Source organism: Delphinapterus leucas, chromosome 10, assembly GCF_059928025.1.
Source record: "Delphinapterus leucas isolate spDelLeu-1000000601 "Yukka" chromosome 10, BTC_Dleu_Yukka2, whole genome shotgun sequence".
Classification (NCBI taxonomy): domain Eukaryota; kingdom Metazoa; phylum Chordata; class Mammalia; order Artiodactyla; family Monodontidae; genus Delphinapterus; species Delphinapterus leucas.
In genome coordinates, this window is record NC_143138.1 from 41,948,863 (window position 1) to 42,093,041 (window position 144,179).

General features: G+C 37.5%; 1 protein-coding gene across 1 annotated transcript; it reads left to right on the forward strand.

Moving 5' to 3' along the window:
• The first annotated feature begins 5,968 nt into the window (after positions 1–5,968).
• Positions 5,969–119,134, forward strand: MLIP (muscular LMNA interacting protein). Its single transcript, XM_089918917.1, has 12 exons — positions 5,969–6,069; positions 12,942–13,097; positions 14,743–15,135; positions 29,042–30,601; positions 40,154–40,225; positions 50,386–50,451; positions 50,535–50,618; positions 50,735–50,794; positions 63,346–63,390; positions 74,007–74,051; positions 85,483–85,611; positions 118,742–119,134. Exons 1-12 carry the CDS (start codon positions 5,971–5,973, stop codon positions 118,985–118,987), a joined length of 2,955 nt encoding a protein of 984 aa, XP_089775043.1. The 5' UTR covers positions 5,969–5,970; the 3' UTR covers positions 118,988–119,134.
• The last annotated feature ends 25,045 nt before the right edge of the window (positions 119,135–144,179 follow it).

Sequence of the window (144,179 nt, forward strand, 5' to 3'; positions counted from 1 at the left end):
ATCTGGGGATAGTCCTCCAGCCAAAGGGAGATGTGGGTGGTTTATCGGATATTGACTATAGGAGGCAAAGTAGAAGCAGGGAGACCACTTATGAGAAAGTGATTCAGAAAGGAGATTATGGTATGTTCTGCTACTAGGACGTTAGAAGTAGAAGTAATGAGATAGATTCATTTTCTAGATTTATTTTGAAGGGAGAGCCGACAAGTTATACTAATATATTGATGGGAGGTTATGAGAAAGCAAGAATATCAGTATATTGACCAATACTGATATATTGATGGGGGATTATGGGAAACCAACAAAAACAAACATAAGCCCTCATTTTTGGCTTATGCAATGAGAAATAAGTACAACTATATGCTGGTGGGGAGAAATTAGGGGGAGGGGTGGGAAACAATTTCAGGAGAAACACAAATAATTCAGTTTCAGACGTATTAAGTTTCAAATGTTTGTAAAATATCTAAGTGAAGATGTTAGTTGGCTATAGGGGTGTATTATCCAAGGACACTGTACAGGCTGGGGAAACAAATTTGGAACTCAATGGCTTATAAATGTTAATTAAAGCTATGGGACAGGATGAGATTATCCAGGAAGTGACTCCTGGGCCACTTCAATGCTTCAGGGTCAGATGGCACAAAGCAGGCAGAGAAGGAAGGTACAGGGGCTAGGAGGGGACCAAGAGAAATGGTATACCAGAAGCCAAGCTGGAAAGTGATTCCACAAGGGGAGAGTGACCAACAGACACTTATTCCTGTTGGATATATGTTTCTTATCATTGTCTCTGTTCCCCTTTCAAATTCTACCAGGTACAAGGCCTATTTGCCTCTTCTGAATATCTAAGTATGTCAAACATTTTCACTTAGGTGCTAGATTTTCTTCAATACTTCGAAGCTCTTGGTTTACTTGAATTAAGGTGGACTTTTAGTATCATTTTACCTAGGAGGATATACCCTCAAGAGAAGAGACTCTGCAAGCAGTAGTAACAGGAATAGAAGAAACCCAGATGAGGCCAGCACACATGCCAATATAGATGAGGACAAACTTAGACTGTGACAGTGTTACCAAACTCAGGTTTGGCTGCTTGTTCCTCAAGAATCCAATACTGAGGCACAAGTGTTGGGTGAAAGGAAAAATAGCTTTATTGAGGAAGCCAGCAATCCTGGGGAGAAGGTGGACTCATGTCCTAAAGAACCAACTCCCAACTCCCCAGGTCTTGCTTGGAGATAATATAGAGAAAAGAGAAAGGAGCTACATGCTGGGGAGAGGGTAGTATTCTATTTTCAGAGATGATTATCATGATCATTGGTGCCAAAGTTTCGTCACGTCTTGCTTATGATTGGAACATCATTTTGCCATGAGTCTCTGGTTAGTTATCTCTAAAAAATAAGGAGCAAGGGTTAAAGCAAAATAGAACAACTAATCTTCCATTTCAATATGCATCATTAGATTATTCTTCCGTAAATTAAGTTAAAGTTGAAAGGGAACTAGGGCAGGAGTCAGGCTTAGCATACTTGAAGCTGAAATTCCTCAGTTACAACAGGCTCTCATGCTTTTTTTTTTGCAGTACACGGGCCTCTCACTGTTGTGGCCTCTCCCATTGCGGAGCACAGGCTTCGGATGCGCAGGCTCAGCGGCCATGGCTCACGGGCCTAGCCGCTCCGCGGCATGTGGGATCTTCCCAGACTGGGGCATGAACCCGTGTCCCCTGCATCGGCAGGTGGACTCCCAATCACTGTGCCACCAGGGAAGCCCCCTCTCATGCATTTTTTATGAGATATCAGGATTCATTTAAATATCATACAGCCAATTCTGAGTTGTGATTATGATTCCTACAATCACCTATTATTCTGGAGCAGGGGTCCAAACCCTGGGTGATTCCCATCTTCAGAGGAAAAACACCACCCAGGGCTAAAACAGAATGAGAAGTGATTTTGATGTTGGTTACTAGGAGTAGAAACTAAGTGCAGAATCTGAGTGAAAGCTCCCTGGGGATGGCCTGAGGCTGCTTCCCCGAACAGCCTAGATTCAGCACAACACTTGCCCTCTCCTCTAGCTTCATTCACCAGTGGTGTAGCTGTGAAGGTGAGAATGGGGTCATGAGAATGGGGTCCAAGTCTTTATCTTGATGTCTCCTAGAGCTTAGAATAGTGCCTGTCACTCAACAGGGGTTTATTAAGATGAATAAATGGGATTTCTAGTGACTTTTTTTTAAGCACAAGGCATAAGAGCAGTCAAATAGACTTCTGGATGGTCTTGACAGCTGGATCTGTTTAATAACTTACATGTTTCTTAGCAATATTTTGTGGAGGTGTCTATTTTTTTTTTCCTCAAATTTGTTTTCCATGTCAGGAAGAGACTATTTGTTCTATACTGTTTGTTTTAAAAGTAATACCTTAAGATTCTCTTGGCTGGAAGGTATTGCAGTAATATCTGTTTAGTCAGAAGGGTGAAGGATGCCCTACTTCAGCCATCAATAATGCCAGATTTTAAAGAGAATTTTGGATTATATTTGTCTGTTGCAATGTTCAACAAACTTTACTTTCTTTTGGGAATAGATTATTCAACAGAAAAGTTTGTGTTCCTTAATAGGAGAGAGATCATTAAAAGTTTGTGTTTATAAAATGCTTCAGGGTCTTAGGCAGACCCTACATGGTCTTCTTATCTATAGAAAAAAGTAGTTGTAACTGGAGGCTAGACTCTCCCCTTCTCCCACCCCCAATCCTGTGTCGGTAACTCACTTGGTCTTCATCATCCAAGACTGAGGCCTGTTTTTTGACCAGGTGCCATCATTTTCTATTCCAATGAGGATGGTTTCTATAGAAATTGTTCTAAATACATGTGCTCTTTGAGTATATATGCAGTTACTAAGCAGATGGCTGAAGCATGCTATTATAATGCATGACTGTTCTGCTTTTTGTTAAGTAAAAATTGTCTTCTATCAATATAAGGAATAGTCTATAATGCCAACAATTACTAAGAAAACAAGGGAAAGAAAATGAGTACAGAAAAGTTCCCAATAAGACACAGAACAAAATAGCAAATAATGGATTAATTTCATCGGTTCTCATTGTAAAATGACTCAAGGAAGAAATCAAGTAGGACAAAGGATAGGGGCTGAAGTATTTCCTCTCCCAAATCTGACTGTACCAACATGTGTGAATATTGCTTTATGTTTGGGGGAGGGAATGAGAAAAAATAACAGAGGGAGAAGGACAGAATGAGATATAGGAAAAGAGCTTCCTTATTGTTTGAATCCACTTAGAATAAACTGATAGAACCACTGACAAGGGATGGATTGTGGAGATGAGTGTGATCTCTAGGATTTGTTAAGGATCCCCTATTCAGTAAGGAATAGGAATTAGGATTTTATATATATATATGATGATATATATATGCATATACATATATTTATGTAATTATATAAAATCTTTGTTCCTATTCCCTACTGAATAGCATCAAAACATCTTAATTCAAGATCTCTGATGACCTACAAAGGGGAGGAGAGATGAATCTGAATGTAGAAAGTAGAATAGTGGTTACCAGGGATTGGGGGGTTGGGGTAGGGAATGAGGAATTATTGTTTAATGGGAACGGAGTTTCAGTTTGACAAAATGAAAAAAAGTTCTGTGGATGGATAGTGGTGATGGTTGCACAGCAATGTAAATGTAATGCTACTCACTAAACTGTACACTTAAAAATAATTAAAATGGTAAATTAAAAAAAAATCTCATGATCTAGACTGAACCTACTTTTCTAGTCTTATTTGCCTTTATTCTCATGTATGTTATTTACCAAACTGAGTAACAATAGTGTTCACAGGTGTAACATTTATTAAGTATTTGCCTGACACAGAGCTTTACATGCTGAATTTAATTGTAATTTTCATGAGAACCCTGTGAAATAAATACTATTTTGATCCATATTTTGCTGGTGGGGGACTGAGCCTTCGAGAGGTCCTGTAACCCCGGCTTGCACCCAGGTCCCACAGCCAGTGGGTGATCTGACTCCCTGGTTCCCTGCTCTGTGGCTACCCCTGCTGCTTACTGCCGTTCTGATAGGTGCCTTCACCTGAGCTTTTCTCTCTGCCTGAAATAAGGGCTATTCTATCTCACCTTCAGAGGTCCTATTCTGCTACTCTTCTAAGTGAGCCCAAATGCCACTTTATCCTTGAATTACTTACCCCATGTGACTATGATCTCACAACCCTCCAAAAATTCCTCTCTTTGCTACTCTGAGTGTCACAGACCAGCAGCTGGGTACCACCGGGAGCTCGTGGGAAATGTTGAATCTGAGGCCACACCCAGGATCTCCGCAATCAAAAACTGCATTTAGGGTCTTTCCTGGTGGCGCCGAGGTTGAGAGTCCGCCTGCCAATGCAGGGGACACGGGTTCGTGCCCCGGTCGGGGAAGATCCCACATGCCGCAGAGCGGCTGGGCCCGTGAGCCATGGCTGCTGAGCCTGCGCGTCTGGAGCCTGTGCTCCGCAATGGGAGAGGCCACAACAGTGAGAGGCCCGCGTACCACAAAAAAACCAAAAACCAAAAAACTGCATTTAAAAAAAATATTTTATGCATTTAAGAAAAATTATTTACAGTTGATTTACAATATTGTGTTAACTTCTGCTGTACACAAAGTGATTCAGTTATACATGTACCTATCAATACATTCTTTTTCAGATTCTTTTCCATTATGGTTTATCACAGGATATTTAAGAAACTGCATTTTAAGATCTCCAGGTGGCTTATGTATAAACTTTGAGAACTGCAGGATGGGAATTTTTCTTTTCTTTTTTGCTTTGCATCTCTGTACTTGTACACCTGTTTTATATTCCCAATTGGACTGTAAGCTCTTTAAGGGCAGGAGGGTATTATAGTCTCTTGACTATCCATAAATATACATAGCATAGAAGAAGGCACATAATTTGTTCTCTGATGTAACACAGCACTCACATTTAAAAATTTAGATCATTTACTAGGTCAAAAAGTACTGGGTTATTTGGAATAGTTTTTCCCAGTGTGCTAACAGTATCACTTTTGACAATTGGTTCACTTGTAATGTTTCCAAGAATTCAGGCTTCTGATAATGGTGAAAATGTTAAGAGGTATAATCTAGGTCCCTAAAATAAAACCTTCATTCCTTCCCAGAGCCTTTGGTCCATAACCAGCCCTTGTGACACAACGTCTTTCATCACCAAAGCACAAATATAGATATTACAGATTTGGAGAAAAATCAACACTTAGAAAATGGAAGTGTGAAAGCTGAAGACTGCAATCAATTTCACATGTAAAGCTTTGACGTTTGTCTATAGTCAGGGAACTCACTGTCTTCCAGGAACATTGGAATGGAATGTAGTTTTGACAAATATTTGATTCCAAGCTCTATTTTAGAGCAAATTTAGTTAATAGCAAAACTTCAGTCACTAGAGACACTCCTGTACCATTGCTTGCTAGGTACATGCCAAGGACCACTAATTAAAGCTATTGATTTTTGAAGGGATGACCGTGTGTTTTCTCATTCTTTATTTAGACCCAGTGTTTGCATGTGTTTGTACCTCTAAATGTTCCCAGTGAGTGTGACCAACTGATTGCTGGGACTGTCAGCTGTGCGGGTCCTTCGATCAGCTTCTTGTTGCTGTACAATCTGGCTTCTCTGTTCTTTTTGCAGAATGTTTAATTGGACTACATGCATAAAAAGAAAAGAGGGGAAACACATATAGGTGGTAATTCTTCTTTTACTTCTACTGGCTCCATTTCAGCAGTCAATCTGACCTCTCCTGAAGTTCCAAATCTAAAAATTGTCTGAACATAAATCTACTCTTTGGAGCTGACAAAACCCTTTCGTTCAGGGAGGATTCCTCGTTACCTCTTTTTTAGAATTCTTTTTTTCCCTGCGAGTGTGTGTGTTGTTTCAGGGAGTGGCTCCCTTCCCACCTCACTCATTGGTTTGCTCACACCCTTATGGGATGAATCAATGCTTCCAGAAAGCCGGGGGCTTCCGAGGGACTGCGGGAACAATTACTTCCAAATGATCTCGTGCATCTTAGCAGGGAGCATTCAGACCACACCCCAGGTAAAAGGAAGTCTTTCCTTCATGCTTTTGAGAACGTTGAAAGGCTATGCACTCTGGTGTTTACTGCAAGAGGGTTTGAGGGAGAGATGCCCGGGTGTAGATAAATTTGACTATATCAAAATGAAATGTTATAGGCAGTTAGTGGAAAGGATTGGGCAGATAAAGGCAAAACTGCTTACTGGCAACCAAAGAAGATGCTCAGGACAGTCCTTGGCGCAGTGTGAGTGCTGAGAGACACTCTGTCATGTTTCTTCTCAACAAGAAGCTAGTGGCCATCTGTGAGTGTGGGTGTCAGCGTCAGAAGGAAGAGAACTTTTAGGGAAATAGAAGAAAGGAAGGCACTGGAGCCCGAAACAGAGCAACAAAGCAGTGAGCCTGCATGGCACGGGGGGAAAACAGTTTCTTAAATTATTAGTCGAGTGGCCGGTGAGAAGGTGACAGTCTCAGAGTTTCAAGCACTTGAAACTATACTTAGGAAAATATTTTCATCCTTTCAGCTCTAATTTTTATTATTAAACTAGTTTCTCAAGGATAGGAATTAAAATGCGTTTTTAAACAACACTGACAATGGAAAGTGTTAACTGGCATTTAACCAATGCAATGATATTAACATGCATCTGGTTCTGCTTTGTGTGGAAAATGATTTTTCATCACCATAGCAATTCATTTCTGGGCTCCATTGGAACTGGGCTATGGTATGCAGCAAAATTTTTCTTTTTCTTTCCTGAATAAGGGATTCAGCAGTCCACCGGCTAACACGGGGCTAACATCTAAGTGTTGTATAGTGTAGCTAGTATAATTTCAAATCCTTTTCCAACTAAATTTTGTGCAAAAAATTCTGTACATGCTTGTTAGGATAAAATGATGCTAGGTAAAAGTGATGAAAAGAGCCCCATGCTAACAATGTACTGCCAGCTTAGAAGTGAATACCAAACCATTGCCCTTTTTGTGGTTAATCTGAGGTTATGTGTGTGGATAGGAATTAATCCCTGATCTTGTTCTCTGACAGTAAACTAGGAAGATGAAAAGCCTTTAGTACTGTTGGATTTTCCATTTTTAATGTTATTCTTGATGACATTATATGTTGGCTCAACTAAAATTAAAAACAAACTGTTCTCCTTACCTGGTGAAGAAATTTTATGCAGGCTATGGATGTTCCTGTAAGAAAATATAACAATAAAAAAGAAGGAAATAGTTTTACTTATTTTCAGTTGCTTTCATTGTCAACATTTGGTTATGTTTAGAAATTCCTTTGAGGATATGTTCTAAAAGCACACCTCATTCATTGAAGCATCCATTTTTATTCATACTTTGTTTCAATTTTATTCACTAAAATTGTAACTATTAACCTTTAAAAAGTCAATAGTTTACAATGTATCAGTAGTGACGATCTATTTGTATTTTAGAGACTTTAGTAGCAAGCTAAAGTAAAGAAGTACATTTTTGGAGAAATAAATCTTGGTCACTGTATATGCTTTAGAAGGCAAAGCCACTTACTGTTAATAATGGTTATATGTATTTTGTAACCACAGGGCACTTATACTGAAGTGCGTACGTCAGTATTTCAATTTCATCTGGATAGAACATAAGATAGACCTGGGCTTCCCTGGTGGCACAGTGGTTGAGAGTCCTCCTGCCGATGCAGGGGACACGGGTTCGTGCCCCGGTCCGGGAAGATCCCACATGCCGCGGAGCGGCTGCACCCGTGAGCCATGTCCGCTGAGCCTGCGCGTCCGGAGCCTGTTGCTCTGCAACGGGAGAGGCCACAACAGTGAGAGGCCCGCGTACCGCAAAAAAAAAAAAAAAAAAAAAAAGATAGATCTGTAGTCATCATGTGGGGAGATGAGGGCAGGCCTATAGCACCTGAGGACAAAGTCACACTTTCACCACTTCTTTTACTCCTAAAAGACTATCTTTATTTCCTACCCAAATGAAATTCTATGATAGATTATCTGAACTACCCTCAGTGATTTCCTTGCTAAAACCCCTCTCCACCCATCAAGATATTGATGAGATTAGTCATGTAAAGAAGACTTCCTAGAAAATAATCCATCTAGAAAGTGTGTTGTATTGTGTATCACTGATAAGACTAGTGGGTTCCCTAAACCTCATGAGGGATCTAATGTCCCTTCCTAAAAGGGAAAGCATTGATTTATTACTTTTGGATGATAAGCCTGGGAATTGTGACTTGACTGCCATGGGGGAATAGACAATTATTTTTAAAGGCAGAAAATAATATTGAAAAATGAAAGTTGGCTCAGAAGGGTTTGTCTGTGTAGTTTTTATGCCCTAAGGAATAGACATTGTTTCTAGAAACCCTAACCCTAACCCTACGCTGTTATAAGCCTAGACCTTATAATCATCTAGTCTTAACATCCTACTAAATCCTAAGCTCTCATAACCCATACTGTGACCCTGGGCCATTCTCCCCAACACCCACTATGCTTTCAGATCTGATTCCTGAACCAAAGAGACCACTAGTCCCTTAGTCTGAAGTCCCTCTTCTTCCCTGTCCACGTTGAACTCCATGGTTGACTCTTTGCTCTTCTCCCATCAGTACCCTCAGTTTCCTGACACTCACAACATTCTTCTGCCAGAGCCACCTCTGAACATCAGTTCTATAAATGCTGCAATTCACTTTCTCTGTTCCTATGATAGGCAGTTGAGCATTCCTGGAGACATTATCAAAAAGCCAAGCAAATTGCTTTTGCTACAAATTCACGGATTTACGTTTAGGCTGGGCCCTCACAATAGTCTGTCAATCTTTTTACTTATTTATAGTCAGGCCTCTTTCTCACTGCATCATCCTCCATCAATGGTGTTCCAGGCTTTTCCATTTCTCTTAAAATCCTGTGTCACTTTTGCTACTTCTTCCTCAGCTACTGGACCACTTAATGGTAGAGCTGGATGGTTCAACCTTGGACCTCTTCTTTCTTATTTGTGCTGACTCCCCTGATGATCTCATCTGGTCTCATGGTTTTCAATACCATGTATAGGTCAACAACTGTAATAATTTTATCTCCATGACAGACTTTCCTCTGAACTTTTCTCCCATCCCCACATTTCCACTTGGATATATATTTGTCATATCATATTTGATCTTTATTTTCAAACCAGCTTCACCTCTTCTTTTCCCTGTTTCAGTGAAGAATATCTTATTTCTTTCAGTTATTCAGGTCAAAAATTTTGTACTTGTGTTGACTCTTGTCTGCCTCTTATATCGCACATCTAATTTTTCAGCAAATTCTAAGTTTTTCCTTTAGATTCCAGCCAACCCAAGTTTTACCTAACATTTTCTCTCCTATAGGTTATTATACTAGTCTTCACAGCACTTATCACAATTGAAAATCCTATTTTATTGCATATTTATTTGGTTTCCTGTCTCCCTCCCACCAGAATGGGTAGAGGTTTTTGTTCACTGTGTGTCGCCAACCCCTAGAATAGAGCCTAGCATCTGGTAGGCATTTAATAAGATCTTGTTGAGTAAATGAAAGTAAGTAGAAGGCAACGTATTCAAGTGAGGTTTGGTTTAAGTAGGAGTGTAGTAGCAGGACTGATGGCTATGTAAAAGGACAAAGATGTAGGTGGGTGACTAGATGTGGTGATGAGGGTTTTGGAAGTTCTCTTCAGATTGCTTCAACTATCTCAGTGAAGTGGGAAACAAAGTTGTCAGCTCAGAGTGAGAATGAGGAAGAAGATGTAGGGGTTTGAAGAAAGAGGAGAAGGTGTGAGTTTTCTAGCGAGTGGGAGAGTAAATGGGCTCTGGAACTGTATAGTATGATTACAGAGAAGAATTAAAGTGCCAGATTGAGGCTCAGGGTCATAAATTTGAAGTGAAAGCAGCAAGCGGGGTCGTGTGATTTTTTTCTGTGACCACATTTACCCTTGTGGTGCAGGAGGAGAGTAGGTAGGTGGTAGACTGAGTGACCACTATGATTTACCCGAAGTGGATGGTGATGTGAGAGAAGGTAAGGTATTTGAAGGGCATGCACAGGAGGAGTTGTGGACAACTCGGTCATTAAGGCTGGTCGAAAAAAAAGAAGTCTGGGAAAACTTAATGTTGGAAGGATCAGTAGACTTTCATTTTGGTGGTTTCCCAGAAATGTTGGAGTCCAGAATTGAAGAGATGGTGTGGAAAGAAAAGAAGTGTTGATCAGAGAAGGAAAAAACCCTGAAATTATGGTGGTGTTGTGGCTACTGGTTGTTGCTAAGGATGTGAAGGGCAAGGAAGAGTAGAGGTAGTGAAATACGCTATTAGAAAAATTACCCATGGGATAGCATATTGGGTATTATAAAAAGTGCGGTGTTAGAAGGAGTGGAATTAACCCCAGAAGTAAATCTTCAAAGAAAGAAGGGTTTGACTTGGGGGTGGGCAGATGGCTGTAACAAGAAGAGGTAGTGAATGGTGTAGACTTGTGGATGGCAGGAGCTTCAAACCTGGAAGTCTGTAGGTAAGAGGGAAGAAGAATGGTCTGGAAGCAGAAAAGAGTGCACAGAGGATACCTAGCCTACTTCTGGTGGGTCACCCAGTGTGAGAGGAAACAGAGAGCTTCTTGGGAAGCAGAGTCCTTCAGCAGGAACCATGTTTAGTTAGAGGCAGAACATGTAGAGAAGAGGTTAAGGATGTGGAGGGATGTGTGACAACTGCCTGAATTCCAGAAAGTGTATGGTGAAAAGTTTCCAAGAGTTGGATCATGGTATGTTGCTGAAACTCAGTCTCTGTTCACCAGTACTGAATAGAAACTCAGAGACAGAGTTTTGGGTGAAGTAGAAAAGACTAGCTTTTATTGCTTTGCCAGGCAAAGGGGGGCACAGTTGGCTAATGCCTGCAAAACTGTGTGTCCCGCCCTGGAGGGGGTAGTGTTCAAGGAACAGGGTGTGGTCAGCTCATGGACATTCTTCTGATTGGTTGGTGGTGAGGTAACTGGGAGTCAGCATCATCAGCCTTCTGGTCCCAACCGGTCTGGGGTCTACGCGCTTATGGGCAGCAAACAGCTAACTTCCTCCACCAGGTGAGGGTTTCAGTAGCTGCAAAACAGCTCAAAGGACATGGCTCAGAATATTATCCATAGTCCTTGAGGAAGAACTAAATGCCCTTGACTTTGTTTAATGGCTAAAGTATTATTATTTTGTCTTGCTTGACTGTTTTCCTTTCTTTCTGCCTTTTCTCACTTCCCTGATTAAATTTATTCTTTCACTAAAGTTTTTCTACAGGCAAAAAGCAGGTGAAGGACATGGGTGGGGATCTATTCTGGGAAGACCTCATAGGGTCCTTCTCGGTTACGGGTACAAGAAGGGAACAAAACTAGGGGTGTGCATTGCACACAGAGGCACAGGGATGGCTGGGTTTATCGTGCAGCTGATGTGAGCGGGTTTAAAGGGCATGTTGAGATACGACACACAAGGATGGCACGACCTGAAGGGAGAGAAGCCTGGGAGTTCCTGCCGGGGCTATTGCATTTCTTGTGACAGAGGCGTGGAGGTGGCAGCGTGGCAGTTTCCCTCTGACTAGATGGGGCTGATCGCATCATGAACATGGATTACGTACCAAATGAGTCCCCTCACCTTCCAGCTTCTCTCACTGCCTCACAGTCAGAGCTTTTCTGTATCTCCGTTAATTTTCTCCATTCTCAGAGGAGGCCATGTTCTTTCTGTTGCTGCTTTAGCTTTTGCTGCCTGCTTCCTCCAGGACTTTGCTCCACTTTCCTTCCTACTGGTTCCTTCCCCGAGTCTACAGACGTCTTCACGTCTATCCTGTTACAGACCAACAAGGGCACCTCTTTGACTGGACTTTCCTTTCTAACTACTCTCCATCTCTCTTCCTCCTTCTCACCCAAACGTCTCAAAAGAGAAATCTCCAGCACCATCTTCTCTTTCTGCCTTTCCTTTTAGTCCTCCATCTATTACTCTTGGCTTTCTGTCCTGATCGCTAGCCTTGGGTCTTATAAAACCAGCATTACCTATCTGACATTCTAATGAGACGATCTCATTCCCAATCTACAGTGCTTGGTTCTCAGTGTCAAAAGGACAGAACTCAAGCTTGATTCTCACCCAGTGCTGCTTTCCATGCCTTCACTCAGCTGGTTTCCTCAGCCTGGAAGACCCTTATCTTTCTCTTCACTAGGACTTAAATTCCAGGTGCTGCGTTTTATGGAGCGTCCCAGACTGGGTAGGCATCCCTTATCGCTTTTCCCTTCCTATTCTGTGCGTATGCTTTTCCTACTTGTGACTGGTCTATTGGCTGTTTCTTATTTGCTGTTATATCTCTAGCTCCTGGGTACCCATCACACAGCAAATGCTTAACAAAATGGTTTTTGAATGAATAAAGAATGAATGACAGAGAAGGTATAGCCTCGAGAAGAGGCATTGGTATCCTGGCAGCAAGAAAAGTAAACTTTCAATTTTCAATTCACATTTTAGCATTCTCATTCATGATATATGTCAGAAGTTTCACACATGCTTGGTGATTATGGGTCACACTGAACCTGCTAATCCAGAGTTAAATGGATAAAAGTCCTTGACCTCTGTGGGGTCATCACAAACACAGCATCTGGTCTGTTTTGAAATTAACTTTTATCCATGTTAACTTGCAACATTCCAGCAGCTCAACTTGCCAAGCTGCTCTTCTGTTGCCATGTCCTACAGTAGGATCTTCCTTGGGTTGTATTTCTTTCTCCGATAAATATTTTCACAAAAAAAGGGTCTGATAAACTATGAATATTTTAATAGATGTTCTCTTTGCCAACCATACACATGATCATAGGACAATAGGCAATTTATCAAAATAAATGAGATAAATATAATATGTAGAGAGTAAAGTCAAAATAAACCTTTGATAAGACTGAAAGTCTAATTTATTACGTGTCTCATAGGTCTCTTCTGGTGATTCTGAAGCCAAACCTCTGATCTTCACATTTGTCCCCACTGTCAGAAGACTACCAACCCACTCCCAGTTGGGTGACACCTCTAAATTCATTGTTAAAATTCCTGAGGAACCAAGTGATAAGACTCCAGAAACTGTAAATAGGGTAGGATTATTTTTTACTATTTTTTATATCAAGCAATTAACATTAAATTGTCCATCATAATGACTTGCAAATTTGTATGGATGTTTATTTTCTCTGCTTAAAGTGAGATAACTGGGAAATCTAAGATTGGCCAAAAATATGTAATAGGAACTTCAGTGTTATCAAGTCTCAGGTTCTCTCCAATACATTATTCTCAACCCTTTTGATGTGATATCCTTTTGTTTGCTGTTCACGTGATATATTTGGCCTCCTGACACCTCCCCTCCCAAATGTATCTTAAAATAATAAAAACAAAATTTTTACAAAGTTTAAATTTATCTTTAAAGAATGCTAGATAAAAGAGCGAGGTGTTATTTTACGTGTAACAGATTAGCAACATTAAAAAATTATAATATCTGAATTTGGGGCAATTGTGGATATGTTGGCAGGCTCACACTTTGCTGCTAGTTTTGTGAATTTGTACAGTTTTGGTGGAAAACCCTTATCCACAGTCATACAACTGTTTATAACCCTTTAATGTTTAAACTCTTGGAAATACATCCCAGGGAAATAGTACAGAGGAAAAAAAGTGTTATATAGGGAAATAATTAGAGAAAAGTAAAAGGAGCCTAATATCTAACAATTAGAGAAAAGCTAAGCATGAGATAATACATCACCTTGACGAAGTTATAATTATAATCGTTATGTAATTTCATGGAACATGTTAATCTTACAATATTAAGTGATACAATAGATTATAAAGTTGTATTTATACCCTGATTATACCTATCTAAAGAGAGACCAAGACTGAAAAAGAAATTAAAACAAACAGAAAAAAAACATAAAAATGACTTGTGTTAAATAGTGACATTTTGGGTAAAAAAAATTTTCTCTTTAAAATGTATTTTAATACTATCTTATTATAAATAAAATGTGACTGGGGGAACTTTGTGGTATTTTTGAGCCAACTTGTAGGAGATAAAATTATCTGATTCTCGTCTATATGAAAACATCTTATCTAGCAAGAAGTAATATATAACCTGGGACTTACAATGTCATCTTATTTCAAAGACTGTTGGGACCAAATTATTTCAGAGAAATTCTGAATGCCACATAAAGCACTTCTGGGAAATTTCTCCCTAACAGTACTCAAGTACACATAATATATTCATGGGATCCTTTGTGATTAGGTGCTATGAGTGTGGGACTATAGATGTATGACTCAATCTTGGTTGCAGATCTCTGAAGCCTCCAAAGATAAGGATATTCATTTACAGATGGCAATGGTATCTACACAGCCACAAGTTTTGCTTTACCATTAACTAAACCCATGACACATCCCCATTTGTTTTGTGAATGTCTTTATGGAAAACATTGCTCTCTTTTTAAAAAGCCATATCAGGATTTATTTGAAAGCAGGTTTTGCTGACTTTGATCCTGAGCCCTAAATTGTTTGGGCTTGGACCAGGAAAAACAAGTGGGTTAGTAAAAGTAAACCATTAGCTTCAACCCAAATCTCTCCTATGCCAACCTGATTTTTAGATATATTCGTAAAAACTTTTGTCCTTGGAGGTTATAAGCAGATTAAGGTTTTAAGAAAGAGTACATGCAAAAAAGCATTTACCAAAGCAACATCAACGCTTTTATGTCTCTACATTTATTGCAGTCTGATTCCAATGAGTATTCGACCTTGAATGCTGGGAGCCAACGGGAGAGAGACCGAGGAACATTGACTTATCCTTTAGAGGTCAAGGACAAGGCTTCCCAAGGAAGGGGATTTAAAGCAAACGAACCTCAAGGAATGCAGCAAAGTGACCTCTTCAAAGCTGAATATGTCTTTATTGTGGACTCTGAGGGGGAAGATGAAGCTCCAAGCAGAAAAGGTGAACAAGGCCCCCCAGGAGGGATGGGCACCACAGCTGCTCGGCCCACGTCTCTAGCAATCTCCTCCAGTCTGGTCTCTGATGTGGTACGCCCCAAAACTCGGGGGGCAGACCTCCAGGTTCCGTCGCATCCTGAAATGCCTCATGGGATGGTTCCTCAGCAAAAACATGGGCCGGTAGGTTTTTCTCCTTGTCATTAAAAAAAAAAAAATGTTTCATACCCTTTGTCTGCAAAGACATTTCTATTTATTCAAGGCATCAAGGTGTACAAAACTCTCAAGGAAAGAGATATTAAAAAACTAAAATCCCAAGATCATAAACCATCACAGTGTAAATATAGATAAGAAATTCAAAAGAAATAAATTTCATAAGATGAAAAGGATTATATACAATTATGCTGTGAACTGGCTGAAGAGAATATGTAAAACACTTAGCTGGAGTGGATTTGGGGGAATATTAACCCTTCCTTCTGAAAATTTTTGGAGAAGGTCAGTACAGGGAATTTCTTAGGAGAGAGTTCTTGGTGGGCTGGGTGCATGAAGAAGCACATTTCAGAGATGAGAAAGATCCAGCAAAAAGACATCAACTGGATGCAGACACTTTACTTTTAAACTAGTAAAAGAGTAGTAAAAGGATACACTAGGAATTAAGAGTGTGTAAGGAAAATCATTTCCTCCTGTGTGACTTCAGGGAAATATTGACTGTATTCCTGGAAACCACCAGAAGCAGGGCTGGCCTCAGAGAATTGGGGAGAAGATCCCACCCCAAAGCTTAGCAGCAAGATTGAATGGTTCCTTTAAGGTGTCAAGGCTTTGATACAGTAGGAGAAGACTCATAGCTGAGAGGGCAGGAAAGAAAGGGGGTGAAGAGGGTGGGATTTTGAAGGGAAAAAACTAGGATGACTGGCTATTTGTTGTCATGAAGTTATCAGATGACTTTGACAAGGCATAGAATGTCAGGAATGCAGAGACTGGCTTGGCTTTGGGAGTAAATAATGGGTGCAGAGCTCCCTGTGACAATGAGCATGAGTCAGTACCAAGATGTCCTATTTAGAATCTGCTAGACCAGGCACTTGCAAGCATACCAAAGTAGTTGGGAGAACATTTTTATTGTTGAGTTGGCCTTTTGGCACTACTAGGACCTATGCAAAACTGTAGCGTAGGCATCTTATCTTTGGTGCCACCTTATCTTTATTTATGCAGCCTTCACTGGACTTCCTGATAATGTATTTATGTCACCCTCAAGCATCCAGTATCCTCATGCTGTCTTTTGGTGATAGAAGACTCTCACTGGGGTAGCACCACCCAGGTCTATTGGACTAAAACATTCATTTCTTCTTGAAATTTATTCTTATCTAGTTATTGGGAATATTCTAATCATATAATTAAACATATTCTCAGTAAGTGGTGATAGGCTTAAACATTTCTTTCTTGGCTTAGGAAAGATGATGAAATAAGCAAGTTGGCAATGTGGAAGTTTCCATAGTGTGTGGAGTGTAGTTTAACATGGCCTTTGAAGACATGGTGATACCAAATATAAATAAAGAAAAGTATTCTTAATGAAGCAATGTTTGGATTTTCAATTTACTCTTTTCTCCAACTGATAGATTTCTTCCGCTGAGTTGGTCATTTATTTTGTTTTCATGTGACCAAATATATAGAGGGAAAACCAAAGACAAAACACACATTTGGGATCTTTTTGCCAAAATCAGTTAGTTAGAAGTAGGTTATAGTTCATCCATGTCATCAAAGCTCCAAATGAAAAGGCAAAGCTCAGCCTAATTCATTAGTGGTGGATGAGCATTTGATTACTGCAGATGGAGGAAAACTGGGTCCTGAAGTGTTTGGGAATAACCATTGTTCCGGATTCCATTTCCTATAGTAATCCATTTGAGTGATGAATAGTAGGTCATCATGAAATAAACATAAAAAAAAGAAAAGTGAAAATGAGATGACTGTTAAACGTAAGCTAAACAGAAATGGCCAGAGCATTAAAGGAGTCACCCTGAGAAGTTAGTACAGTCAGTAGTCGAAGCTTAGTGTAAAAAGCCCAAAGATTATCCCATAACTGGATTACCTGATGCCAACAACATCAGCTTTTCAATCAGAAATGTAGTTAATTAAGTTATTTCTGGTCCACCTGGTAAAATTGAATCCATGTACAGAATTGTCTATATATTATCACTATCAGTTAGTCAGGAATAATTTATGAAGCTATTCCTAAAAAAAATTTACTTAGCTCCTAGTCTGACCTTTAACCTTTCTATAACCTAGCCTAGATGTCGTTTTCTATCCACATTGATACTTCTATTCTTCAGCTCTCCTGAACTGTCATCAAAGTATACACGTCATACCTTTGCATCCTTGGTCCTTGATTCCTCTGTGTGTGATTCTTCTCTCTTCTCAGCCCATCTACATGTGGCCACAGCTACTTGATGCTCTAAGCTCAGCCCAAGCAGTACCTTTTCCTAGAGACATTCCCTTTGAAGACTAGTTAGTTTCTCTCCTATATCTTTGTCATTTTCCTTGTAGTTTGTAGTCTTTTTAGAAAATCTCCAATATAACTCCTTTTCACCTGATTATAATGATGGATTTTATCTTTCTTCCTCACTAGACTGAGAACTATTTGAAGTCAAGGTCTGTCCCTTGTACATTTCTGTACCTCTAGCACTTAGTAGAGTGTCTTGCCTATACATGAGGTTCAGTAAGGTGTATGAAAAGCATAAATATTTAAAAGTTCACATCTTTGAAGTCCTTGCTCAGATATTGACCCCTTCATGAAGCCTGCTTTGGTTCCTTCAGTGAAAGCAAACTCTCCCTCAATATAATTCTGGTAGCTTTTTCTGTACATCTTCTATAACAATTATCCTATTCCAGCATGTATTATAACTATTTAGGTTCATGCCTTATCTCACCTAACAGACTGTAAAGTTTTTAGAGGTAAGGTCCACGTTAAGCCCATTTTTATTAAACACTTTTTTCTCTATAGTGGTTACTATATTATCTTGAACAAAGTCAGTATAAATATTGGGTTGAGTGTATTTTGTGTTCCAAATACTTTTGCTGAGGTGGCATGTTTAAGCAAAAGTACATTATGTTAAAAATCATTAAAGAATTTAAAATTTTAAAGTGTAAGTCAAAATTAAAAAGACTGTATAATATAAGCAGTTGAATCAAAAGCTTTTCAAATAAAATTCAGAAAGAAAAGAGTAATGTTTTTGAATGTTAATGTCTTGAATGTTGGTGTAGATGGCTAAGAATTGACTTTCCTAGGGTTAGTATTAGACTTAAAAGAGAGGTGAATATACACGTATAAAAACAGAATGATTTGTCTGAAAGACCTACAATAAAGCCTGGAGCTAAGACAGTGTCTGTGGGAATAAAAAGAGGGACTTTGTGGGGGTAGAATGAACTGGATTTGTTCATTGACCACATACGGAAAAAAAAATCAGTGATGAATGAAATTTATAACCAAGGAAATTGAATGAATGTTGGCATTAACTGAGGAAAGAATAACAGGTCTTGGGAAGGGATAAGAAGAGATGAGATATCTAATGTTGAGTTTGAGATACCTGGTGGCAGAATGCAATGCTATCAAGAAAGAAGCTGGAAATATGAATCTGGACATAAGAGGGAGATGGGAGACTGGAGTATTTCCTATATGAGCTGAAGCTATGAGAATGGAGCGGTTTACTCATGGAAATAATGCAAAACAGGAAGACACAAGATACAACTCAGGACACAGTCAAGTATAAAGGGCCAGTGAAAGATGAGAAGCCAAAGAAGGAGGCTGAGAGGGGAACAAAGAAGTTGGAGAGAGGGGTTTCATGCAGGGAAAGCTAAAGAGACTTTCGACTAAAAAGTAGTTTATAAATGAGGCCAAATACATAAACTATATAAACATTAATTAATTAATCAATAATTTAAACGTAGCTCAGTAATGTTTTCTTTCTAAAACTCAAATGAATCTGTTATCAATCATATCCATTCTGGGATACAAAATACCATCCGTGAAAGAACATTCGGGTGGCATGACATGTTTTGAGAATGAACATGGAATTATCACATAGGAATCATATGGTTCTCCCCGTTTTATGCCGGGAGACCTCCTGGAGAATGCAGCTTTCCTCTCCAATATTGTACTTTCATATTTTCTAGCTGCCTTGACGACAGATTTTCTTACTGTCCTGCAGCAAGTAATTCTGCCAAGTGGGACAGCCAGGTTAATATATGCTGCTGCTTGATTTAGAGAAGATTAGAAGCTAGGAGATCAAGAGGCCAAGATCAAAGGGAAGGGAAGGGTCAAAAGGCCTTTTGCTGATAGAGTTGGAGGTGAAGCACTAGGGGTCCCTGCAGGGAGGGGTGTCCTCTGCAAGGAAGGGAGGGGACCCTCTCCTGCATGATTATTATTAGAACCAGATGTGTAGGGATGCGGCTAGGGATGCGGGGTCTGACCTGGCCGCTGTCTCAATTTGGGATATGGGAGCCCTTCTGCTCTCCCAGGTTAGAGCCCAGAGTCTGGTCCCATTACCTGCTTGGACACACACCTCCTTTGGGCTCCTCCTCTGGGAGAGGGGATGAGGTTGTCCAGCATGTGACCAGCTCTGCTCTGGAAGAGCAGCCTGGCACCTTCTACTAAAATATTATTCTATAATATGATTTATGAAAATAATATAATATATAACACAATAGAAAATATTATAGATTTAATACAAGTCAAAATAAAATACAAAACAAAGCCAAATAAAGTAGGGCCTTCAAAGTCCATTAAATATAGGACTTAGGAGGTCATTTGGTGACCTTGATGGGAACAATGTGAGTGGGGTGATGGGGCAGAAATCAAGTTGAGGAATGGATAACTAGTGAAAAGGAGATCACACAGTAGAGAGATGGTATGAAAAAGCAAAAATGAGACTGGCAACTTATGGTCACACTCCTCTGGGCAGTTACTTGAGGTCGTAAACTTTAGTGTCCTCATTTGTAGAATGGGGTGATGCTATCAACCTTCCTTGGGAAGATTAAATGAGATTAAATATATGGCCTAGAACAGTTCCTGGCCCACAAGTGTTCTCAGGAATGATTCACTGTATTTAAAAAGTTGGAAATGGCAGCATGTTTGGGGGCACAGGGTAAGGAACATGGGAGGAGGGAAACATTTTATATATTCATTCAAACATAGCTTGGATGTCAGAACGGAAGAAAGGACACAAAAAATAAGATCAGTAGAACTAGTGGTGGCCAAATAGAGGAGGCTCTTACAAAAAATTCTGGGCAATTTGGACATTGGTACACATTAATTAAGAACCTAGATTTTAGGGATCCATGGAAAAGAGATTGCAACAAATTATTTGGACAGGGCATCAGACATAGAAACCTTTTTTATAGTCGTGGGCCTTTGTTTTATAGTGAAATACCCTATTCATACCAGCACATTGTATCAGAATAGCTTTTATATGTCTCTCTTACACCAGTAGATTTGTGAGCCCTGTGATGACAAAAAATCTTCTCGCCTTCTGTCTGCATCACCTAACTCCAATGCCTGAGACACTATAGGTACTAAGAAAGTATCTGATGAATGAATGAATGAATGATCCTCCTTTTCCCATGACACTGCCATATAAATAGGGAACAGACATCATTACATAACTCTCTTAATTTACAGCAGAGAAAAATTATATTAGAGGAGGGAAGACAGCCTAGGACTCCAGCCTCATAGCTTGGCTGTTGTTTTGTATTTTGCCTGTTAAAACACATTGTCCATAGCTTTTGGCCTAGGGATTTAGAGGTTTAAGACTTTGAAAAAAGCTGGGAGGTTAAACTTCCGTGGTAGTTCTGCTAACTGCTAGTCTTCTGCTGCTCTGCTGACAAGACTAGCTTGGAGCCACAGGTTCCTGAAAAATGGCATGTTTCTATTAAAATGCAAGGAAGTCATTTGTACATGCCCGTCAGCAGGATGACTTCCTAACTGTATGCAGAGCAGAGCTACATGGGGCCCAGCAGCGAAGAAAACAAAACAGTAGTCTGCCTTGCATAGCAGGTGGGCGGTCATCCAAGTAGTAACGCAGATTCTGGCTGGGCCCACTTGATCGTATAATTGCCTTGAGGCAGTTGAGATGATTAAAAATGTAGAGGCCCTCATTCTTTTAATTGATATACATACCCCTGACCAACTGATTTTATTGCTTTAAAAACCTTTCTCTAGCGCTCTTCCCATTGCCAACTGCCCATTTCCTTTCTTGTTTAGGGTGAGTATACGATTCCATCCTATTCCACCCACTTAGCCTACGTTGTCTCTGTCCATGGTGAGTGGCACTGGACACACCAAGGAGAGTTCCTCTGACTCAGTGGGGGACCCTGGCTCTGCCCTGAGGCTGGCAGAATCCCTGTGATGCCTCGCTGGTCGTTGGTTGCTTCTTCTGGTTGAGATCAATTGTACCAATAGCCCGAGGGGCAGAGGAAGTACATTTATGGAAAATCAAGTTGCTTTGACAATTTCAGCAGAAGGGTGAGGAAGACTTTTAAAAGGAGGGACTCCCGACTTTTGGTATCAGAACTCAAATATTTGTCTTGCTGGTGAGGAAAAGACAGACCTGTGGATCTAAGAGCCATCAGTCTCTCCACCCTCACGCCCAGAGTCTGGAGCAGAATAAGAGGGGCCAACTGTGGAGGGAGGTGATGATGCCACTGTGGAGGGAGGTGTCAGGATGTGACACCACACCCTCCTCTCTGGCTTTCTGTTCCTACACCCACTTGACACTTTATTTCCTCATTCCTGCATGAAGGTAACATGCCAGACATTAGACACTAGGAGAGTAAACTTTAAAAGAACTTAGTACCTGCCTTCAAGGAGCTTGGAAAACAATTGCACCTGAAAATGATGCCAATGAAAGGTGACAGGTTCAAGGAACAGTGGGACGTCTAGAGGGAGGACACCTAGATCATCCTGGATCACCAGGAAGGGTTCACATTGTCTGAGCTGAAATGTGAAAGATGAGTAAAAGTGTTCTTGGCTGACGAACAGGGCCCAGGCATTCCAGACAGTGAGGACAGCCAGGGAAGTACTGACACAAAAGAAGAGGGTGGAAAAGAGAAGGAGTATGATAAGGGCTCATCAAATATACTAGGAAATACACTAGGAGAGAGAGATGATATAGAGGCCACAGATAAAACAGTTTTGAAAAGGAGGAAGAGATTGCAAGTCAGATTCTGTAGAGAAATCAGAAGAGATAAGGGATTCAAGTGCCTGAGGGGCTTAGGAAAAAATAAACCATTGTAGATATTGGTGATAAGAGTTTCTGCAGAAGAGCAGGGGGTAAAATCTGTTAAGAAGTCAGGGGAAGTATGTTACTTTTCTATTTTTGCATAACAGATTACCATATACTTAGTGGCTTAAAAAAAACACCTATTTATTTTCTCCAGGGTTTTTTAGATCAGAGGGCTGGGCACAGCTGAGCTGGGTCTCACAAGTTTGAAATCAAGATGTCAAGTTCATCTCACCTGGAAACTCTCCTAAGGGAAGGGTCTGCCTCTAAGTTCCCCCATGTTATTGGCAGAATTCATTTCCCCGAGGCTGTAGAATTCATGGCAGCTTGCTTCTTAAAGCCGCTACCTTGATCTCCAGCTTTCTGACCCTCTTTTAAAGGGCTCATTTTATCAGTGATGCCAAGTCTGAGCTCGTACTGTTCACCGCACGTCAGGCTAATAAATTGAGAGATGAGTTGTTGGGGCCAGGAATAGTGACTTTATTTGGAAAGCTAGCAGACCAAGAAGATGGCAGGCTAGTGCCCCAAGGAACCAGCTTCCCTGAGTTGGAATTCAGTCTTCTTTTATCTAAAAAAGGGAGGTGGTTTAGTTAGTTGTTGCAAACTTCTTGGTGTTGGAATCCTTTGTTTTTGCAGCTGTCCACATAGGTCTGTAGGTCTGGTCACAATGTTCCTATAAACCTTCAAGACAGATGTTACTCTGTTCTGCAACTTTTTATCTCTATATGAATGGAAAAGTGTTACACCTTTAAAGGTTAGAGCCTTGAGAATGCGCTATCCTGCATATTTCAGGCTATAGGCAACATTCTTAACTTGTAGCTAAAGCAATAGATACACAGGTTAAACTAAAAGAAACACATCCAATATGGAGTCAGATTTGTTCTTCCCTATTGCATTAGGGCATGCCTACTCAGGAGCATCTCTTATTTGATTAAGTTAAAGTCACCTGATTAGGAACCTTAAATACATTTGCAAAATCCCTTCACCTTTGCCAGGTTCTATTAGCTAGAATCAAGTCACGGTCTCCATCTATATTTAAGAGGAGGGGATTAAGGCAGTCTGTGTGGGGGCGGCCGTTTGAGAAGTCATTTTAGGGTGTGTTGGCCAGAATAAGTAAGTAAATCAACACAGTGATGGTAGGGAAAGGTGTGACTGAGAAGAAATCTACATAGACCTGTAACTAGGGTATTTACAGGCACCACAGATCTTGGTGCATATGTGTGCATGTGTTTTTATCAGTTAGATTTTGTTGCTTAACAAGCAGTACCAAAATTGTGTTTTCAAACAGCAACCATCTATTTAGCTCAAAAATCTGCAGGTCAACAATTTGGCTGTGTTCAGCTGTGTGGTTCTGCGGCTCTGGGTCAGGCTTGGCTGATCTTTGCTGTGGTTCACTTACGGGTCTGCAATTGGCTGCTGGGTCAGCTGCTGGCTGGTTAGCTGTCTGGTGGTTGGTTAGCTGAGATGTGGTCTGGCATCTTCTAGTGGACTAGCCTGGGCTCATTTACATTGTGGTGATGCTCTGCACTCAGCAAGCCAGTAAGCCCCAATGCACAAGTGCTTTTCAAGCCACTGTGTCTTGTATCACATTTGCTAACATCCTACTGGTCAAAACAAGTCATATGGCTAGGTGAGGTTAAAGGGTGAATGAGGAAAAGGACTTTGCCTTTCTTATGAAAAGAGTAGAAAAATGTGGACATTTTTACAGTCTACTACATGATAGTTATTATTATCTTTTTAATGATGGGAAGTATTCTGCTTTATGTTAGGATGAGAGAACCAGTAAAAAAGAAAAAGGATGAATACATAGCATACAGGGGATAGTTAATGAAATGGGATCCCTGAGAAGGCAAGAGCTGCTGGGATTCCGAGTACAGAGGGAAATTTACTCTTAAAAAGGGAAAAGACACTATTTTTCTTTAGAATGAAGGAAAGGGGATAAGAATAGGTCTAGAAAAAATTTAATTTTCCCAGTAATCATAATTTTCCTTGGAGAAAAGGAATCTCAGTTATCTGTTGCACACAGTGAGGGAGGTTCTGGGAAAAGAGTTAGTGAGTGCTAACTTTGTGGAAGGCTGTTGTTTAGAACAGGAGAGGAAGCTGAGGTCAAAATATAAGAAAAGAAAAAAATAATCCCAAACGACCCACAAAAAAGCTGAGTGGTACACAGCCCAGCTGAGACTATAAACCTTAAATTTATGATGACACCAATTTACAGTGCCTTACCCAGCCCATGTGTGAATTAGAAAAAGGTACCCCCTCTGCTTAGTGTAGGAAAGTTCAGCCCCACTCTCAGCTGGTGCCCTTGTACAGGACAAGCTCTTAAATCGAGTGCAGTGGCCCTGGGTTCTGTTATATTTTTAAAATAACAGCTTTAAGTAGACTAGGTCTAGGAGCATAATTGATTTAAGAATAATGATTTGCCAAGTGGATTAGCAAAAGAACAAGATGGCTAGAGTGTTGACAATATTGGCAAGAAGGTTGAGATTAAATATTTCTAAAACCTAAAATGCAAAATAGCAGGGGATGAGGGAGATGAGACTGGCTAGGAGGAGAGGGGCTCTGTTGTGAAGGAACAATCTTGAGTGCTTGGTAGATGTGGGAAAGTATTGGTGACATCTTGAGCATCGGTGTGTTTTGATTAGATTTTTAACAGGTCAGTCTGAAGATAGGTGCAATTGGGTGCAACTAAAAATAGGAATACCAAAAAGATGACTTAAATTGTTCAGGTAAGAAAGGCTGAGAATCTGCTCAGTCACATTGCAAGTGTCCATCAGTGAGAAGAGGACAGATCAGCAGGTTTGTTTAGGAGGCCAAGGTGCTATAATGTAATGATTGCATGCAAGGACAAAGGAGAATCAGGAGTTTCTGCCTTGCAGAAACTACAGATTCAGGAGAAAGATCACAACTATATGGACCAACATGGTTCAAATCTTGGGAACTATTCAGACCATCAGGCAGCAGATCAGACATTTTGGTTTTTATTCAGATGTTTTGGAATCTCATGGACACATTAGGAAAAACTGAATATACACAGAAGCAGTTAATTTTATTTATTTATTATTGAACTATAATTTATTTACAATGTTGTGTTAATTTCTACTGTTCAGCAAAGTGATTGCTACACATATATATACATTCTTTTTTTTTATATTCTTTTCCATATGGTTTACCATAGGGTACTGAATATATTTCCCTGTGCTATACAGTGGGACCTTATTGTTTATCCATTCTCTCTATATATAATAGTTTGCATCTGCTAATCCCAACCTCCCAGTCCATCCCTCCCCCAACACCCTCCCTTAGCAACTGCAAGTCTGTTCTGTATCTCTGTGAGTCTGTTTCTGTTTCATAGATAAGTTCATTTGTGTCGTATTTTAGATTCCACATATAAGTGAAATCATATGGTATTTGTCTTTCTCTTTCTGACTTACTTCACTGAGTATGATAATCTCTAGTTATATCCATGTTGCTGCAAATGCCATTATTTCATTCTTTTTTATGGCTGAGTGGTATTCCTTTGTATATAATACCACATCTTCTTTATCCATTCCTCTGTCTATGGACATTTAGGTTGCTTCCATGTGTTGGCTACTGTGAATAGTGCTGAGAAGCAGTTAATTTGAGATTGACTAAAGTGACAAGGCAGCTGTACTACAGAGACTGGTTGTTAAAATAACTGATAGCCTCTATTATGCAGGATCCAATATGGATTTAGGATTAAGACCATCCACTTGATGAGAGCAGAATATTGTAAGCATCCTCTGTTACAGAGATTACTGTGAATGTATTCAGAGCTCAGGATAGTTTTTCTAGGAGAAGAGAGTTTTGAAAATGATTTTGGAGGAGGTATGTGGTAAGGGGGCTCAAGGAATCAGAAGAGGGCTGGGGATTGGAGAACATAGTCAGTGGTGATTTTAGAGAGGTGTCTGAAGCAAAGACATCAACAAATATCAGGTTAGAAATAAATGGTGGAGAAGACAGAGAACAGGTTTGAGAGAGAAGGAATTAGAGAACCTAGAGAACAGAACTGGGGTTATTAATGGGAGAGGATGAAAAGATTGATATAATTTGTAGGCATCATCAGAGAAGTTTATTATCATCAGTAAGGGATTTACAGGAAAGAGCTAAAATAAAGGGCCCATTTCGAGCTACTTGACTGAACATTTGACAGGTATCCATCCTTTCTTCCTGCATAAAATTATTCATGTCTTTACTCGCTCTTTTTTTAAAGTTATTAATAAGAGGAACTCAGGAAAATGAATCGTTTTCATTAAAAAATGCATTCCCCTCTCCTGGAAATTTTATAGAAATATGGTGCCACATTTTTATATTAGTATAAATTAGGATAACATCAAATTAGAAAAAAACATATTGCAAATGCTTATTAATACACCAAATAGGAAAATATAATAAAAAACATTCTTAGACTTTTCAGAATCTTTCCCTTTGAACTTTTCTTAGAAGTTCTTCAATGATAAGCTATTAGAAAGTACAGTAAAATTAAGAGTTACTTATATTAGGTAAGATATGACTTCGTGTAATAGAATGTTTGGTAATTAGAAGCCACAGTCTTGGGGAAATTGGAGGGAACAGTCTTTTCCTCTGATGAGAGCCTCAAAATCACAGTCCTGAGATTTTAACATGATAATTTGGTAGATAATCAGGATGAATTAATGAGTTTGTTATATAAACTGAAGTTATTTGGAAACATGACTGAAAAGGTAAAGGAATTTTTGTGGCTGTTATTAATTTACAATTTTTTTATAACAAAAGCTATGGCATAGCATGCAAAGAGACTGTACGTAACCTCGAAATTTCTTCATTCCTTCCATGAGGACAGACCAGTCATAGGAAACAATTAGAGAAGAGCTTTCACTTATGGCTAAACCCATGAGTTGGTTTTACAAATACTGGATAAGCGAATTGTTTTTAAGCAAAACTTATGTGAGGGAATTGTTAAGCTTTCTTTTTCAATTTGATTGAATTCTGTTTGATTTTCAATTATTGATGATTTTCAGATATTCTGGGTTACATGCCAAAATTATTCAAAAATAATTTATGTGGCAAGAATTCTGTGTTGCAAATACACAAATGAATTTACATATAAAAAGAGAAGAATATTTTGGGTACATTTGCTCAGAAACTTAGAAGTTTGGGGTGAGTTGTTTGAATTTATCAGTTTTAAATATTTTTAGAACTCAAAACTCTATGATATGAAAATCTTTGCATTAGGTCTGATGGACACCTTCTTAACATGTTATAGAGCAAAATCAAGAAATATCTTTTACTGAGTTTATAAATGAAGCTCTTGCTAAGTTTAATTATTATGGTCGTACACTTTTCTGCTATGTAATGCAATGTATATAATATTATACAACTTAATATGTAACTTAATAAATTAAGTATATAACTTAATAAATACAAATTAATATTTTGAATAACAGATATTCCCTAAATTCTGTATTAGGTACAAATATTTTCTTTTCTCTTATGGATCAATAGGCTCAAATCAATAATTTTAAAGGGACACCTCTGTTTAAAAGATTTGGCTTTAGAATCATTTATAATTTCAGTATTTGTCTTAAAGTACTGGATAATTTTTAAAATTGCGCAAGAATAGAGGTACTCAGTTATTTTACAGGCTCTCCCTAGCTTCTCTTGAAAGTGATACAATATTTCTTTATTTTCTTTTTATTTGGTGTGGGATTGGTGGCTTGCCTTGTTTCAGGCAGATTAGATGAACCTATTTGCAGGGCACCTATAGAGACATAGACGTAGAGAACAGACATGTGGACACAGTGGGGGAAGGGGAGGGTGGGATGAATTGTGAGATTAGGTTTGACATAAATGCACTGCCATGTGTAAAATAGATAGCTAGTGGGAAACTGCTCTATAGCACAGGGAGCTCAGCTCGGTGCTCTGTGACAACCTAGATGGGTGGGATGGAGGCAGGGGTGGGAAGGAGGTCCAAGAAGGAGGGGATATAGGTATGTATATAGTCGATTCACTTCATTTTACAGCAGAAACTAACACAACATTGTAAAGCAATTATACTCCAATTAAAAAAAAAAAAAGATAATGTACTCTGGCTTCTTTCCATATGAAAGAGTATCTATTCATTCCTTCCAACATAACTCACATCATTTATTAACTGTTCATTTTGGCAAGTAATTAGGGAAAATATTTTTCATAAGCTAAAACTCCCTCTCTGTTTCGGCCTTGGCTTTCAGTCTCTCAGTTCGTTACAGTTATGTAGATGTTAAGCACTGCATCTTTTGAATTCTGGGCATTATTTTCAGGTTTACAATATGTAGGAGTAGTCCAGGTTTTTAGAATTTTTAACATTCAAAGTGTGGTAAAGTTTTTAAGGATTGTATTCATTATTATTATATTATGGTTTATATTCTTGCAATGGAAGAAGACCTATTTCCTTTTCCAAAGTGCATTTTGAAATTTATATTGACGGTGATTTAAATCTTTTCAAATCACACAATTCCAAAAGAAGATAACTCTTTTAGATTTTTGTCAATGAATTATCTTCCAAAGGGAGACATGCAAATACAATTTTATATTGATGTTCATTCTGGAGAATAAATGAGATATAGTATCTTAAGAGTTCACCGTTTATTTATATTTTATTTCAAATTCAAAGCAATGCCTCATTAGCAAAACAGAATTTCTGCCATTTTCTCAGAGGTTTAAGGGCCTCTTTTTGTGTAAACTAATAAGACTGTTTGCATAAATGTACAAGTGACAAGAATGTTTTGACAGTTTCACAAATGATGTCCTATGACCCTGTCTATTTCTCTTTCCTCTAGTTAACTTCTCCCACTGCCTCTGAGCAGCTTGCCTATAAACCACCTGCTTTCTCCTTTGTTTCTCCAACTAATCAGAAAACACCACCTGTCCCAGTCGACCTAGCCGGAGCCTCTGTCCTGGAGGAGTTCCACCCGAGGAGGCTGGATGTCAGTGGGGCCCTGGTGGAAGAAACAGCCATGTACTTTCAAACTTCCGCTCACTCTGCACCCTTTTTTGCACCGAAGGGCACGTCCTCGACGTCACAGTTCCCCCATCCCGCTCAATTATCAGGTTCTCACTCATCCAGTCCAAGTGCAGTCCAGCAAAAACCTGGCCTGACGTCTGAAGTCCTCAAGAAGACTGTCACCTCGCATGTCCTTAGTCCCAGAGAAAGTCCGAGAACCTCTTCTCCTTCGCTGCCCTCCGGTGCTTCTCTGAAGTCGAATTCAGCCTCCTACATCCCGGTCCGCATCGTCACGCACTCACTCTCTCCGAGTCCCAAACCCTTCCCCTCCCCTTTGCACGGCTCTTCTTCCACTGTCTGTAGCCAAGTGTCATCCAGCGGGAACTTCTCAACGTCAGGGGTGAAATCCCTAGTGCCTTCCCGGCTTTCCCTCCTCACTGCCATCCTCAAGTCCAACCCTTCTCACCAAAGACCCCTTTCCCCGGCATCCTGTCCCACCTTCTCTCTCAACTCCCTGGCTTCTTCCAGCCTCACACTCGATCAAAAAATTAAACAAGCCTCTCCTACGCCTAAAAAATCCCTCTCAAGTTGCTCCCTGCGAGCGGCGTCTCCAGAGCAAAGGGAAAACCAGGTTTCTGATCTCAGCCAGCAATCCTTTCCCTTCCCTTTTTCCACTAAAGCTGCTCCCCTTCCTCTGGCGTCCTCCCTCTCTCCCCCGAAACAGGGCAGTAGCAGCCTTGCTTCTTTGAATGTAGAGAAAACGCCATCCCCCACTTCTTTAAAGAGCAGCCCAATGATTTCCCAGCTGCAAACCAGTACCTCCAGTTCTACAGGTCTGCCTCCTGTCCCTCCAAGCTTTTCTCCTTTGTTTTCCAAGGGCAGACAGGATGCTGTCCTCAGGGGCCCAGGAAAGCCCAGGGATATTTCCCCACATCCTTCTACGTTAGCTTCGTCGGCATCGTCTTCGGTGTCTCCTCCCACTAACCCAAGAGCCAGGCTCCCCTCTCCAGAGAAATGCTACCATCCTTCCCCAGCTCTTTCAAACCTGATAAACAGATCCAAGAGAGCATCAGCACCTCTCTCTGGCCCGGGGCCGACACCTTTAGCCCCTCCCCCACACCCTGTCTCCAGCGCTGGCTCTGCCTCTCTTCCCCAACTGGGGTGCTCCGCTCTACCTCGTGCTAATCCGCCCACCGAGGTGCGCCACCTCAGTCCCTCAGCGCTGCACCCAAATCTTACCCTGCCTTCAAGACTTGGGAAATCCGAAAGCTCCATATCTGACCACAGGTCGTCTGTTTCATCCCCATCACCTCCCATCTCTCTAACAAGAACCAACGAGCTGATTTCACCTTGTGCATTGTCCATGTCAACAGGCCCTGAAAATAAGAAACACAAGGTATTTTTTTTTTTTTTTTGCACGTTGCATGGTGCATGTTTCTTTTGAAATACGGAATCATTTTTTTCAGGGGAAAAATCATCAATTATGATATTCTTTCTGTTCCTACAAGGAGATAGTGCAAGGGGATCTAAGATTTGGTATATTTGAATGTGTAGATGAATTATAAACGGTCTAAAATTGTGTATGTTTCTCAAAGCCTCTTTGATGTTGCAAATCCTCTTATGGTAACCTTTTATATCTGTGGCTCCAAGGGCATTTTTTTCCAGGCATAATATGAGTTATATTATTGATCCCGAAGATGGAATTTAGAGCAGTTAGATGGAATTTGGGAATATGATACATTTCTGATTCTTTAATAACATGGACCCTATTGTCCATCAGAATACCCTGTACTGATAAAATAGTAGACAGGATTACTGTAAAATGGACTATTATCATATATAAAGCCCCGTATAACTGCCCAGACAATCTGACAACTTTCTATTTCCTCTGCTGGCATTTATTTATTAGTAGTAATTTTCTTCCCCTTCCACCATGATGATTTCTTTATTGCTCTCCATACACCTCAAGCTAAATCAATATGGATTTAACTATATATATGTTGGGCAAAGAGAATAGAAATTTCCTTTGTATGTGAAAATTATTTGATTTATTATGAACACTGAATACTTAATGATTATAACATACAGAAAGGATGGACAGGCTGGGTAGAGGGAAGTAAAGTTAAGAGAGGAGAAGTATTGACTTTTAAATGCTCTGAAGCGACCCATTGAGGAAGGATGTGAAATCAGCATTTACTTTAATATGAGAAGGGAAACATTTGAAGGAGTTACCCATAGCATTCATTGTTCCTTTTTCCTGGAGGAAGGCAACTCTGCCCTAGAGTGTAGCAGCTTCCCAACTGTTCTCATGTAATTTAAGATATGGAGTTTAGACACTTAGGATTCAATCAGTATTCTATAAATGAAATAAAATTATGAAAGTGTCTGTATTAGGAGGGGGTTTGGATTTTCAGTTCAGTGCATTGAATTAACACCATTTTAGAGTGTCCAAGTTGGTTCCATGGAGATTGTATTCAACTCTGTCACTGTTGGGATGATGAACTTACCATGGAAAAGATGAAACAGCCCACATGATGCTGTTAATATGTTACAGTACAATTCAACTTAAAAAGCATGCATTAGACATCTACTGTATGCCCACCATCATACTAGCTTTTTTGTGGATGTGTTTTATTTTTAAGGAAAATAATCCTTTATCTTAAAAATATATTTTATTCAGCAAAACAACATATACATATATATAATGTGGAGACGCTATAGAGAGTTATTAAATCTACAGTAAAGCTAGAAAACAAGGATAAGGCAATATTAATATAACGTAATACAGATTATGTATAAGAGTTCACTGAATTCAGTATAAGAGAAATATTATTATGGGATATGTTTAGTAAGGGAAGTTATCATAAATGTCAGGCCTGTCGGAAATGTTTAGGATTTAGCTTAATGAAGAGGAAAGCAGGTGGCATTTCAGAAATGGTAAACAACTCCACCAAATATACAGAAGATGATCCCAGAGGAGTATATGTGGACATGTAAGAAGATTGGCCTTATCATCGAATAGGGATGATAGTAATGATAATTACAGTAACAGATATCAAATACTTTCTGTGAGTCAAGGACTATCCTAGTAGTTAAGCAAAGTAGTTAAAATTTAATTAAAAGGGACCATGTTAGTTAATTTTGTCATGACCATATGAGATTGGTAATATTATTTTCTTCATTCTGTATACCAAGAAACTGTAGTTCAGTGAATAACTTGCCCAGGTTACATTTCTTATACTGGCAGAGCTGACATTTATATTAATTGAAATCTACTGATTTCTGAAGCCATGTTCTTTATTACTGAGATTTATTGCTACAAAGCAATAACTCATATTAATTATCATTTTAGCCTTATTTATTAACTCTCATGAAGGAATGAAATGATGATTAGAATTATCAACTTGTATAATATTTGGATCATTTTAAAATGTATTTTTCAAGATGATTAAGTCCTTGTATTTTAAACTTCAAAGCAAATGGGATGGAGGAAATCTAACTTTCTCTCTAAGTTTGAAAATATGATTTATTTGAGGTGAAATGACCTGGTGATGATCTTTTCAATACATATGTGTGATTATGGAATTCATTTGTAATGTATTGAAAAAAAACCCCTGGTGATCTAAACATTACTTTTTCCTGAATTTATTGGCAATTATCTCTTAAACCATACTGCCTTACACTTATTCTTTACCTCTATGAAAAGTAGTGCTACTCCACAGGCTTCTTAGAGGGTTTCTGTTTGTGGTTCACTCTGTTTTGTTCATGTTTTGTCCCATTTTTGGAGAGTTGGAAAAGAGTGAGCCCAGAGCGGCTTCTGATGAAGTCCTTTTTTGCCCTAAAATCAAGATTTTTGAAGACCTGTTCCTCCCCAGCTCATTTACTGCCCCCAATTTTGAAGAATTTTCAGTGTTAGCTTTATTTTTTCTGCTTATTTTCTTTATATCCAAGTTAATAAAGTTCAGGCTTGTAGAAATTCTTCTTAAATTTGATGAACATGTATGAAAATATGGAGAATGATTATAATTAATCCATTTTTATCTGTTCCTTTGAACAGAAAAAATGTTTCTTATAATGGGTAAAATTTATAATAACTTTTGCAAAATTGGTTTCTCTCGAGACATATTTATTTGTCATATTTATCATATATATATCATATAAATATTTGTCATATTTATTTCCTCCTTGCTTCTTGCTGTTATCTCTGTAGGTAAAAAGTCAGTATGTGTATATATATATATATATATATATATATAAAACTATTCTTTGCAAGAATTGTAACTTGAGTGTAAAAAGTTCAGTAAAATGGACACTGTTGGATACTGGAAGAGATAAATCTTGTCACAGTTTCTTTTGATGTTTGACTCGTTTTGTTTAAATTGCTAAGATTACTTTATAGATTGATAGGAGGAAATAGACAAAAGCTTTGGGATATCAAAGAATTTATATGCTTTTAGGGACTGTTTCTTGTCTGGCTTGTTCCACTGTGGTGCTAATCTGAGCACAGGACCCTCTTTGAAGTCAAAGAGTTTCAGATTTAGATCAGCTTCACTCAGTGCCAGATCCTGAAAGGAAAGGTCCTAGAATACAGATAGCCATCAAATTAAAACATCAATGCTTGAAAGATATTAGTTCCAAGTCTGGCCTTACTGTCCTTTGATATGAAAATGAACTGGAACAGCTAGCTTAGGCTGAGCTAAATTCAGGTATAAGGTTTGTTTGATGTTTCTTTTTCATAGATAGAATCTTAAAGTTCTGAATCTGCTTTTATTAGTATAACGGCTATATTTTAATTTCAGATATGGTTGAAAAATATTATTTCACATTATAATCATGGTCCTAGACAGGATGGGTGTCTCCCTGAATGTTGCTCCCATGGCTCTTTGATCAATGTGTATATTGTCTGAGACACTTTTTCCCCTTGGGAAAACCTGAATATCAGAAAATTAATCTATGGAGTTGTATTTGGGTTCCCAATATCTTTTGCCTTCATTATAATTTACATTCTTCTCCTAGTGAGTTATCATGGTGCTCCATATGGAAATTTGGGATGGCCATTACATCAAAACCTTATACATTTTGCCCCTCAATGATGATTGTCTGAAGCTCTGTGCGGGCTCCAGTGGTGTTACTGTCCTGGCCTGAAAGCTAGCTGGACACATGGATTGGTTAGGGAATCAGTTGGGAGCTTTTAGATATTTTATGAACTTTTATAGTTGATGTTTTATTTATAAACTCTCATTCTTTTAAGGCATCATAACATTTCCAAGTATATCACACTGAAAACTTGCTGGTTACAAGCCTCTATGTGACTTTCTCCATTTCTGCTGATCCTTACATAATCTGGGAACAGAATGAAATGTACCTCTATGAGCAAAAATGGTCAATCTGAGTTCAAAAAAAATCACTCATTTGTGAAATAAATATGTATTGAGTGCTCATTATGTACAAGTTTCAAAGTTGTGAAGATGCTGAAACAAATAGAATTGCAAAAAATGCCTGCTAAAAGAACATTTATATTCTATAGTGAAAGAGAAACAGTCCACGACCCTCCCCCTCCCCAATAAGTAAATTTTCTTGTATGTTAGAAGATCATAAGTATAGAGAAAAGTATAGCAGGGTAAGAGGTGGTTGTCACCAATTTATGTTCGGTGGCGGAGATAGGTTTCTCTGAAAGGGTGACATCCAAGGAGGTGATGCTTCTTGAGAGAGTATGGTCAGGCCCTTCCTCAGGGTCTTGTTGTTTATGTAATTTGAGGTCCTGCCATTTACCTGTACTTAAAGTGTAACCATGAGTTCAAATCCCTGATTCTCAAGGCAAATAGTACAGTTTGTTTTGAGATCTCATAGGTCTTTATTACTAGAGCCTCTGGTGAATTTTATGTGTCAGTGATGAGGGTGGTGGTGAGGAGAGTGGTGGGAAATATTTTCTGAAGGGGAGGGTGTGTTCTTGCTATCCCCACCTTCACACCCAAGATTTATGTTACAATATCTAGCACTGCCTATAAATAGAATTAGCTCTGATAAACTTACATACAAAATGCAATTTCCTGTTTTTTTTTTTTGCGGTACGTGGGCCTCTCACTGTTGTGGCCTCTCCTGTTGCAGAGCACAGGCTCCGGACGCACAGGCTCAGCGTCCATGGCTCACGGGCCCAGCCGCTCTGCGGCATGTGGGATCTTCCCGGGCCAGGGCACGAACCCGTGTCCCCTGCATCGGCAGGCAGACTCTCAACCACTGCGCCACCAGGGAAGCCCCAATTTCCTGTTTTAAACCTAAACTTTGCCCTGTACCTGTTATGTAGTGAATATTTAACAGATATTTATGGAAAGATGACTAAAAGCATAGATTGCAAATTGGAGAGATATAGTAGTTATCACTGAATTTTTTGCTGGATTCAAAGTCAGGCTGGTCGATTCTACCTTGTATGACTAGCTAATGGTGATTCCAGCCTGTAATATTACAGCCTATTCTTATTATTTAAGCTATAATTACAGTGACTAGAGTGATCTGTAATTTTAAGCCAAGGAAGAGAAACCAATGAATTTGCTTTCATACCTGGAAGCCTTGACATACTAAAAAAGAAATATGCTCCAAATTTGGATATTGTTAGGAGAACCTAAAAGAAATATGCTGAACACAAAAAGTATCTCTTACGGCAACAAGAATGACGTTTGGACTGAGAAGGAAAGGCTACATATGTCTTAGAGATGCATAAAGCCCAAGATAGATGAAGAACTAGAAAGGACATCTAGTTGCTCTAAATAAGTTCATATCTCCTGGTCTAGATAAATCGTATCTCAAAAAACAAATGAAATTTCTAATTTTATTGCAAAAGAAGTATTGTAAATGATGGAAAAAAGGAGATTTACCAGAAAAAAGAAGTAAGCTGTTTTTTTAATACAAAAAATGGAAGGTAAATTCTGAAAATTATGGCAAATTCTTAGGTTGTGAATGTTTACCAAAAGAGTTATAACTGGAAGTCAGACATTTTCTTCAAGCAAAAGGCATTTATTGAATGCTTTCCAGCTTCTAGCTTTTGTGATGTCTTTCATGATATCTTGAACAAGGAGAGATATTTGAGAAGTAGTGATATATTTCTGTGAATTCTGAATGCTTAATCCAAAGCATCCTCGAGATCACTGTCTGTCTCATCACCTTATTTTAATTTTATGCATATTATTATCTCTCTATGGCTTTTCTTTTGCTTTCTTATTTATTTGTTTGTTTATTGTTTGTTTCAGTTCATTAAGATGTAAGCTCTAGAGAGTAAAGGTTTTGTGTGTTTGTTTACTGCTGAATCACCAATACTTAGAGCAATGCATGTCACAAAGTAGATACTCAATAATATTTTGTTGAGTGAATCTATTAGTTGAACTGCCATATTCAAATAAATTTACAAGATAGATTGATGCCCACCAGGTTGGCAGAATGCAGTAGGCAAGACCTCCCTCTCCTTGTATGTGACTTGAATGAAGATAAAGATGATATGCATAAAAAATGGTTCATGAAATAATATAAAATTATTATCTTTGCAGTTTACAATGACTGACAAATCTAATCTGTGAAATTGGATAGAGATAATACCTAAAGTACTATTTTTGGATCTAGAAGGAAAAAAGCATAACTACAGGATAAAGGTTAATTTCAACAAATGTTAAGAAAAAGACGAAAGGATTAGGAATTTTAGGTAATAGCATACTCAATGTGATCCAACAATATAAAATGACTTCAACTTCATTCTGTGTATTCTAAACACACCACAAAAACCAGGGAGGCAATGCCAATGAGTATCATCTTCACTGTATTAATTGAGTTTATTGTCAATATCATGTCAGTGATGATGATATTCTACTTTGTGTTAAAAATACAGCTAGATAAACACACCTTTAAAAAATTTATATATAATAGTGTGTTAATCCCCAATTCCTAATTTATCCTTCTCCCCACGTTTCCACTTTGGTAACCATAAATTTTTATTTTTTATTTTTTTTAGAAGAAATGTAAATGTTCTTTTATTTTATTTTTAATTTTTTGGCTATGTAGGGTCTTCACTGCTGCGTGTGGGCTTTCTCTAGTTGTGGCCAGTGGGGGCTACTCTTCATTGCAGGGTGCGGGCTTCTCATTGCAGTGGCTTCTTTTGTTGCATTGCATGGGCTCTAGGCACGTGGGCTTCAGTAGCTGTGGCACGTGGGCTCAGTAACTATGGCTCATCGGCTCTAAAGTGCAGACTCAGTAGCTGTGGCACACGGGTTTAGTTGCTCTGCGGCATGGGGGATCCACCCGGACCAGGGCTCAAACCCGTGTCCCCTGCACTGGCAGGCAGATTCTTAACCACTGCGCCACCAGGGAAGTCCCCATAAATTTTGTTTTGAGGTCTGTGAGTCTGTTTTATAAATACGTTCATTTGTATCATTTTTTTACACATTGTAAATCAACTATAATCTAATATAAAATAAAAATTAAATAAAAAATATTTAAAGGAATATTGACAGAGGAAAGGGATAGTGAAATTCTTCAGCTGAGGATCAGTAAGGAAGGGGTAGGTGGAAACAGCAGTATAACTATCACACAGAAGAGAGCTCTTAGTCCAAGCAGGGAAAAAGAGGACCAAAGTCCTACAGGAGTAAGTTAGCAGGAAACATATTTTGGCTCAGTATAAAGGGGAATTTTGTACCAGTTCTAACAATTAGACCTAAATGTGCTGCCTTGGGAGGTAGGCAATTGTTCATGGTGTGCCTGAACAGAGAATCAGAGAGATTGATGCCTTGGATGAGGGGGTTGAAACAGATTGCCTTCAATATCACTTCTAATTCTAAGATTATATGGCATTACATTTATAATAAGATATTGCTCTGTAGAGGCTTCGTCAACTGTATTCTTTAGGACAGCTGCGGACAAGCATTATAAATGATTACGCATCCTGAAAGGAGAGGCAAGAGCTTATGGCAGGTAAATCACAGTTGTTGAGCTGGAGCACCCTTGTCCAAATCCCAGCTATGATTTAGTAGCTAGTGACCTTGGATAAGTTTCTTAACATCTGTCTGTTTTAATTTCCATATATAAGGTAAATATAATGTAATACCTACATAATAGGTTTGTTGTGAAAACTAAATGAGATAATACACATTAAGGTTTCAGAACAGTACCTGGCTTGTAGTGATTGTTATCTATTATTATTGTTGCAACTATTGCTACAGTTAAATATCCGCAAACCATTGTGGAGTATTAATAACATATTTTATTCTGCATTATTTGCCTGTTTAGATATTCCTTGGGAAAAAGTATCTTATAGAGAAGCATGGATATTGGATCCAGATGGACCTGGATTCCAAATCTGTTTGTTTTTTATGGGCTGTGGTCTTAGACGAGTCACCTGAGCTCACCACAATCTTCTTTTCCTAATGACTCTTTAATTATAGGGATTCTGCAAAATTAAATGAGGCAATGCATGTTATTCGCCTAGTCATAGATGTCAGCTCTAATTCCACACGCTGAGATGGCATTTTATTTTAGTGCTTATCCAAATACATTATTTTCTGGAGACGATAGCAGCACTGGATCAATAGAGAGACTTATAATTAATGACTTTAGTCATTAATTATAAAATTACAGGATTCTGCTTCAGTAGGTAAGCTCAAGTCTTGAAGGGACCAGAGACTTTCTTCTTCCAGGTCTGGCATTTGGATTTTTTTCTACTTGAACTTCTTCCTAAGGAATATGAATGTGCCAGCCTCTTACCTTCCTCACCACCAGTTGAATGAAGGTTACACCAATCCCATCCATAAAATTCAAGGTTTTATTTTACTTGATTACCGTGTCTTCTTCTGTAGATCCTTTGGTCTTCTTTCCAGGGGACGAAGACAGCCTGGAGCTGCGTGCCAGTTTCCCGCTGGCTCTGGGCGAGTGGGGAAGTTGCCTGAGAGCTTTTGAAGTGAGAGGAACCTTGAGCTTAGTTAAGCAGCTTGGGACCCAGAACAATATCAAAACTGGGCCTTTGGTTATGTATATGATACTGGTTTCTACAACTTTCTCACGCTCAACCCTCTCCCCCAAATACTTCCCAAAACTGAACTAGATTACTCTGAGTTTTACTTAAAACTCAGAATGTTGGGCTTCCCTGGTGGCGCAGTGGTTGAGAGTCCGCCTGCCGATGCAGGAAACATGGGTTCGTCGCGGAGCGGCTAGGCCCGTGAGCCATGGCCGCTGAGCTTGCGCGTCTGGAGCCTGTGCTCTGCAATGGGAGAGGCCACAACAGTGAGAGGCCCATTCTGAGAAAACTCAGAATGTTTTATCATCTGATTCATTAACATCACTGTATTAGAAAGTGCAGGAAAGGGTGATAAGGTTTAAAAAAATGAAATTAAGATCAAGAGCATGGCCTTCTAGTTTTTCCGTTATGGAGTTAAATTGCTGATATCACTTCTATTCAAAATATACTACTTTCTAAAAATTACTGCTAAATTTTATGTGTTCTGATCATTGTTTTTATGAATGATGCAAGAGAATGTATTGAGTTCAATTAAACTTATTGGCATAATATTTGTTAATTATGACACTATAAAAAAAGAATTGCTTTCCTTTGAGAATCAAGCAAAAATACCCCAAATATTTATACAATAGTATTCTTCTCAGGGCATGCTGCTAATGAGAAATCTATATATAACTTTGTAAAAATGAATGTTTTTAAGTTCTGAAATGATATAGCATATACTTGCCTATAATCTCTAGGCTGATATTTTACTGTGATATTTCTTTGCTTCTCATTCTAATAAAATATTAAAATGATAAACTAATTTTTTTCTGTCAGAAACAAGTTGTTGAAGCATAATCACTGTTTTCTTCATTTGATAACATGTGGTTTAACTTGGTAGAACTAGTCTAAATTTATGTCACATTCTTTCCCCTTTTCAACTCCACTCTTGCTTTCTGGTTACCCCCATTCTAGCAATACAAGACCAAGTCCAGCTACAAGGCTTTTGCAGCAATCCCAACAAACACATTGCTTTTGGAACAGAAGGTCAGTGTTGGCTCAAAAGCAGAGTGAATTTTGGTGATGTTTTCTAAAATTGCTTATGTCATTTTTGTTATGTTTAAAAAAAAATTCTGTTTTTCAAGTTCTGCCTTTGCTAAAATAAAATGCTGCTCTTAGTTTAGGATGACGTAGTGAAAGCATCTTGGATAGAATTGGAGACATCACTGATTTATTGGTAGAGTCTTGGTAGGAGCCTGGAGTTATCCAAGCTACTAAGCAGCTCTGAGAAACTTGATTCAGATTTGGGTACACCCCTGTCCTTTGGAATTTTAAATGATTATTAATATTTAAGAGCTTCTACCTCTATTCACATTGATCAATAGAGTAGAGGTAAAATGGGGTTACGTGTGGGCAACTGGCCACCTTTGAAATTTGATGATTAATAGTGGCTTCTACAGGGTGGAAATATTATAGCCAAACATCCAACTTAGCCTCTTAAATCCCATCACGGCCTGAACATCTTTATCCATTTTCCTCAGCCATTGATCTGACCTCCATGAATGGGAGGGAGGGTTTGAGATCCCTTCCAATGACCCAGCTATTTTCACATGGCTCCAGGGCATTTTTGACTTGCTATTGAGTCATTAACTGTAAAATTACAGGATTCTGCTTCAGTAGGTAAATTAAATTAAAGCCCCTTGTTTCATAAGTCCATTACAAATACTCAAATGAAGCCCCAGTGGAGGATCATATCAGAATTGAAGTGAAATCAATTACCAGGTCTATGACATGATACGTTTCTTATGCTATTTTTATGATATTTATTTTGGCAATTTATCTTTGCATGAAGCCCATTTTTTTCTGTGCAATTATAGTGTTTCAAATAATGTTATAATTTGTCAAAATGTTAATGTTTGCAACCAGGTGGTATTTTGACCACTGGCTTGTGAGCCTACATTCTTGTTATTTTAGCATGATCTGGAGAATAAAACTGTTATATATTCTTTTGTCTAAAAAAGTAGGAATTGTTAGTGGGATATTCTAAGTGGTATATAGGTGAACATTGGTTGGCAGTATCTCTTATATCATGTATCTCTGATAACAAATTCCCAATTATCCACCTGTGGCCCAGAGTCTATGCTCTATATATCTGAATGCCTTGAACTGGAGGTGGGAGGTGAGGAGGCCATCTGTAACTTTTTCTCTAGCTTCTCTTCTGAATTTTGACCTTCTATGGTTCATTGAAAGATGAGATGGGCGTAAAACACCAATTTCAGGAGGTTTCAGGAGGCTTCAAGAAGTGACACCTTCACCAGATGCCCCTTATCCTATTTTCTAGAGTTAAATATTATGTGGAGTCATAGTAGAAGTGTTCCCTCACCATAGACCTTCTCCCCATTTCAGATGGACATTTCCAAAATCTGGTCACAAGTGCCTGCCTTCACAGAAATGGAAGAAGCTCTCCCACTCAGTAGCCAGGCAGAGAGAATAGGGGCTGTTCTGCCACAGTGTCCTTCCCTCATGCTGGCCAGCTCTCTTCTCTTCCAATTCAGTGGATTTTAGAGATTATAATCCATTAGTCAGTCATTAAAAATGAGGAATGATTAGCTTAATTTCAAATTGCATCATAAACCCATTTCATAAATGTCTATGGTGGTATCGCTTTGCATTGAACCTAATGCAAGTTCATTTGGGAGAGGTTTTGTGTTTTTAATTTTGAATAAAACATACTCTTCAGTAAAATTATTATTTTTATTTTTAGTACCACAACATGTAAATATCATGATATCTAGTTTAAAATATCTACGTTTAAATATCATGATATCTAATTTAAAATATCTAATAAAATTATCTAGTGTGGATAATGGTCTCTTGGCTAAGATGTTGGTTTTGGACAATAAATATTTGAATTCTTCAAAGGTCACAGGATATAACATGATGTTTGTTTTTCTTTAGAGCCTTTTATAATTCCACTTTTTTTTTTTTTGGCTGGCTTTCCCATGTTGTGTATTCCTCAATAAGAGATTTTACTTTGTAAGAATTTTTAAATAACAAAAGTATTATCCCAAGATTTTATGAGAGTTTATTTCTATTTTCAGTAATATTTCTTGAATGGTATTGTGCTGTTTCTTTCATGGTTGTTGTTTTTAAAAAATAAATCTGGTAATTTCGATCTTTTTGCCCAACTGTTTATACAATAGAACTCATCCTATGACATTAAAATCAAAGGGACTTATTTCTGAGTTGAGTGAGTAAATTAAAACTATAATCATCAGAGACATCTATTTGGGAGAGGATTAACATTTTGGAATATTTTAAATCACAGAAGCTTTTCTGAGATCCCTTTAATATCTTACAGAACAGCACAATTAGGGGGTAGGATGATGGCGCAGTGTCATTACAATATTCTGTTAGGGTCTGTGCTGTGGAACGCCTTGAAGATAGAATAAGCACATTTACTTCGTCTTAAGATAGATGGACAATTAATTCTCTCCCCCAACCGGATTTTTTACACCACATTCTGTTTTATAGCATATAGTATAATTAATGAGGAACCAGAATTACTTTAAAAAATAATACTATTTTTAAAAGCAAAATTTTCTCCAAATTGAAGTACAGGCATCCCTTCCAATCAGACATTAAGCTTTCATTGAATCCTTGGATTGGTTTCAGTTTTCATCACCCCTTCATGAAACCCATAATTTTCAAAAGAGTACATTTTGTTGGCAGGGGACATGAGGTTTCTGATACTTCAATTCTGTAATTTATTGTCTGTGTCAAACTTAAATTTATAGCTTATTCCATTTTCTATCATTTTTTCCCCTATGAACTTTTAGGAGGGAAGAATTTTTAAATAAAGCCTTAACTAAGGCTTTACAGCCATCATATTTTAATGTGTTGGTGTTGGGGTCTTTGACTTAATCTCCTGCCAGTAATCATCTAAGATTGAGATGAGGATGTAATACAAGTGATTATAAAGCAGGAACAAAATAATCAGATGAATGTGCATTTGTGACTGTCCTTATTACAATAGGTTCAACAATATACTGGACTCTGTAGAGGAAATAAGTTTGATATGGACATTATTTTTTAGTCTCAATGTGGGTACTGCTGTCCTTTTCAGAGAATGTTGAAGATCTCTCTCCCTCTTATTGACTAATTTTTCTTCTTAATCATCTGAGTCTGATAGCAATAGGTAAAAAGTGAAAATTAAACTGAAGGGCACATTTTAATATTCTAAATAAATGGATTATTATTTTTATTGAGCAATTGCGTTAAGGAAAGGAAAGATGAAGGGATATTTCCTTGAAATCAAATATTGCCAATATATATTGTCTCAGAGTGATTAATTATTTTCCATGAAAGAATACACTTTTTCCTTGTAAGTAATTTATCTGTTCCCTTCCTCACAATTATTTCTCAGGATAAAATCAAGGCTAGGGTTAGGTACTGTTTCCCAACAAATGATATTACTATGCATTTAATTCATAAGCTTAATGTGTTTGAAATAATTTTAGAGTAGCTCAATTTTATAAATAGCACCTATAAATTATAGGATTAATTACTTAAATGAAAGTTACAGGAGAAAACTTATTTTATTTTTCCTGGTGGAAGGAGGATAAAGAACAACTGTTTTGAAGACAGTAGTGAAAACTGTGCTACAAAAATAGAAGGGTAAAGATTTGAGATATCTTGTCAATTGTCAAATCATTTTATTCTAAGTTGCCAGTTTAATTTTTTAAAACATGAGTTGGTAAACTCCAATCTGATTAAACATATGTCTTTGGGTGAGACTATTTTAGGATCTTTGCATGTCTCAAAAATTTAACAAAATCTGGTTACCAACTTAGCATATGGTCTAGACTAGAGAGACATCTCTTGATTTAGGTTAGTTCAAGAAGTAAATGTGTTCCCAATTTCTTTAACAATGGAAAAGTGCCCAGGACCCAGATCTATACCAATTGGTTCTTCTTGGGCAGTTGTCTACCCTGCAACTATTTCTTTTAAGGCGCTTAGTAAACCATATTAAAGTATGCATACTGGTTGTTTGTTTTTTTTTTTTCTACTATAGACTATTTGAGAAACCATAGTAGTTTTTGTTAAACATTCATTGAATGAATTAATTTAGTTTGCACCTGGGTAGGTCTCTTAAATTTCCAATTTTATTCCACACGATTTTAAAGCAATTTTTTGCTCATAGGATTGTAAAAATAAGGGGGCCTCGTATATGGCAATTAGGATGATGGTAAGCATCTTCCTTTAGGGTAGAATAAGCTTCATCAATTCTAATTCCATGGAAAAGATATAAAAGGCCTTCTGCTACAAGGAAAGTAAGTTGGTTTTAGACTTGGTAATTTTTAATGGTTAAAGAATACAATCACAATGGCTGCCGTACTGAGTACTTTAGCATGTCAGACACTGAGCTAAATGCTTTACTATCCTCACAACTCTGTGAAAATTTTTATGCTCCAAAATGTCAACTAAATTTCCCAAAGCTGCAGGGCTAGTGAGTTGCTGAAATGGACCTTAAGTGGGATCTGATTATCCCCTAGCTTTTCCCTGTTCACCATGCAACAGTGACATCAATTAGCTAAAGTGAAATATTGAGCAAGAGGTGATGTTTTGGATAATTTTTTATTACTTGCTGGAATATATTTAAATCTTCATTAAATTAGAGCAGCGAAAGTTTTTTGTTTTTTTTTTTAATGAGGAACAGTTAAAGGGAATTGGAAATAGCTTAGTTCTGACAAGACTTGAGTTAGTGAGGGTTTACAAAGCAGCCCAATTTTTTGAGTTATTAAAAGAGAGGTGGTGAATTACAGTAGAGGAGGTGCTGGCTGGGAATCAGGAACACCCTTCTGATATACTTGATTAAATGAAGAAAAAGTCTGGTGGCTTTGCCATTAAGTCTTCAGGAACAGGTTTGAAACTGGCCGTAATGACTTGCCAAAACTCCCTTCCTTCTGTGTGAGAAGAACAGACATTTAACCCTCCAGAGATCTTGGGATTAAAAACACGAAGTAAATTTCCTCAATTCTTGACATTTTTAAACCAATCATATGAAAATAATCTGCTGATAAATATTCCTAGACCTTTAAAGAAGCTGTAATTTTATATATTGGAGGCCTCTTTGGCTTACAGCATACATTTCCCCCTTTTCTTCAGATCTGAATGCTATTCAGACCTGAATCTCCAACTAGAGAATCAAAATGAGATTTATTTAGCTGAGAATATCTCCAATCCTACAAATGGTTTTGTATTAATGACTGAAAATCAAGCAAATCTCTTGTAGTCACAGGGTTTATTCTACCAAAGAGCTGGTCAGATTAACAAAGAATAGCAGTTTTGGGGTTTCTGCCTGAATTGTTTTTTGGGAGGTTAATTTTATCATTATTAAAATACAGTACTCGCCCATGAAATTTTTGAAATCCAATCCAGTTAGATAGTTCAGGCATCACAAAAAATTTACAAGCCCTTTTAGAGTATCCTCTCTTTGGAAGGAGTTTACTTTCTAACTCTTAGAGTGCAACTAATTCATTCTATTTTCAGATTTTTAGAACTTAATCCTAGTTCCAGAAAGAGCAGGTTCTTATCAGTCTGCTGATTCAATATATCTGACTTAACAGTGTTTGCAATTCCATGAGAGATGCTCCTTTTGGATGGGGAACACATATTACAGTGTGTGGTCATATATTCTCATAAAGACTTTGATTTACAATGCTTGCTCCTAGTTCTTACCTCTTAATTATAATGTCATGCTGAGCTCAGAAACTATTTTCTTCTAAAAGGAGATTCACTATGTCTTTTTTCAAAAACTGGGCCCCAAAGTTGGTTGTGCTGAGTAAAATATAACTACTTTTAATGAGACTATTTCTAACCATTAGTTAAGAATCTTTAAAAATAGGATTCAGGGCTTCCCTGGTGGCGCAGTGGTTGAGAGTCTGCCTGCCGATGCAGGGGACGCGGGTTCGTGCCGCGGTCCAGCAAGATCCCACATGCTGCGGAGCGGTTGGGCCTGTGAGCCATGGCCACTGAGCCTGAGCGTCTGGAGCCTGTGCTCCGCAACGGGAGAGGCCACAGCAGTGAGAGGCCCGCGTACCGCAAAAAAAAAAAAAAAAAATAGGATTCAAAGCATGTTCCATTTATGCCTCACTTGGCTATCAGCCAGTTTGGTAGAAAATATATGTTTTTTAAATAAAATCTTTAATTGGAGAATATTCTGAGAGAGCTTCACTCAAAATGAATAAATCTAAAGAAACATCAGTACAATCCTGCCGGGCTAAGTTGTCAAAAAACAATCTACGGTCAGGCTTCACATTAATGGAGATTTAATATATTTTCTTTTAATACATTTTTGTACTACAGAGAAAAAAACCTACTTTTTATGGCTGCTAGAAGGAGTGGATCAAGATGATATATTTGACAGAGAACTCCTTGTCAGTAAAAAAATCAATTCTAGTGAATTTCAAGGCTATTCAAACTTAGAATAATCCCCCTTCCAAATTTTAATGCAGTTCGAGTATTATCTCCATTTCAAAGTTTCAGCATTACTGACTGAATACTAGTTATCTTCCTTAATTTTCCAAGCATTCTGAGTAGATAGTTTTTTCATTCTTTGAGTAAATTTCAATACTTTAAGTAGCATAATAAAAGTTGTGTTTTCCTATAGTAATTTCCCACGAAGTAACCAAGATAATAACCCTATTTGATTTTGGCTGAAAAAATATTTGCTCATTATATTAACATGGATCACGTACTCAGATCTTTGATGGTAAACACATTTAATTGAAATATGGGAAAATAAATTGTTACTTAAAATATTCAGAGTTTAAACTCCTTCTCTAGAGCATTTTACCAAGGCATATTAAGATCATATTCTTTCTATGATTCATTTATTCATTTAACTCCATTTATTTGTCAGTCTGCCCTTTCAAGTCATCCTAAAGATCTTTACTGAAGACATACCATGTGTTCTATCCTGAGACCGACAAGATAAATACCATAGTTTCCTAATTGTTATAGGACAAATGATCCAGTAGAGAGGAGATACAGTTGAAGAGTAATGATGATACAATATGCTTAAGGCATGTATGGAATGATGCAGTGCCCCAAGGAGGGAGGGGCAGATTTTGCCTGGTGCAAACGCCAAAATATATTATAAAGGAGGTGGATTAGGATTTTTAGGATGAATACGAATTCTAAGTGAGCTGAGGATGGAGGAGGGATAATCTAGGCAAAGTTAATATCGTGTGTTTGGAAGGTCAGCACAAGTTCAAAGAACTCAGGTGATCCATTGTGGTTAAAGAGCAGCATGCAAGTGAGGAGTGGGTAGAAGGTGTTGTTGGAGAGCAAGGAAGAGCTAGACCAAGGTTCTCTCCTAAGGAGTTTGTTGTTAATCCTGGTCACTAATTAATTTTTTCTTCTTTTTTTTTTTTTCCTTTTCTAACTTTACAAGTATTTTCTCCCAGTCTATGGCTTTTTTTTTTTTTTTTGAGTATAATTGCTTTACAATGTTGTGTTAGCTTCTGCTCTACAATGAACTGAATCAGCTATATGTATACCTATATCCCCTCCCTCTGGGTCATTAATTTCTGACTTTTTTCTTCTCTATAATGATCGTCATAGTTAGAAGCCATGTGTAGTGTAAAGCCTAAAATTAAAGCCCAATACTACCTGCTTGGCACCTGGTAGAATTGGGAGGGCCTCAGCTGGTCTAATTGCAAGCTCACCTCCCCACTCTGCTCCCCCAGATAAAGTCCCCTAACCCTCTCTATCAAACCGACCAGGTGCAGTGCCTACTTATTCAAACAAGCCGACCACACCCTTCTAAGGAAGCAGGGACGCCTCACTCTCTTGATCCTACAAAACCTGCCTTCCACAGCCCCTGTTGTTCACTGTTCCCCGAGCACAGCTCTTATGTGGCCCTGATGGAATGCACAGTTTCTTCCCCTGGGCCGTTCCACCTCTGACTATTAAACTGCTGTTGATTTCACCTGTCCAGTGTCAGGTGTCATGTATTCGGCCATCCCCATCACCACAGAGTGGGAAGCCCTTCCCCTCCCCACCAACAGGGTAAATGAGAAGTGACTAGAACACCATGTCAAGGAAAAATTAAGCTGTCTGAACACCAGCAAGGAGTTATCTTTACGACATCTTCTCTTCCCTGCTATTCATTACTCATGATTAATCAAAAATATAGAGGATGGGCTTCCCTGGTGGCGCAGTGGTTGAGAGTCCGCCTGCCGATGCAGGGGACACGGGTTCGTGCCCCGGTCCGGGAGGATCCCACATGTCGCGGAGCGGCTGGGCCCGTGAGCCATGGCCGCTGAGCCTGTGCGTCCGGAACCTGTGTTCCGCAACGGGAGAGGCCACAACGGTGATGAGGCCCGCGTACTGCAAAAAAAAATAAAAAAATATATAGAGGATGGAGGAGGAGAGGAAAAGAGGGTTTTTTTTGTGGTAGGAAAGAGGCAGTCTCAAGGGTTTCTATTAGGTTATCATAGCCAATATTTTATATTTTATTTAATGCAGAGAAATAGATTTTGAAAAAATGATTTTCAGACAGTATTTTCCTTTGTGAGTTATTGAAATAAGGGGGATAGCTTAACATAATAAATGTTTATTTCCTCCCCACAACACAGTGAGGTATAGCTCAACTTGGCCATTCAGTATGGCTCTCTGTCGGTGACTCAGCGATGTAGACTATTTCCATTTTGCATCTTAGGTATATGCTAATAAAAACATTTGGTTGTATCGGGCAAAATAGAGATTAAGACACAAAGCACTATTAGGGATATAGAGGGTTACCTCATAATGACAAACTTTTAATTCATGAGGAAGGTATACCTCTTCTAATTATGAATGTAGCTAATAAAATGGTTTCAAACTACACTGAGAAAAATTGCTAAGATCACAGGGAGAAATTAACAGACTCACTACAATTCTGTGATATTTTATGGTGACTTTCAATTAATTGATGATTTTCAATTATTAATAAATAAAGAAAAAGAAAGTAGTAAAACTAAGATGATTTGAAAAAAAATGAAAAATCGTGATCTGATAGATACATACACACACACACACACACACACACACACACGCACACACACAGCTCTGCAGCCAACAGTTAGAGAATAGATGTTTTCTTTAACATAAATGGAATATTTACAAAAAACCAATCATGTCTTATACCATAAATCTCACACTACATAAGAAATGGCTATTTTGAAAAGTTCTATGGTTATAACTAAATAAGTAGGTAATTTAAAAATTGGGGGAAAAAAACCCTTATATTTTAAAAAAATTAGAAAGAAAAACTACCTTAATGGAAATACCTAAAAATGTATTTAGAATTGAATGACAGTGACCATACAACATATCACAACTTGTAGAATGCAACAAAAGGGATTCTTTGAGGGAAAATAGGATAAATCCAAAGAATGTAGAAGGAAATAAATAGTAAGGATATGAACAAAAACTACTGAAATGGAATGTGAGTATGCCAAAGAAGATCAAAGTCAAAAGTTAGTCCAATTAAGAGATTAGAAATGGATAATTCTACATGGAACTTGATTAAGAAAAAAGCAGGTGGACACAAATAATTATTAGAAATGCTGAAGGGGATGGACCAAGATGGCAACATAGGCAGCTTCTGAACTTCTCACCTCCTAGGGACACACTGAATATAAAGCTGCACATGGAGAAATTCCCGCTGAGAGAAATCCAGAAACCAGCTGAGCGACTCCAGCATCTCAGATTAATAAGAAAATACCCATTCGAAACCTGGCAGGAATGGCTGAGATACATTCTTGTCATCAACCCCATCCCTGGCACAGTGCCAAACAATTGGGAGGGAAACCCCAGCTCCCAACTTTGCCCTGAGGTTTTAGGCTGTACATCTAATGTCCCAGCTTTTAAGGCTCCCACCCAAGGGACAAGCCCCCAAAATACCTAGCTACAAAAGCCAATGGGGCTTGTGCCCACAAAAACTACGAGACTCCTTATATTGGAGATACTAGTTCCACAGGAGAAAGTAGGCAGTTGTGGGCAATGCCTCCAGGTCAGAGAATAGCTCATCAAATGTTTCAAAGATATTTCTTCTTGGAAACATTGAGACATACAGGGCTTTCTTTGAATTCAGACTTTACTACATGTATATTTGACTAAAATCCTCACATGAGAACTATTTCATTTATTATCACTAGGCACTAGACGAACCAGCCAAGACAGAGAGCATCTCCAAGGACAACACATTAGATCCACCTCTGGAGGTAATGGCTTCAGATCACCTCTGCTTTTGAAATGCAATCCCGAAACTCATTGCTAACCCAGTACCTGGTTTCAATTCTTCCAGTTGTGTTTCCCTGAACAGCTCAGGCAGCAAACTGAAGAGCTCTGTGCTACCATTGATAAGGTCTTACAGGATTCCTTGTCTATGGTAATGCCTTAGACTAGACCGTGCAATTCAAACCTTTGCTTTGCTTCACTTCATTTCCCTCTGCTTGGCTAGGATGGATGCATCATAAGCTTGTCCTTTTTTTTTTTTTTTTCTAGCATTCTTCTGATTCTCCTTCAAGTTCCCTACAGACATTTTTGGGTTCTGACACAATGAAAGTATGTATGTATTTAATATAATTTACTGAACCATAATATAGAAATATTAATGATTTTTAAACTGCAGGTCAAGGCCCAGTAGTGATTTGGGAAATTAGTGGATAGCAGCTAGCATTGTGTTTTTTTTGTTTTTTGTTTGTTTATTTGTTGTTAGCAAACAGCATATTAAAATAGAATAATAAGAATGTAAACTATCAATCAGACTGTATTATTCCAAGCAGTGAGTAGGTATTGTTGACATTTATTTCAATTCATTTACATGTACAGGTATAGGCATGTGTATATAGGTTGCAGTAAAATCTATTTCTAACTGTAGGTCAAGTTCAAAACAGTTTGAAAGCCAAAGTATTAGACTGTGTTGTTATATGTTGGCATTTAGGATATAGAAATGTATGTAGAATTTGTGACTTATTCTCATCCCAAACCATAGCTTCAGTCCTTATGTAATTCAGAGCCCTTAAACTTGTAGAAACTGAAAATGAGGTAGACTAAAGTAGTGTTAGTCTTAGAGCTTTAACACTGGTATTATTTCTGGAATTCTTTTCTTTGGTTAACTGAATTTATTTCATTGTTCGTTGACTCAGAGGGACAGAATCCTGGATATTTTAGATCATTTGAGAACTACTAAAGCATTGTTATAATTGAATGTTTAAGTACTCCCTTCTTATCATGTAGTCTTTTTCATTTGTTGGGATAAAATATTACATTTCTCCAAGTTATTTTTTTTTTTGAATGCTTTGTACAGATCTACTTACCCAAATTTCAAAATGATTGTGATTTTTCTTTTATTGATAATTGTTAGGTTTTTTTGGTCAGTCTTATTTTCTCTCTTGGAATTAGTATAAATACTTTTTGCATATTCTTTTTCAAAATTGGACATTGTATGTATAAAGTAGATTTTATTGAATTTTACTTATTTAAAAATTTTTATTAGAGTTGATTCACAAAGTTGTGTTTAAAGTAGATTTTAAATGTACAGAATTGCCTATAACTAAAACAGTATTTCTAATTTTCAATTGGAACATTATAGACGAATATCCTTTAATAATGATGTAGAAGACAGGTAATCACTCATTGTCAGTATTATTATATTTTAGTAGAGAGAACCTGCAAATGGATAGTTATAGCTTCTCTATTTGTAACCTATTTTGTATATTCTTTAAGTCTTTTAATCTAAAGATAGAAAAGTTTGATTTGCCAGAGACTATATAAATTTTAAATGTATTTTTTTCTCATTTCATTTGTTGAACATATAAAAATACCCTATATTACATTAAATAGGACTTAAGTAACATGTGAGTAATAACCTGTATTATTGATTTATTTAACAAATATTTAACGCTTATAGTGTTAAAGATACATTATTCTAGGCCATTCAATTTAAGGCAATTTTTCATTTAACAAATATTTATTAGTGCTTACTATGGGCTTGGCACTGTGAGGTACTATGGTGATAAGTGTGAGCAAGGCAGAGTAATCGGAGAGGCGTATTTCTTTTTTTTAATTGAAGTAGATTTACAATGTAGTGTTAGTTTCAGGTTACAGCACAGTGATTCAGTTATACAAATATACATATATGTATGTATTCTTTTTCAGACTCTTTTCCCTTATAGGTTATTACAAAATATTGAGTATAGTTCCCTATGATATACAGTAGGGCCTTGTTGTTTATCTATTTTATATACAGGAGTGTGTATATGTTAATCCCAGCTTCCTAATGTACCCCTCCCCACACCCCCTTTCCCCTTTGGTAACCATAAATTTGTTTTCTATGTCTGTGGGTCTGTTCTGTTTTGTAAATAAGTTCATTTGTACTTGTTTTTTTTTAGATTCCACATATAAAGTGATATCATACGGTATTTGTCTTTGTCTGACTTACATCAGTTAGCATGATAATCGTTAGGTCCATCCATTTTGCTTCAAATGGCATTATTTCATTATTTTTTATGGCTGAGTAATATTGCATTGTCTATATGTACCACATCTTCTTTATCCATGCATCTGTCAACAGACATTTAGGTTGCTTCCATGTCTTGACTATTGTAAATAGTGCTGCAATGAACATTGGGGTGCATGTATCTTTTCAAATTGGAGTTTTCTCTGGATATAAGCCCAGGAGTGGGATTGCAGGATCATATGGTGGTTCTATTTTTAGTTTTTTAAGGAACCGCCATACTGTTCTCCATAGTAGCTGCACCAATTTACATTCCCACCAACAAGGTAGGGGGGTTCCTTTTTCTCCACACTGAGAGGTGTACTTTGGATATAACGATCTGAAAGTAGGATTCAAACTGAGACCATGAGGGAAAGAAGCCAGTCATAGAAAGATCAGGGAGAATGGCTTTCAGGAAGAGGAGTAAGCACGTGCAAATATCCTGGCAGGAAAGAGCTTAGTGTGCATGAAGAAGGCCAGTGTGGTTGCAGTATGGTGAACAGTGTGAAATGAGGTGAGAAAGGGGTGTAGGGACGGCGAGGATACTTACATGCCATGCCATGAAGTTTGGATTCCAGGGAAAATGGGAAGATATAAAAATATGGGGGGAATAATATGAAACCATTGAGAAAGCTGGCTGATGGCTGCTGTGATGAGGCTACCGAGGTCAGAGGAACCATGATGGTGGCCTGGTGCAGAGGAGCTGCAGAGAAGCACTGAGTATGAAAGAGATATTGCAGCCTTGCTTGGGTTTGGATGTGTGCAGAGAAGGAGAGGAGAATCGTGGAAGAGCTGCTGCTCTTTGCCTCGACGGTAGACAAACGTGAAGGAGGCTCAGTGTGGTAGAGGGAAGAGGGTTATGTTTATTTGGATAAGGTAAGTTCAAGATGTGTGTCAGGGAGGCCTTAAACCTGTGTGGCTGGAGCTGGTACGAGAGATCAGGGAATGACTGGTACGTCGATGCTGTGGACACCGGGTACGGAGCTCCCAGAAACAAAATATTGCAGGTCCAATCAAGGAGAATGAAAGTCTATTGTGCTCAGAGCAGTGTGGTAACATGGAAGCTACAAGAGCACAGTGTTTAAGAGAGTGTGATCGTGGTGATTGTTGCCAAGAAAAAGAGAACAAATAAGCCTAGAGAAGTGTTCATAAGATTTGACTTTGATTTTGAAACTATATTGCTATTGCTTATGTGTTTATTCTCATCATTTTGATTTTTCTAGCCTTTATTAGCCTATAAAGTCCTTGTGAACCTGAGGCTGTTCTTTTTAGTCTCATATGAAAATTGTGACCTTATATAGTGATACATAACATATATGTAATTTTTAATTCATGTTTTCCTAGATGTATCTTTTATTACTTTTTTCTATTTTTTTTTTACTATTTTCTATTACTTTATTTTTTTTATCTTTTTGTACACTCATCTTATTTTCTTCAAGACAACATATTTCTGGATATCACTTTTATATTTGATCTGAAATTCTGTTTATCTGGGACCTTAAGCCATTAGCAATTACTGTAATTCTTCTTATATTAGGACTAATATCTCCCATCTTATTTTATATTTGCTACTTGAAATGTTTTCTTTTTTGACTTTCCTGCTTTCCTTTGGATATTTTGATATTTACTGGTTTGAAAATTTTACTTTGCTTTTTTGTTACTTTTCATATTTACCTCTAAATTATTAAAGACAATAATTATGCTTATTTTCCTATCAATTTTAAAGCTTACATATATCTTTTTCTAAACTTAAGTACCACAGGATTTTTCACTTTCCTGTTGTTTTTAATCAAGATCTATCTATCTATCTATCTATCTATACATATGTATGTAGACGTAGTTTGTTAGTAGTTTTTGGACTTCTAGATCTGAATTTTATATGGTTATATTTTTCTTGATTTCTTCTTTATTTAGACACATACTTTATTTAGATCCTTATTTCTTACACATTCATAGCTTTCTCCTGGATTTATTTTTCTTCTTGTTGACCTCTTGGTTGTATTCAATAAGGTCTTTTTGTATTGATTCTATTGCCTGTGTTCCTGAGATTATCATTATTTTGCCCTTTCTTTTATTTATTTATTTATTTTTAGTTAAATTTATTTATTTATTTTTTAATAGACCTTTATTGGAGTATAATTGCTTCACAATACTGCGTTAGTCTCTGTTGTACAACAAAGTGAATCAGCCATATGCATATATGTATCCCCATATCCCCTCCCTCCTGAGCCTCCCTCCTACCTTCCCTATCCCACCCCTCTAGGTTGTCGCAAAGCACGGAGCTGATTTCCCTGGGCTATGCTACTGCTTCCCACTAGCTATCTATTTTACATTTGGTAAAGTATATATGTTGATGCTACTCTCACTTTGCTCCAGCTTCCCCCTCCCCCACCCACCATGTCCTCAAGTCCATTCTCTTCTATGTCTAAGGCTTTATTCCTGCCCTGCCACTAGGTTCATCAGTATCATTTTTTAAAATTTTAGATTCCATATATATGCGTTAGCATATGGTATTTGTTTTTTTCTTTCTGACTTACTTTACTCTCTGTGACAGACTGTAGGTCCATCCACCTCATTACAAATAACTCAACTTCATTTCTTTTTATGGTGAGTAATATTCCATTGTATATATGTGCCACATGTTCTTTATCCATTCATCTGTGGATGGACATTTAGGTTGGTTCCATGTCCTGGCTATTATAAATAGTGCTGCAATGAACATTGTGGTACGTCTCTTTTATTTAAGAATTTTTTAAAATTTATTTATTTAATTTATTTATTTTTGGCCGCATTGGGTCTTCATTGCTGCATGCGGGTTTTCTGTAGTTTGGTGAGTGGGGGCTACTCTTTGTTTCAGTGCGTGGTCTTCTTGTTGCAGTGGCTTGTCTTGTTGCAGAGCATGGGCTCTAGGCAGGTGGGCTTCAGTATTTGTGGCACGTGACCTGAGTAGTTGTGGCTCGCGGGCTCTAGAGTGCAGGCTCAGTAGTTGTGGTGCACGGGCTTAGTTGCTCTGCGGCATGTGGGATCTTCCCAGACCAGGGCTGGAACCCGTGTCCCCTGCATTGGTAGGTGGATTCTTAACCACTGCGCCACCAGGGAAGCCCACATGTCTCTTTTAGATTTATTGTTTTCTCAGGGTATATGCCCAGTAGTGGGATTGTTGGGTCATACGGTAGTTCTATTTTTAGTTTTTTAAGGAACCTCCATACTGTTCTCAGTAATGGTTTATCAATTTACATTCCCACCAACAATGAAAGAGGGTTCCCTTTTCACCACACCCTTTCCAGCATTTACTGTTTCTAGATTTTTTGATAATGGCCCTCTGACAGGTGTGAGGTGATTGCTCATTGTAGTTTTGATTTGCCTTTCTCTAATAATTAGTGATGTTGAGCATCTTTTCATGTGCTCCTTGGCCAGCTGTATGTCTTCTTTGGTGAAATGTCTATTTAGGCCTTCTGCCCATTTTTTAATTGGATTGTTTGTTTTTCTGATATTGAGCTCCATGAGCTGTTCGTATATTTTGGAGATTAATCCTTTGTCCATTGATTCGTTTGCAAATATTTTCTCCCATTCTGAGGGTTGTCTTTTCATCTGGTTTATGTTTTCCTTTGCTGTGTAAAAGTTTTAAGCTTAATTAGGTCCCATGTGTTTATTTTTGTTTACTATTTTGTTTTCTATTTTGTTTTTATTAATCTAAGAGTTGGGTCCAAAAATATCTTGCTGTGGTTTATGTCAAAGAGTGTTTTTCCTATGTTTTCCTCTAAGAGTTTTATAGTGTCCAGTATTACATTTAGGTCTTTAATCTATTTAGAGTTTATTTTTGTGTATGGTGTTAGGTAGTGTTCTAATTTCATTCTTTCACATATAGCTGTCCAGTTTTCCTAGCACCACTTATTGAAGAGGGTTTCTTTTCTCCATTGTATGTTCTTGCCCCTTTGTCATAAATTAAGTGACTGTATGTGCGTGGGTTTATCTCTGGGCTTTCTATCCTTTACCATTGATCTATATTTCTGTTTTTGTGCCAGTACCATACTGTCTTGATTACTGTAGCTTTGTAATATATTTTGAAGTTGGAGAGCCTGATTCCTTCAGCTCCGTTTTTCTTTCTCAAGATTGCTTTGGCTATTTGTGGTCTTTTGTGTTTCCATATGAATTGCAACATTTTGTGTTCTAATTCTGTGAAGAATGCCATTGGTAGTTTGATAAGGATTGCACTAAATCTGTAGATTGCTTTGGGTAGTATAGTCATTTTCACGATATTGATTTGTCCAATCCAAGAACATGGCATATTTCTCCAACTGTTTATGTCATCTTTGATTTCTCTCTTCAGTGTTTTACAGTTTTCTGAGTACAAGTCTTTCGCCTCCTTAGGCAGGTTTATTCCTAGGTATTTTATTCTTTTTGTTTCAGTGGTAGATGGGATTGTTTCCTTAATTTCTCTTTCTGATTTTTCATTGTTAGTGTATAGGAAGACCAAAGATTTCTGTGCATTAATTTTGTATCTTGCACCTTACCAAATTCATTGATTAGTTCTAGTAGTTTTCTGGTGGCATCTTTAGGATTTTCTATGTATAATATCATGTCTTCTGCAAACAGTGAGAGTTTTATTTCTTCTTTTCCAATTTGTATTCCTTTTATTTGTTTTTCTTCTCTGATTGTTGTGGCTAGGACTTCCAAAACTATGTTGAATAGGAGTGGTGAAAGTGGACATCCTTGTCTTGTTCCTGATCTTAGAGGAAATGCTTTCAATTTTTCTCCATTGAGTACGTGGTTTAATGTGGGTTTGTCATAAATGGCCTTTATTATGTTGAGGTAGGTTCCCTCTATCCCAATTTTCTGTAGAGATTTTTGTCATAAATAGGTGTTGAATTTTGTCAAAAGGTTTTTCTGCATCTATTGAGGTGATCATATGGTTTTATTCCTTAATTTATTAATATGGTGTATCACATTGATTGATTTGCATATATTGAAGAATCCTTGCATCCCTGAGATGAATCCCACTTGATCATGGTGTATGATCCTTTTAATATGTTGTTGGATTCTGTTTGCTAGTATCTTGTTGAGGATTTTTGCATCTATGTTCATCAGTGATATTGGTCTATAATTTTTTGTGTGTGATATCTTTTCTGGTTTTTGTATCAGGGTGATGGTGACTTTGTAAAATGAATGTGGGAGTGTTCCTCACTCTGCACTTTTTTGGAAGAGTTTGAGAAGGATGGGTGTTAGCTGTTCTCTAAATGTTTGATAGAATTCACCTGTGAAGCCATCTGGGCCTGGACTTTTGTTTATTGGAAGATTTTAAATTACAGTTTCAATTTCATTCCTTGTGATATGTTTGTTTATATTTTCTAACCCTTCCTGGTTCAGTCTTGGAAAATTGTACCTTTCCAAAAAATTTTCCATTTCTTCATGGCTGTCCATTTTATTGGCATATAGTTGTTTGTAGCAGTCTCTTATAATTCTTTGTATTTCTCTGGTGTCAGTTGTGATTCCTCCTTTTTCATTTCTAATTTTATTGATTTGCATCCACTCCCTTTTTTTCTTGATGAGTTTGGCTAAGGGTTTATCGATTTTGTTTATCTTCTCAAAGAGCCAGCTTTTAGTTCTATTGATCTTTGCTATTGTTTTCTTCATTTCTATTTCATTTATTTCTGCTCTGTTCCTTATGATTTCTTTCCTTCTACTGAGTTTGGGTTTTCTTTGTTCTTCTTTCTCTAGTTGCTTTAGGGGTGGTGTTAGATTGTTTATCTGAGATTTTTCTTGTTTCTTGAGGTGAGATTGAATTGCTATAAACTTCCCTCTTAGAACTGCTTTTGCTGAGTGCCATAGGTTTTGCATCATCGTGTTTCCATTGTCATTTTGTTTCTATGTATTTTTTAAATTTCTTCTTTAATTTCTTCAGTGATCTCTTGCTTATTTAGTATTAGTAGTGCACTGTTTAGCCTCCATGTATTTGTGTTTTTTACAGTTTTTTTTCCATTAATTGTTTTCCAGTTTCATAGTGTTGTCATCAGAAAAGATGTCTGATATGATTTCAGTTTTCTTAAATTTTCTGAGGCTTGATATTTTTTATTTTTATTTTATTTATTTATTTATTTATTTATTTGTGGTACGTGGACCTCTCACTGTTGTGGCCTCTCCCATTGTGGGGCACAGGCTCCGGACGTGCAGGCTCAGCGGCCATGGCTCACGGGCCCAGCCGCTCTGTGGCATGTAGGATCCTCCTGGACTGGGGTACGAACCTGCGTCCCCTGCATCGGCAGGCAGACTCTCAACCACTGCGCCACCAGGGAAGCCCTGAGGCTTGATTTTTGACCCCAGATGTGATCTATCCTGAAGAATGTTCTGTGTGCACTTGATAAGAAAGTTTATTCTGCCACTCTCAGGTGGAATGTTATATAAATATCAGTTAAACCTATCTGGTCTATTGTGTTATTTAAAGCTTTTGTTTCCTTATTTATGTTCTGTTTGGATAATCTGTCCATTGGTGTAAGTGGGGTGTTAAAGTCCTCTACTATTGTTGTGTTACTGTCGATTTCCCAATTCATGGTTGTTAGCATTTGCCTTATGTATTGAGGTGCTCCTATGTTGGGTATATAAACATTTACAATTGTTATATCTTCTTTCTGAATTGATCCCTTGAACATTATGTAGTTTCCTTCCTTATCTCTTGTAACAGTCTTTATTTTAAAGTCTATTTTATCTGATATGAGTATTGCTACTCCAGCTTTCTTTTGATTTCCATTTGCATGGAGTGTCTTTTTACAACCCCTCACTTTTAGTCTGTATGTGTCCCTAGATATGAAGTGGGTGTCTTGTAGACAACATATATACGGGTCTTGTTTTTGTATCCATTCAGCCAGTCTGTGTCTTTTGGTTGGGGCATTTACGCCATTTACATTCAAGGTTATTGTCAATATGTATGTTTATTACCATTTTCTTAATCGTTTTTGGTTTGTTTTTGTGGGTCTTTTTCTTCTCTTGTGTTTCCCGCCTAGAGAAGTTTCTTTAGCATTTGTTGTAAAGCTGGTTTGGTGGTGCTGAATTCTCTTAGCTTTTGCTTGTCTGAAAAGCTTTTGATTTCTCTGTGGAATCTGAATGAGATCCTTGCTGGGTAGAGTAATCACAGTTGTAGATTTTTCTCTTTCATCACTTTAAGTATAACCTGCCACTCCCTTTTAACCTGAAGAGTTTCTGCTAAAAAATCAGCTGATAACCTTATGGGGATTCCTTTGTATGTTATTTTTTGTTTTTCCCTTGCTGCTTTTAATATTTTTACTTTGAATTTAATTTTTGTCTTTCTGATTAATGTGTGTCTTCATGTGTTTCTCATAGAGTTTATCTTGTAGGGAACTCTCTGTGCTTCCTGGGCTTGGGTGACTTTCCTTTTCCATGGGAAAGGATTATAGTGGGAAGTTTTCCACTATAATCTTTTCAAATAATTTCTCAGACCCCTTCTTTTTCTCTTCTTCTTCTGTGACCCCTATAATTTGAATGTTGGTGTGATTAGTGTTGTCTCAGAGGTCTCTGAGCTTGCCTTCAATTATTTTCATTCATTTTTCTTTATTCTGCTTCTTGGCAGTTATTTCCACCATTTTGTCTTCCAGCTCACTTACTCGTTCTTCTGCCTCAGTTATTCTGTTATTGATTCCTTCTAGTATATTTTTCATTTCAGTTATTGTATTGTTCATCTCTGTTTGTTTGTTCTTCAGACCTTTGTTAAACATTTCTTGTATTTTCCTAATCCATGCTTCCATTCTATTCCTGAGATTCTGGATCATCTGTACTATCATTACTCTGAATTCTTTTTCAGGTAGATTGCCAATTTCCTCTTCATTTATTTGGTCTTGTAGGTTTTTGCCTTGCTTCTTCATCTGTGACATATTTTTTGCCTTCTCTTTTTTTTTTTTTTTTTTTTTTTTGATGAGTGGGATTGTGTTCCTATCTTACTGATTGTTTGGACTGAGGCTTCCAACACTGGAGTTTGTAGGCTGTTGGGTATAGCTGCGTCTTAGTGCCAAGATGATGACCTCTGGGACATTACTCCGATGAATATTCCTTGGGGTCTGAGGTTCTCTGTTAGTCCAGTGGTTTGGACTCAGATCTCCCATCACAGGACCTTTGGCCTGACTCCCGGCTTGTGAACCAATATCCCACAAGCTGTGCAGGGCAGCAGAAAAAAAAAAAAAGAACAATAACAAAGTAAAAAATAAAATTAGACTAGGAAACTAACAGATATGTTAGAAAGAATATAAAAATAAAAATATAGATGAAACAACAACCAGAAGGCAAAACAGAACCACAAGAGTAAGAAAGAGGAGGAGAAAAAACCCAAAAAGGTGGAAATGGCCTTGGCTGTGGAAGGTGTGTCCTAAGCAAGGGTGGGGTTTGAGCAGTGGGTGGGATCTATGCTTAAGACCCACAGGGCTGGCAAGGCCCTGGGAGGTATGGGGGGTGGGGCTTAGGCTTAATGGAACAGAAGGGGCCCAGGTGTGCCTCCCACCTCTGGTCTCAGAGAGCAGGGGCCCCACCTGGGAGCCCAGCAGGCTTCCCAGGCTCAAGTAGGCAAGGCAAATGCCCTCCGTGCCTCTCCTTCTCCTCTGGTCCTGGAAGGTCTCTCCCTCCTGCCTCTCTTGTTCTCCCCCCAGCCTCCATCCTATGCCCCCAGGACCAACTCAGCCCAGAGGGTGACTCTGAATGCTTAGGACATGGCCCAAGAGCCAGGCAGGCTTCCCCAGCCTATTGGGCAGGGGAAACTCTGGGTGCACTCCCCCCAGTCCAAGCCCCTGAGGGTCCCTCCACTTGGGAACACCTCCCCTCTCTCAGCCACCCCTCAGGGGCACCCATCTTGTCTGGCCTCCACTTCTCCTCCCCCCTCAGTCCCCCCACATCCTACCAGTTCGCTTGGGGGCTCCTCTCATTTCCTTGGGCATCGAGGTCCCCCACCAGTGTCCAGCACGTACCCTAGTTGTGGGGAGACATGAACTCCACATCTTCCCACACTGTCATCTTGACTCTGCCCTCCCTTCTTTTAAATTATGGTTTTGCTGGATGTGAAATTATAGGTCCCCTCTTTTCAGCAGTTTTTGCCCTAGGTTCTTTTTTTTTCAACAACATAACTTGTGAAGTAATTTGTCAGCATGATATTTACTCCTCTGCTACAGAGTGATCATTTACCGAGTGGCACTGTGATCTTTTAGAATTTATCTATGATGTTACTGATTTTTCCTATTATGTGTCTAAATGTGCTTTGTTTTTCTCTTATGTATCTCTTTGACCTTTCATCTGAAGTTTTCACTCTTTTTTCCCCCTTACATTTAAGATAGTTTTAGTCATTATTTTTTTTCAAACACTTCTTTCCTCCTAGGACTCTTACTAGACTGATTTTGTCACTTTTGCTTCTGTATTCTATATCTCTTAATCTTTAAATATTTTCTTAATTTATTGCTTCCTAATGCCTGTAAGAGGATTCGTCAATCTGATATTCCAGTTCAAGAATCTGTTCAGTATCTACTATATTCTTCAGTCTCTATGTTCAGTTCTTTACTATAGCTTATATAGTTCTGTTTTAAAAGTCAGGTTTATTGAGGTACAATTTACCTACTGTAAAATTTTCCTTTTTAGTATACAGTTCTATGAGTTTTGACAAAGCATAGAGTTGTGTAACCTCCACCACATCCAAGATATAAAACTTCCATCAAAAGAAAAAGTTTCCTTGTGCTCCTTTGTAGACTATTCCTCCCTGCAACCCAAGTGCACTTGCATGTATCCATAACTAATTTCTTATTTTTTATTGAAATATAGTTGATGTACAATATTATTTCATAATTTTTAATGAAATCAGTTAGCTTAATTGAGAGAGTTTCCTCAGCCATGTTTTGCATCTCCAGTACAAATTTAGAGAAAATATATGATACGGTCCATCCAGGTTTTTGTTGTTGTTGTTAGTTTTTGTGAGTTTGTCACAAGGAGAGAAGGAAGCAAGATAAATTAGGGTACTATTAAAATAGCTGAGAATATGAAACATGTAATGAGAGAGGCAGTAAAGCCATAATGGAGCTGGGAAGGCTCATTGATTTTGAAGTCTCAGTGAGGCTGAAGAAATGTCGTTTTGGGATATTTGAGAAATGAAGATGGTAGATGAGAAGTAGAGTTCTAAGAGGAGGATGTGAAAATGAAATTTCCAAAGTTTTCCATTTTATTTTTGAAGGTGACATCTAGGGATGGTCCTGGCAGCGGATGATTGAGAAGGAGTGGATAAGAGTATCTTTGGAGTTGAGCGGCCCAAAGAATTGAGGGGATAGAGGCTTCTGTGTGAATTTTGAAATTGCCAAAATTACATAAGGAACTATTATGATCCATGAATGAACATCATCAATAAATAAGATAAAACTTCCTAGAAAGCTTATCAATAACAGCAATGAAAGAAACAATAAAGTGATAGTGTTTAATGAAATAATTTTCAAAGGGACAGGGGGTTTTGTAAAGAAAAGAGGGAGCAATGGTTAGAAAGTCTTAATAGGAAAAAAAAAAAGGTGAACATATTTATCCCAGAAGTTGAATCTTTTAACATTTTCTTGATTACTTCAGTAGTGTAATTGTTTTTATTTTCATACAGATGCCTACAACTCTTCCAAGAGCAGCTGGTCGAGAAACCAAATATGTAAGTCCCTTCATAATTATACATACTGCTTTTTATTTTATTTTATTTTTTTTGTGGTACACAGGCCTCTCACTGTTGTGGCCGCTCCCGTTGCGGAGCACAGCTCCAGACTCACAGGCTCAGCGGCCATGGCTTACAGGCCCAGCCGCTCCGCGGCATGTGGGATCTTCCTGGACCGGGGCACGAACCCGTTTCCCCTGCATCGGCAGGCAGACTCTCAACCACTGCGCCACCAGGGAAGCCCCATACTGCTTTTATAATGGGTGCATGTGCATGCTTTGGAGGAAACTCAATTATATAGTCATTTAAATTGAATTAGTTGAATTTTTATAAATGGAAGGGGTAGGATGGTATGATTGGCCCAGAGGTGGAAAATCACATTATGTCAGGTAAGTTTATTGAATAAATTCCTTCTTAAGTGAGGTCTCATTTGATTAGTTTGGCTGAATCAAACAGAATTCTAACACCTGCTTTCTGTCTTTCTAATTATCAAGGCTTAGATGACAATTTCATTTCTGTAATGGTTTATCATGCTTATTATGAAAGAGTCAACCCACATAGCTGAAACATTAAGATTTGTCCGTTTCTAATGGGATTGCCAATTTATTTGATTTGGACTAGTTTGTTGCTTTCTTTCATTTAAATTTTCAAATAAATTGATTTCCACCTATGAGCAAAAATATAGTAATAATGGGTACGTAGGTATAGACTCACACACTTGATTCAATTAATTGTGGAGCTCTGGCTCCAAACATCCTAGATGCACACTCACACACATAGCCTCATCCCATTCCTATTCTTTATTTACCTAATAATCCATCATGTGGCCAACTTCTGCTTCTGACCCAACATATTCTAGTATAAGCAAGATTGTCTCATAAGCAAGTGTTTAGCTTTTAGTTTAAAACAAACCAGTAAACTGTTCCCTTTAGTTTATACTTCATATTTTCTACTATGTAGTTTTCATCATCATCATCATTCAGAGTCAATAATTAGTAACTATAAATTTTGTGACATATCTTCTTTGCAATTTATACATTTCTGCCTTCTTTAGAACCTCCCTAAGGCAAATAATAAATTGGGTGAAGTTACTGAGCTTCATCACATTCAGAAAATAATGTTTGGAAGGTATGGATAGGCACACTACTTAGAATATTTTCTAGAAGCCTTCACTGTTATTTTCTGTTATTACTGGAAGTCATTTGGAGTAATACTTAAAAGAGTGGAGGCAATTAGCGGGCTATACCCAAGTTTTAATCACAGTGTTGCTGCTTGTTAATGAACCCTGGAAAGTCACTTAACCTCTCTATGCCTTAATTTTTTTCATCTATAAAATTGGGATACTAATATTTAGTTGATGTAAGATTTATAACTGTTAACATATGAAAAGCCCTTACTGTAGTCTGACACATAGAAATGATTCAATAAATAATGGTTCTCCCCTTTTTTCCCTCTCTTTTTCCTTTGTTTTTCCCTTCATCCATGTCTCCCCCCTTCTCTTCCCTCTCCTTATCTTGGAAAGACTAGACGCACCATGATTTAGCTGAGTTCCTTGATTCTTCAGTTGGATATAAGAAAAGAAAGTCCCGAAAAATGCTTCTATTTTTTTGTGACTGAGACATTCTACAAGAGGCAGACCCAAGAAAACGTAGTTAGAATATTCTTTACTCTCACCTTCCTTTCTCATCTACTCCTAATTTGCACCTAAGTGCATCTGATTTAGACTCATTTATAATGAGGTACAGAGAGCTGATGCCTCCTCCCACACCTCCTGGAGGTGGATAATTTGATAACAATGGAAACAATTCTGGAGGGGCTGCTTCAGTCTCCATAGTTAGAGGTTATGTCACATTGTTCTTCTGTCAGTTATCCAATTTGATTAAAGGAGGTTAACATTTGCCGCAAACTTTGTGAGAGCATTTGAGTCATTCAAAGTTAACACTGAATCATCAAATAGATTTAATATAGCCTCGAACAAATATAAACTCTAATTCAGATAAAATTATTGGTTTTGATTAAATTTGGTTTCTTGGAAAAGCTTTGTTTATTAATTTCTCTCACAAAATGACATTTGAATTGTTGTTTGTGACACCTCAAATATGTCCATGTCTTTTGAAAGACTAGATGGGATGATTTTATGGTGGAATGGGAAAACCAATTTTTGGTGCCATCAGAGAGAAGTCACACTTGTAAATATTTGGCTTCAGTTATTACATTTACTAAGTGATGTCTGATACAGTGTTTTTGAGGAGAAAAATGAAATTTTAGAACAGAAGTGTTCCTTAGCTATAAGCCTTAATCATATGTCAACAATTGACCTTGAATACACTAAGTCCTGATTTTTAAAAAAGAATGATACTGTAATATTTTCTTTCTTAAAAACTTTTTAAATTTTTAAAATTATTTTTTATTAATTTTTTTTATTTTATACTGGACTGTAGCTGATTTATGATGTTGTGTTAGTGTCCAGTGTACAGCAAAGTGATTTAGTTATACATATATCTATTCTTTTCCAGGTTCTTTTCCCATGTAGGTTATTACAGAGTATCGAGTAGAGTTCTCTGTGCTATGCAGTAGGTCCTTGTTGATTATCTATTTTATATATAGTAGTGCGTAAATATATGTTAATCCCAACCTCCTAATTTATCTGTCCTCCTGACACTGTCATATATTTTTCTAGAAATTCTAATATTCATGTTAGCAGAGCTCCAAATGCCTCATATTAAGTGCAACTTGAATAGTTTTCCCTTAATTAATTAATTAATCTCCACATTTTTCTCCCTTCCTCTCCCATGGAAACTCAAAAGCAAATCTGAGAATCCTACAAACTGTAACATTTCAATATTCCTCCATCTCTCTTCAAAACTTTGAAGAAAGTAGGCATCTTCACAGTATACAGCTGCTGGGACTTGGTGTATCATTGCCTTTGTAGAGCTTCTTAGATTCTATTCTAAAGCAGGGATCATGCCGTTTACCAATGTCTGCACCACAGAGAAAAAAAAGGGAAGACTTAAATTAGAACCAAGAAAAAAAAGTTTTGTTACACTTGAGGGTGGCCTCAGCTGCTTAGCACAGTCCACTCAAAATCCCTATTTCTGGGGGCTCTTTAAAAGTATAGTATATAGTCTGTGAATTGTGATGAGTAGAAAGTGTAGTCAGTTTCTAGCTCTATTATTCAATTTTCCACTGTTTTGACAAATATTTGAGTGTCTGCCATGCCCCAGCACTCACGTGGAGTCACTGAGGTGTGAGGGATGAATAGAACAGCAAGGCCCCCATTTCTGAAGCACACCATGTGGGAGACAGTAAACAAAATAGGAAAGAGCAATCTTGCAGAAATTGGAGGAGAGCTAGCCAGAGCACTGGCTGATGTTAAAACAAATGTACAAAGTTGCTAGTTTTCAATGTGTCAGTATGTCCATTGGATTTCCAGTTTTCCTGGGATGATGAGAGTGGTTTAATTAAATAATGAGAAATGATATGACTAATTCCTCTTTAGGGGACTTTGATAAAAAGCTGACTTCCCTTCATCAAAAAAAAAAAAATCCATGTAAAACAATTCATTTCCTTTTCTTAATCTTGATTGCACATATTGTTACATTTCACTTAGTCTTTTTTTTAGGATGAGCCAGATACAGTAAAGGACCTTCAACTTAGACTAATTAAAGTCCAGGTTTTTCTTCAATTCATCGTGTACTTGAATTGCAGTTTAAAGTAATTTAATTGAGGTTCTCTTAAGTGTCATAGAATTTAAACAAGGCAAACAAACACGTTGAGTGGTCCTGATCTCCACAGGTCACCTGTGGATTGATAATTTATCATTCGTATTTCACTTGATTGTTTTTGACAGATGCCAAATTCAACAATCATAATAACTAGTGTTTTGAGTTCTTACCTTGCAAATCAGTTTTAACTATCTCATTTAACCTTATACCAGTCCTATGAAGTGGGTATGATTATTTCAAATCTCCATTTTATGGAGGAGGAAACAAAGTCACAGAGACGGCAAAGCCCAACCCAGGTCTTCCTCATGTCAAAGCCCCTGTTGTTATTATTTGCGTGTACCAACAGGGTCTAGAAATAATTTGTCTTCCTTAAATATTTTATCCATTAGTATTCATATTCTGGGTTTAAATTAATTCTTCATCCCCAGTAAACTCCAGCTTAAACTTTGAATGAATAATTTCATATTTGGTGACAACTTCTAAGATGATAATGTTTAGTATATTTCTAATGTTTTAAATTATTTGCTTACATGTAAATTAACTCATCAGTTATCAGTTAATCCACAAGTGATTGTTTCTCATGGCACTCATTTTTAGAGTTTCCTTCCCTCTATGTAATGGAATGAATTTTCTAATTAAATTTCTATTTCATTCTGTTTTCACTCTATCATCTTTGGAGGGGAGTGTTATTTTTTTTTTCTTTGCATTACACTTGCCTTAGTAAATGTTTATTATTTTTCATTAACTGCTACCAGTATAAATTCATTTCATTCATGTAATTCAAAACCACAGTATGCTTTCTTAATAAAGAGCAACCTCAGAAAATAGGGCAAATATTTGGACCTATTACTAGTTTATCAAAAAACTGTCATTTGGAGTCACATTCTATTGATAACAACTTATTTAATAAACTCTCTACATTTAAGAAGTTACTTTCAAGTGCCAGAGAATTAACAAAGACAGCTTTATTGAATATGATATAGCATAGAGGTAAAATCTCATTTTAATGAGCTTGAGGGACAGAAAAATATCATTACAGTGGAAGCATATTGCTTTAAAAATATCACAGAATATGAAAAATGTGTCAAACTTTATTAAGAATATTTCCCTCTATATATACAGATGTTCAAATAAAGGCCATCTTCTCCAATTAAGCCACCTCACACAGTCCCCTTGTTGCTATGCTTGGAAATGTTGCTATGCTGGAGTGTTTCAGAGGTGATGTGCCCTAATGCAGCCATAGATCTTAAGAGTAAGAGGTGAAAAATCCAATCTACTTAAATCCAGACATGGATCCAAATCTGCTTCTATAGGTTGTGACCAGAGATTTGATGAGTTGTGAATAATATAAGCAAGAAATTCCACTCTACTGATCATTCTTCATTCTGTCTTTCTTTCCTTTTTTTTTTTCTTTTCCACTGTTCAGAAATGTTTCCAAGGTATGCATGTGTGAGAGGGGATGAGGAGGGAAAGGAAGGTAATTATATAGGCTGAGCTAAATGAGGAAGAAGAGAAATGATTTAATGAGACATCCTTTATGCCTTGGTCCTTCCCTTCATCATTTTAGATGTCACCAAAAATGAAGGCGCCATATTTCAGCCACACTTCCCTTGATCTGATTTTTTATTCCTCTTTTGCACATGTAAACTGTGACTGTCGCTGGTCACTATGCCCTTTTATTCTGCCTACCAATTATGTTCATAACAATGTGGAATCATCATTCCCTAAGTTACTGAGTCAAACTTTTTAAATACTTTCAACTCTACTTTTTATATTTAGACCTTTTGGGGACATATCACTAACTCATAATATAGCTCTTAGTGAGATATTCATATAGGGTAAGGTCTACAAGTAGAATAAACAGTATGAAGCAAGAAAAATATGACGTCTCATACATATATCTCTCTGTCCTTGGTGCCTACCATGCTCACCATTGGATTCAACTTTTTAAAATTTTATTGAAGTGTAGTTGATTTACAATGTTGTGTTCACTTCTGCTGTACAGGAAATTGAGTCAGTTATACATATATAGATTCTTTTTCATATTATTTTCCCTGTTGGTTTATCACAGGACATTGAATAATTCCCTGTGCTATGCAGTAGGACCTTGCTGTTTATCCATTCTATATAGAGTAGTTTGCATCTGCTAATCCCCAACTTCCAATCCTTTCCTTCCCCACCTCTCCTCCCCCTTGGCAACTGCAAGTCTGTTCTCTATGTTTGTGCGTCTGTTTCTGTTTTGTAGATATATTCATTTGTGTCGTATTTTAGATTCCACTTATAAGTGATATCATATGTTATTTGTCTTTCTCTTTCTGACTTACTTTGCTTGGTATGATAATCTCTAGGTCCATACATGTTCCTGCAAATGGCATTTCATTTTTTCTATGGCTGAGTAATAGGCCATTGTATATATGTACCTAATCTTCTTTTGGATTCAATCTTTTGAGTAGTGCCTTATGTACAAATAATAGGAATGCTCTCTAGCTAAAGGGTAAGACAGAGTCTTATCATCTTATAATTTTATATTTCCTCAATACCAAGCTCAGCAACACAGGGATTATTAGGGGCTCTGTTGATATTTTAAGTTTTACCTTTTTGCTTGTCTGTAGATCAGTCTTATCTGGGAGAACTAAAATAATTCAATTAACACATTATCACTAATTAGAGTTCTTTGAGCCTTAAGAAAAGAAAACTCAGGACAATTAAAGTCAACAGGGAAAAGGTCAAAGAGAAACATTTTAATCCTATTGAATTGGATGTTATATTCAGGGAGGAGGGACATGACTGCTGAAAGGGAAAAAAATATTGCCCAAAGTAGAAGTACATAGGGTAGAAGGCAAAGGTAACTGTTCAACACTTTTTACCTGATACAATTTGATTTTGTCCCAATCTCCCAAAAGGTGTCTGCTAGTGTGATGCCTGACACCCATGAGTCGAGATGGGGAAAAGCTGCAGATTGCAAGGAAAAGCAACTCTAGACAATAGCTGAGGAGCTTGGATATACTTTATGTGCCTCTGGCATGAGGTCTTTGGAAGAAGAAAATGGTTTCTCCAAAGTGGGCTTGGCCTAAGTGGTGGCTTTGTGTAGCAATTTATTTTTCAGTGGTTCTTAAATCTTCATTTCTTTCCTTAGTCTTAACTCTTTCAGTTTGCATATAACTTACCGCTTTAATAGGTTTTCTTTGAAATACGAAATTTTGACTTCCCAATTTTTTGACTGCTCTGTTTGTTTTAAAGTTTTGTTTGTTTTTTAATGGTGATATGCTGGTTAAAATCCTCCTACTCTATCTTCCTCTCACTTTTTTTCTTTTGTAATTAAAATGATGTCAAAGGCTGTAGAATATAGGTTATGGGATCTTGTTTCACGCAAGAGTCATTCTTATTCTCATCTCTCACGTTCTTCATGGTTAGTATTAGCGTGGATAGAACAAATGACTGAAAACATCAGTGCTGTTCAAGTCCAACTTCAAGTTTATTTTTAGGTACCTCATGTTGCTTCTCTTCCTTAGTTTAGTTGACCAACTGGCAGTTTTTTAAATATAGTAGCCTTCTCTTGCTACTCACCATTCCAATCGCAGCTCACCAGACAATCTTTCTTTACTTTTCAAAAGTCATTGCTGCAATATTGTAACATAACTATAGCTACAGAATTTAATAAACATTAACATGTATTGGGCAAGCAGAGGGAAGCTTCTCAAAGAGTTTGACACAACTGGGTTAGTTGAAAGCATCTGGTTATATTTGTGATGATACACATAAGCCAATATTCTTTTTCTTTGATAAAGGATCTGCAGTAGCTTTATAAATATTAACTCTACCCTGAGGTTCAAATTTAATTCTGTTTTTTCCTCTGGGAATAGTTTCTCATAATAGTGATATGAAGTCCATTATATTAGATGAAATAAAAATGTACTGGGGGTGTCTAAATCACCTTATTGTTATGTCATAATTCCCAGTGAAGAAATTTTGGGGACTTACAGAGACTGGATACTAAGATATTTGTGTTTGTCCCTAATTTAATTAATGTGTTTGCCTGAGCACTTTCTCTTTTTTCCCTATGATAGTTTGGTATTATTTAGCACAAAGTACTGAAAAATGTTAGTAATATAGTTAAATTGTGCAAATACTTTATTTTTAGTGTGTGACTTCTTTTTTCCTATAAGTATTGAGGTAAAAATATAACTATATTTTGTTCCTGTCAAGATACATTCAGTTCAGCATATTTCATAGAAGTCATTTAACTTAGGGAATTCATAGAGAATTCTCTCATTACTGCAATAATGAAGAATTAACCAAAAGGAAAAGATCCTAAGACATTAGAAGAAATCGTTATTACTCATATTACATTATGAGGTTAAAAATGAAACCCTAGGTGAATTGAAAAATCACTGGGATAGGCATTCTGCAGGGTAATTTTCTGCAGCACAGAATAACCATGAACCTCAGTGCACGGTAACCTGGTCCACAGCAATTAGAGGTGGGGAACAATTAGCCAGGACATACTGCTGCTGTAGAGCAAGCAGGGATGGCAGTGAGCAGTGGCCATCCTGGTGAAGAACGTCATGAGTCAAAATATCAAAAACAAACCATGTTGGACACAGTATGAGAAGGACAGCAGGCGCCTGGTCGTTATGTTTGGTGACTCACACTCTTACGTACTTGGCGATACCATAGGAACCACTCAGCTTTCAGTTATCATTCACTTCTCAGAGAGTAAAAGCAATATTGACACATGTGTCATAACCCCGAAAATATCTGCAATTTCAAAAAGAATAGAGATAGTGTAGGAACACAACTTTATCATGTGTCAGCCAAGTATATTTATGATTGTGCATCTGTATGTTGACCACTTCCCTGATGTGGAAGCCTGGTCTCCCATTCAAGGGCAGAAAAGCTTGAGAAAACATAACTATTAAAATATATATATGTAACCCAATCTACAAGAAAGAAAGAGTAACTGTGAGTGTCAGAAATGAAGAGGGAGCTCCAGGTGGGAAAGTTAAGAAGAAGCTTAAGCTCTGGGGGAACACAGGTATGTCAGAACCCAGGTGACAGTAGCCAGGAGCTTAGAGTTTAACTTTCACTATATAATGAGTCAGAGCTGTGGATGAATCCTTTGTGTGCATCCAGGAGCCTAGAAGGCCACATGGCCATGAAGCATGTGATAGAAATAGACATAAATCCTCCCACCAACTTTAATCTACACTCTTGGGTGGTAATATTGTCATCCATGAGAAAATGGGTCCTAAACCTGTGAAAGTTGAAGATGTGGGGACCTGCCACCCTGTAAGTTCAGGAATATGAGGGCGATGAAATAAAATGGAAACTGGTCCAGAATCAGTGAAATACCTGGGCCCCCATTAGGGCAAACGTGAAATGTATTGTAGGCATGGTTTCCCAACCCAGGGTTTCTCAGATGCCTACAGAAATCATCACTGAAATTACCCTGACTGAAGAGGAGCTCAAAATCAAAAGTAAAAAGCCATCAAATGAGTAAAGAACATCATAGGGCAGAGGCATGAAGGAGAGTCAGCAGATACAAGAAACAAGGGATTTAGCCAAGAGAGATTATAGAAAAATCTGGAATGAATTTATAAATATAATAAAATGTTGAAATAGTTAAAAGGAATTACAGATACCATAAACAAGATTTGATAAGGAACCAAACTGAACTTCTAGAAGTTAAAAATAATGTCATTAAAATATAAAATTCAATGGCCATGTTAAATGTATTAATATACTGCTGAAGAAAAATGTGTCAACCGTCAGGCTTATATGTGGAAATGATCAGGAATGCAGCATAAAGAGATAAAAAATATGACAGGGAATTTTATAGAGATGGAGAATGGATTCAGAAGACCCAACATATATTTAATCAAAGCTCCAAGGAAGAGATTAGATATAATGGGAGAGAGGCAATATTTGAAGTAATTCCTGGAGGATTTTCCAGAAATGAAGAAAGATACGTATTCTCAGAATGAAGGACTACACCAAGCCCCCAAAAAGGATACATAAAAAGAAGTCCATGCCCAGTCACATCATAGTGGAATTACAGAATGTCATGGAGAAAAATCTTAAACACTAAGCAAATGTGAAGATGGATGATCCAAGTTATGACGTTTACATTGACAACAGTAACAGAAGTCAGAGCAAGTGGGCAGTCCTCAGAATGCTGGGAAATAATAACTATTACGTTAGAATTCTATGTCCAAGTAAACTTTCATTCAGGATGAGAACAAAATAAAAACATTTTCAGACAAAGCCCAAGACAGGAAGTTCTGAAAAAACTACCAGAGCATTTACTTCAGCAAGAAGAAAACTAAATCCAGAAGAAAGGAGTGAAATTCAGGAACCAAGGATGATGAAACAATATTAGCCTCCTCTTTAATTTAAAGCAATTAAAAATTTTTTTTCATGAAATCATGAAAACTTTATTTTCTAATATGAGTAATTTAATGAAAAAATCTGTTATTTGTTTCATTTTGCTGTACATAAATATAAGTAGCTAACAATGTTGGTAAGTTTGAGTAAAATATGGAGTATACAGAGCATGACATATTACACCTTGAAGAATTTTTGATGTCTTATGCTAGTACTTGTGTTAAGATGCTAAGGAAAAGCAACATAGAAAACATCATATTTACTATTATGTGAGCTGAATAAAAATGTGTAGGAGAAATATTGTAAGGCAATGTACCAAAAATGTAAAAAAGATCATTTTTTGGTGGCATAATGATATTTTTTCTTTTACTTAATACCTGTCAAAATTCTACAAGGGACATGTGTTATTTTAGCAATAAAAAACTTCAGAATACTTAAAAACATAGATATATTATCTTACTAAATTATGAATTTCACTAAATAAACACTACGTTTATAATTTTGCAGGCAAACCTCGCCTCACCATCTTCTACGGTATCTGAGAGTCAGCTGGTACGTATCCTCTTACTAGACATAGACCTGGTACTTTAGAAAATTCTGATCTTTTAAGACAGCTTTATATGAACAAATGTGAACTGAGAACAAATTGACTGTATATAAGTTTATTTGCTTCCTTGTCTAGTAAAAGTTCACCGATGCTTTACTAAAGCTCCATGTGGTTGTTTTGCAAGTCACAGACATACATAAAAACATATATAGAACTTATTTGCCAGTAACTTGCATCCTAGTAGTGGTGTTAGGATAGAATGGGCAAGGCCAGAAGGAAGATGCCGATGGAGGTTAGAGACAAGGACTCACTTCCGGATGGGAGAGATCAGAAAAGGGTTCAAGGACAATGTAGCCTTTGATCATGTAGAGTAGGTTCTGCAATTGAGGAAATGAGATATTTCAGACAGGAAGATTAGCATGTGGATGATCTAGACCAGGGACGAACAATAGAAATATAGTGTGAACCTCAAATACAAGCCACATTTGTAATTTAAAATTTTCTAAGAGCCATGTTAAAAAAGTAAAAAGAAATAGGTCACATTAATTTCAATAATACATTTTATTTATATACACATTATCATTTCAATATATAATCAGTATAAAATTGAGATTATTTTACATTCTTTTTTTGGGGGTAAAGTCTTTGAAATCTGCTATGTATTTTACATTTACAGCATACCTCAATTCAGGCTAGCCACATTTCAAGGACCCAACAAGGGGGCTGGTGGCTACTGTGTAGGACAACACAGATGTAGGCTCTAGAATCTGTTATTTATAGATAAAAATTTGATTAAGTAGGAAAATTACTTTTTCTAACAGTGTTTTGTATTATTGTTACAGTGATGAGCAAATTGGAACCATGATATGTTACCTAGATATTACTAAATATTTTTTTATTATCTTTTAATTTTTATTGTTTATAATTAATTATAAACACCTTCAGTAAAATTGAATGAAAATATCTAGTAAAGCACTGTAAGACATTAAGAAGACAAAATCAGTTTAATACTGATTTTTCCCCCTATTTTAAGCAATTATTTCTGTGTCCTACATCCATAGCCAACAAGTCATCTTGTCATTATCATGTCAAAATGACAATGATATTTTTATTTGTAGTGCTGGGAAACCATAAAAAGTGTAGTTTGACTCTTAAAATAGCATGATTGAAGCAAATGGCTTAGGCATGTTGGTGTTTATACATACAGTGTGTATATGGGGTGTGTTTGTGTGTGTGTGCATGTATGTATGTGTGAAGTGTAATTTTAGTGTCAGTTGATTTAGAATAGTGGGCAGCAGTATAGGATAGTTGAAAGAATGCTGGAACGGGGCCAGGAGACCCATCTTTTACTTCCTGCTCTAACGCTAACTACTGGGCTGACAGAGGAGAAGTCAAGAATCTGGGAGACTGGGCTTCAATCTTCTAAATGAACAACGATTACACTCTGTCCAAGCCTCTCTAAGGCAGTGAGTCCATGGTTACTAGTTCAGGGGAGCAAAGGAGTTGCCATGGAAATAAGAGGTACAATAACATTGTGAAGTTGAACAGTTTCCCACTTTAGTGTGGAACTATTGTTACAACTATTTTAATATTTAAAATAATGATATATGTACTTGTTTCTTGAGAGTAATGTGTGAAAATTAAGAAATATTTTGTATACTCAACATAGATACAACAGATTTTAGATGTTGAATGTGTGTGAATATATATTATCAGACTGACATATACATATATAGATAGATAGATAAATATCAGTTCTTGACAATATTTTAAGAAACTATTTCAAAGAAGCAAATATAGATAATGATTTCATAAATTAAGGCATAGTATAAATGACCCATTGTAAATGTAATAAGTGAACTTTTTTGGCCAAATATTTCTATGAATTTGATGTTTGTGTTCTGAGAAAAGTACGAAGTGTTGCTTTGACTGACTTTGATGATATTATTTTTGCATTTACTTTAGACATTTTCTCTAGAGAGTTCAAGGAATTTCTTAACCAAGTTTTAAATTAAGTTTTAATCCCAAAATTCACTTGAGATCTAGGTAGATTTGTGAAGGGATTGTTATCAAGCAGGCTATCACACACAAAAAGAACATCTCTTGGATGGATGTAATTATTCAATTCAATCACTGACTTCTACTTCATGATATTAACCCTGTATTTACATTCTGTGAATATAGAATAGAGTAGAAGTAATTGCATGCAAGGGATGCTATATGGATTTGCTTTTTTAAGGATTTGTAGTATTTTCACTCTTAAGCATTGTAATTTATGAATGAATTATATTTTTATGAATGGATTTTCAATATTTGCCATCATGAACTCTCTTCAGGGTTAAGTTCTGAGTAATTTCAGTAAATAAGAATGCCTTTGAAAAACAAATATGTATGTATACACACACAGTATGTGTGTGTGCTTATAACATATACTATACATATAGATGCCATATGACAGGTAATTCTGATAGCACACACACACATATACATATTGCTTTCTGTTTATATGTGTGTGTACATGTGTATAGCACATAAATACAAGATTTTGGGGAACACATGATAGATTATAGTTAAATTATGTAAGTAAATATTGTATATTTCGCATAAAGTAAGCAATTAAAATTATTTGATTCCTATTTTAGGGGAGAAATGTAATAAATTGAAGTGAAAATAAATGTTGAATTGCTATGATAGCACAAGCTTAACACAGAAGCCATTTTGCTTTTGAGCTTTGGCTTTTTAAGAATATATCATTTTTTCATATTTTTTCTTTTTAACGTGGCTTAGTTATTTGCTTGTTTACATTGCAACTGTACCCATTCAACACTGGAAGGAAAAAAAGAAATATGACCTTGCCCATTACTCTTAAAATATTTCCACTGTTTACTCTGAAAACCAAATTATGTAGCATTAGGCTCAGAGAGAAGTGTTTTGGGGGTCCTTATGAAACTAGTTCACCATTTTGTGCCTCAGTTTCTCTTCTTCTATTAAACAGTAATGCAGTACATCAAAACTGGGAAGGATTTAGAGATGAGGATGTTTTAAATACACATCTAGAAAATGGAGTTTGGGACAACTACCCTGTCAACCTGAAAGCGTTTTTGTAAGGCTCACATATCATAAAACGTAAAGTTGCCAATGTAGCCCTATACATATGGGGTGGGGGGTGTTATTATTGCATATAAAGTCTCTGAAATATTATCTCTGAGATTTAACGAGTGGCCATTTTCTACAGATAAAGAAACAGAAGGTCACAGAGTTTGAGTAGATCAACTAAGATCACAGCGTTCGTGGTCATCTTTGTTCCGCGTGACTTTCAAAAGGAATCATTATTGATTTTAAATAATTCAAGGGGAATAAAAAAGGCTGATGAAGGAGTTGGGAAATAGGGCCTCTGCGGAAGTGTGACTTCCACCGGCGCATGTGATCATTTTCTGAAGAGAAAGGGCTGAGTAGGATCAGTTAGGGTCCTGAGGCTTCACGCCTGTGGATAGTGCATCCCCTGGCATCAGAAAGGGAACAAAAGGAAAGGAAGATCCCGGATCTAGGCTGAACCTTCACAAAGCTTTCCTAATTGCTGAGTTGACTCATCATAATATTAACAGAGGCTGGTGGGGTCTCTTTTCTCTGGGTAGGAAAACAGGTTGGGCTTTCTAAGATGGGTAAACGCTGGTCTTCCTTGGCAATAGGTAAGGGAACCTGGTTTAGGAGACACTTGGCTTTTGCTTTTGAAATTTCATGCCACTACAAAATGCTCATTGTTGCCCAAGATGGAATACTGAAGTACAAAACAATAGATTTAAAAAATAAACCACATGGTTATATATAGGTAAAAGCAAAATGGAGCTTACTGCAACACTGTACAGAAGAGGCGCTTAACCTTGCAGATACTTTGTTCCCAGTTCTGAAAGCCAACTGACGTGTCCTGTTTTAGTGGTGCATGACTGATCTTTCTAAGGGCCGTTGAGGTCTCTGTTGTTCAGAAAATGCAGCCCTGAAAGCTTTTGCATAGAACTAATGTCTTCTTCAAGCTTGAAGGCGGTTTGTCCTTGACTAATTTTCCTTGACACTACATGCTCAAGTGCTACAGCATTTATCATGTATGCCTCTTCAGGTCTGAGTCATGCTATTTTCTTTTAACTCTTGAAATATTTTAAACTGGCCAATCTGTGTTGTGTACATTCCAAAAAATATTTTTGGAGTTGTGAGCTGTGGTTTATAATTATTGAAATCCTGCATATGTTTATTTTAATACAGCTATCATAGTAATTATAAAATATACTTTTGGAAAAAGCTCATCAGATAAGTATTTTCCTGGGTAGTCTAGATCATTTGATATCAATACTCTGTATTATATAATACAAAGTGCAAAAACAGGAAAAATGAAAGGTTTTTTTTTTCCTTTCAAGTTCCTTTTATGATATTTTTTCTTTACAAATTTCTGTCACGCATATGATCTCGTTAGAGTCACACAATCACGTTGTGAGTTAGCGTTGATTGTTATTTCCATTATTCTGATGGAAAAAACCCTGGAGTCTAGATATCTACCATGTGTCAACAGTCTCACACCTGATGGGTGGTATTAAAAACTGTCTGCCCCCTCCTCCCTAATCTTGGAAGCTTTACTCTGTACTATAGTGTTTTGAAATGTTTCTTTGAGGGGAAAAAAAAAGCTTAAGTATTTGCTTTAAGCATATAATATTTTTATTAAAAAAAAAAGAATTAGAGTTAATAAATTTTTATTAATTGGAGTGAATCAGCTAAATAATTTAGAAAATATTGCTTTTGTCAACAGTCTTGACTAGGAGAATGTTTTTGAGTTTCTCTGAGCTTGTTGCCACAGAAATTCTAAAGAAAAAAATAATACTGGAGAATATAGACAAGACAGAAGCAAATGGCTAAAAGAAGCAGCGATGGTACTTTCACAAACTACTTGGATCCATCAAATTAGTCAGACTCACAGAATTTTCTGTATGATGTGTTTTATTACTTTCTTGCTGTTTTTTTTTTTTTACACATCTTATTTCTTCAAAAAGATAGAAATAAACCCTTGAAAACTGGGATCCTATTCTTTATTTCTTTTCTTTTCTTATCACGACTCCAGAGCTTACTACCTCAGTCAAAGGCAATTAAAAACACCAGTCCACTAGTTGGGAGTTAATTTATGAAAGACGTGGTTCTAAGAAGACATTATCCGTATAATGGATTCTCTAGGTCAGTGTTGACAGTTAATTTTCAACTTTAGTCTCCAGCCAGAGGAAGTACCAACTTGTTGTCGTAGAATTATGATTATAAGTTCCAAAGGACAGAAACAATATCTATTTTCACAGCGCCCGAGTAGCAATATTCAAGGGTAAGTGTATACTTGATGAATTATAAACACAAATGAATAGTGGGATCAGTGCCCTACAGGCCATTAAAACCTGCCCCCAGGCCCCGGGACTCCACATACTGTATCTCTTGGACTTTTTCTCCCTTAAGACTAATAATAGAGTTAGCTGTGATCTCCCAAGTTCCACCCACTCTTGAATTCTCCAAAGAAGATGATATCATTTTCTTCCATGTTAAGACTTATTGCTTATCACTGCAATCAAACAGGGAGAAAAAGAAATGATTTTTTAAAAATAGAGTTAAAATCTTGCAAAGTCCTTAAAGATGTGGCCTCTGGTCCCTGGTCTTGACTTCCTGTATCATTGGAGATGATAACTTCGGCTTTCTACTCTTTCTTATCTCTGAGGGTGGAGCTCACCAACTCACATTCATTCTTCTAGTCCCCTAGGGGTGAAAGGCATGTAGATCTTCTATCTGGCGAAGTTCCTTCTTCCTGGCTATACTGTAATCAAAAAGTCAGTCCAGGAAAAATAAGGGGAGACCCGTACTAGATCATAGCCAGCATATTGAACTTCTGCCTGTCAATTAGTTTATTCATCCTTCAAATGTCTATTTAGCATCTATTAGGTTCCCAGCACAATTCTAGGTTTTGGAGAGATAACAGTGAACAAAACAATGATCTCTGGTCTCACAGATCTTAAATACATTCTAGTGGAGGAAGGAAGAAAATAAACATAAACTGAGTTCAGATTGTGTTAAGTACTATGGAAAAAAAATAGGGCGGGTAAGAGGAGGTGGGGATTGATATTTTACATGGGTCGTTAGGGAAAACCTGTCTGCTAATAAGGTGGCATTTGAGCAGAGACTTGAAGAATTGAAAGAGAGAGTCCTGGAAAGGGAGAAGAGAGTTCCAGACAACACAAAGAGCAAGTTCAAACTCCCAGAGTAGGGAACACAGTGTCTGCCAGAGTGGAGAGTGAGGGAGAGGGGCAGTAGCAGGAGACAAGATTGGAAAGGGAGAAGCTAGTTGGAGAGTGAAAGATTAGGTCATATGGAGCCTTGTAGGCATCACCCTGCAGGCATTGTAAGGGTTTGGGTTTTTACTCAAAGTGAGAAGATGAGGCATTAGAGTGCTTTGACTGGAGTCCTGTGACGTGGTTTGATTTACTCAGTGATTGTTCTGTGCTTAACTCACCTGAATTGTGAGCCCTCTGAGTACAAGTGTTATGTCTTATTCATCTGGGTAGACACTACAGTTACTGACATAGAATAAGTCTCACTTGGCAAAATGCCTGCAGAGAGCATCTGATAGATGGTCTGATAGAGGAATGCTTCAGAGCTCCAAGACAATGGTTGCTTTGTATTTAAGGCACTTCAAAAATGTCAAGAATACATACATATACATATATGTCATACATACATATATGTCAAGAATACATACATACATGTATATATGTATACATACACGAATACATATATGTATAGCAACATATACATATATGTGTATAACTGAATCACTTTGCCTTACACCTGAAATTAACACAACATTGTAAATCAACTATACTTCAGTTTTTAAAAAAAGACTTTATCAGTATTGTGTGAACTACTCTTCTCATCAAAGCAAATGGAGAGCAGAGTTGTCCATGATTGTTGGGATCTAGCACTCTTGGAATTGTGTCAAGAAGAATATAAACAGGCAGACTCCCCATCCACTAAAAGCCCATATGTACTCCTGGCTCTAATGAGGTTCTCAGATTTTAAAACTTACAATAACAGAATCACAGTATTCTGTTATCAGAATCACAGTATTCTGGTTCCAGTTAAAAATAAAACATCTGCCTACCCTTTTCTGCAATGATAATGCTTTTTTTCTGAAGGTGGGGGAAATATTTTACTAGCAAGAATGAAAGATTAACCTTTTTTTTTTCAAAATATAGCTCCAAAAGAGGGGGGAAAAGTCTTACATCCAGTGTGAATCAATTCTCAGGAGGTTCATCACAATACATTGAAATTTGCTATTTGGAGAACCTTCTTGTTGTTCTTTCTGTGCTCCTTTTGCTGGCTATGGGAGTCATTACATGTTTTTATTTCTCCACGTAGGCTGGAACGAAAATTATCGTGTCGCTTTCCCTGGCATTGTAAGAATGACATTTGTTTGTATCACTCACGAGTCTAGCTGGATCTTTCGATTCTTTAGCAGCTAAAAAATGAAGGAAGGGCCTCCTCGGGTGAGTTTAGTTGTCATGTTGCTGGCAATGATCGTCTTAGAGTAGCTCACCTTTTTAGAGTCTTCTCACTTGTTAATCTAATTTCCTTTGTTTTTGTTTGGATGCAGACTTAGCAAATTAGGTTTGCCAGAATTAGCGAACCAGTCTACTTGGAGTCTAAAGATACCGGGTGACTATGAGCAAGGATGCAGCATAGGTTAGGAATTGATAAAGGACAGTCTGTTCTAGGCCTTATGCAATAACTTTGTGTGGTGTGGTTCTTGAGGAGGCCGGAATGTAAATAATCAAATGTGCCATTATTCATTATTAAAGGACCTAATCAGGCAGGAGGATTAGGATCCTTTAGTTGATGGTCCAGACAGGTCGAATGGCTTTTTTCCAAGGTCATACAGTCTATTAACACTATTGCAAAAATCAAAATCTATGTCCTTATACTTTCCCCCCACCAATATCATGCTGCTTCTTGGATTTTATACCAAGTCCAGAGAAATATCAGTATAGATTTTGATGTCTGGCTGTGGAAACTACAGAATCCTTTAGGAGGCTGAATGTAGTGTTTGTGCCCTGCTTAAGGTAAGAAAAACTGGATTTACTAAGACTAGTGAAAAGAACAGTAAAATGACATGTAATGAGTTAACCATGGCCTAAGTCATGAATGTGGCAATTGGCAGTGGAAATAAAACAGAAGCAATGGATTTAGAAGGAATCAAAAACATAAAAATACTAGGACTTTGTTAGTGATTGCCCAGAGGACATTATAGAGAGGTGGGTGTTTAAAAATCATGTTAAGTTTCTCTCTACGCTGTTTCTCTCCCTGTCTCTATCTCTGGAGTAGGCATCAGAGTAATTAAAGCCCTGGGTTTATGATCAGACTAGACCTGGATTAAACCTCAACTTGTTCACATATTAACTGTATGGCTTTGGCATGTGACTGATTCTAAGTCTCTCACAGGGTTGTTGATAAGGAATTGATGAGATAATCAATTTAAAATATTGAATGTAGTGCCTGTAAGACATGGAATCTGGGTCTATGGGATAATGATGATGTCATTATCTGCAATGAATCCTCAAGTGTTTTGAGGCTAGTTTCAAAGCATGTGGAATGGTATGAGCAAGGTGCAGAGGCTGCCATAAACAGGATTGATCAGTGTACCATGGTTTATGGAGAGTACATGAGGCTCAGAATTGGGCCAACAAGGTTTGAGTTTCAATTTAACCAAAGGCCGAGACACAGTTAGGTGTGAAGGGTATGGTTAAAGGTTATAGGGCAGGGTTTCCCTGGTGGCGCAGTGGTTGAGAGTCCGCCTGCCAATGCAGGGGACACGGGTTCATGCCCCGGTCCGGGAAGATCCCACATGCTGCGGAGCAGCTGGGCCTGTGAGCCATGGCCGCTGAGCCTGTGCGTCCGGAGCCTGTGCTCCGCAACGGGAGAGACCATAACAGTGAGAGGCCCGCGTACCGCAAAAAAAAAAAAAAAAAAAAAAAAAAAAAGGTTATAGGGCAGGAAGCGTGAACAATGTCAAAGGCAAACTATGTTTAGTCTTCCTTTGCCTGGAGTTGGCTTCCCTGTCCATGAAATGCTGGCTGGTAAGTGACAGCAAGTTATGGTGCAGGAATAAAAACAGGACTAAGGAAAGAGGTAATGGATATAATGGAAGAATTGGGGCAACTGTACTGAGACCAAATAAGCAAACTAGAATGAGGAAAATTCAAAGATTTCAGGTAGACCAAAGCCTAGGAACACAGAGTCCAAGAAAAGAGCAGGTGGAAATAGAGGAAATAGGGAAAGAATCCTTGTTCAATTGCCAGACAACTATCAAATCCAGGGAATTCATAGCAAAAAATGCATCAAACCTGGCAGAGAAATAAGCATGAAGGGTCAGTAACTAATTCTGATATTAAAGCTACTTGATATCCAGTTAACCAGAGGACTGTCTTTTCTGGATTCACCCTGGAGGATGATGATCCCGAGAGAGATGATCTGAGTGGAAGTTTCCAGGCCAGGATGACCCAAAACATCCACCTGCTAGCAATGCAGGAACCAGGGCATCAAGTTTCTCTGGCAGAGGGATTCTCACAGCATATCAAGTGCTTCTGGTGAGGTTTCTTCCCTCTGCTTTCATCTTTTTGCTGGTGCCGCCAAGTTTAGTTTCTAAACTTCCGTGTTGGTTTTAGAAACTGGTAAGCCCTGAGCACCGGAGTTGTACTGATTGCCTGCTTCCCAAAGGAGCAGGAGAGAAGGTACAAGAGTAGGAGCAGCAGGAAGGAGAAATGAAACAGGAAGTCACGTGGAAAAGAGAGACAGGAAATCTGGACAGTTTCGGATCATGACCCAGGTATCAGGCGTCTCCCTATGACAGGTGGCTGTAGAAATCAGCACCTGCTTGAGCTTTGCTCTCGTGCTGAGTTCATTGGAGGATATTACTCTCATATGTATACTCAACCGTGTGACGTCATGCATAACTGGTTGTTACTTGCTCATCTTTTCCCCTGGAGAGAAATCAGAGTTTCTTAAGTGGGAGATATTTCCCTGCCTGGGGAAGATAGAGATTTTTTTCTCAATCTTTATTCCCCCAGTTGGCATAGATATGAAAGCCAGCTGGGAAAATATGGGTTGAAAAAAATATTGCAGAGTGGCATTTATTCAAGACTCAAAACATAACGGGTGGCTTATAGGGCAGAGAGATAGATGTCCTCCCTTAAGGCTTAATTCGAGAGCATCAGCACAGACTGAGGAGAGCTAATTTACTATTTTCTGAAAGGAAATGGGCTTGAGAAGAATGATTACAGCAAAATGCTCAAACAGAAAAAGCATCACAACTTTTTACTGAATTCTTGTTTGGGATGTTTTTTTGTAAACTTATCAATCTTTTTGTGACATTTTACAGTGTAACGAGGTTTTGGTGTTTGTGAAACATCATTTTGAAATTGCCCCAAACTAGATTCCTCTCTCTCTCTCTCTCTCTCTTTCTCTCGTCAGACTGACATTGGGTACAAATCCACGAATCTGAAATGACTGGTCTATTCACTCAAACTCTTTTGATTGCAAGTTATAGAAGTCAACCTGAGTTGCAAAAAAAAAGGGAATTTTGTGTAAAAGAAAAGGAAAATCTTAGGAAGCCTCAGAGAAGAAATTCAGCTGGGTCCCAGGAATGTTTTGGAATTCAATTCTGGAAGGCCCTCAAGTGTGTCTCTTCTCCATACACTTTGCTGTATTTTTCTTGATCTCATCAGATCTGCTTTTATGGCAGATTAAGTCTTTCCCATAGCTCCCAAATCCACGTATTATAATTTCAGTCTCCCAGCATGGCCGCAGAGCAGTTTAAAGCAGTGTTCCATATTCATGGAAGAGAATATCTGTTTGCTACCCAGCCCCCATCTCCTTGTGTCAGAAAGCCACCCTTGGTTTCATCATACACAGTCTGAACATGGCTTCTGGGATTTTAGGCTTTCCAGAAAAAGAAAGTTGTTTTGGGCTTGCTGGATTGTACTAGATTCGTCTATACTATCATGCCCCAAATGAGTACGCTGTCTGGCACCGAGGATGCTCTCAATAAAATATTTGTCAAATGAAATATTTATTGACTGAATACACTGGCAAGGATATAGGAACATGTTTGACTAGATAAAGGAAGATGTTTTTGCATTTTGAACGTCATAATAGTAGATCTTAATGAGTTGACTGTGCTGTAACAGGTAACTAAAACTAGTTACATTAGTTAAAAATCATTTGATTTCTAGCTGTTTTTATGTATTTATAAAATCATTTTAAAATAAAAAAAATTGCTGTGAGAATATATGAATGACTTAATATACCTATGTATTCATTTTAATAGTATTTTTTCCTTTATTTTTAAAAAATTTGATATTCATGAAGACGAAGCCTGGAGTAATTCGCCCCGTACCTGTAAAATCCAAAATATTACTGAGAAAAGAGGAGGAAGTCTATGAACCCAACCCTTTCAGTAAATACCTGGAAGAGCACAGTGACTTCTTTTCTGATCAGGTGAGTGTGCATATGAGAAAGTCTTTGATATTTGGATAAATAACTGTACAAAATATAGAGATGCCTCTATGAATATGGTGTGTGCAAGAAAATGTTTGTGATTGGAATATCCTTAGTAATAAAAAAGATCTATTTTTTTACATAATAAAACAATTCTTAAGTATTTTCAGGATGATATTTTGAAGTATTTAAATGCTTTTTCCTAAAATTTTTCTACCTATTGCTGGTATTGTTTTGGGGACCAAGATACTACTTCCTATAAAGCATCATGGAGTCACTGATTAAATGAGTCATATAGGTGCTGCAGTCTTAGTTCTAAAATCCTGCTTCCGGGATTCCCTGGTGGCGCAGTGGTTGAGAGTCTGCCTGCCGATGCAGGGGACACGGGTTCGTGCCCCGGTCTGGGAAGATCCCACATGCCGCGGAGCGGCTGGGCCCGTGAGCCATGGCCGCTGAGCCTGCGCGTCCGGAGCCTGTGCTCCGCAACGGGAGAGGCCACAACAGTGAGAGGCCCGCGTACCGCAAAAAAAAAAAAAAAAAAAAAAATTAAAATCCTGCTTCCTTTTGAAGCAATGCAATGCTTTAGGTTTGGTATATTAGTACATTTGACAGAAGATCTATTGTTTGGATTCATATCAACATAATAGAGATGATGTGATACCCTAGATTGAGTGTTACTAGATAGGGAATAAGGGCTTAAGTTCTTTTAAGGCATCATTGTTTTTTTGGTTTATGTGCAAAAAAGGTATACTATCTTCCCCTTATATATCCTATATGTTGAAGAAGGTATAATGGAAGGTTGTTGATGGTGCTTTATAAGATATTCAGGAAAAACATGAAATACACATTTATGCAATATAAAATTTCATAAATTATCTCAAAGGGAAACCTTACATCCTTATTTGTCTTCTTCAAATGCAACAAAGTGACATGGGTTATATATTTTATATCTCAAACATTATTACATGCTTCAGCAATGCAAGCAATCCAGAAATCTTTGTGAGTACAACCAGGATGCGGAAGATCACCACCACATTTGGTAATCTATAATAGAATAGACTTGCAAAAGAATGTAAGGTGCTGTACTCTTTTTAAAGTTCAGTTGGAAAATGATAACTAACAATATTCTTGAAAATAGAAATTATGGTCATATTTGTGAAACATAAGAAATATCTTGTCTCGTATTATACTAGCTCTATGACACTGAGCAAGGTATTTCATCTCGCCCAGTTTGTGTCTTAATGCATAAAATGAGGCATTCAGAAGAGGTACTTTTTAAGGATCCTTCAAATTCTAAAATCTAGGTTATTTAAAATCTAAGAACTGTGAGTAGGCTAAAAGCCTTGAAAAAGTTCATTATAAATACTTTCTCATGCTTAGCTACAGTTTTTATTTATAAAATGGAGATGATAATGTTTTCTGCTTATTTATATATACTTTGTGAAGACTGATAGGATTTCAATAAGTTAAGTATTTTTAGGAGACACTAATATAATTGAAAATGATAATTAGAGGCAATTATTCTCATTTTATAGAATAAAAGGGGGCCCTTAATTAATTAAATTAAATAGGGAAATCTTATTGATATATAAGGTGTGTTCACTAAATCTGCACATAAAAGAAATGGAAATTCCTGTTTGGAAGGCATATTTCCATCATCAATGAAAATATTCATTATATATCTATTGCTTATATGACACTGATATTTTAGAGGCTTAATGTGACATTTTAGACAGTATGGGATTATTATAAAAATTTATAAAAGTAATCTAGTATTATATGACAAAAATGCCAACAGTTAAAATAAATTTCACATATTATCCATGCAACATATTCTTCAAATATGATCTAATTCTGTAAAATAAAAATTTTGTTCTTTTGTATTAGTATAATTTTAAATTCATGCATTTTACCTTAAACAAGATTCTTTGTAGAATGTCAAGTTAACCTAACTATAATTTATCACAATTTATTGTCCTCTGGAATGATGAACTCCATTTTCCGCTGTAAGAAATTCTTTTCATTAAAAGGAGTTGCCAGTTCTTTTCATAGCTTTTCCTGACTATACAACAAGTTTAAAGCTCTGTTTATGTACACCATAAACCTATGTATTTTCAGATAATTTGTAGAAAATTTGAGTTCTTCTGCAAGTATTTTGGTGGTGCATAGACTTATTTATATTTTCTTTCAATCAGTTTATTCTTGTGTCTATCCCAACTTCTGTGTCAGCAGACTGTCAGAATTGAAAGAAGTCTAGCAGAGCACTTAAAAGTGAATTCCAGACCTTCCCTGATCTTATTCATTGAACTTGCAGGAGAGGAAAAATGAATATACTAGGAAACCGGGAAGCTGCATATACTATCAACTGGCCTCTACATGGAGCTATAACCACCACTTCATTGTGGCCAAAATCTACAATGGAGGCAGATACAAAAGACAGCTCACAAGCATAAATGCTGAAAGCTCCTTAAATAATGAATTGAGTAATAACAATTTATGTTCTCAGCATGACTACTTCATCAGAACTTAACTCAAATTCAGTTCTGGTCGCTATTGCGTTCTCTTTTGCTGCTGCCACAGAATAAATTGAATGGTTCTAAACTCAGTTGATCTCACCATCCATCCATGTAATGGAAAATTCTTTAGCCCGACAGTTGAGCCAAACTGAAACAGCTCACATTCACTGATCTGCCCTGTCCTGGGGACAGTCCCACATGACAGGAGATGTTGGATAGGATTGTTAAGTCCATGAATTTCCCCTAGCAGCTTCACTGCCATAAAATATGATTTCAAAACTCTGTTACAAAAAGTTACACACCAAAGATGATGAGACAAGACAAAAATGTATTTACTGTAGCATAAGAAGGTACAACCAGGCAGACTTTTGAACTTATAATGAACTGAAAAGTTGCCTGGAGATAGCCCCTGAGCACTAAAAGTAAAGTTTGAAACCAAATGCTTAATCAAGTAATTGAAACTTATTAATCAACAACTTTTACATCAAAATGGCATAGGCCAGGAAGCATCATTCTATTTTTTTTTTAATTTAACAACTTTACTGGAGTATAACTGCTTTACAATGGTGTCTTAGTTTCTGCTTTATAACAAAGTGGATCAGCTATACATATACATATATCCCCATAACTCCTCTCTCTTGCATCTCCGTCCCATCCTCCCTATCCCACCACTCTAGGTGGTCACAAAATACTGAGCTGATCTCGCTATGTTATGCGGCTGCTTCCCACTAGCTATCTACTTTACATTTGGTAGTATACAAAAGTCCATGCCACTTTCTCACTTCATCCCAGCTTAATCTTCCCCCTCCCCATGTCCTCAAGTCCATTGTCTACATCTGTGTCTTTATTCCTGTCCTGAACCTAGGTTCATCAGAAACATGTTTTTTTTTTTTTTTTTTTTACGTTCCATAATATGTGTTAGCATGCAGTATTTGTTTTTTTCTTTCTGACTTACTTCACTCTGTATGACAGACACTATGTCCATCCACCTCACAACAAATAACTGAATTTCGTTTCTTTTTATGGCTGAGAAATATTCCATTGTATACATGTACCACATCTTTAAACATTCATCTGTCGATGGACACTTAGGCTGTTTCCATCTCCTGGCTATTGTAAATAGAGCTGCAATGAACATTGTGGTACATGACTCTTTTTGACCTATGGTTTTCTCAGGGTATATGCCCAATAGTGGGATTGCTGGGTCATATGGTAGTTCTATTTTTAGTTTTTTAAGGAACCTCCATACTGTTCTCCATAGTGGCTGTATCTATTTACATTCCCACCAACAGTGCAAGAGGGTTCCCTTGTCTCCACACCCTCTCCAGAATTTACTGTTTGTACATTTTCTGATGATGGCCATTCTGACTGGTGTGAAGTGATGCCTACTGTAGTTTTGATTTGCCTTTCTCTAATGATTAGTGATGTTGAGCATCCTTTCATGTGTTTGTTGGCAATCTGTATGTCTTCTTTGGAAAAATGTCTGTTTAGGTCTTCTGACCATTTTTGGATTGGGTTGTTTATTTTTTTGATATTGAGCTGCATGAACTGCTTGTAATTTTGGAGATTAATCCTTTGTCAGTTGCCTCATTTGCAAATATTTTCTCCCATTCTGAGGGTTGTCTGTTCGTCTTGTTTATGGTTTCCTTTGCTGTGCAAAAGCTTTTGAGTTTCATTAGGTCCATTTGTTTATTTTGTTTTTATTTCCATTTCTCTGGGAGGTGGGTCAAAAAGGATCTTGCTGTGATTTATGTCACAGAGTGTTCTGCCTATGTTTCCCTCTAAGAGTTTTATAGTGTCTGGCCTTACATTTAGGTCTTTAATCCATTTTGAGTTTATTTTTGTGTATGGTGTTAGGGAGTGTTGTAATTTCTTTCTTTTACATGTAGCTGTCCAATTTTCCCAGCACCACTTATTGAAGAGGCTATCTTTTATCCACTGTATATTCTTGCATCCTTTATCAAAAGTAAGGTGACCATATGTGTGTGGGTTTATCTCTGGGCTTTCTATCCTATTCCATTGATCTATATTTCTGTTTTTGTGCCAGTACCATACTCTCTTGATTACTGTAGCTTTGTAGTATAGTCTGAAGTCAGGGAGCCTGATTCTTCCAGCTCTGTTTTTCTTTCTCAAGATTGCTTTTTCTACTTGAGGTCTTTTGTGTTTCCATAGAAATTGTAAAATTTTTTGTTCTACTTCTGTGAAAAATGCCTTTGGTAGTTTGATAGGGATTGCATTGAATCTGTAGATTGCTTTGGGTAGTATAGTCATTTTCATAATGTTGATTCTTCCATTCTAAAAACATGGTATATCTCTCCATCTGTTTGTATCATCTTTAATTTCCTTCATCTGTGTCTTATAGATTTCTGCATACAGGTCTTCTGTCTCCTTAGGTATGTTTATTCCTAGGTATTTTATTCTTTTTGTTGCAGTGGTAAATGGGAGTGTTTCCTTAATTTCTCTTTCAGATTTTTCATCATTAGTGTATAGGAATGCCAGAGATTTCTGTACATAAATTTTGTACCCTTCTACTTTGCCAAATTCATTGATTAGCTCTAGCAGTTTTCTTGTGGCATCTTTAGGATTCTCTATATCATCTCTAGTATCATGTCATCTGCAAACAGTGACAACTTTACTTCTTCTTTTTTGATTTGTATTCCTTTTATTTCTTTTTCTTCTCTGATTGCAGTGGCTAAAACTTCCAAAACTATGCTGAATAATAGTGGTGAGAGATTTCCTGATCTTAGAGGAAATGGCTTCAGTTTTTCACCATTGAGAATGATGTTGGTTGTGGGTTTGTCACATATGTCAATATACAGCCTTAATTATGTTGAGATAAGTTCCCTCTATGCCTACTTTCTGGAGGAGTTTTATCATAAATGGGTGTTGAATTTTGTGGAAAGCTTTTTCTACATCTGTTGAGATGATCATATGATTCTTCTCCTTCAATTTGCTAATATGGTTTATTCCATTGATTGGTTTGCGTATACTGAAAAATCCTTGCATTCCTGAGATAAAGCCCACTTGATCATGGTGTATGATCCTTTTAATGTGCTGTTGGATTCTGTTTGCTAGTATTTTGTTGAGGATTTTTACATCTATGTTCAATAGTGATATTGGCCTGTAGCTTTCTTTCTTTGTGACATCTTCATCTGGTTTTGGTATCAGGGTGATGGTGGTCTCGTAGAATGAGTTTGGGAGCATTCCTCCCTCTGCTATATTTTGGAAGAGTTTGAGAAGGATAGGTGTTAGCTCTTCTCTAAATGTTTGATAGAATTCACCTGTGAAGCCATCTGGTCCTGGGCTTTTGTTTGTTGGAAGAATTTTAATTACAGTTTCTATTTCAGTGCTTGTGGTTGGTCTGTTTATATTTTCTATTTTTTCCTGGTTCAGTATCAGAAGGTTGTGCTTTTCTAAGAATTTGTCCATTTCTTCCAGGTTGTCCATTTTATTGGCATATAGTGGTTTGTAGTAATCTCTCATGATCTTTTCTATTTCTGCAGTGTCAGTTGTTACTTCTCCTTTCTCATTTCTAATTCTATTGATTTGAGTCTTCTACCTTTTTTCTTGATCAGTCTAGCTAATGGTTTATCAATTTTGATTATCTTCTCAAAGAACCAGCTTTTAGTTTTATTGATCTTTGCTATCGTTTCCTTCATTTCATTTTCATTTATTTCTCATCTGATCTTTGTGGTTTCTTTCCTTCTGCTAACTGCAGGTTTTTTGTTCTTCTTTCTCTAATTGCTTTAGGGGTAGGGTTAGGTAGTTTATTTGAGATGTTTCTTGTTTCCTGAGGTAGGATTGTATTGCTCTTACCTTCCCTCTTAGAACTGCTTTTGCTGCATCCCATAGGTTTTGGGTCATCGTGTTTTCATTGTCATTTGTTTCTAGGTATTTTTTGATTTCCTCTTTGATTTCTTCAGTGATCTCTTGGTTATTAAGTATTGTATTGTTTAGCCTCCACATATTTGTATTTTTTACAGATTTTTTCCTGTAATTGTTAAGTAGTCTCATAGCATTGTGGCAAGAAAAGATAGTTGATACGATTTCAATTTTCTTAAATTTACCAAGGCTTGATTTATGACCCAAGATATGATCTATGCTGGGGAATGTTCCATGAGCACTTGAGAAGAAAGTGTATTCTGTTGTTTTTGGATGGAATGCCCTGTAAATATCAGTTAAGTCCATCTTGTTTAATGTATCATTTAAAGCTTGTTTTTCCTTCTTTATTTTCATTTTGGATGATCTGTCCATTGGTGAAAGTGGTGTGTTAAAGTCCCCTACTATGATTGTGTTACTGTTGATTTCCCATTTTGGCTGTTAGCATTTGTCTTATGTATTGAGGTGTTCCTATGTTGGGTGCATAAATATTTAGAATTGTTATACCTTCTTGGATTGATCATTATGTGGTGTCCTTCTTTGTCTCTTGTAATAGTCTTTGTTTTAAAGTCTATTTTGTCTGATATGAGAATTGCTACTCTAGCTTTCTTTTGATTTCCATTTGCATGGAATATCTTTTTCCATCCCCCCACTTTCAGTCTGTATGTGTCCCTAGGTCTGAAGTGGGTGTCTTGTAGACAGCATATATATGGGTCTTGTTTTGTATCCATTCAGCCAGTCTGTGTCTTTTGGTTGGAGCATTTAATCCATTTACATTTAAGGTAATTATCGGTATGTATGTCCCTATTACCATTTTCTTAATTGTTTTGGGTTTGTTATTGTAGGTCTTTTCCTTCTCTTGTGTTTCCTGCCTAGAGAAGTTCATTTAGCATTTGTTGTAAAGCTGGTTTGGTGGGGCTGAATTCTCTTAGCTTTTGCTTTTCTGTAAAGGTTTTAATTTCTCTGTCAAATCTCAATGAGATTCTTGCTGGGTAGAGTATTCTTGGTTGTAGGTTTTTCCCTTTACCACATGTCCTACCACTCCCTTCTGGCTTGCAGATTTTTTGCTGATTCCCTTTTATGTTATTTGTTTTTTTCCCCTTGCTGCTTTTAATATATTTTCTTTGAATTTAATTTTTGACAGTTTGATTAATATGTGTATTGGCATGTTTCTCCTTGGATTTTTCCTGTACGGGACTCTCTGCGCTTCCTGTACTTGATTGACTATTTCCTTTCCCATATTAGGGAAGTTTTCAACTCTAATCTCTTCAAATATTTTCTCAGTCCCTTTCTTTTTCTCTTCTTTTCCTGAGACCCCTATAATTTGAATGTTAGTGCATTTAAAGTTATCCCAGATGTCTCTAAGACTGTCCTCAATTCTTTTTATTCTTTTTTCTTTATTCTGCTCTGCAGTAGTTATTTCCACTATTTTTTTTCCCAGTCTCTTATCTGTTCTTCTGCCTCAGTTATTCTGCTATTGATTCCTTCTAGAGAGTTTTTAATTTCATTTATTGTGTTGCTCATCATTGTTTGTTTGCTCTCTGTTCTTCTAGGTCCTTGTTAAATATTTCTTGTATTTTCTCCATTCTGTTTCCAAGATGTTGAATCATCTTTACTATCCTTACTCTGAATTCTTTTTCAGGTACACTGCCTCTTTCCTCTTTATTTGTTTCGTCTGTTGGTTTTTATCTTGCTCCTTCATCTGCTGTGTGTTTCTCTGTCTTCTCATTTTGCTTAACTTATTGTGTTTGGTGTCTCCTTTTTGCTCGCTGCAGGTTCGTAGTTCTGTTGTTTTTGGTGTCTGCCCCCAGTGGCTAAGGTTGGTTCAGTGGTTTCTGGAGACTTCCTGGAGGAGGGGACTAGTGCCTGTGTTCTGGTGGATGAGGCTGGATTTTGTCTTTCTGGTGGGCAGGTCCACGTCTGGTGGTGTGTTTTGGGGTGTCTGTGGACTTATTATGATTTTAGGCAGCCTCTCTGCTAATGGATGGGATTGTGTTCCTTTCTTGCTAGTTGTTTGGCATAGGGTGTCCAGCACTGTAGCTTGCTGGTCGTTGAGTGGAGGTTGGTCTTAGCATTGAGACAGAGATCTCTGTGAGAGCTTTCGCCATTTGATATTATTTGGAGCCAGGAGGTCTCTGGTGGACCAATGTCCTGAACTCGACTCTCCCACCTCAGTGGCACAGGCCTGACAGCCACCCCGAGCACCAAGACCCTGTCAGCCACATGGCTCAGAAGAAAAGGGAGAAAAATAGATAGAAAGAAATAAAATAAAGTTATTAAAATGAAAAATAATTATTAAAAATTAAAAAGTAATTTTAAAAAAAGGAAAGAAAGAATGAAGGGAACATCCAAACCAAAAAACAAATCCACCAATGATAACAAGCACTAAAACCTATACAAAGAAAAAAAAACAATGGACAGACAGAACCCTAGGACAAATGGTAAAAGCAAAGCTATACAGACGAATCACACAAAGAAGCATACACATACACACTCAGAAAAAGAGAAAAAGCAAAATATATATATATATAAACAGGAGGAAGAAAGCATCCAAATCAATAAAACAATCTACCAATTATAATAAACTCTAAATACCAAACTCTGATAAACATAAAACCAGAAACAAATTAGATGCAGAAAGCAAACCCCAAGGCTACAGTTGATCACAAAGTCCCCTGCCTCAATTTTGGGATGATTCCTTGTCTAGTCAGGTATTCCACAGATGCAGGTACATCAAGTTGATTGTGGAGGTTTAACCCGCTGCTCCTGAGGATGCTGGGAGAAATTTCCCTTTCTCTTCTTTGTTCGCACAGCTCCTGGGGTTCGGCTTTGGATTTGGCCCAGACTCTGCCTGTAGGTCGCCTGAGGACATCTGTTCTTGCCCAGACAGGATGAGGTTAAAGCAGCAGCTGATTAGCGGGCTCTGGCTCACTCAGGCCCGAGAGAGGGAGGGGTATGGAATGCGGGGTGAGCCTGCTGCAGCAGAGGTCGGCATGACGTTGCACCAGCCTGAGGCATGCCATGTGTTCTCTGGGGGAAGTTCTCCCTGGATCACGGGACCTTGGCAGTGGTGGGCTGCACAGGCTCCCAGGAGGGGAGGTATTGATAGTGACCTGTGCTTGTGCATAGGCTTCTTGGTGACTGCCGCCACAGCCTTAGCATTTCATGCCCATCTCTGGGGTCCACGCTGATGGCCACAGCTTGTGCCTGTCTCTGGAGCTCATTTAGGCAGTGCTCTGAATCCCCTCTCCTCATACACCCTGAAACAATGGTCTCTTGCCTCTTAGGCAGTTCCAGACTTTTTCCTGGACTCCCTCCTGGCTAGCTGTGGCAAACTAACCCCCTTCAGGTGGTGTTCATGCAGCCAACCCCATTCCTCTCCTTGGGATCTAACCTCTGAAGCCAGAGCCTCAGCTCCCAGCCCCCTCCCACCCCAGTGGGTGAGCAGACAAGCCTCTCAGTCTGGTGAGTGCTGGTCGGTACTGATCCTCTGTACGGGAATCTCTCTGCTTTGTTCTGTGTACCCTGTTGCTGCACTCTCCTCCGTGGCTCTGAATCTTCGCACCCACCCAGCCCCTGTCTCCTCCAGTGAAGGGGCTTCCTAGTGTGTGGAAACTTTTCCTCCTTCACAGCTCCCTCCCAGAGGTGCAGGTCCTGTCCCTCTTCTTTCATCTATGTTTTTTCCTTTTTCTTTTGCCCTACCCATGTATGTGGGGAGTTTCTTGCCTTTCGGAAAGCCTGAGGTCTTCTGCCAGTGTTCAGTAGGTGTTCTGTAGAAGTTGTTCCACGTGTAGATGTAGTTTTGATGTATTTGTGGGGAGGAAGGTGATCTCCATGTCTTACTCCTCTGCCATCTTGAAGGTCTCCTCTCATCATTCTATATTAGATGGATTTTTAAACAAAGACACTTCAGAATGAAGTTTATGCTTCTCTGAAATTACCTTTCAATCCATTATTATATCAATTTGTGGTCCTTTTGAGTTCTTACAAAATATCCTTACACTCCACCTACGGATATAAAACTATGGTGATGTACTTTGAGGCATAGTTCTATTGATAACTAAAGGCCGAGTTAAATAATTAATAGAACTGATTGGACAAATGGGCATCCAGAAGACATAGAGGCTTAGAAAATCAATTCACTAATTAAAATGAAGATACCAAAAAGAGGAATGGTGTTTTGTTTATCTGACTACTCGTGAGTTTGCAAAATATACTGATTGCTTTCTGGTCATTTAATGTATTTAATTAGACAAAAGTGATTTCTGCACTGAAGAGTCTCAACTTAGTAGAAAAAGCAATTGCTAACCTCAGTTATATAAAATGTGGTATAAAATATTTTTCTCTCATTCTTTATAAATTAGTAATTCAACCCATGATATTAGGTATGTCATTTCTTTCTTGAAGCCCTAGAAAAATGTATAAAAATATTGTGGACAGAATTGAAAGGGGGTTGTATTGTAGTTTCATCTCATTTTCCTGGAAATGTTTTCATTTTTTCTTTTTGTTAGAATGAGAAATAGTGCTTTCCAGCATGTATGCCTCTTAAATTTTATTTTCCTCCTAATCTGCTTCAATAGGGAAAAGAGCATGTTTTTGTGTGAAAATGACCATTTAACGAGTTTCCTTCACACCAAAGAGAATGTAAACGGATAATTACAGGGAATTTTCTTTATTGTAGTATTTACATTCTTTCTTTTCTTCTGAGTTTTCTTAGACATCTGACTTCCCAACCAAACTATCTGTTTGACTTTCAACTTTGATGACAATGCGGGTGACTTTCAGTTTTCTATCTAATTATTCATCAAATTTTATATATATATATAAAACATCTTTATTGGAGTATAATTGCTTTACAATGGTGAGTTAATTTCAGTTTCTGCCTTATAACAAAGTGAATCAGTTATACATATACGTATGTTCCCATATCTCTTCCCTCTTGCGTCTCCCTCCCTCCCACCCTCCCTATCTCACCCCTCTAGTTGGTCACAAAGCACTGAGCTGATCTCCCTGTGCTATGTGGCTGCTTCCCACTAACTATCTATTTTACGTTTGGTAGTGTATATATGTAGCTGTGACAAAGTGAGAGAGTGGCATGGACATATATAAATCAAATTATATTTTTACTGTGACCTTCACCTGCACTTCCTTACCACCCATGTGTTACAATTATAGAGCAAACACCTTTGTTAAAAGGTGAACTAGATAATATTGCCTTTTATTATGAATGACTACTGGCTTTGTCACAAGTTGCTACCTTTTCAACATTTGTTTCTCAATCAAGATGGCTCAATCTCTTTTGTCATAAAATTATCTTTTTATCATTGCTAACCTTTTATCAAGAAATTTTTTCAGTTTAAAATGTCTAACATTTTTAGATCTAGAAATGATTAAGTGGTTTACTGAATAGTTTTGAGGGAAGAGAACCAAAATTGCTTGCAGGGTTACATTTCTTTTGGAAGAGTTAAGACCAGAGATTTGGCTTCTCCAATGGTTACCAGGTTGTTTTTGATTATTCAAGTAATGAAATCCTTGTGAGTTTTTCTCTTCATCTTTTCCCCTTACTCCCTCTGTCCCTCGCTCCCTACTCCTTCCTGCCTTCCTTCCTTCCTCCCTTCTTCCCTTCCTCTATGTGTAATAGGTAATAGACAATTTATCATATACAGGTTATGTACGATATGTAATAGATAATTTATCAACACAATAAACTTTTTAATGTTAAAGAAATTTTCCTATAGAGACAATATTTACTTTTTCTTCTAGGATATAATCATATAGGAGCTCTTCGTCAAACTTAGGCTTTTATCTCTCCCATTTATTATTTATTTATTTATCATTATTTTTATTATTATTGCTTTAAGATTTCTCTTGACCTTGTGTATGTACCAAGGAAGACAGGAACTAAGGGGTGCAGGTTTCCACATTGCTAAGGGTGCGGGTTTCCACAGCAAAGATTTCTTCTCCTGCCCCTCTTCCATTGCTTTATGTAGGTTTAAAAATCTTAGATTTTTACTTGCTTTATTTATTTATCTTTTTCAATTTTAGAAGTTTCTTTAATTTTTTATACAGCAGGTTCTAATTAGTTATACATTTTATACATATTAGTGTACATATGTCAATCCCAATCTCCCAATTCATCACTCCCCCCAACACTTTCCCCCCTTGGTGTTCATACGTTTGTTCCCTATATCTGTGTCTCCATTTCTGCCTTACAGAATATTTGTTTTTCTCTTTCTGACTTACTTCACTCCGTATGACAGTCTCTAGATCCATCCACCTTTCTACAAATGACCCAATTTTGTTCCTTTTTATAGCTGAGTAATATTGCATTGTATATATGTACCATATCTTCTTTATCCATTCATCTGTCAATGGGCATTTAGGTTGCTTCCATGACCTGGCCATTATAAATAGTGCTGCAATGAACATTGGGGTGCATGTGTGTTTCTGAATTATGGTTTTCTCTGGGTATATGTCCAGTAGTGGGATTGCTGGGTCATATGGTAATTCTAGTTTTAGTTTTTTAAGGAACCTCCATACTGTTCCCCATCGTGGCTGTATCAATTTACATTCCCACCAACAGTGCAAGAGGGATCCCTTTTCTCCACACCCTCTCCAGCATTTGTTGTTTGTAGATTTTCTGATGATGCCCATTCTAACTGGTGTGACGGGATACCTCACTGTAGTTTTGATTTGCATTTCTCTAATAATTAGTGAAGTTGAGCAGCTTTTCATGTGCTTCTTGGCCATCTGTATGTCTTCTTCAGGAAAATATCTATTTAGGTCTTCTGCCAATTTTTGGATTGGATTGTTTGTTTTTTTAATATTGAGCTGCATGAGCTGTTTATATATTTTGGAGATTAATCCCTTGTCCATTGATTCATTTGCAAATATTTTCTCCCATTCTGAGGGCTTTCTTTTCATCTTGTTTGTAGTTTACTTTGCTTTGCAAAAGCTTTTAAGTTTCATTAGGTACCATTTGTTTGTTTTTGTTTTTATTTCCATTACTCTAGGAGGTGTATCAAAAAAGATCTTGCTGTGATTTATGTCAGAGTGATCTTCTGATGTTTTCCTCTAAGAGTTTTATAGAGTCCACTCTTATATTTAAGTCTCTCCATTTTGAGTTTATTTTTGTGTATGGTGTTAGGAAGTGTTCTAATTTCATTCTTTCACATGTAGGTGTCCAGTTTTTCCAACACCACTTATTGAAGAGACTGTCTTTTCTCCATTGTATATCCTTGCCTCCTTTGTCATAGATTAGTTGACCATAGGTGTGTGGGTTTATCTCTGGACTTTCTATCCTGTTCCATTGATCTATATTTCTGTTTTTGTGCCAGTACCATACTGTCTTCATTACTGTAGCTTTGTAGTATAGTCTGAAGTTAGGGAGTCTGATTCCTGCAGCTCCGTTTTTTTCCCTCAAGACTGCTTTGGCTATTCGGGGTCTTTTGTGTTTTCCATACAAATTTTAAGATTTTTTGTTCTAGTTCTGTGAAAAATGCCATTAGTAATTTGATATGGATTGCATTGAATATGTAGATTGCTTTAGATAGTATAGTCATTTTCACAATGCTGATTCTTCCAATCCAAGAATATGGTATATCTCTCCATCTGTTTGTATCATCTTTAATTTCTTTCATCAGTGTCTTATAGTTGTCTGCATACATGTCTTTTTTCTCCCTAGGTAGGTTTATTCCTAAGTATTTTATTCTTTCTGTTGCAATGGTAAATGGGAGTGTTTCCGTAATTTCTCTTTCACATTTTTCATCATTAGCGTATAGGAATGCAAGAGATTTCTGTGCATTAATTTTGTATCCTGCAACTTTACAAAATTCACTGATTAGCTCTAGTATTTTTCTGGTAGCATCTTTAGGATTCTCTATGTATAGTATCATGTCATCTGCAAAAAGTGACAGTTTTACTTCTTCTTTTCCAATGTGTATTCCTTTTATTTCTTTTTCTTCTCTGATTGCTGTGGCTAGGACTTCCAAAACTATGTTGAATAATAGTGGCAAGAGTGGACAACCTTGTCTTGTTCCTGATCTTAGAGGAAATGCTTTCCATTTATCACCAGTGAGAATGTTGTTGGCTGTGGGTTTGTCATATATGGTCTTTATTATGTTGAGGTAGGTTCCCTCTATGCCCACTTTCTGGAGAGTTTTTATCATAAATGGGTGTTGAATTTTGTCAAAAGCTTTTTCTGCATCATTTGAGAAGATCATATGGTTTTTATTCTTCAGTTTGTTAATATGGTGTATCACATTGATTGATTTGTGTATGTTGAAGAATCCTTGCATACCTGTGGTGTGTGATCTTTTTAATGTGTTGTTGGATTCTGTTTGCTAGTATTTTGTTGAGGATTTTTGCATCTATATTCATCAGTGATATTAGTCTGTAATTTTCTTTTTTTGTAGTATCTTTTTCTGGTTTTGGTATCAGGGTGATGGTGGCCTCATAGAATGAATTTGGGAGTATTCCTTCCTCTGCAATATTTTGTAAGAGTTTGAGAAGGATGGGTGTTAGCTCTTCTCTAAATGTTTGATAGAATTCACCTGTGAAGGCATCTGGTCCTGGACTTTTGCTTGTTGCAAGATTTTTAATCATAGTTGCAATTTCATTACTTGTGATTGGTCTGTTCATATTTTCTATTTTTTCCTGGTTCAGTCTTGGAAGGTTATACTTTTCTAAGAATTTGAAAATATCTTCAAGGTTGTCCTTTTTATTGTCATAGAATTGCTTGTAGTAGTCTCGTAGGATGTTTTGTGTTTCTGTGGTGTCTGTTTTAGCTTCTCCTTTTCCATTTCTAATTTTATTGATTTGAATCCTCTCCCTCTTTTTCTTGATGAGTCTAGCTAATGGTTTATCAATTTGGTTTATCTTCTCAAAGAACCTGCTTTTAGTTTTACTGATCTTTCTTATTGCTTTCTTTGTTTCTTTTTCATTTATTTCTGCTCTAATCTTTATGATTTCTTTCCTTCTAGTAACTTTGTGGGGTTTTTTTCTTCTTTCTCTAATTGCTTTAGGTGTAAGGTTAGGTTGTTTATTTGAGATTTTTCTTGTTTCTTGAGGTAGGATGTTATTGCTATAAAATTCTCTCTTAGAACTGCTTTTGCTGCATCCCATACCGTTTGGATCATTGTGTTTTCATTGTAATTTGTCTGTAGGTATTTTTTGATTTCCTCATTGATATCTTCAGTGATCTCTTGGTTATTTATTAACGTATTGTTTAGCCACCATGTGTTTGTGTTTGTTATGTTTTTTTACCTGTAATTGATTTCGAATCTCATAGCATTGTGGTCAGCAAAGATGCTTGATATGATTTCAATTTTCTTAACTTTACTGAGGCTTGATTTGTGACCCAAGATGTGATCTATTCTGGGGAATGTTCCATGTGCACTTGAGAAGAGAGTGTAATCTGCTGTTTTGGGATGGAATGCCCTATAAATATCAGTGAAATCTATTTGGTCTATTGTGTTATATAAAGCTTGTGGTTCCTTATTAATTTTCTGTTTGGATGATCTGTCCATTGATGTAAGTGAGGTGTTAAAGTCCCCCACTATTATTGTGTTACTGTCAATTTCCTGTTTTAAAGCTGTTAGCAGTTTCCTTATGTATTGAAGTGCTCCTATGTTGGGTGCATATATATTTATAATTGTTATATCTTCTTTTTGGATTGATCCCTTGATCATTATGTAGTGTCCCTCTTTGTCTCTTGTAACATTCTTTATTTTAAAGTTTAGTGTATTTGATTTTTGATTCCCATTTGCATGGAATACTTTTTTCCATCCCCTCACTTTCAGTCTATATGTGTCCATAGGTCTGAAGTGGGTCTCTTGTAGACAGCATATGTACGGGTCTTGTTTTTGTATCCATTCAGTGAGCCTGCGTCTTTTGGTTGGAGCCTTTAATCCATTCATGTTTGAGGTAATTATCGGTATATATGTTCCTATTACCAGTATTTATTTGTAATGTGTGTTTTTTTTGGCCGTACATGGGCCTCTCACTGTTGTGGCCTCTCCCGCTGTGGAGCACAGGCTCCGGACATGCAGGCTCAGCAGCCATGGCTCATGGGCCCAGCCACTTCACGGCACGTGGGATCTTCCCGGACCGGGGCACGAACCCGTGTCCCCTGCATTGGCAGGCAGACTCTCAACCACTGCGCCACCAGGGAAGCCCTGTAATGTGTTTTTTTTTTTTTTTTTGGGTCCTTTTCTTCCATTGTGTTACCCATTTAGAGAAGTTCCTTTAGTATTTGTTGTAGAGCTGGTTTGGTGGTGCTGAATTCTCTTAGCTGTTGCCTCTCTGTAAAGCTTTTGATTTCTCTGTCGCATCTGAATGAGATCCTTGCCGGGTAGAGTAATCTTGGTTGCAGGTTCTTCCCTTTCATCACTTTAAATATATCATGCCACTCCCTTCTTGCTTGTAGACTTTCTACTGAAAATCAGTTGTCAACCTTATGGGAGTTCCCTTGTATGTTACTTGTCATTTTCCCTTGTTGCTTTCAATAATTTTTCTTTGTCTTTAATTTTTGTCAGTTTGATTACTATGTGTCTTGGCGTCATTCTCCTTGGGTTCATCCTGCTTGGGACTGTCTTCACTTCCTGGGGTTGGGTGGTTGGGTGGCTATTTCCTTTCCCATGTTAGGGAAGTTTTCAACTATAATATCTTCAAGTATTTTCTCAGGTCCTTTCTCTCTCTCTCTTCTCCTTCTGGGACCCTTATATTGTGAATGTTGTTGCATCTAATGTTGTCCCAGAGGTCTCTTAGGCTGCCTTCACTTCTTTTCATTTTTTTTTCTTTATTCTGTTCTGTGTCAGTGAATTCCACCATTCTGTCTTCCAGTTCACTTATCCGTTCTTCTGCCTCAGTTATTCTGCTATTGATTCCTTCTAGTGTATTTTTCATTTCAGTTATTGTATTGTTCATGTCTGTTTGTTTGTTCTTTAATTCTTCTAGGTGTTTGTTCTTTAATTCTTCTAGATCTTTGTTAAACATTTCTTGCATCTTCTAAATCTTTGCCTCCATTCTTTTTCTGAGGTCCTGGATTATCTTCACTGTCATCATTCTGAATTCTTTTTCTGGAAGTTTTCCTATCTCCACTTCATTTAGTTGTTTTTCTGGGGTTTTGTCTTGTTCCTTCATCTGGTACATGGCCCTCTGCCTTTTCTTGTCTATCTTTCTGTGAATGTGGTTTTTGTCCCAAAGGCTGCAGGACTGTAGTTCATCTTGCTCCTGCTATCTGCCCTCTGGTGGATGAGGCTATCTAATCCTCATGCACTGAGGATGAAGGTGGGGCTGATGGGTGGGGCTGGATTCGCTCCCTGTTGGTTGTCTTGCCTGAGCTGACCCAACAGTGGATCATACCCAGCTCTTTGGTGGGGCTAATGATGGACTCTGGGAGGGTTCATGCCAAGGATTGCTTCCCAGATCTTCTGCTGCCAGTGTCCTTGTCCTCATGGTGAAAGACAGCCACCCCCTGCCTCTTCAGGAGACTCTCCAACACTAGAAGGTAGTTCTGGTTCAGTCTCCTATGGGGTCACTGCTCCTTCCCCTGGGTCCCGAAGCACACACTACGTTGTGTGTGCCCTCCAAGAGTAGAATCTCTGTTTTCCCCAGTCCTGTCAAAGTCCTGCAATCAAATCCTGCTAACTTTCAAAGTCTGATTCTCTAGGAATTTCTTCTCCCATTGCTGGACCCTCAAGTTGGGAAGCCTGATGTGGGGCTGAGAACCTTCACTCCAGTGGGTGGACTTCTGTGTTATAAATGTTCTCAAGTTTGTGAGTCACACAACCAGCAGTTATGGGATTTGATTTTATTGTGATTGCGCCCCTCCTGCCATCTCATTGTGGCTTCACCTTTTTCTCTGGACGTGGGGTATCTTTTTTGGTGAGTTCAGTGTTTTCCTGTCAATGATGGTTCAGCAGTTAATTGTGATTCCGGTGCTCTCACAAGAGGGAGTCTTTTTACTTGCTTTAAAACAGACACACAAAGAAGACCTTTGCCACTTCTATCATAATAGATGGAATAATTCTAATAATTAGTTAAGCAACTGAATTCTAATAATTAGTTAAGCTTTGAAGCATTAGTAGTTTAACAAATTGGTGAATATATAGTGTCTGACTGTACCCCAGTCTATTGGGAAACAATGATAATCTGAAAGCTTTATATAAATATGTCCTATGTTTTGTTAACTCGTGATGTCCCCAGATATCTTTATTTATGAGAGGTGATGATTACCATATTTAGAACCTCTCATGTAAATTATATTCCTTTTTTTTGTTTTTTGTTTTGGTTGAATTCAATCTTTATTTTCATTTTTATCTACATCTAATAGGGTTGAAGTTTATGAAATAAAAAGCTGTAGTCATTATATCTAAACTTTTATTACTTCTATTTGGAAGGCTAAGTTTCTTTCTTCAAATTTTTAAAATTAAAAAAAATTGTTTTATTTTATTTTTATTTAAACATTTTTGTATATTATGGTTTTAAAGTAAGGTTTTATTTCCTTTATATTTGTGTGAGAAAAGCCAGGGAATGGCAAGACAAATAGTACTTAAAATAAGGTTTTTTTAAAACAGAGTTTAAAATTCTCTATTGGTTTTACCTGAAAAGTATCAGACAACAGAATTTTAAGAGGAGAAGGTAGCTATGTAAAAATAATTTTAAGCAATAGCCAAAATAAATATTATTCAAAGTTTAGAAAGTTCATTTTATTTGTTGGCAAGAGAAAAGATGTGTTCTTATGTTTTACTTCAGAGGAGTCTATTTCTCAAAACTTCTTGAACTTTAAGTCAGTGTCAGCCTGTGAATAGAACTATATGGTTACAACAACATGGCTTTGGTATAGTTTTGTCTTTTATACTGTATGTCACACCTCTCCCAGGACATTGTCTACAATGATCTCCTCCCTCCCCCTCTAATTGTAGATTCAATTCTACAACTTCCTTAACATATCTGGGGGGCTAGTTATCAATAAGTGTACGTAGGAAATGCAACCTGGGTGAGGGGCTTGTGGTTTTCTTTTCTCTATGAACATTTTCTTTGACCTATGAGAAATGGACTCTAGGTAGAATATATTTAGAGGAGGATGTAGTAAAAAACTGTATGTATTCTTTGAATATAAATGCTAAAATTGATGTGTTTAGAATAAATGTTATAATCTCTAACCATTGGAGAGATTGTTAGATATTTTAAAATGTGGGTGAGATTAGGCCAGCTTTGCATGATGACAAATGTAAAGGTCACAGCAAGATATAGAAATTTGAAGCTGAGTCATATGAAGAGACTTGGAAACTTTCTCTTCCTCACTGTGATCTAAGATAAAATAACTGTGAGTTTGTCATTTTGGCAGAGAAAACAATAAATCCAAATGAGAAGAGCAATCAAGAGGGTGCACAGGACAGAATGAAACAGAGAGCTAAAACTGGTAAATAAACTATTTTTTAAGTTCCGTTAAAGAAACCAAAGACAGCTTTAGAAGTCCAATCTGTGAAAACTGAAATCAGGTTAGTGAAGCAAGTGATTTAAAATAAATATATGGAAAAAAAAAAAGCCAGGATTAAAAATGTATTTTTCTTTATCACAAAGGCTGTGTGAAAAGAACAATCTGTAGTAAATTTGTAAGTTCAAAACTGGTTATTCCTTTGAGATGGGAGAGCTGGTAGGTTTATAGGGTTTTTAAAAATAATGTTCTAACCTCCAAATCTAGACATCCTAAGTGAAATTTAATCTACTGTAGCCCAGCCATCCAAATACGAATTTGTTTTTTGAACCTTTAGATCTTTAATATTTTTTACCTTACTTTTCCTTGAAAACAGAAAATGCATTTGGTAAGAAACAACTTACCAGGACCCAGATTGTCAGTTATCTTTGTCCAGTAGAGCTGAGAGGCTTAGCATCTTTTACCTGCTCAAGTAAAAGCAAGTATATATGATATTTATCCCATAGGGTAGGCTCAGAAAAATAGAGGTGTTTTTCTCAATCTGTGGCTTAACGGCTTTTGGGAAGTATTAGGCCCTCATGAATTGCATTTGATAGAAGGACTGGCCCTTTGCAGCATATTCTAAAGTCAGGCTAGTTTCACCTCACATTTCAGAAACCACATTCATGCAAGATCTGATGCCCTTATTCATTATGATACATAATTGAACCAAAGGAAAACTAGGGCAGGTTGGTTTTTCAGAAAAAGCTCTGAAGTATGTGTTCTAGTTGTGATTGTGTGGTTAATCAGTTCTACTCAGTGCATTTGTGAAATGAGGGGACCCGTGGTTCTCAACTGGCATGACTTTGCCCCAGATATTACTGTCATGACTGGGGCTGAGCATGCTGCTGGCACCCAGTGGGTAGAGGCCAGGGATGCTGCTAAACATCCTACAGTATCCAGGACAGTTCCCCACAGCAAAGACTTATCCTACCCCAAATGTCACTAATGCTGGGGTTGAGAGACCCTGGGCTAGCCCACCTATTGCCTCCCTTCCAGCTCCAAGAATTCTATGACTAATGATGCTCAAAGCTACCCCTGCCAGGGGCATTTCCTTTCAAACAACATTGATTAGGTGCCTTCTTTTGTGTTTGAACTAAGAACTTTTCCATATTTGATTTACACAAAAGAGGTAAGTAAGCCTCCATTTATGAGAATTTCCACATTCCATAGAGCCACTACTCATAATGATAGCCCTGTTTGACAAGGGACATACATTTTCCTTGGCTCTATGTCAGCAAAATTATGGCTTTACCACTTTTCTAGACATTTCTCTTTCTTGTATTTCCCGAATTGTTAGGTGTAAAGACAATTAACTGAAAGGGAAATTTTAAAAAGTCAGGCAGTCTGATGTTAACTCTTAAAATGCATGCTGTTAGACTAAGTCATTCCTGACCCTGAATTTAATTACACATCTGCAAAATGAGTGTGTTGTATGAAGTACTTTCGAAGGTACCTCCTTGCTATGAAATTCTGTGTTTGTGCCCTTAAATTTTACTGGAACCCTTCTGATATTTCACATCCTTAGATGATCCAAAAAAAAAAAAAAGCAAGTATTAATCAGGTCATAACTTTGGAGAGATGGAAAATCTTATAATCTACTGTCTAGGTCAAAATCATGACAAATAAGACTAGTTCTACCCCCATAGTTTACTTTGATTCTTTTCTTTGTGATTGAGAAAATTGGGGTAGGGAATATTTTCTTTTATTTTGATTTTTTTCCTTTTTAAAAAAATCATGTCCTATTTACTTCCTATTTGTGGAGTAATAAGAAATTATCAATATGATTCATTGTCATTATTTCCCTTTGAATAACTATACTTTGTTTTGCTTTTCCTTAAACTAAAATCCCTGGGAGAGAAATGATTTCTTTTCAAAGTTAAATTTATATATACATATATAAATGTATATATAACATATATACATTTATATATGTGTGTGTGTGTGTGTGTGTGTGTGTGTGTGTGTTCATATAAAAGACACACATATATAACAGCCTGTATCAGGGTCCTGGTATTTGCTACTTAAATTACTTTTTTCCTTTTTTTACATTGGCAAACTTGACAACTATTTCCGTTGCAAATATCCTGAATAGGAAGGCTAAGTAGGCAACCTAAAATTTAAACAAAGATGCTTTCTATAATGAAAGCGAAGCCTTGGCTGTATCTGGATTTCTTGTTTCTGCATCCTTTAAGTGTAGAAGACACCATGCTTTGATTCCTTTGTTTCATAATCACAAAAGACTCTGGGATAATCCTTGTAATGAACTTTGGGGATAATTTTTGCCTTTCTAGATCTCTCTGAAAGGTGATTTTAGACTGGGTGACAGGCTGTGTACAGGAAACACAATTTAGTTGGTGAACATCAACACTTTCACTTAAATTTCTTGGTAAAACAATAGTAGAGTCAAAGGAGCAAAACCTCAGGATATTAAAAACCACAAGATCATTTTTCTTTAAAATTATAACACTTTGTTAACATGAACAATATGAAGGATACATTTAATGTATCTTGTACATTAAATGTGCTGAATTTCTCTTTGAAATTCAGTTTTAACAGTCACCACCAAAATCCTACCCTGAGATATGAAGATGGTATTAAGCCTTAGCTGCCCATGTTGGTGGAAGGACCACAGAGCACAGGAGTGTAGGGGAGAAGGGACTGGAAAGTATTCCTGGGCTTGTAGTCCTTGCTGTGGATGGTGTCCCTGATGAATGGTGTCGCTGCTTCTGTCCACGTTCACTTCCCTTCTGTCTCTTCTTAGCATCCAGCCATTTATGTTTGTGCCAATAAAGATATGGGTGCTTTCTCAGGAAACAGAGCAGACAATATCCTTGATCCCATGGAGCTCATATCCTAGTGGGTTCTAAATATCTGAACCTTGGTCTCTGTCTCCTTCCTGCTACTCTTAACCTTCTCTGCAACCCTCTGTACTTTCTCGCTCTTACCTGTCTACTTCACACTCAGGCTACAGACTCCAAGGCCTGGCCCTCTGGTTGCCTAATCCATTAAGGGACCCTACCTTCACTATTGGTTACTGGAGCCTACTGCTCCAGCAGTAACTTTCCTGCTTCCTGCAAAGGAGAGAAACATTACGATAGAATGCAATGGAAAGAACATGGGCTTGGTGTGATCCTGGGAAGATCAGTCAACTCTCTGAACTTCAGTTTCATCCTAGAAAAATGGGGATACTAATCTCATTTCTAATGGTACCCATACTCATACCCATTCATGATTAAATGAAACAGTCACTGTGAAAGAGCTCTGGACACTTTAAAGAGAATGCAAATTTTTAAATGTTTACTGTTGTTATCATTTCTTTTAGGAGCATTATAATTTTGGAAGAAAGGAGTTGACTTCCTACTAAAGGGCCGCCAAATACATTCTCTTCTTTCTTCCCACCACGATGAGAAATCAGAGAAGCCTCTTTTCTGTGTTACTTTCTAACTTCTTCAACTTAAATTGCGCCTTTTTCCCCAAATGCATCCATGTCAGAATGTAGGATGAAAATTAAACTATATGTATAGAAAAACATAAAACTCAGCATTTTCATGCTCTAGTGCCCACTGTGATTGATTATAAAATACTTCCTCTTTCTTTTCTCTTGAGCATGTCTTAGTCAAATATCTTCACACTTTATCTATGTTATCTGCTCTGTGAAACTTGCTTTCAGACAACCACAAACTTTCAGAACTAAATAATCCAAATCCTATCTTCACAATTATGTTTTAGTCCTTTAATTTTTTTAAATAGGGAATTTGAAGTAGCTAAGCATATGCTAACTTTTTCATATTTAACAAGTTCAAATTTTTTTGTTCAAGTCAGGGTCTGAAATAGATGTGTTGCTTTAAGTATGTCTGTTTTTAAGATTCACATGGATGCTTTAAAATTAGGGCTGATAAGCAAGAAGTTATGCCATATGTTCAAAATTAAGAGACCTAAGTTATCTTGGCTTGATCTTAGTGAAATGTAGATGATTAGAATCTCTTCTCAGTAATTTGGAGTTTCTGAGATCATGTCTGTAAAATGTTGATACCTCTTTGGCCGAAGGAGGCACTCTTTAAGAAATACATTGTAATCGTCCTTGACTTTATGAACGGGGTGTTGTTTTAAATTAAAACTTTAGCAGAAATGCTAAAATTCTGATTTTGGATTACTATAGGCTCCAGGCAGGAAAGAAAAGCTGACTATAAGTGCTGCATTTAAAAATGTGTTGTTAAAAATAGAAAAAAATTCATGTTCCCAAAGAGGTGGGAAGAGGGAAGAAAGGATGGAGTTAAAGGCTCAAGTAATTTCACGCAGTGGTGCTCTGAGTTTCAAAAGGCACAGATAACTGTGTGTGGTGTGTAGAGGGGACAGTGAGAGCAAAGGGAAAATGGATTTTCACCTTTCACTACCAAACCACAGGAAAGGAGGTTTAAAAAAACAGGTGGAACAAAAGAGCCTCAGATGTGTAGGCTTTAATGAAGAGCCCATATGCATTCCAATGTCCTTTTGAGTGTTGCAATGGAAAGAGCTTTTATGGGTAAACAATTTGACTTGATGGCTGAGTAGAAAGTGGGCTTCTTCTAGAGTGATGAATGCGTCAGATATTGCTATAGCATTACTCTTATGATGTCTCTGTCAATATCTAATTCTACTGGCTCTGTAGTTCTTTTAACAAATAAAGCTAAATGAATTTATTCTCTGCATGTTTTTGGTAATCTTTCTGTAATGAACAAAGATGTTATTTGCTTCATAACTTCGTGTGTTCTTGAAGTTTTGCAGGATATGATTATCAAGCCAAATTGTCAATTCTTTTTTAAAAATAAAGCTCTTAAATAAAGCTTCTTTTCTTTTGAAAAATTTGTTCTAAGTATTTTTACATTGAAAAAGACAATTCTCAAGTAAGTGAAAAGCACTGTAAGGATTTTATGGGAAATAACTATGTTACATATCTCACTGATAAAAACACATACAAGAGAATTTTACGATTCCTGTTCTTCCCTCAAAAACTAGAACCTTATGAGATTCATCTATTGAATACCAAAGCAGCATAGAATGATGTTCATTTTCAAGAATCATTTTGAATAGTGATCTCCAAAGAAAAATGTACCAACCTCAAGATAATTCATTGGAAGGGAGGTAGGGTGCAGGTCAAACGTTAAAAAGATTTTCTTAATGTGTGTTGTTTTCAAACCTTTAGGTTTAGAAGCTATAGCCTGTGGGTCAGATCTGTTTCACCACCTCTTCCATAAAGCATTATTGGCACACAGTCATGCTTATTCATTTATATATTATCCGAGGCTGCTTTCACACTATCATAGCAGTAGTAATTGTGACAGAATATATGGTTTGCAAAGCCTACAAAATACAGTATCTGGGTTTTTTTGGTTCTTCTTTCTCTAATTGTTTTAGGTGTAAGGTTAAGTTGTTTATTTGAGATGTTCGTTGTTTCTTGAGGTAGGATTGTATTGCTATAAACTTCCCTCTTAGAACTGCTTTTGCTGCATCCCATAGGTTTTGGGTCATTGTGTATACATTGTCATTTGTTTCTAGGTATTTTTTGATTTCCTCTTTGATTTCTTCAGTGATCCCTTGGTTATTTAGTAGTATATTGTTTAGCCTTCATGTGTTTGCATTTTTTACAGATTCTTTTCCTGTAATTGATATCTAGTCTCATAGCGTTGTGGTCAGAAAAGATATTTGATATGATTTCAATTTTCTTAAATTTACCAAGGCTTGATTTGTGACCCAAGATATGATCTATGCTGGAGAATGTTCTATGAGCATTTCAGAAGAAAGCGTATTCTGTTGTTTTTGGATGGAATGTCTTATAAATATCAATTAAGTCCATCTTGTTTAATGTGCCATTTAAACCTTGTGTTTCCCTATTTGTTTTCATTTTGGATGAGCTGTCCATTGGTTGTAATGTAAATTGATACAGCCACTATGGAGAACAGTATGGAGGTTCCTTAAAAATCTAAAAATAGAACTACCATATGACCCAGCAATCCCACTACTGGGCATATATCCTAAGAAAACCATAATTCAAAAAGAGTCATGTACCACAATGTTCATTGCAGCTCTATTTACAATAGCCAGGACATACAAGCAACCTAAGTGTCCATTGACAGATGAGTGGATAAAGAAGATGTGGCACATATATACAATGAAATATTACTCGGCCATAAAAAGAAACAGAATTGAGTTATTTGTAGTGGGGTGGATGGAACTGGAGTCTGTCATACAGAGTGAAGTAAGTCAGAAAGAGAAAAACAAATACTGTATGCTAACACATAAATATGGAATCTAAAAAAAAAATAATAATGGTTCTGAAGAACCTAGGGGCAGGGCAGGAATAAAGACGCAGATGTAGAGAATGGACTTGAGGACACAGGGAGTGGGAAGGGTAAGCTGGGGCAAAGTGAGAGAGTGGCATGGACTATATACACTACCAAATTTAAAATAGATAGCTAATGGGAAGCAGCCGCATAGTACAGGGAGATCAGCTCAGTGCTTTGTGACCACTTAGAGGGGTGGGATAGGGAGGATGGGAGGGAGATGCAAGAGGGAGGAGATATGAGGATATATGTATATGTATAGCTGATTCACTTTGTTATACAGCAGAAACTAACACACCATTGTAAAGCGATTATACTCCAATAAAGATGTTAAAAAAAAATACAGTATCGGGGCCTTTACAGAAAAAGTTGGCTAACTCCTAACCTAAAGCAGTAAAAAAGATTTTAAGCTTTCCTGATGTATATGGTTTCACATTGGTCTCTTTTGTAGTTCTGAATGCTAGACACAGCTCATGTATATTCTAGGTGAGATTTCCTGAGTAAGGGTCTCTTGCCCCATCCTGTACTTTCCATCATCATTGAGATTCTTTCAACTACAAGAATCTAGTAAGTATAGTCCTGCCTGAGGGTGAAAAAAAGAGTCATGGCTCTCCAACTTGTTGCAATGGACAGAGAGTCCTTAGTTGGCTATTCCTTAAGCCTGTTGCACCCTATTGCTGTTCATGTGCCCAACTGGGTATATGACTTATCATTTCAATTATTTTTGACTAAAATAATCTTCAGAGAGTGAGAAGATAACTTTACTAAAAAGACTCCTGCAAAATAATCTAGATTGAATATTCCACTATTCATATAGACATAAACAATAAGAAATGACAGAGGTCATCATGTAACACCTAGGTCTAGATAAGCTATGTTATCAACCATAAATATAAGTTATATATTTATCAGTGTTAACCTACTGGAATTTGACAAGAAGTAGGCTAATTTTTTGAAATTTTTGAAATTATTTGCAATAAGATTTTATATCTGCTTTCATTATATTTAAAAATTTTATTGAAGTATAGTTGATTTATAATTTTGTGATAATTTCTGCTCTACAGCAAAGTGATTCAGTTATACACTACATTCTTTTTCATATTCTTTTTCATTATGGTTTATCACAGGATACTGAATATAGTTCCCTGTTCTATATACGGTAGGACCTTGTTGTTTATCCATCCTACATATAATAGTTTGCATCTTCTAATCCCAAACTCCCAATCCATTCCTCTCCCCCACCTCCCACCCTTGGCAAACACAAGTCTGTTCTCTATGTCTGTGAGTCTGTTTCTGTTTCATAACTACTTTCATTTTTAACGTACCTAGCCCTAACCTTATATTTTTGCCTTGAATTTTAAGTAAAAATTTTATTATGACAACATAATTAGTAAGACATTTCCAAAGTAGGCATCTGGGGCTTGGAAATGATGTTCAATTTTCAGGAATGTTTGAAGACAAAGAGCACTCAATATTATAATTTTTAAAGTTTTGCTTAAGTAAATGTTGAGAATCTTTTATGAGGAATCTTAATAAGGGAAAAATTGAAAACCCAATTTAATTGGGGATACATGTGTTCTTCCTGCTACAGTAAACATCATAATATAATACATAGAAAACAAAAGAATGATGAACTGAAATTCATTCCTTTGTATCAAATACCATTAGAAAATGCGTAGAAAATGCCACTGAAGATTTGAAAAAGTAAGAATAAGCAAATTACGTTATATTGGAATTTTATTATTCAGCCGGATCAAAGTATAAATTTAAAAATATTCTCACTTTATAGCATTTGTGTTCTAAATATGAAATATATGAGTGACATTTTTTTCAGACTTAAAGGAAAAATAAGTCAGCACGTATTTTATTTTCTAAAATAAGTGACTTTAATAAAATCATTTTTTCAGACTTTAAAGGAAAAATAAGCCAGAAATAAGTCAGAATATATTTTATTCTCTAAAATAAGTGAATTTAATGAAATCACTGTTCTTTGGGAAAATACCCATCTTGGATGTGTGGGATACACCTTAATATGCAAACCCCCAATCCCGTGTCTTTGCATGGGTGCATATGTTGGCAACAGAAGATCCCTGAACTGATTTTGTTCTAGGAATCGGAGGAGGTAAGGCTATAGAGTGAATCACAGAGGAAGTCATATTTGCAGGAGGCTCTCTCTTTCTGTGACAGCCTGGACACAGATAAGTTGCTATGTGAAATACTGTATAGCTGACAGTCTTCATTGTTTGAGGAAAAATAAGGACTAAATAGACTCACACCCCAAAGCCTGTATCTTTGGAGCACAAAGACAATCTCAGGCGGTTGGTCCCTTCCTCATATGAACCTCTTGCAAAAATTTATGGTCTAGGAAAGATTCCTTTACTATTGAGATAAATAAATTTTTAAAAAAGGGAAAAGAAAAGTTCCTAGATTAGATAACAGAAAAAGCAGTCTTTAAGCTGGGACTGTTAAACCAAGTGATTGAGAACAGCTGAGGATAACAAAGTGTTCTAGGTGCTACAAACAAAAGGAAAGGAGAGGTTATAATGTGCAGAATGGGAAGGTTGAATTCAGGCCAAAATTTCCTTAAACAAGACAAACAAGACCCCCCTTATATGCTAAAGGATAAACTTTACATGGAAAATACAATCATTAGAGTATCTAAACATTAAAATGTAACATCAACGCTCATAAGGCAAAAGCAAGAGATAGGATGAGAAAAAGTGAAAATATATTGGTGGTAAAATACTTTAACTCATTTTATAGTTGTTGATAGATTACATAGGACAGTAGGTAAAAATAGATCCTCTAAAGTAAATTGAATTAATATATATGTAGCTGGGCTCTGTATCCTGCAAAAAAGCCAAACCAAAACAGAAACTATTCTTTTGCATATCTGTGGACTCTTCACAAAACCCAACCATGTATTGAGGTTAGGCCCAAAAGGAAAAGCTTTTAGTTGCCATGATAAAAGTAATACAAGATAGGGGTAGGGAATTAAGAGTACAAACTACTATGTAGTTATTTATTTATAAAATAAATAAGCTACAAAGATACATTATAGAGCACAGGGAATATAGCCAATATTTTATAATAACTATAAATGTAGTATAATCTTTAAATTGTGAATCACAATGTTGTACACCTAAAATTTATATAATATTGTAAATCAACTCTACCTCAGTAAAAAAAACTATTAACTGCCAAGATAAAAATAATACAGAGAAATTTCTCTGATCACAAAAATTTTATAAATTAATAACAAATTTAGAAAACACAAAAAGTCCCTGTTGAAAAATTTGCTCTTTAACAAATTATTTTATTAAAGGGGAAATTCAAAATAAAATTTCTATGTGGAGAAAAAGACAATGAAAAATCATCTATTATAACTTATAGAATATAGTTAAAATAGCCCTTGGAAGAAAATTTATAACTCTAAATATGTTTAATGAATAAGAGAATAAAAATAAATCAATTAAATATTCAATTTGGAAAATTAAAGAACAGTAAGATCTCCTGCTCATAAGAAAAGTAAAAGAAAGGAACTGATGAGAATTGACAAAAATAACTGTAAAACAGAAAAGCTGTAGAAAGCATACATAAAAAATATGTTTTTGAAAAAAGTGTGTAAAATAGTAACAGTGTAGTAACACTATTACAGTGTAACAATACTTTCAAAATTCTGAAGGGAATTATTTTGCAACTTAGAATTTTGGATTTAATTTTAAAAATTAAATGATTTAATCCAAAAAAATTAAATGATTTAGTCCAAAAAATTATGCAAGGACAGAACAAAGTTTTCAACATGCAAGGTGTCAAAAATTGGCTTCCCAAATTCCATTTTCCCAGGAAGCTCCTTTAAGTCCCAGTGAATGAGAAGAAACATGGAAAAGAAAAAACATGGGCTACTGGAAACAGGAGATCAAACACAAGAGAAAAGCAAAGCAAATTCCCAGGACAAAGGTAAAAAGAATCGCAGGATAACAACCTACACAAAGCATAGAAGACAAGCAGCACAGATTGGAAAACGTGCCTCCAGTGACATACCTGTAGAGGCTGTCACCACCAACGGTCCTTTCTGCTTTGTACAGTCCTGACCACAGACAGTGCTCAAGTGAGCTTGTCCAAAATTCTTAGCTCTCTTTGGCCTGTGCAAATGCTGATAAAATTCTGCTCTCTCCTCCCTGCCCAGTTGCCTGGAATAGCTGATACCATCTGACCCTACAGAAGTGTTCAGGTTTGACCGACTCCTGAGAGATGGAGGTTAGCCCAGAGAGCTTAGAAGCGTAGAACACAGAGCAGCACACCCTCTTCAAACTTTTCCCTCTGGTTTGGTTAGACCTTGGTTAGATTGCTCTCTATAAGGAACTCTTGGATTCCCCTGGATCACTACAGGCTGCCTCCTGACATTTTCTCACAATGGATTCTTGAACCATCTGAGACAAATGATACAAATGAACTTATATACAAAAGAGAAACAGACATAGAAAACAAACTCATGGTTACCAAAGGGAAAAGGTGGAGGGAGGGATAAATTAGGAGTTTGACATTAACATATACACACTACTGTATATAAAATAGATAAACAGCTAGGACCTACTATATAGCACAGGGAAGTATACTCAGTATTTTGTAATAACCTATAAGGGAAAATAATCTGAAAAAAATAGATATATGTATGTATAACTGAATCATTTTGCTGTCTACCCAAACTAACACAATATTGTAAATCAACTATACTTCAATAAAGATAAATAAATAAATTTTAAAAAAACATTCAAGGAAAACACAAAAAGCTGAAGCCAGACTATAAACCAGAGACTGTTCAGCTCCTCTTCCTAGGCACTGTCAACTATCAATAACAATGCTGTCTTTTTCTTACACAGCTAGTCTTTGTGCTTACTACTCAATTTTCATATTACTCCTTTTCCACACTGATTAATTAGTTGTTGATAAAATAATGAAATGATTGATTGAGAAATAAAACTCAATTAGAATACATTTTAATCTAAAAGCCATCTTTAGTGGGCGAATACTACAACCCTTCCATTAAATTGCACGTTTACGTGACTATTATTTAATAATAATAATGTTAGAGGCAATAGCCAATGGGATTAGACAAAAGAAAGTCCTGCAAAGTATAAAAACTGGCAAAGAAGAGATAAATTTATGACTGTGTTAGGTGATTTAATATTTTAGGTGATATACCTGGGACTTCCAAGAGAATCACTGAATGATGATTATCATCAGTGAGACAACTCAGTAATGTGTGTTATAGGGAATCCATAGCTTTCATGTACTGATATAGAAATGTTCCAAAATTGTAATCAAATGGAAAAAAAAAAACCTCAAACAAATAAGATGCAGAACACTGTGTATAGGATGCTATCTTTTTAATAAGTGTATGTTTGTAGTCTGTGTGTGAAATGAGAATATATATTTGTAATTGCTTGATACATAAAATAAACACTTGAAGCACAAACAAGAAACTAATAAAACACTTTTAGTCATATTTTCAAGGTACATAAGGTTAAAACCCCTCATTTTTACAAACTTAAAAACCCTAGAATTTAATTTTCTAACCTGCTTAAAATTTTCCAAGAGTTTTTTAAAGTATGTTTTGAAGTAAGTTTTTAAGGTAAGTTTGAACCCATTGTGGGGGCATCTACTGATACAGCAAACACATTCAGCATAAATTTTAGAAAACCAATCGGTGGCTTAAAAATACATGGCTTTGGCAAAATCAATTCAGCTTACATGAAAAGAAATATTAATTGTATAGTCTTAAAAGTTGAATTTACCTGTTTAGCTGAATGTCATTTTGAGCAATGTGCATTATTTTGTACTGAATTTCCATTTCACACAAAGCCAAACACATTCATTCATTACTAACGGCATTCTTGACCTCATTGAAAATATTATATTCTTTTGAAAACTCAATTGTTACTGCATTAAACATCTGCTCTGTTAGGCATTATGCTTGATGCTGAGGCCTCAAAGGTGAATAAAACAGGTTTTATTTTAGAAGTTTTATCCCCTAAGAGGTTTTACTGTAGGATAATCACTGTCAATTTATTACATTACATTAAAAATTTCAGGAATATAAGAGGTGCTTTAAAAAGATCTGCAAAATAGTAGCCCTTTTCTTTTATGATGGGTATATATATATATGTCTTTCTTGTGAGTTTTCTTTGTAGATTCATGACTTCCCTCTTGTGGTTTCCTTGTTCTGTTCACATAATTCAAGGCCTCATCTAGCAGCTCTTACTTTCTCAAAGACTTCCTCAGGCAGGCATCCCTTTCCAGGGGATGGAAAGACCCTCTCTAGTTAAGACCTCATTACCTCTCCCCTCTACATTTGAGCACGTCTGTTTGTTCTCCAGTTTCTTTCCAAAGTAACACCCTGCCTGGAATGGACATCTTCGTTCATTCTTTCTAGACTCACCCCTTCCTGAGCCCTTCCCCATACTCAGCTCAACCGGAAACTCATGGCACCATGAATTATACAATGATTTGATACCCTTTATGATGCTCTCCCCCTTTCTGCCCCCAGTTTCTTCCAGACCAAATCACAAGCACCTTTAATTTAATTTCCACTGTTACTACCTCTTCAATGAAAATTCTTCTAGTCCCATCCTCCCCACTTTGGGATGAGCTCTCTCCTTCCTTAAACAAACATGGCCCTGTTGGGAGACTCTGTGGGCACTTGATCAGTTCTGCAGGAGAGGCTGGAGACGGGCGGCCAACGGGAATTACTGGAAGAGACAGACAATGCACTATAAAAGAAGGAGTCTTGTGAGGATCCAGAATATGAAGGGAGGTTTTCTTCCAACTAGTAAAAGATTCTGATGCAAAGTCTATAATATTTAGACTTAATTCCAAGTGAGCTTGACCTTTGCCCACTAACATCCTCTTTATGCCTTTCTTCTTCCCAGGATGTGCCTGTCCCTCCCAAGCCTTTTTCTCTCCATCCTTTATATCAAACTAAACTCCATCCTCCTGCTAAGTCTCTGATGCATCCACAGACCCTCCCACATGCTGACTGTCTTACCCCAGGACCCTTCAGTCACTTGTCCTCCTTCTCCCTGAGTGATGAACAGGAGAATTCTCACACCCTGTTTAGTCACAACGCATATAATAAGGTGAGAATGCCCTGTGCTGTGAACCTTCTTCATGCTTAACTTTCGAAACTTATATGTGGATGAAACATATATTAAGAATATTTAAATATATTACGAATGTTAAATATTTGTGTGAAGACACATGTCCTTAAAAAAAGATAATAATTAACCTTGGGGAATTATTAAATATTTATGTTTCCTTTAAAAGTCATTTCCTAATTTGCATTGCTTATTGTTTCATGTTCTAATCCCAAGGTGGAAATCCCAAGACATGTTTCAAAACCTTAAAAGATGCCATTATTAATTTATCTTCTAGTCTTAGTTTAACATTCTTAAAAAGCTTCTTAAAATGACAATACCTTGATGAGGAAGCATTTATAATTGAAGTCAGTGGGCAAATAAATAATTAGAATTTCTGCAGATATCTGCAATAAATATTAATATTTTATTTAAAAATGTATCTATCTGTCTCATAATGTATAGTGATGGGATATGTAACAAGTAATGAGGTGTTCAGTACCTTAAAAATATGTATATATATTTTTAAAAAAGCAAAAATACTTATAGTTGGCTTTGGAATGTAATCATATATATTCTATTAGAAGCAAGCAGTCAATAGCACATAAGGCTTATGTATAAGCATCCTTTGCTCTTCTGAGCATCACCATAAAGACATTCTGGCTTAACACAGACTCTCAGACCTTGAAACTTTTCTAAAAGAATTGACTAGTCAAAATCAACCTGCAATTAAATCTTTTTTTAAAATGTAAAATCTTGTTTTAAAACATTTGTTTTGCAAATTCTCTATATTTAATGAAATACACCTCTATATTTGGAAATCAATCAAGGGCATATGTAGTTGAACAATATTCCTTGGGCCTTAAAGCATTAAAAAAAATGTTCATAAACCCAGTCTAAACACAAAGAATCATCTAAAAAGTGAACATAATTATATGAGGAAAAATTATCTTTTATACTTAATAACATTTATCATGACTGAGTTGTCAACCCTGAATTAAATTTTTAAAACATCCGTTTTCTGCAAAACAAATGTTTTTAGGCAAAGTTCAGGATGACATTTGTATGGCCTTTGGTTCCTTCTCATTCTAGGTCTAGAAAAAGAAGTATTTCAGGGAGAGTATGATATTTTAAAATGATTTTATATTATCTGTAATTCTCTCTCTTTTAGTACTAGCCAACGTCTATGACATCCATTTAGCTATTAAATAGAGTTAAAAATTCTGATACTAACAACCATTTTCTTATATAAATTATCATCTATGATAGGATTATAATTGTATTTTATAGATATCAATTGCTTCAAATAGCTCTTCTTTTGACATTTTTAGTGGTGTTTTCTGGAGACATTCAGCAAAGGTAGAGTCAGTATTTCATTCATAATTTAGCCTTTGCTTGGTCAGGCTGTGAAAAACAATATATGAAAGCCATTTGAGGCTAGACAACTATTTTCAGTCTACACAAGCTTCACAATAGATTTCATCTCTCAGTGTCTGAGATTTATTGATATTTTCACACCTGAAATGATAATAATGATGATGATGATGATGTTGTAGTTAGACAACATTTCTTGATGGAAGATTCAGTTGCTTAGTTTTGTATTTTAATTGCTCCTATTAAAATGTATGAATTTTACTTAATTTGATATCAATGTTTACAAACACTGTGTTGTAAATATTCAGCCAATACCATACCAAGTTATCAAGACTTGTGTTTCTTTTTTACTGAAAATAGCTTCTTGTCTGAAATTGTAAAACGTAACTGTCATTTAAATTAACTTCTCTACAATATCCTAACATCCTTCCCAGATCTCACTTTGCAGCTTTATCTGCTGGGCTCATCTCCAAACTCAAACCTTCCCTTCCCTCCCCTCCCCCAGAGGTCCACATTGAACTCGACCTTACATAACTGCCTCTGGGGCTCCCTTATCAACTGGGGCTACAGAAGATGTTTGACAAGTTTTGTTCTCCTGTTTCATCTGTAGTGTGTGCTTCTCTCTTGTCCTAAATACTTACACTAATCCCTGCTCTATTCTCTTACTGTCATTAGTTCATATGATGAACTTCATATGATGTCCTATCATATATGAAGATGCTCAGGTGTTTCCCTGTTATTGTGCTTAAACCAGTATTTCCTCTCTTTTCCCCGTCTCATGAAGGGAGTCATTACTCTTATTTCCTTCTTTAACCCTTATAACTAACATAGCCCAATGGATAAGAGCATGGTGTCTTTAGTCAGTCCATCCGAGTTCATTTCTTGAACCCACTCCTTCCAGATGGTGATAGTGGGCAAGTGAGGATGATAATAGTACTGTCTTAATAGAATATTATGAGATTAAGATGGACTGATATGTATAAAGCACTTAGAATAGTGCCTGGGACATAACAAGAACCATATAAGAGTTAGGTCTTTGCATAAGCCTTCCTGAATTGTCATTGCCATCACTCTCCTACACCTTCATTTGTTCTTTTTCCATTGAACCCATCTTCTTTGTATGCAGAAACTTCAAAACACAAAATAAAATGAATACTTCCCCTTCCTTTTCCTTGCTGATGCTACAAACCTAGTAATTTCAAGACTTTCTCTCAAAGTGATCAGTAGCCATTGCTCTTCTGTAAATTACTCTTTAATTCATTCTTGAAGGCATTTTGTCTTTCACCTCAACCACTCTACTGAAATTTCTCTCTCAAGGGTAAACTGCTTGTCAGCAAACTCAGCTGAATTTTCTGAGTCTTCTATCTCTTTTATGCCTTTTAGCAATTGACACCGTTGATCATTCACTCTTGAATCTCTGTCATCATTCTGCTCTTGGGATAATATGTACATTTCAACTCCCTGACTGTTCCTTCTTTGTTTTCTTGGTGGATATGTCCTCCTCTACCTCTTCTCTCTAACTGCCTCACTTCAGATATTCACCTACTCACAGGCTTCTGGGGTGATCTTACTTGTACTGATAATCCTCAAATCCACATGTCCATTTCTGCTTCTCCTCTGAGTTCCAGTTTTATACCTTCAGATGCTTGCTTGTCAGTTCCCCCAGGGTGCCATGCTGTCACCTCAGACTTATCATTCATGTCGTCTCAAACCAGTTCTGTTCTGGCAGAACCCCAAATACCCTGTGTCGTAAACAACCCAACCCATTAAACTCAAACACAATCTCCACCTTCTCACTCTCTAAAACGTATAACACTACTAAAAACTCTACCACTAATCCTAAAAGAAATGCTCCTAACACAACCTTATTAGAAACCCAAACCTCAGGGTACTGCTCAGTAGCCATAGCTGTCGTGTAACCAAACACAACCAACATTCCCCCCAGATAAATCAAAAATACTATTAAACCTAAAAATGAACCACCAAAGTTTAAAACAATCCCACACCCAACACCACCACCCACAATCAACCCTAAACCCCCATAAATAGGTGAAGGCTTTGAAGAAACCCCCATAAAACTAATTACAAAAATAACGCTTATAATACAAACAATGTATGTCATCATTATTCTCACATGGACTTCAACCATGACCAATGACATGAAAAATCATCATTGTCATTCAACTATAAGAACACCAATGACCAACATTCGAAAAACATACCCACTAATAAAAATCCTCAATTACACATTTATCGACCTTCCCACCCTATGAAATATCTCTTCATGATGGAACTTTGGCTCCCTACTTAGTCTCTGTCTAATCGTACAAATCCTAACAGGCCTATTCCTAGCAATACACTACACACCAGACACGACAACTGCCTTCTCATCTGTCACGCATATTTGCCGAGATGTTAATTATGGCTGAATTGTTCGATATCTACATGCAAACAGAGCTTCCATATTCTTCATTTACCTTTACGCCCACGTAGGACGTGGCCTATACTATGGCTCCCACGCCTTCCAAGAAACATGAAACATTGGAGTAATACTACTATTCACAATTATAGCTACTGCATTCGTAGGCTATATCCTACCCTGAGGACAAATATCATTTTGAGGCGCAACCGTCATTACCAACCTCCTATCAGCAATCCCCTACACCGGTACCACTCTAGTCAAATGAATTTGAGGTGGCTTTTCCGTTGACAAAGCAACACTAACATGCTTCTTTGCCTTCTACTTCATTCTCCCCTTTATCATCCTAGCACTAGCAACCGTCCACCTACTATTCCTCCACAAAACAGGATCTAACAATCCCACAGGAATTCCATCCAACACAGACAAAATCCCATTTCACCCCTACTACATAATCAAAGACATCCTAGGTGCCTTACTACTAATCTTAACCCTACTTACACTAACCTTATTCGCACCTGACCTGCTAGGAGACCCCGACAACTACACCCCAGCAAACCCACTCAGCACCCCAACACACATTAAACCAGAATGGTACTTCCTATTTGCATACACAATCTTACGATCAATCCCCAACAAACTAGGAGGAGTTTTAGCCCTACTACTCTCAATCCTTGTCCTAATATTCATCCCAGTACTCCACACATCTAAACAACGAAGCATAATATTCCGACCCTTCAGTCAACTTTTATTCTGAATACTAGTCGCAGACTTCCTAACCCTAACATGAATTGGAGGTCAACCCGTAGAACACCCATACATAATTGTAGGCCAATTAGCATCCATCTTATATTTTCTCCTAATCCTAGTGTTAATACCAGTAACTAGTCTTATCGAGGATAAACTCCTAAAGTGAAGAGTCTTTGTAGTATAACAAAATATCCCAGCTTTGTAAACCGGAAAAGGAGAAAACCACACCTCCCTAAGACTCAAGGAAGAAGCATTGCACCTCACCGCCAACACCCAAAGCTGAAATTCTACATAAACTATTCCCTGAAAAAGGTTTATTGTAGAATAACCACAAGGCTACAGTGCTATGTCAGTATTGAAAATAATTTATTTTATAATACTTTTGTTATATAAATCATACACACATGTACCTCCACGTGTCAATAATAGCGTCTTCCTGTAAATGTATATATGTACATGCTATGTATAACTGTGCATTCAACTATTTTCCCCACGAGCAGTTAAAGCTCGTATTAAATTTTATTAATTTTACATATTACATAAAATTATTGATCGTACATAGGACATGTCCTGAAACAAATTCAAGTCAGCTAACACTATGGCCGCTCCATTAGATCACGAGCTTAATCAACATGCCGCGTGAAACCAGCAACCCGCTCAGCAGGCATCCCTCTTCTCGCACCGGGCCCATAAATCGTGGGGGTAGCTAACGGTGATCTTTATAAGACATCTGGTTCTTACTTCAGGACAATTTTAACTTAAAATCGCCCACTCGTTCCCCTTAAATAAGACATCTCGATGGGTTAGTGACTAATCAGCCCATGCTCACACATAACTGAGATTTCATACATTTGGTACTTTTTATTTTTGGGGGGGGATTTACACAGACTCAGCTATGACCTTAAAAGGTCTCGTCACAGTCAAGCAAATTGTAGCTGGACTTGTATGTATTTGTTATTTGACTAGCACAACCAACATGTGCAATTAAATTAATGGTTACAGGACATAGTGCTCCACTATTCCCCCCGGGCTCAAAAAACTGTATCTCGTAGTGGATCAAACCCCCCTTACCTCCTACAAAACTAACCATCTGCTTAGATATTCACCACCCCCCTAGACAGGTTCCTCCCTAGATCTATGAACCATTTTATTCATAAATCAATACTAAATCTGGCACAAGCCCCATAATGAAATTATACGAACATCTTTTACACCCCATAGGTTAATGTAGCTTAAATTTTTCATAAAGCAAGACACTGAAAATGTCTAGATGGGCTTCGCCAGCCCCATCAACATAAAGGTTTGGTCCCAGCCTTTCTATTAATTCTTAACAGACTTACACATACAAGCATCCACATCCCGGTGAGAATGCCCTCCAAATCACAACAATCAAAAGGAGCAGGTATCAAGCACGCTACACTAGCAGCTCACAACACCTTGCTTAACCACACCCCCACAGGACACAGCAGTGATAAAAATTAAGCCATGAACAAAAGTTTGACTAAGTCATGTTAACTAGGGTTGGTAAACTTCGAGCCAGCCACCGCGGTCATACGATCGACCCAAATTAATAGAGACACGGCATAAAGAGTGTTAAGGAATCACACAGAATAAAATCAAATCTTAATTAAGCTGTTAAAAGCCATAATTAAAACTAAGCTAAACCACGAAAATGACTTTAGTACAATCTGAGTACACGACAACTAAGACCCAAACTGGGATTAGATACCCCACTATGCTTAGTCGTAAACCTAAATAGTCACAAAACAAGACTATTCGCCAGAGTACTACTGGCAACTGCCTAAAACTCAAAGGACTTGGCGGTGCTTCATATCCCTCTAGCGGAGCCTGTACTGTAACCGATAAACCCCGATTAACCTCACCAACCTTTGCTACTTCAGTCTATATACTGCCATCTTCAGCAAACCCTAAAAGGGAGCGAAAGTAAGCATAACTACCATACATAAAAACGTTAGGTCAAGGTGTAACCTATGGGATGAGAAGAAATGGGCTACATTTTCTATACTAAGAACACCCCTCATACCCACACGAAAGTTTTTATGAAATCTAAAAACCAAAGGAGGATTTAGTAGTAAATTAAGAGCAGAGTGCTTAATTGAATAAGGCCGTGAAGCACACACACACTGCCCGTCACCCTCCTCAAGTACCACAGCAAAGCCCCAGCTCACTAACCCATGCTAAGCTACGAGAGGAGACAAGTCATAACAAGGTAAGCATACTGGAAAGTGTGCTTGGATAAAACAAGATGTATCTTAAACAAAGCACCTAGTTTACACCTAGAAGATTCCACAACCCATGTATATCTTGAACTAAACCTAGCCCACACCCCCTCCCACCGCTACTACCATAAACTAATCAAATAAAACATTCATCATACATCTAAAGTATAGGAGATAGAAATTTAATCACCAATGGTGCTATAGAGAAAGTACCGTAAGGGAAAGATGAAAGAAACACTAAAAGTAAAAAAAAGCAAAGCTTACCCCTTGTACATTTTGCATAATGACTTAACTAGTAACAACTTAGCAAAGAGACCTTAAGCTAAATTACCCGAAACCAGACGAGCTACTTACAAGCAGTAACTAGAACAAACTCATCTATGTGGCAAAATAGTGAGAAGAATTATAATAGAGGTGAAAAGCCTAACGAGCCTGGTGATAGCTGGTTGTCCAAGAAAGGAATTTCAGTTCAACGTTAAAATAATACTAAAAACTACATCAAGTCTTAACGTATATTTAATCGTTAGTCTAAAAAGGTACAGCTTTTTAGAAATGGATACAACCTTAACTAGAGAGTAATATAAACATAAACCATAGTTGGCCTAAAAGCAGCCACCAATTGAGAAAGCATTCAAGCTTGACAATAAAACAATGTTTTAATTCCAACAATAAGTAAACCCACTCCTAGCCTGACTATTGGACTAATCTATACAACTATAGAAGCAATACTGTTAACATGAGTAACAAGAAATTTTTCTCCTCGCACAAGCTTACATCAGTAACTGATAATATACTGATATTTAACAGCTAGTAAATATAACCCAACACTAAATTATTTATTAAAAACACTGTTAACCCAACACAGGCATGCATTAAGGAAAGATTAAAAAAAGTAAAAGGAACTCAGCAAACACAAACTCCGCCTGTTTACCAAAAACATCACCTCTAGCATAACCAGTATTAGAGGCACAGCCTGCCCAGTGACAATCATTAAATGGCCGCGGTATCCTGACCATGCAAAGGTAGCATAATCATTTGTTCTCTAAATAAGGACTTGAATGAATGGCCACACGAGGGTTTTACCATCTCTTACTTTTAATCAGTGAAATTGACCTCCCCGTGAAGAGGCGGGGATAACAAAATAAGACGAGAAGACCCTATGGAGCTTCAATTAATCAACCCCAAAATCACAAACCCAAACCACCAAGGGATAACAAAGCTTTATATGGGTTGACAATTTCGGTTGGGGTGACCTCGGAGTACAAAAAACCCTCCGAGTGATTAAAGCCTAGGCCTACTAGCCAAAGCATAATATCACTTATTGATCCAAAGTTTTGTTCAACGGAACAAGTTACCCTAGGGATAACAGCGCAATCCTATTCTAGAGTCCATATCGGCAATAGGGTTTACGATCTTGATGTTGGATCAGGACATCCTAATGGTGTAGCCGCTATTAAGGGTTCGTTTGTTCAACGATTCAAGTCCTAAGTGATCTGAGTTCAGACCGGAGTAATCCAGGTCGGTTTCTATCTATTACGCATTTCTCCCAGTATGAAAGGACAAGAGAAATAAGGCCAACTTCAAATAAGCTCCTTCAAACAATTAATGATCTAATCTCAACTTAATAAATAAGCGCAAATCATACCTGCCCAAGGCCAGGGCTTTGTTGAGGTGGCAGAGTCCGGCAATTGCATAAAACTTAAACTTTTACACCCAGAGGTTCAAATCCTCTCCCCAACAAAATGTTTATAATTAACACTCGTCCTAACACTCGTCCTCCCTATCCTCTTAGCCGTAGCGTTCCTAACACTAGTAGAGCGCAAAATCCTAGGTTATATACAGCTCCGAAAAGCACCAAACATCATGGGCCCACATGGCCAGCTCCAACCCTTTGCTGATGCAATCAAGCTATTCACTAAAGAACCCCTATGACCAGCTACATCCTCCACCACTATATTTATCATCGCACCCATACTTACCCTAACCCTAGCCCTCACAATATGAAGCCCCCTACCCATACCATATCCCCTCATCAACATAAACCTAGGAATATTATTCATGCTAGCAATATTCAGCCTAGCCGTCTACTCTATCCTATGATCTGGCTGAGCTTCTAACTCAAAATACGCACTAATTGGAGCTCTCCAGGCAGTAGCACAAACAATCTCATATGAAGTAACACTAGCCATTATCCTCCTATCAGTACTTCTAATAAACGGATCCTTTACCCTATCCACACTAACCACAACACAAGAACAACTATGACTATTTTTTCCTTCATGACCATTAGCCATAATATGATTCATTTCCACCCTGGCAGAAACTAACCGAGCCCCCTTCGATTTAACAGAAGGAGAATCAGAACTCGTATCCGGCTTCAATGTAGAACATGCAGCAGGCCCTTTCGCCCTATTCTTCCTAGCAGAATATGGCAACATCATTATAATAAATATATTCACAACTATCTTATTTCTAGGAGCATTCCACAACCCCTACACACCAGAACTATACATAACAAACCTCATTGTCAAAACACTACTGCTCACAATATCCTTCCTATGAATTCAAGCATCTTACCCCCGATTCCGATATGATCAATTAATACACCTACTCTGAAAGAATTTCCTTCCCCTAACACTAGCCCTCTGTATATGACAGGTCTCACTGCCCATTATAATAGCAGGCATTCCCCCCCAAACATAAAAGACAAGAAATATGTCTGACAAAAGAGTTACTTTGATAGAGTAAATAATAGAGGTTTAAACCCTCTTATTTCTAGAACAATAGGAATCGAACCTGCCCCTAAGAATTCAAAGTTCTCCGTGCTACCACATTACACTATAATCTACAGTAAGGTCAGCTAAACAAGCTATCAGGCCCATACCCCGAAAATGTTGGTTTATACCCTTCCCATACTAATAAATCCATCCACCCTTATCATTATCCTAATAACCCTCGTCCTAGGCACAGTAATCGTAACCACCAGCTCTCATTGACTATTCGCCTGAATTGGATTTGAAATAAATACGATAGCCATTATCCCCATCATAATAAAAAATTCTAATCCCCGAGCCACAGAAGCATCCACTAAATATTTCCTATCACAAACTACCGCATCCACGCTACTCATAATAGCAGTCATTATTAACCTACTACACTCCGGCCAATGGACCATCACAAAACTTTTCAACCCAACAGCATCTATACTAATAACAAAGGCCCTAGCTATCAAACTAGGACTATCCCCCTTCCACTTCTGAGTACCCGAAGTAGCATAAGGCATCCCCCTAACTACAGGCCTAATCCTACTCACGTGACAAAAACCCGCACCCCTATCCATCCTCTATCACATCTCATCATCGATCAACCTGCATCTAATGCTAATTATATCTTTACTTTCTGTCCTTAGTCGGAGGATGAGGTGGACTAAACCAAACACAACTCAGACAGATTATGGCCTACTCATCAATCGCCCACATAGGATGAATAGCAACCATCCTACTATATAACCCAACCCTAACTTTACTACACTTACTAATCTATATCACAATAACTTTCACCATGTTCATGTTATTCATCCAAAACTCAACCACCACTACATTATCACTATCCCAAACATGAAACATAATACCCGTCACCACAACCCTCACCATGCTCACCCTACTCGCCATAGGAGGACTCCCTCAACTTTCAGGTTTCATACTCAGATGAATGATTATTCAAGAATTAACAAAAAATGATATTCTTATTATACCAACATTCATAGCCATTACAGCACTACTCAACTTATATTTCTACATATGCCTCGCCTACTCCACAGCATTAACCCTATTCCCCTCTACAAACAACATAAAAATAAAATGACAATTTCACTCCACAAAACAAATAACCCTTCTACCAACAGCAATCGTAATATCCACAATACTCCCACCTCTCACACCAATACTCTCCATCTTACTGTAGGAGTTTAGGTTAAATCAGACCAAGAGCCTTCAAAGCCCTAAGCAAGTATAATTTACTTAACCCCTGCCTAATAAGGATTGCAAGACTATACCTTACATCAATTGAATGCAAATCAAACACTTTAATTAAGCTAAATCCTCACTAGATTGGAGGGATACATCTCCCACAAACTTTTAGTTAACAGCTAAATACCCTAATCAATTGGCTTCAATCTACTTCTCCTGCCGCGAGAAAAGAAAAGCGGGAGAAGTCCCAGCAGGATTGAAGCTGCTTGCTTGAATTTGCAATTCAAAATGATCATTCACCACAGAACTTGGCAAAAAAAAGGACTCTACCTCTGTCTTCAGATTTACAGTCTAATACCTACTCGGCCATTTTACCTATGTTCATAAATCGCTGACTATTCTCAACTAACCACAAAGACATTGGCACCTTATACCTGTTATTTGGTGCCTGAGCAGGAATAGTAGGCACTGGCCTAAGCTTATTAATTCGCGCTGAACTAGGTCAACCTGGCACACTAATTGGAGACGACCAAGTTTATAACGTACTAGTAACAGCCCATGCCTTCGTGATAATTTTTTTCATAGTCATACCTATCATAATCGGTGGGTTTGGAAACTGACTAGTTCCCTTAATAATTGGAGCACCTGACATAGCTTTTCCCCGTATAAACAACATAAGCTTCTGACTACTTCCTCCTTCCTTCCTATTTCTAAAAGCATCCTCAATGGTTGAAGCTGGTGCGGGCACAGGCTGAACTGTATATCCCCCTTTAGCCGGAAACCTAGCACATGCAGGAGCCTCAGTAGACCTTACCATTTTCTCCCTACACCTAGCCGGTGTATCCTCAATCCTCGGAGCTATCAATTTCATTACAACTATCATTAACATAAAACCACCCGCTATAATCCAATACCAAACACCGCTCTTTGTATGATCAGTCCTAGTCACAGCAGTATTACTCCTATTTTCACTACCCGTCTTAGCAGCCGGAATTACCGTACTATTAACTGACCGGAACCTAAACACAACCTTCTTTGACCCTGCAGGAGGAGGAGACCCAATCCTGTATCAGCACCTATTTTGATTCTTCGGCCACCCCGAAGTATATATCCTAATCCTACCCGGCTTTGGAATAATTTCACACATTGTAGCTTACTACTCAGGAAAAAAAGAACCTTTCGGGTATATGGGAATAGTCTGAGCCATAGTGTCTATCGGGTTCTTAGGCTTTATCGTATGGGTTCGCCATATATTCACGGTTGGTATAGACATCAACACGCGAGCATATTTTACATCAGCCACTATAATCATTGCTATCCCCACAGGAGTAAAAGTCTTTAGTTGATTAGCATCACTTCACGGAGGGAATATTAAATGATCCCCCGCTCTAATATGAGCCCTAGGCTTTATTTTCCTCTTCACAGTAGGTGGCCTAACTGGCATCGTTCTAGCTAATTCATCACTAGATATTGTTCTCCATGATACCTACTACGTAGTCGCCCAATTTCACTACGTACTTTCAATAGGAGCTGTCTTCGCCGTCATAGGAGGGTTTGTCCACTGATTCCCACTATTCTCAGGATACACACTTAACTCAACATGAGCGAAAATCCACTTTATAATTATATTCGTAGGTGTAAACCTAACATTCTTCCCACAACATTTCTTAGGTTTATCCAGCATACCTCGATGATATTCCGACTACCCAGATGCCTACACAACATGAAACACTATTTCATCAATAGGCTCTTTCATCTCACTAACAGCAGTTATACTAATAATTTTCATTACCTGAGAAGCATTTACATCCAAACGAGGAGTATTAACAGTAGACCTCACCTCCACAAACCTTGAATGACTTACTTAAATGGATGTCCTCTACCCTATCATACATTTGAAGAACCAGCATACGTCAACCCAAAATGATCAAGAAAGGAAGGAACTGAACCCTCTCTAATTGGTTTCAAGCCAACACCATAACCACTATGTCTTTCTTTATAAATGAGATATTAGTAAAGCCTTACATAACTTTGTCAAAGTTAAGTCACAAGTGAAAATTCTGTATATCTCCATGGCATATCCCTTTCATCTAGGCTTCCAAGATGCAACATCACCCATTATAGAAGAACTCCTACACTTCCATGATCATACATTAATAATTATTTTCCTAATTAGCTCCCTGGTCCTCTATATCATCACCATAATACTTACAACCAAACTAACACATACCAGCACAATAGACGCCCAAGAAGTAGAGACTCTTTGAACTATCCTCCCAGCCACCATTTTAATTCTAATTGCCTTACCCTCCCTATGAATCCTCTACATAATAGACGAAATTAATAACCCTTCTCTTACTGTAAAAACAATAGGCCACCAGTGATACTGAAGCTACGAATACACCGACTATGAAGACCTAAACTTCGACTCTTACATAATCCCAACGTCAGACCTAAAACCAGGAGAACTACGACTACTAGAAGTGGACAATCGAATAGTCTTACCTATACAAATAACAATCCGAATACTAGTCTCCTCCGAAGACGTGCTACACTCATGAGCTGTGCCCTCCCTAGGCCTAAAAACAGATGCAATCCCTGGACGCCTAAACCAAACAACCTTAATATCAACACGACCAGGCTTATTCTACGGGCAATGTTCAGAAATCTGTGGCTCAAATCATAGTTTTATACCAATTGTTCTCGAGCTAGTACCCTTAGAGAACTTTGAAAAATGATCTGCATCCATACTATAATCTCATTAAGACGCTAAACTAGCGTTAACCTTTTAAGTTAAAGATTGAGAGCCAAAGCTCCCCTTAATGACATGCCACAACTAGATACATCAACATGACTCCTTACTATCCTATCTATATTCCTAACCCTCTTCACACTATTCCAACTGAAAATCTCAAAACATTTCTACTCCCCCAACCCCAAATTAATATTCACCAAAACACAAAAACAACAAACCCCTTGAAACATTATATGAACGAAAATCTATTTACCCCTTTCACGGTCTCAGTAATACTGGGCATCCTTATCACCACTCTAATTATTATATTCCCCGCTATGTTATTCCCAACACCAAATCGACTAATTAACAATCTCACAATTTCCATTCAACAATGACTAACCAAACTTACATCAAAACAGTTAATAAATACACATAACCTTAAAGGACAAACCTGATCTCTAATACTTATCTCACCTCTCCTATTTATTGCCTCCACAAATCTTCTTGGAATATTACCCCACTCATTTACACCTACCACACAACTCTCAATAAACATAGGAATGGCTATTCCTCTATGAGCTGGCACCGTTATTACAGGTTTCCACAACAAAGCAAAAACATCCTTAGCCCACCTTCTACCACAAGGCACACCCACTTTCCTCATTCCCATATTAGTAATTATTGAAACTATTAGCCTACTTATTCAACCAGTAGCACTAGCCGTATGAGTAACCGCCAATATTACAGCAGGCCACTTATTATTACATCTAATTGGAAAAACAACTCTTGCACTAATAAGCACCAGCCTATTCACAGCTCTCATCACATTCTCCATCCTTACTCTGTTAACCATCCTCGGATTCGCTGTTGCCTTAATTCAAGCCTACGTATTCACTCTCCTAGTAAGCTTATGCCTGCATGACAATACATAATGACCCACCAAACCCACTCATACCACATAGTAAACCCCAGTCCTTGGCCCCTCGCAGGAGCTCTCTCAGCACTTCTTATAACGTCAGGCCTAATCATATGATTCCACTTCAACTCAATAATCTACTAATCTTGGGCTTACTCACAAACATCCTAACAATGTGCCAATGATGGCAAGACATCATCCGAGAAAGCACTTTCCAGGGCCACCGCACACCAACCGTCCAAAAAGGACTTCGACACCGAATAATCTTATTCATCTTATCAGAAGTCCTATTTTTCACAGGCTTTTTTAAAGCCTTTTACCACTCAAGCCTTGCCCCCACTCCCGAACTAGGCAGATGCTGACCATCAATAGGCATCCACCCCTTAAACCCTTTAGAAGTCCCACTCCTTAACACCTCTGTATTACTAGCCTCTGGCGTATCTGTCACCTGAGCCCATCACAGTCTCATAGAAGGAAACCGCAGACACATACTTCAAGCCCTTTTCATCACAATCATGCTCGGCCTTTATTTTACCCTACTCCAAGCATCAGAATGCTACGAAGCCCCATTCACAATCTCAGACGGAATCTACGGGTCCACTTTCTTTGTGGCCACAGGCTTCCATGGACTACACGTCATCATCGGATCCACTTTTCTCATCATTTGTTTCATACGCCAAACAAAATTCCACTTCACCTCAAATCGCCACTTCGGTTTCGAAGCCGCTGCTTGATACTGACATTTCGTAGACGTCGTATGACTATATCTCTACGTATCTATCTATTGATGAGGTTCATAGTCCTTTTAGTATTAATAATTACAACTGACTTCCAATCAGTTAGTTTTGGTACACTCCGAAAAAGAACAATAAATCTCTTATTAAGACTACTAACAAATACAACACTAGCCTTACTATTCGTATTTATCGCTTTTTGACTCCCTCAACTAAACATGTATGCAGAAAAAACAAGCCCCTATGAATGCGGATTTGACCCTATAGGATCTGCCCGCCTACCTTTCTCCATAAAATTCTTTCTGGTAGCAATTACCTTTCTTCTCTTTGACTTGGAAATCGCCCTCCTACTTCCCCTCCCCTGAGCAACCCAAACAGACAACCTAAGCACAATACTTACTATAACCTTATCCTTAATCTCCCTACTAGCAGCCAGCTTAGCCTACGAATGAACCCAAGAGGGCTTAGAATGAGACAAATATGGTACTTAGTTTAAAACAAAACAAGTGATTTCGACCCACTAGACTGTGATTCAAACTCACAATTACCGAATGTCTCTAATCCATATAAATATCCTAATAGCCTTCACCATATCTCTTGTAGGCCTATTAATATACCGGTCCCACCTACTATGCGCACTACTCTGCCTAGAGGGTATCATGGTATCACTCTTCATCCTAGCAGCCCTCACAATCCTAAATTCACACTTCACCTTGGCCAGCATGATACCAATTATCCTCCTAGTATTCGCAGCCTGTGAAGCAGCCATTGGACTAGCCCTACTAGTCATAATCTCCGACACATACAGCACTGGCTACGTACAAAGCCTCAATCTCCTCCAGTGCTAAAATTCATCATTCCCACTATCATACTAATACCCCTAACCTGACTATCAAAAAGCAACTTTATCTGAATTAGTTCCACAGCTCATAGCCTACTAAACAGCTTTACAGGCCTACTCCTCCTCAGTCAACTCAACGACAACAGCCTTAATTGCTCCCTAACACTCTTCTCCGACCCCCTCTCCACACCACTCCTAATCCTAACAATATGACTCCTTCCCTTGATACTAATAGCAAGCCGATCCCACCTTCTCAAAGAACCACTCGTCTGAAAAAAGCTTTACATTACAGTACTGATTACATTACAAACGCTCCTAATTATAACATTCACCGCCACAGAACTAATCCTATTCTACATCATATTTGAAGCCACACTAATCCCCACTCTCATTATTATTACTCCCTGAGGTAACCAAACAGAGCGACTCAATGCAGGACTCTACTTCCTATTCTACACGCTAATCGGACCCCTCCCTTTATTAGTAGCATTAACATATCTGCAAAATACAACGGGATCTCTAAATTTCCTATTATTACAACACTGAGCCCAACCACTATCCACTTCCTGATCCAACACCCTCATATGGCTAGCCTGTATAATAGCTTTCCTAGTAAAAATACCTCTGTACGGACTACACCTTTGACTACCCAAAGCACACGTAGAAGCCCCTATCGCAGGTTCAATAGTCCTTGCAGCTATACTACTAAAACTTGGAGGCTACGGCATACTACGAATTACATCAATGCTTAACCCTTTGAAAGAACATGTAGCCTACCCTTTCCTCATGCTCTCCTTGCGAGGAATAATCATAACCAGCTCTATCTGCTTACGTCAAACAGACCTAAAATCACTCATCGCATACTCCTCAGTGAGCCACGTAGCACTCGTTATCGCAGCTATCCTTATCCGAACCCCCTGAAGTCACATAGGAGCTACCGCTCTAATAATCGCCCATGGCCTCACATCCTCTGTACTATTCTGCCAGGCAAACTCAAACCATGAACGAATCCACAGCCGAACCATAATCCTAGCACGAGGCCCACAAATCTTTCTCCCACTAATAGCCACCTGATGACTACTAGCAAGCCTCACAAACCTCGCTCTACCCCCCACCATCAACCTGATCGGAGAACTACTCGTGGTTATATCAGCCTTCTCATGATCAAACCTCACTATTATCCTAATAGGAACAAATATTGTAATCACTGCCCTCTACTCCCTGTATATGCTAATCACAACAGAACGCGGCAAACATACTCACCATATCAGCAGCCTCACCCCCTCCTTCACGCGAGAACACGCTTTAGTAGCCCTACACGTCATTCTCCTACGAGAATGGGGTTTATCACTAAACCCCAAGATTGTCCTAGGTCCCCTTTATTGTAAATATAGTTTAAGAAAAACACTAGTTTGTGAAACTAGTGACAGAAGACCAAAACTTCTTATTTACCGAAAAAGCATTGAAAGAACTGCTAACTCATGCCTCCACACCTAACAATGTGACTTTTTCAAACTTTTAAAGGATAACAGTTATCCATTGGTCTTAGGGACCAAAAAATTGGTGCAACTCCAAATAAAAGTAATAAACCTATTCACTTCCTCTGCTTTACTCACATTACTAATCTTAACTGCCCCAATCATAATATCCAACACAAACCTCTACAAAAGCAACAAGTACCAACACTATGTAAAAAATATTGTCCTTTCCACCTTCTTCACTAGCCTAATCCCCACAATAATATATCTTCACACAAACTAAGAAGCACTTATTTCAAATTGACACTGAATTACCATCCAAACCCTTAAACTAACACTTAGCTTCAAAATAGACTACTTTTCACTCATGTTCATGCCCTTGGCACTGTTCATCACATGATCTATCATAGAATTCTCAATATGATATATACACTCTGACCCCCACACCAACCAACTCTTCAAATACCTGCTCCTCTTCCTCATCACTATACTTATCCTCATCACAGCTAACAACCTCTTTCAACTCTTCATCGGGTGAGAAGGAGTAGGCATCATTTCCTTCTTACTCATCGGCTGATGATTCGGATGGACAGACGCAAACACAGCTGCCCTTCAAGCTTATATAATCGCATCAGAGATATCGGATTCCTTATGTCAATAGCATGATTTCTATCTAACAAAAACACTTGAGATTTACAACAATCTTCATACTCAACCAAAACTCCTTAAACCTTCCTCTCATAGGACTCGTACTAGCCGCAGCTGGAAAATCAGCCCAATTCGGACTTCACCCCTGACTCCCTTCAGCAATAGAAGGTCCCACCCCAGTCTCAGCCCTACTCCACTCAAGCACAATAGTTGTAGCAGGAATTTTCCTACTTATCCGCTTCCACCCTCTAATAGAAAACAACAGACTCATTCAAACAATAACTCTTTCTCTGGGCGCCCTCACCACCTTATTCACAGCCATTTGCACCCTCACCCAAAACGATATCAAAAAAATTATTGCTTTTTCCACCTCCAGCCAACTAGGCTTAATAATAGTAACAATGGGTCTCAACCAGCCTTACCTAGCATTCCTACACATTTGCACACACGCCTTCTTCAAAGCTATATTATTCTTATGTTCCGGCTCTATCATCCATAACCTAAACAACGAACAAGACATTCGAAAAATGGACGGACTATACAAAGCCCTTCCCTTCACCACAACTGCCCTTATCATTGGCTGTCTGGCACTAACAGGAATACCATTCCTCACTGGATTCTACTCTAAAGACCATCACTGAAGCCGCCGCTTCTTATACCAACGCCTGCGCCCTATCGTTAACTCTAACCGCTACCTCCCTCACAGTTATTTATAGCACTCGCATCTTCTTCTTCACACTACTAGGACAACCTCGCTTCCCTCCCTTCATGAACATTAATGAAAATAATCCCCTATTAACCAAATGCCTATTAATCGGAAGCATCTTCGCTGGATTCGTTCTATCCAACAATATTCCTCCAATGACCACGCCCTTAATAACCATACCCTTACACCTAAAACTAACCGCTCTCATAATAATGACCTTAGGCTTTATTCTTGCATTCGAAATCAACCTCAAAACACAAAACTTAAAATATATACACCCCTCAAACTCCACTAAATTCTCCACTCTATTAGGATATTTCCCCACAATCATACATCGCCTACCCCCTCACCTAAACCTATCAATAAGCCAAAAACTAGCAACCTCCCTACTAGACCTAACCTGACTAGAAATCATCTTACCAAAAACTACAGCCTTTATTCAACTAAAGGCTTCCATACTAACCTCAAACCAACAAGCCCTTATCAAACTCTACTTTTGATCTTTCCTTATCACTATTACCCTTGGTATGCTCTTATTTAGTTACCCTGAGTAATCTCCATAATAACCACAACACCAATAAACAATGACCAACCTGTAACAATCACCAATCAAGTACCATAACTGTATAAAGCATCAATTCCCATAGCTTCCTCATTAAAAGACCCAAAATCCCCTCTATCGTAAACAACCCAATCTCCCAACCCATTAAACTCAAACACAATCTCCACCTTCTCACTCTCTAAAACGTATAACACTACTAAAAACTCTACCACTAACCCTAAAACAAATGCTCCTAGCACAACCTTATTAGAAACACAAACCTCAGGGTACCAGGAGGTCTCTGACCTTCCTCTGTTATATGTGGATGCTGATATCCTTTGGGGTGTCCTCAGTTCTGGCTGGTACATGACCATCAATCCTATAATACATCACTGCATCCTTCTTTCTTCACCTGCACGACATGACTTCATTGGCTCTAGGTCAGTTAATCCTGAACATCTATAGCATGTATGGGAGCATCTATAGCATGTATTGCTATTGTTACCTACATTCTGGGAGCAGATAAATTCTGAGGCCATCTCAGAACCATCAGCTTAGAGACTCTACATATTCTCTCCTCTTCTGTTCCTGCTCCCTTTGCCATAGGGAACTCCACAAGATTCCATATTTGTGAATTTGCCTACTCACTAAAATGTCAGTACTCACTACACTTCTGTGGTCATGTGTGGACATATGGGAACAGTGGAAAACTTGATTGACCTGTGCACATGTTCCCAGCTGAGGTGAACAAGGTGATGTTTGGTTTTGTTTTTCTTACGTTATAAGTAATGGTTCTTTTCACGGACCATCTTGTCTCACGTGTTTAGAATTATTGTGCTTTTTTGTTGGTGATTTTGCTATTTTAAATGGCCCCTAAGCCTAGTGCTGCAGTGCTGTCTAGTGTTTCAAATGCAAGAACGTTGTGATGGATGTGCCTTACAGAGAAAATGTGCATGTCAGGTAAGCTTCCTTCAGGCATGAGTTATGGTGCTGTTAGCTGTGAGTTCAGTGTTAATGAATCAATAATATATATTAAATCAGATGTCTTTAAACAGAAGACAAGGTAAACAAGGTGATGTCTGATTGGCTGATGAAAATGTAATTAGAAGCTCACAGGAACCCAATCCTGTATTTCTTCTCAGAGCTATGGTTCAGGATTTGCTAATTCCATGGTTGTAGTTACTTTATGGGACAGAACTACCGCAAATAATGAGAATCAGTCATATCTTGGTTTGGATTTCCCTGAGAAAAGGATTCATATATTAGTAGTTAATTTGGGAGGTTCCAAGGAATAGCAATTAAGGTAGTGGAGACTGAGACAAGGGTAAAATAAAGGGTGTATCACCAAGCAAGGTGCCACTGTAGATAACTGGAGCTTGAGTTTCCCAAGGGATTCTGGGAGCCAGTGGAGAGCAGACAACTCAGAGTTGGACAACCTGAGGTTGGGGAGGGGAGCATTCCTCCTCAGAAAGAGCCCTCAGGCCAAGAGAAGCAGGGACAGGCTTTTTCAAGTTGAGAGGCTGGTATTAAAATGTCAGGGTCTGAGATGACACATGTGGTTCCATGATTTATAAAATATATATCCACACATACCATGTTTCTGATCTAAATTTGAAGTCCGGGATCCTGAAAACCAAAACTTTGGCTATCAAAAATAGAGAGAATTTTCTTTATTTTTGATAATTATGATTTGCTACCTATAACTGCTGAAAAAATAAAGGGTACCAAGGAATTTGTGTATGGGTGTGTGAGGCTACTATCTTAAAATTGTCTCTCATTTAGAGTCATTTTGCCAATTTTTCCTCCATTTTGCAATGCATTTAAAAATGTTTATCTTCAAAGCTAATAAAGTACCACCCACAACACATCTTTTGTGTTTAGGTCTAGTGCCACCCACTCTCTGTTTTTAAGAATTCAGTTCATTTAGAAAGACTCCTCTTCTCTGGCCCCATTAATGCATCGCCGTGGGGTCTCAGCTACTTTCTTGACCCTCAGGTGAGAAAACCTACGTGCATATAACATGCATCTGTGGGAAGTTTATTGCTCTCCCAAATGTTTAACCTTTTCTCCAGCCTCTGCCTCATTTATTCTGTCTTCCACTCTCACAATCTCTGAGGTAGCCCTGTCTTTTTAGTCTAACCCAAATTCTAACTCTTCTGGCCCACTTTCACAGTGGGTACTCAGAAGTACTCACAGTGGGTACCCACAGAAGTACTCAGCTTTGTGCACCTTTTCCTCTTTTCTTATTCCACCTACATTTTTGACCTTTTATTTAGCACAACCATAGGCTATGGAGACAGGATGTTATTTCTTATATTTCCAGCACTTTCAACTTGAATATTTCAGTGCTTGTCTCTGGAGTAGCCTCTGAAAATCCCTTCCACTCTAGCTTTCCCTTCAGAGCAGGAGAGAGGTAGTTATTCATCTCCCACCTCTATTCTTCCTGTCCAGAACACTTCTCAGCCCTGTCTGAGGTAGGAGGTAGATGGGCTCTGGGGATGAGCAGCTGGAATTTGTCAAGCTGAGTACATTGGGGCTTGTCTCCAACTTCAAGGAAAAAGTTAATGGCAGGAGCTGAGCTCTGCTAGAGTAAAGGGATAAGATGACCACATCTATCATTCTTGGGGTCAAGGGGACCTCCCTGACTGCACATGTGCAGAAAGGCTCCTTGGGGGTCAAAAAAGCAGGGGATGCTATCCCTCTGGGTGCTGTCAATCTCCCAGAGGACTGCCCCCCAACACTGGCATCCATCTTGGCTAAAAGATGCATACACGTATCGGAGAGGGCCCTGGGCCAGGGCAGATGTGGGAAACTAAGTGAGATGATTGGACAGAGGTAAACAAAGACCCAGAAGAACTGCCCTATATAAGTGATTTAAATCACCTCCCTAGTGCACTCCTCATTCAGGAGGACACCTGCACTCTTCTCTGGATGTGTATTTCTGCCTTGCTTCTGTCTTAAATAAACTGCTTCTTTGTGTGCTCTCCCACATGTTGTGCTGTGCCTCTAATAATAAACTTTGTGCCTATTTTTACAGCTTCTGTCTCCTTGAAAAATTCTTGTTTTCAAGGGGGACAAGAGCCAGGGTGGCTCTAGTTCTAGCCACTATCCCCTGGTGGACTAGCAGTTAGGATTCCTGGTTTTTACCCAGGCTGCCCAGGTTCAATTCCTGGGCAGGGAAGTAAGATCTCACTTCAAGCCACTGCTCACTGCTGTCTCCCCAAGGTCATGACCACTCCTAGTGCAGACGCCCAGGCTGCTGTCACCATTGCTAGATGTTAGGGCAAGACTTTAAGGTCTCCCACAGAGAGAGGAAAATGTATACTCCTACATAGGATAACCATCGATCTTGATCTTTCCCAGACATTTTTTTTTAAAGTATACCAATGTCTTTTTCTATTTTTTGAAATAATTTTATTTAAAAAAAGCTTTTTGGTAAGTAAATATTTTATAGGTGTATTAATGTAACAAACCATTTTAATCAATCAATAAATATTTACAAATGATATGGTTTCAGTTATTTTTACTGAGCCTTCTCATTAGCAGGTGTTTTGATTTGATCAGTGGGTATACCTATAGTGAAATACAGCTTAAAGTTTGTCTGCAGACTTTATAATAAGACATCAGTTACTGACAATTTGGTTGAATAAATGAATTGTTTCATGCCTGTATCTAGAAAAGCAATTCAAACTCTTTCTTTAGTTTCCTTACCTATAAAATAGCAATAAAAATAGAATCTCTAGCATAGAATTGTTACCATGATGAACTGGTAAATGAAACTTTCACATTCCACCTTAAGTACCCAGTTTTATATATTTTTCAACATGCTGTCTATTATTTGTAGAATTTTGGTGCTGGAGTAAAGAAATAATCCATCAACATAGCTAGTAGGACAATACTCTCATCTAATATTGCCTTTTTTATTTTATTAGAATCTATTCATTACTTTTAATCCCTCCAAACTTATTCACATATGTATTCTCTTTCATTGTGATTTTTCACTTTGCTTTCCTTCCTCCCCTAGGCAACTATACTGAAGTGTATTTTTGTTTCCGTTTTTTTTTTAGTATATTTTCTTTCAAAAGTTGCATTATTATTTTGTGTGTCTCTAATTAAATTTACATAAATGCTATTGTGTCACATACTTCACTCTTTTTCTGTGGGTTTCTATTTTTTTTAGCTTTATTTATTTATTTGGTTAGTTTCTGCTTTATAACAAAGTGAATCAGTTATACATACACATATATCCCCATATCTCTTCCCTCTTGCTTCTCCCTCCCTCCCACCCTTCCTATCCCACCCTTCTAGCTGGTCACAAAGCACCAAGCTGATCTCCCTGTGCTATGCAACTGCTTCCCACTAGTTACCTATTTTACATTTGGTTCAGTAGTGTATATATGTCCGTATATACACTACCACTCTCTCACTTTGTCCCAGCTTACCCTTCCCCCTCCCTGTATCTTCAATTCCATTTTCTAGTAGGTCTGCACCTTTATTCCCGTCTTGCCCCTAGGTTCTTCATGACTTTTTTTTTGGATTCCATATATATGTGTTAGCATATGGTATTTGTTTTCCTCTTTCTAACTTCACTCTGTATGACAGACTCTAGGTCCATCCACCTCACTACAAATAACTCAATTTTGTTTCTTTTTATGGCTGAGTAATATTCCATTGTATATATGTGCCACATCTTCTTTATCCATTCATCTGTCAATGGACACTTAGGTTGCTTCCATGTCCTGGCTATTGTAAATAGAGCTGCAATGAACATTGTGGTACATGACTCTTTTTGAATTATGGCCTTCTCAGGGTATATGCCCAGTAGTGGGATTTCTGGGTTGTATGGTAGTTCTATTTTTAGTTTTTTAAAGAACCTCCATACTGTTTTCCATAGTGGCTGTATCAATTTACATTCCCACCAATGGACAGCTCATCCAAAATGAAAACAAATAGGGAAACACAAGCTTTAAATGATACATTAAACAAGATGGACTTAATTGATATTTATAAGACATTCCACCCAAAAACAACAGAATACACATTATTCTCAAGTGCTCATGGAACATTCTCCAGGATAGATCATATCTTCGGTCACAAATCAAGCCTTGGTAAATTTAAGAAGATTGAAATCATATCAAGTATCTTTTCTGACCACAACGCTATGAGACTAGATATCAATTACAGGAAAAAAATCTGTAAAAAATACAAACGCATGGATGCTAAACAATGCACTACTTCATAACCAAGGGATCACTGAAGAAATCAAAGAGGAAATCAAAAAATACATAGAAACAAATGACAATGAAAACACGACGACCCAAAACCTATGGTATGCAGTAAAAGCAGTTCTAAGAGGGAAGCTTTTAGCAATACAATCCTACCTTAAGAAACAAGAAACACCTCAAATAAACAACCTAACCTTCTGTGGGTTTCTTTTTTCTCATCAGTAATAGTAGCGTATTGGGTTTGGTTCCAAAACTCCTACTCTTGGAGGTAAACTGGGCTGACTGCATCAGAATTACCTGGAGATCTTGGACAAATGCAAATTAATGGGACTTAGTTGGAACTTCTAAACTCAGAACTTCCACTGGCCTGAGTGATCTTAAAGTATTTACTCCATTGAAAAGTCTATGCTTCCTCCATGATAGCAAAAATTTCCTCCTTTGCTTTTTAAATTCTGTAATGATTCAGCAAGAAAATGAACTTCATTATGAAAAATAACTTTACAAAGAAAAACTGTTTATACTGACATGTTTATAAGTGTTTGATTATAATTGATTTTTTTCTCATAAAACCCCTAGTAAGTAAAAACAACTGTTAAATAGTATATATACATACTTAGGTCATAGGATTTTTTTTTTTTATTAGAGTAAGTTGTAAAA

Excerpts from the sequence above, each read along its gene's own strand:
- MLIP (XM_089918917.1), top strand. The coding sequence starts at position 5,971 with ATGCTTCCAGAAAGCCGGGGGCTTCCGAGGGACTGCGGGAACAATTAC. Across the intron at positions 13,098-14,742 it reads CTCCAGAAACTGTAAATAGG|TCTGATTCCAATGAGTATTC; the intron begins GTAGGATTATTT and ends CATTTATTGCAG. Across the intron at positions 15,136-29,041 it reads CTCAGCAAAAACATGGGCCG|TTAACTTCTCCCACTGCCTC; the intron begins GTAGGTTTTTCT and ends TCTTTCCTCTAG.